The sequence below is a fragment of the Pituophis catenifer genome, unplaced genomic scaffold, assembly GCF_029215685.1.
Source record: "Pituophis catenifer annectens isolate HBS135680 unplaced genomic scaffold, rPitCat1.0.hap2 SCAF_16, whole genome shotgun sequence".
Lineage (NCBI taxonomy): Eukaryota > Metazoa > Chordata > Lepidosauria > Squamata > Colubridae > Pituophis > Pituophis catenifer.
Window position 1 is genome coordinate 7374601 of NW_027256896.1, and position 144179 is coordinate 7518779.

Sequence of the window (144179 nt, forward strand, 5' to 3'; positions counted from 1 at the left end):
TGCCATAGGTTCGCCATCACAGGAATAAGGTCTCCAGCCTCCAGCAGGGACTTGGGCTGGAAGATTTCCAAGATCCTTTCCAGCCCTATGATTTTATTTCTATGGGAATAGAAGTTCCAAATTTCTATTTCAATAAAATGTCTCTTTTAAGGAAACACAATATTTTACCGTAGAGTTTATCTGCTCTTATTGGTTGAATGACATTGTCAATGAAGAGTCTGGTATCCTTTGCCATACTAGAAGCGATTTTCACTCCTAATGAGTACATTTGTCCTCATGAGGTAGGAGACTCTATAAAAACACCTGAAATTCACATGCTGGAGATTGAATATAGCTGGATTTATATGTTACAACAAACCCTATTTTATTTTTGAGTGGTTGAATAAGTCACAGGATTGCCAGGATTGCTATCAGGCCACCTTATAAATTACGATTTATAAGAGGTTCTGTGAACATGCTGGACCTCAGAAAGCAAACCACATTCTGGCTGAGTGTGATTTGTGGGTCCAGCCAAGTGGGTATGTGTGTATTGGGTTAAAAATGGTCTTCTAAAAAACAAACCGTGTGTTTGAGAATTTACTGAGAAGCAAGAGCTGACATGCCACTACAGGTCCGTCCACCTGTCTCCCAAATTTCATTCCCAGGGCTGAAGCAAATGTAGCATATATGGTACGTAATTTATTAAATATTTGTATATATGTGTCTGTGTGTGCAAGCATGCTTTTTAAAAAAAGTTTTTTACTTACATATACATACAGTTTAGAAACATATCAAATCAATGCACGAACAGTGTGGCACCTGGGTGTCATACATTCTAATACAGATAAAACTAGTAAAATTAATCATAATTATTATATTCAATCAACTGATGTATTTCTAATAATGATACACAATTATATTAAGTTGCAATCTGTCATTATTCAATTATTCCATGTTTTCTCTTATTATTACTTTTATTTTATTATTTAAAGGTGTATACACTATTATTCCCCCTTCTTTTATTTCTATCACTTATTCTAACTTCTAATCATGTCACCTACCTAAAAAAAAAGAAGAGAGAGAGAAAAGGAAAAGCAAATCAGAACAACAAAAAAGATAAATCATCTATCCATCGTCTCTTGCCCGCTTCAGTACTTTAATTGCTATATTTTTATTTATTTTTTTACTTGCCTCCCAAATTCCTCTCTTGGATCTTTATCTCTGTCTGCATCTGCTTCTTGACTATTCAAGCTAGGTGTGCATGCATGCTTCTGCATGTGTATGTGTGCATGTATATTGGACTTAAGGCTTATTAAAGAATATGTGCTTCATTTTCTTGTTTACGTTTTATGTCTGATTGATTTATGATTTATTAGATCCTTTCAAGCCAGTGTTGACTCTGTGATTACATAGATAGATCTTCGTCCAGATTCAATCTGACCTTTTAGGTCTTTCTTTAATCGAGTCCATCCACTCTGCAGTCTATTTACTTCTTATCTTTCCTTCCAAAAAGCATTAAGGAGTATTTAATCAGTATTTGTGCCTCGAGTAACAACCCTGGATTGATTAGTTCAATGATCCATTTCTTTCTTTTCTTGGCTATCTATAGTGCTTTCAAGTGTCTTTTCCAACACCAAAGTTCAGAAGGTTCCAAAAAAAGTTTAACACGAACAACAACGCCTTGCACAATTCGGACCTTTGTAGGAATAGGTTTTCTACTACTGCTTTAAAGTGCCTTACAACTTTCACATGAGCAGTTTGTAAAATTCCCTGACCACATCTCTACTGTTTAGAACTGTCTTCTACATAGTCCAGTGTTTTTCAACATTAGTAAATTTAAGATGTGCAGACTAACTCAGCTGGGGAATTCTGGGAGTTGAACTTTGCACATCTTAAAGATGCCAAGGTTGAAAAACACTGATATAGTCAACTCAATGTTCTGAATATTACATCTAGGTGTCACTTTGATTTTTTTTTTTTTTTTGAAGACTGAGTTAGGGCTTTATTTATTTAGGAAAATGTATATGGCTGCCCAACCCATGCTCAGTGATTCCTGATGGTTTACAAAGATAAAATTGGCAGAAATTGATGAACTGTTCTCCTGTTCATTTCCATTTCCTAGGCTGTTCAGTTCAGCTACATTTTATTCTTCACTGTTTCCAAGGCTGGCATTATTCCCTTCTCCAACCGCAAGCGGCAAATCTTCCCATTTATGTTTTTTCCATGTTCTGTCAATTTCAAATTGAACTTGGCCATAAAACTAATCAAACTGCTCTTCCTCTGCATCAGGGGTGGGGGTATAAATTTGTATAATCATCATATTAAAGTGTTGTCCGCAAAATTTAATTGAAATTACTCCAGAATTAACTCAATCGCACCCAAGTAGCAATCCAATGTTGTTCCTGACTATGAAACCAACACTAATCAGAGGAACAGTTTGCCTCCAGAAGTTGTGGATAGCCATTTGCCCGGAATGCTATAAGGTTTCCTACTTGAGTAAAGGGATGTGGTGGCTCAGTGGCTAAGATGCTGAGCTTGTCGATTGAAAGGTCGGCAGTTCAGCAGTTCGAATCCCTAGTGCCGCGTAACAGGGGGAGCTCCAGTTACTTGTCCCAGCTTCTGCCAAGCTAGCACTTCGAAAGCACGTAAAAAATGCAAGTAGAAAAATAGGGACCACCTTTGGTGGGAAGGTAACAGCGTTCCATGCGCCTTTGGCGTTGAGTCATACCGGCCACATGACTACGGAGACGTCTTCGGACAGCGCTGGCTCTTCGGCTTTGAAACGGAGATGAGCACCATCCCCTAGAGTCGGGAACAATTAGCACATATGTGCGAGGGGAACCTTTACCTTTACTTGAGTAAGGGTCGGACTAGAAGACCTCCAAGGTTCCTACCAGCCCTGTGATTCTGTTATGAAAAGCCCCGCTTGAATGCAGCTTTACTTCTCTTGAATGCAACTCTTCCCTGCTAAGGTGAAGCATTGCATATGTGGATTAATTATTCATAATTTCCAGGTTTGTGCCTTATTTTCAAGCATTACCATATGTGCATGTTATGCAAGTCCAATTTTAGCTTCTGTTTTGACAATGCAGGAATGGCTGTACAAGGATGGGTTGAAGCTGAGACGTGCTGTTCTTTGAACAAGGTTCTATTGAGATCACCAAGCTAGACATACAGTAATTTCCATTTTTGTTCTGCAGATTTTCAGTACATGTTTAAATAGAGGGCTGACATTCAATGAATGGGGTTGCCTATAGTACACGGAGAACATTTCTGAGCATAAATTAAATACTAATAGAAGCTTAAATCCTGCTATATATTTAAGTATTGGTCAGCGGCAATATTAAAAACCTGACCTGAAGTTTGAGAATCGATGTTTTTGTCTTTGGAAAAAGAAAATCAGAAACTTTGTTGTTAATAAAGGTTGAGAGGAGAGAGAATGTGCTGTGCACAAAAATGCAACGATACATTAACTCCCACAATGGAAAAATGGCCGGAAAAAATTGATGGAACTAACAAGAGATGGCCAAATTAATCGCTTTATCGAAAAGAAAAAAAGAATACATCCAACTTCATTTCTACTTCTAGATTTTGTGCTTCCGATAGAAAAAAAAAAATGAAACTGGGATTTGCTGATAACATAAGTTTGTTATAGATATGGCTAATGTGCATTAAGTCTGCAAAAGCAAAAAGTTGAGGCTGTAATATTATTAGTTTTATTCTACTGTACTGAAAAGAGTCAGAAATTAATATTTTTTCCCTTTACCCTACATTTCTCTCCTCCCCTTTCCTCCCTTCCTTATTTTCCCACTATATTTTCACTTGTATTTTATATTTTGATAATTTTAATAAAATTTAAATAGAGAGGGAGAGTCAAGGTTTCTTCACTGAAATTTTTAAGCCGATACCTGTTAGGAATAGTAACTTTGGGGCATCAGAGTGGTAAATTGGCTAAAACTACATATGTGCAGTGAACTAAGTCCAGTTAATGAGACCAGTAGAATGTTAGGAAACATTTCCTAACAGTAAGAGCTATTCAATAGTGGAATCAGTTACTGTGGAAGTTAATGAGTTTTATTTTGCTATATATTTTCAAAACTGAGCAAACTTTTATTAGCAATGTTTTTATTTACCTGCAGGTACCGACCAGGAAAATGTTGTCACTATTCCTTTGAACTCTTCTACTTCTAATCCTTCTACATTTTGTTCTTTTAATATTTGATTAAATAAAATCAAATATGTTGCAACTAAGGCCAGATAGAAACATATATTTACAAAAGATAAAATATATGCAATAGTATTTCTTTTTCTCTCTCTCTGTATGTGTGTGTTTGTATTATATATATACATATTATATATATATATATATATATATATATATATATATTCCCCCCAACACACGCATACATACATGTATACACACACACACACACACACACACATATATGCATAGAGAGAGAGAGACAGATTGTGTGTGTTTGTGTGTGTGTGTGTGGGGGGGGGTGATCCTATTTTTATCAACAGCCGCACCAAAAAATGCTGCTGAGTTTTGTCCAAACCGGTCCCTTAGATTTTGAAGCCATGATGTTCTTCTTCTGCCTGGACCTCATTTGTCTTCAATCTTTCCAGAAAAAATGTAATCAAAAATAATTAGGAACAAACATATTGAAATAAATCCAAGCAAAATTCCATTATAAGAAGTTCCAAACTTAAGTAAATCAGGCGACTTGAGGGGTTATTTTGGAGTCCTTGTTTAAAAGAAAACATCAGATAGAAATCTCTCCCTACCTGGAAATTTCTTCAATACAGGATATCTAAGTGCCTGTCTAGTTTGGTAGAAAATAGTATATTAGCAGAAGGCTTAAGGTAAAGGCAAAGGTTCCCCTCGCACATATGTGCTAGTTGTTCCCGACTCTAGGGGGCAGTGCTCATCTCCGTTTCAAAGCCGAAGAGCCATCACTGTCCGAAGACATCTCCGTGGTCTTGTGGCCGGCATGACTTAACACCAAAGGTGCACGGAACGCTGTTACCTTCCCACCAAAGGTGGTCCCTGTTCTGTCCCCATCTCACACACGCACACAAACAGTCAGCCAGGAGTTAAAATAAACTTGCAGACAATAATTTCCTTTGATAACAGAATTGGCAGCAACCCAGTAGCTACTTGCCAAAAACTTTACTCATAGAGGGAGATGTTCCTCCTCCGTCAGATAAACCAAAATAAATTCACAAAGCCAAAGAATTGTCAAGTTCAGTCCATAATAAATCCAAGGAAGGCAGATAACGAAGTTCCAGAGACACAGTATGACTTTCTAGCTGTTCAGTTTTGTCAGTCACAAAGCCTGAATGGCCACCACATCCCCTTTTATCCCCTGTGGGGTGTGGTCCAGTGACTCAGCTTAATCTCTGGCACACCTCCTTCTCTGCTGTGTGCGCTTGTCTTTCCAACGCTGGCGGGGATCCAGCCAAGACTTATCTCCGTCGCTGTCTAACTGCGGCTGCTCGGAGATGCCTGGCTCCTGGCCTATCTCTTCTCCTTCGGGAGACACCTGAGGCATTGCCAGAGAGGAGGGTCCTGGAGAGGGAGGCCTTGCCAACTCCTCTCCTTCACTTTCGGAGTCTTCTCCCTCCGATAAGACAGGCTCGGGGGTCGGAGTCACAACAGTCCCTATTTTTCTACTTACATTTTTTACCTGCTTTCGAACTGCTAGATTGGCAGAAGCTGGGACAAGGAACGGGAGCTCACCCTGTTACATAGCACTAGGGATTCGAACCACTGAACTGCCAACCTTTCAATCGACAAGCTCAGTGTTTTAGCCACTGAGCCACTGCATCCCTCAGCAGAAGGCTTAGAAGTTCTATTGAACCATCACCAGATGGGAATGAACTGCTGGCAGTTGGCAGAATTAGCCTGCAACGCTGTACTTCTATGTCATTAGAAATCATTTTCCATTCAATACCAATACAATTCCCACCTATCACATAATACTAACATAATAATTTTATTGAAATTATTTCAATAAATAATAATTGAAAGTAATTTTCACAGACAAAGAGATTTATGTGTCTGAATTTTGATAGACTGTACATACTTATATATCGAATATGAATTGCATTTGTTGCCAGGTAAAACTAGATTAAAATGTTTGAACCAGTAAAGTTGCAAGATGTCCAATGTTTTTAACTGTATTTTTAATAAATATGGATATTCTTGAAAAAAAGAAAAGAAATAATTTTCCAGCTTTCCCATCTTTGGTTAAAAATAATGTTCTGGTTTTATACACCATGCTAAGTCCCAATTAATATCTGTGCATTATCATTCTTGTCAATAGTTCCCAGAGGGGACAATGGACTTCTTTTGATTAAGAGAAGGAAAAGGAGAAGGAAAAGTATGAGTCTCACTGACTTGATCACAATGCCTATAATACTTTCAGTGCCTCCAAGTACATCACAGCAAAACAACGTGTGGAAACTGTGTACTGCCTGAATAAATTTTACTGCCATCCCTGAGTAAACGAGATTATACAGAAAAGAAGAGACTGTAATAAAAATGGGGCTAATAATTTATTTTATGTGCCCGATCATGTCTGACTGATGCTCGTTTTTTCTCTCACCCTCGTTAATTGTTGTGTTCTCACACTTCCACCCTCTTATTCTAATTGCTGGCAGTAACTTTTTTTTAGCATCAGTATTTGTTTTCGAATGCTGTTTACTGCCTCTTGATATTTAATCTTTTTGAAGTGTTTGCCAATAAGGGTAGAAGCTTTATGGAGTCCCACCATTTATCCTTAGGAGGGAAATCCTTCTGAAGATTTGACACTCCAAGAGAGCACGCAAGTTAAACAACAAATCCTCTTCTACATCAGGGTCTCCAATCTTTTGGACCTCAGGGACCACTAAATTCATAATTTTAAATCCCGCGGACCATTAATATGATCTGCTTAATGACTGGGTGGATGGGTGTGGCTAGGTGATCATGTGACTGGGTGGGCATGGCCAACTTGATGTCACTCACATCGAGGGGCACCTCACCGGCCTCTACTCACCCCTCTCCTCCCGGCCACTCCTCGCCTACCTGCCCAGGCTCCTTAGGGCCCCAACAGGAAGCAGTTGTCAGAGCTAAGCAGCCACCATGAGAAAGAGTTGTCGAAAAAGGTGGCTCAGTTCCAATTGGATCTGACCAAGAAGGAGGCTCAGCAGAAGCACCTCACTGAGGACTACGAGCATAGGCTTTCCAAGCAGAGGGAAGGTCTGTGGGAGTGAAGGCCAGGTACCGGCGCCTGGAGGCTCAGCGGGCTGAGATGCTCAGCCAGTTCCAGGCCATGAGGCAGCCAAACTGGAACAAGGCCCTCCGACTCCTTGCCACCAGCGGTGCTTCCCTCCAGCCTTCGCCCAAAGCCCTGCACCAGGAGGCCGAAGCAGACCCCAAGTTGGAATTTCTGCTCCCCTCTGACCTGCACAAAAAAAACCCCGAAGGGGGAGACTCTCTGCAGCAACACAAACGTTCATCACATGTATCTAGCCCAGGGGCCATAGTTTGAGGACCCCTGATTTAGTGCAATATAAAAAATGCAAATAATTTTTCTGGGGAGCACCAAAATTTTCTCGCGGACCACCAGTGGTCCACGGACCATCAGTTGGTGACCGCTGTTCTACATCATTTATTCCCATCATCTGAGAATCCTGGAAAGTGTACTTGTGTACATCTGCTATACATTCTTATTTTCAAGCAACCCCCTTTTCTATCCTGCACAATGACACACAAAATACGATCTATATTTAGATGAGGAAGATTGTTCAATCTCATCTGTAGAGCTGTGGAAAGGAACAACTGTTAATTTCTCCACAAAAAGTGCTTGGCATATGTTTGCTCACCCCAGTTACCCTGTCAGGTTGAGATAATATAAAATGCAATTATTTGTAAAAGAAAATGAAAGTCTGTGATTTCCCTTAAAGGTAAAGGTAAAGGTTCCCCTCGCACATATGTGCTAGTTGTTCCCGACTCTAGGGGGCAGTGCTCATCTCTGTTTCAAAGCCGAAGAGCCAGCGCTGTCCAAAGACATCTCCGTGGTCATGTGGCCGGCATGACTCAACGCCAAAGGCACATGGAACGCTGTTATCTTCCCACCAAAGGTGGTCCCTGTTTTTCTCCTTGCATTTTTTACGTGCTTTCGAACTGCTAGGTTAACAGAACCTGGGACAAGTAACAGGAGCTCACCCTATTACGCAACACTAGGGATTCGAACCGCTGAACTGCCAACCTTTTGATTGACAAGCTCAGTGTCTTAGCCACTGAGCCACCAGATCCTCTGTGATTTCCCTTAAAACACACAAATATACTGTATTCTATGGGAAGAAATCTTTAATGTTTGGTCTAATAGTGGAAAGGAGGCCAGTGTGATTCTTGAATACTAGAACATATCATAGTAAGGTTGGAAGAGACCTTAGAGGTGTTCTAGTCCAACTCCCTGCTTAAGCAGGAGATTGAAGGAACTACAGTAGGTATGTGTGGTCTAACAAACAGAAGGACTAGGTATGATACAATAGAAGTCTTCCAGTACTTGAGTGGCTGTCACAGGATTGTGACCTGAGACACAACCCTTTGACACCTGCGGGCAGGACAAGAACTAATGGGTAGAAGCTGGTTAAAGAGATATCCAATCTGGAACTAAGGAGAAACTTCCTGATAGTGAGAACAATTCATCAGTGGAATATCTTGCCTTCAGAAATTGTTGGTGCTACATCACATTAGCTTTTGAAGAAGAGAGTGGACAGCCACTTGTCCAGAATGGTATAGGGTCTCCTGCTTGAGTAGGGGGTTGGACTAGAAGACTTCCAAAATCCCTTCCAATTCTATTATTCTGTGTTCTATGATGCCTACAATAATGTCCGTACCTTAAAAGTAAATTGTTGCAGAATTCAGCTCTATCTGGAAACCATTCCTAGATTATAATGTAATGACAAGGATTTGTATATCCTCCAATATGGGTTCTATTATTATACTAATAGGGGATCCACTGTTTCCTTTAGATTTTTCAACTTTGATTCAAGGAGTTTAGCATAACCTACTAGTAGTTACTTTAGCTTTATTCCTAGAACCACAGCACGAAGATGTAATTAATCACAGTTTCTCAGCTAAAGTTACCCAATGCACAGTTTATAAATAAATAAATAAATAAATAATTTTATACATTTTATACATGCATCAAAGGACCAGAATAGATACATAAACTCTCATGTCCTTAATTCTCATTTTGCAATTAACTTAACATCGCCTTACTGGCTGTCCCTCATGGCTCTTGTGTTATATACAGAGAGAAAGAGAGAGATACACGTAGATATTCAGTATACTTTGGTTTGTAGGTTAAAGCTGTTTTGTTTTAGATGGTTAAAATAACTCATAGAAGAGTATGCCTGAAGCACATTCTTGTGAAGTTGTTTGTATTAATTGGAATTAGTTTCCCCCAGGATGGCTTGTAGGTCATCTCGGCAGCCAACTATGTTATTTTTACCACCTTGATGAAACATATACGTAATTTAGAAGTTTTATAGAGACCAAAACACAGAATAGTCACTATGCAAAACTAGCACAGTGGTGTTTATATATCTACAGAAAGCATTTTTTCCCCAGATGTAGTTCTGCATCTTTTTTTTTTTTAATTTGATTTATATGCTGCCCTTCTCTGGAGACTCAGGGCGGCTTAGGATGGAAGGCTGAGTCAACCTTGAGCCTGGCGAGATTCGAACTTACAATAATTGCAGACAGCTGCAATTATCTACTGTGACTATGAACTCTATATCCAGGTATTAATAGCTGATTGAAAAAAGATGAGTTTTTCAACCAAAGTTCAGTTTTTAGATGTTGAACTTGAAATTTCTACTTCTTCTCTGAGTTTCTTTACTTAACAACAAACTTTCATATGCATGTTACCTAGGGTAACCTTACATCACGAAAAATTCCCAACATCTATTTTTATGCCTTTACATTTTTGTGTTGTCTTTAGCTTAATGGACTGTTTACTTTTTAACAAATGGCACCCATCTAAGAGAGTGTCTTAATTGATGAAATTGTAACACCCTTAATGTATATGGAGATTCTCAGTCATCCAGGTCATGGTTGTCCCAAATATACTTTTTCTGTTTTTCTTTGAAGAGGTTTTGCTTCTCACCCAAGAAGCTTCTTCAGTTCTGTTACACACTTAGTTATTACAACATGAGAAATAAAACTTATTATTACTGCTAAGGAGACCATTATACATTCTAAATAATAATAATAATAATAATAATACTGCAGTGCCATTGTAGTGAAAAATTCTCAATGTGCCATCATTTCTTTTCCTTATCAGTAAAACAGGGAATATTGAGATGAATGATTACTCTTTAGAAGAGTTGTTGGAGGAAGGGTGGACTTAGCCCTGAGTCACCAATGGATGATCTCTGGACTACGAATTGTAGAAATGCTCATTACCCCCACAAGAAATTCCTTTGCTACCCAAAACGGGATGCTCTTTATGCCTCTAGATTATATCACATATCAATTATCCTACCTTATAATGTAGCAAAGGAAGAAATAAAACTCCAAGAACATTATTAAAGTTGATTCTTCAATTGTAAATCCATCCGGACAGTTACACAGAGCGAACCTTCCTGTATTTGCCATTTAACTGGTTTTTGGAGTGACTGACATGTTCTAATGAGCACCTAAACAATGGAAGGAAGATTCCAGCGAGAGAGAATACCTGTCTCTTAAAAAGGGCAGCCTAGGAAAGTTTATAACTGTGATTGGTTGCCTGGGTTATCAGCCAGACTCTGAATGATTTCTGTGTTGGCATACTGAAAAGGAGTTAGGCTGATACACATATAGCAAATGTTTAGAAGCATTTCGCTCTTGTTTCTGAAGTCTGGAGACACTGAGAGAATCATGGTTTGCTGTACAGAACTTTTTTTTTTTAATTAGCCATTTTCCATAGTTATTAAACTTCACAACTTGCTTTGGGGGAAATGGCTGCAACTTCAGGAGAGGAGACAAACTAAGGAAGTTTTGTCTGTTGCTGCTTTAATGGCCCTTTATCTCAAAATGTTCAGAACAAGTACAAATAAGCACAGCTGAACAGACTAGCAAGTATTTACCTTAACTTTACACATACACCAGAGGTGGTATTCAGCCAGTTCTGGGGAACCGGTAGCGGAAATTTTGAGTAGTTTAGAGAACCGGCAAATACCACCGCTGACTGTCCCTGCCCCCATCTATTCTCTGCCTCCTAAGTCCCAGCTGATGGAGACCCAGCTGATTGGCTGGGTCTTCTTTTGTTACCCTGCACAAGAGAACGGAGTTGAAAAGCAAGTTAGTGGGGTAGGAAGGGAATGGAGATTTTACAGTATCCTTCCTCTAGAATGTGGTAGAAATGGAGATTTTACAGCATCTTTCCCCTGGAGTGGGGTAGAAATGAAGATTTCACAGCATCCTTTCCCTGGAGTGGGGTGGAAATGGAGTTTTTACAGTATCCTTCCCTGGAGTGGGGTGGAAATGGAGATTTTACAGTATCCTTCCTCTGCCACGCTCACCAAGCCAAACCACACCCACCAAGCCATTCCCACAGAACCTATAGGTAAAAAATTTGAATCCCACCACTGACATACACATTCACTTTCATATACACACAAGGATATGCACACCTAAATAAATGGTAATTATATAGCAACAAGTTGAGCAGATTTGAAATTCCAGGAGAAACTTCAGTTTCTCCTTTGAAACTTCCAGGAGAATTTCAATGATTGAAATTCAGATTGAATTTCAATCATTGAAATTCAATAATTGAATTTCGTTGAAATTCAATGCCAGTATTGTAAATCTGATACTAGCTTATTATTTTTCTTCATTGTTATCTGGAGAACAGATGCGAACCAAAGTTCCCATTTCAGGATAAAATACATATCAAAATCACCTTTTTTTTTTTTTTGCCTCTCTCTCTCATGTACATGCTTTTAATTAGAAATTATAAATTGACCCGAGAAAAAAATAAGACTGAATTACAAAGCATATGCAAAACTAAAAAACAACAGACTTCATGTATATTTTTTATGTTCAAATATGTTTGTTACCATTTCTGTGTTATTTCATTGCAATGTATATATTTCATTCAATTGTGATTAAATCTGATAATGGTAGTTTATTTTCACACAAGTGTTTTGACAGGAGCAATTAATTTTGACAGAACTATGCTAAGAACTCCTAACAAACAATAAATTGATCAATATTTTTTTCTTTACTTTCAACTGCATCCACCTGGAATTTTGGAAACTGGAGCTCAAAGAAAAGAATACAGCACTTAGCAACAGCAGTTAAGACTTACATACTGTCCCATATGTTTTACAGCCCTCTCTAAGTGGTTTACAGAGTCAGCCTATTGCCCCCCAACAATCTGGGTCCTCTTTTTATTGACCTTGGAAGGATGGAAGGCTGAGTCAACTGTGAGCCGGTTGGGATCAAACTCCTGGTACAGTCAGCCTCCAGCAGTATGTGGATCGAAAACTACCAGAAGTACAGGCAGGATTTTGAAGAGGCAGAGGAACTAGAGATCAAATTGCTAACATACGCTGGATCATGGAGAAAGCTAGGGGAGTTCCAGAAAAACATCTACTTCTGCTTCATTGACTACGCTAAAGCCTTTGATTGTGTGGATCACAACAAAGTGTGGCAAGTTCTTAAAGAGATGATAGGTACCAGACCATCTTATTTGTGTCTTGAGAAACCTATATGTGGGTCAAGAAACAACAGTGAGAACTGGACCACTGATTGGTTCAAAATTGAGAAACAAGTCTGGCAAGGCTGTTTACTGTCACCCTGCCTATTTAACTTATATGCAGAGCACATCATGAAAAAGGCGGGGCTAGATGAATCAAAAGTTGGAATTAAGGTTGCCAGGAGAAATATCAACAACCTCAGATATGCAGATAATACCACTCTAATGGCAGAAAGTGAAGAGGAACTAAAGAGCCTCTTGATGCGGGTGAAGAAGGAGAGTGCAAAAGTTGGCTTTCCTGTGGAGGAAAGCCATGGCAAAGCTAGACAGCTTACTAAAAAGCAGAGACATCACTCTGCCAACAAAAATGTGTATAGTCAAGGCGATGGTTTTCCCAATTGCAAAGTATGGCTGTGAAAGTTGGACCATAAGCTCTGGAATGAGTTGCCCCCGGAGATACAGCGGATCCCGGATCTACGCACCTTTCGTTGGGCCCTAAAGACGTTTTTATTCCAACAAGCCAGGCTGGCCTAACTCTTTTAAATTGTTTTAATTTTTAAACTGTTTAATTATGGTTTTAATACAGGAGTGTTTTAATTGTGGGCCAAATTAATTTAATCGGATTTTAATATTGTTTTTAAATTTTGTATTTAAATTTAATTTAATTTAAATTTTGTTCACCGCCCCGAGTCCTTTGGGAGAAGGGCGGTATATAAATATAAACAAGAACAAGAACAAGAAAAAGAACAACAACAACAACAACAACAACAACAACAATAATACTAATGGCTGAGCGCCAAAGAATGGAGGTCTTTGAACTATAGTGCTGGAGAAGACTCCTGCGAGTCCCTTGGACTGCAAAGCGATCCAACCAGTCAGTCCTAGAGGAGATCAACCCTGACTGCTCTTTAGAAGGCCAGATCCTGAAGAGGATTTTTCGTTGGGCCCTGAAAACTTATTTATTTCAACTAGCCGGGCTGGCTTGATCCCACAGTTTTGGGTTAAATTTTAATTGATTTTAAATTGGGTTTGTTTTAAATCGCGGCCAAAAATATTTAATCATTTTAAACTGTTTTTAAATTTTGATGTTCTGTTTTTATTTTGGCTGTTCACCGCCCTGAGTCCTGTTGGAGAGGGGCGGTATATAAATTGAAACAAATAAATAAATAAAATAAATAAAGAGGAAACTCAAATACTTTGACCACCTAATGAGAAGGAAAGACTCCCTGGAGAAGAGCCGAATGCTGGGAAAGACTGAGGGTAAAAAAAGAAGGGGACGGCAGAGAACGAGGTGGCTGGATGGAGTCACTGAAGCAGTCGGCTGAGCTTAAATGGACTCCAGAGGATGGTAGAGGACAGGAAGGCCTGGAGGAACGTTGTCCATGGGGTCACAATGGGTCGAACACGACTTCGCAATTAATAACAACAAAGTTTGGAACATTTCTTTCATAGCCATATTTCTTTTTTTCAATATGGCTCTGTCCAAGTTTGTCTAAATCTTTTTGTTCTCCTGCAGAGCTTTTAGAAACCATCGTTTATGCATTTCAGAGGTTTCAGAGGTAAAGTTTGAAAGGCTGCTAACATATTCAATATAAGCTTCTTTTCCCTCATGGCAGATCTTTGATTATTTGCTTTTCTAGGGCAAGGCTTGCAATATCATTATGGTGTCCAATATTATATAATGAGGCAAAATTAGTTCTTTGACACAAACTGTTTTCACGAGCGTGTAAAATAAAACTTATTCAGGGTATCATACCACAACTTAAGAAAACAGAATGCAATCTCTACATTTAAAAAAAGAAATACCAAACTGAATAAATCAGAGACCTCTTGTTTTTACTTTGAAAAATGCTAGTATGTCTTACACTACAACCAATAATAATGAAAAACAAAATCATCAGAGCCAATGAAAACGAATAATAATTCATTCCATGGTGGTGTGACTCCAGAAAGAATGCAGAGAAGAGCCACAAAGATGATAAGGGGTCCGGAGCAGTGGTGAAATCCAATTTTTTTAACTACCGGTTCTGTGGGCTTGGTGGGCATGGAAGGGGAAGGATACTGCAAAATCTCCATTCCCACCCCACTCTGGGGCCAGTTCTTTGCCGGTTCTCCGAAATACTCAAAATTTCTGCTACTGGTTCTCCAGAATCTGTCAGAACCTCCTGGATTTCAACCCTGGTCTGGAGAATACTTATTTATTTATTTATTTATTTATTTTATTTTAATTTTTTTTATTTTTATACCGCCCTTCTCCCGCGGGACTCAGGGCAGTGCACAGCCAAAATAAAACATAGTATACAAAATTTAAAAACAATTTAAAAAACAATTAAATATTTTTGGCCCAAATAATTTAAAACAACCCAATTAAAACCAAATTAATTAATTAATTTATAATTAATTGTATTAGTTATTAAATTGTATTAATTAATACAATCCACGAGTTTGCAGCAATCATTCTGATAATCCAGCTATTGCTTCCAATGTGTTCTAATGCGCGTGTATAATTTCACTGCTACAGTTGAATACAAATAATGGGTAAACAGTATAATACAATTGTTAATGGGGAGGCCGAAAATTGATCTAAGAGTTTCTTAGCTGGCCTATTGCTTTGATTTAAAAACACAGATAGTCCTTGATTTACAACAGTTCATTTAGGGACCATTCACAGTTACAACTGCACTGAAAAAAGTGACTTATGACCATTTTTCACACTTACGACCATTGCAGCATCCCTACAGAAACATGATCAAAATTCTCAGACGCTTAGCAACTGACTCATATTTACGACGATTGTATTGTCCTGGGATCATACGATCCCATTTTGCAACCTTCTGACAAGCAAAGTCAATGGGGAAAGCCAGATTCACTTAACAACCAGGTTATTAACTTAACAACTGGAGTGATTCACTCAACAACTGAGGCAAGAGAAGTCGTAAAAGGGGGCAAATTTCACTTAACTAATGTTTCACTTAATCACAGAAATGCTGGGCTCAATTGTGGTGGTAAATTGAGGACTACCGGTATCAGGGGTGGGTTCTACTTACCTTTACTACCGCATGCACAGATCGCTGATGACGACATCCAGGGTGGTGGGCAGGGCCTCCCACCAGTTTACTACCGGTTCTTGCGAACCGGTCCGAACCGGGGACAACCCACCACTGACCTGTATATAGAAAGCTAGCTTACATTACTGCATGAAATAATAATTCCATACAATTTAGGAATGGTTTGGGAGAACCGTTACTCTTTCTCAATGTTTTTCATTAGCAGCCTTCTTAATCCCAACCCTATGTGAAAATGCTGCTGCTGAAAATTTTACCTAGAACATTTTGCATGCAAAACAAGTGATCTACGTGCAAATTGCAGCACTTAAATGAGCTACATTCATTAAATTAATTAAAAATATATTTTCATTTCGTTCTAATCTCCACATTACAGGAATTCTTGAACATACTCAAGTGTGGGATCTCTTGTAATTTATCAAAGAAAGCTATGATTAATTATAACTCTATAAAAATATTGCTTTTTAATTAATTTCCTTATAAAATAATATGTCCGCTTCAAAACCAAGAATAGCTTCCTAAATTAAATAGGCGTGGTCTTAATGATTTGAGAACTGCAGTTGTTGATTAAAAGTGAAGAAACAACATCAAACATTAAGCCAAATGTCTTCAACTCCTGTTAGCATTTCACAGACTCAAAATGGCTCAATTTTCTTAAAAGCAGCACTTCAATAGTTTTCTTTTTAATATTTTAATACCCCCAAACCCTATTTCTAGCTGAGCAGATGCCAGTTAATTAATGTGGAATTTTAAACAGCATTTCACTTTTACTCTTCTGGGTAAAAGAAGTTAAACTGTTTACTTATAAACAATTCCAACAGAATTTAAAAGCACCAGGTGTTATGCAGCCAGAGCCATAAAAGTCTATTCAGAGATTACTCTTAAAGCCAAGGATGTTTGTTATTTGTTTTTAAATCGGTACTTTTTACAATCGCAAATTTATGCAGGGGCAAAGTTCTCACGATTTAAGACGTGCTGATGGTATGGCGGAAGACACGCCTTTTAAAACAATGGTGAATGTTCTGCAAACTGCAAAGAAGAATTTTAAAAAAGAAAAAAAACCCACAGAGATTCCAAGAGACTAAAGCTCATGTGATGAAATTGCTCACGTGGGAATGGGAAGAAATTAAAGGTTTATTTTAGAGGAGGGTCTAAACCAGGGCTGCTGGGGTGTTCGCAGGGGTTCGGGAGATCCTCTAGCTAAGATTCTGTGCAGTGCGGAGAACCCCCCCCCCCCAAAGCCTAGTCCTGGCTGGCCGAACCCACCCCGCCCCTCCCAGGAGTCCCCATGCAGCCTGTTTTGGATGCAGGTAAGTGCAGGATGCGCGCGGAGGCTCGGGGAGGGCAAAAAATGGGCCTACCGGAAGTTTGGAAAGGCCAGAAACTGGCTCCATTTCTGGCCTCAAGAGGGCCTCTAGAACCTGGGGAGGCCGTTTTCACACTCCAGGAGGCTCGACAAAAGCCTCTGGAGCCCGGGGAGGGCAAAACACCACCACCCCGCTGTGGTGTAGGAGGCTGACTAGCCACGCCCACCATGGCCACATCCACCCAGCAACCGGGCAGAGAACCCCTTGCCAAAATTTTAGAAGCCCATCCCTGAGCCAAACTTACATCTGGCTCTCTCTCCCCAGGTTCCAGCAATGTTCCCTTTAATATGAGCACAAAGCTAGGCAGAACGGACAGGCAAATATATTTAATCTGGTGCGGAGGAAAGCACTCATACGGGAGTAAAGGACCGTAAGGATTGGAAATCGATAGCTCACACTCATTTATTCCTGATCAGAAGATGATTTGAAGGGAATGTAATTAAGAAAATAGTAGAATGTGCAGAAATGGGTAAACTAATACTTACCCTTAAGGATTAAGAACTGAATATTTTTTTGATATCGGGACATATTTTATCAATGGCTAGACAACAGAAACAGAAGTTAGAAAGGAGAAGATATAAAAGGAGGAAATACTCAAGTGGAGAGTTGTTAAAGAAGATGATGTTCAGTACTATTGTTATTATATTATCATATTATTATGATCCTGGACATAAACTGTTTCAACTTCTACCCTCAAAACGACACTATAGAGCACTGCACACCAGAACAACTAGACACAAGGACAGTTTTTTTCCCCCCAATGCCATCACTCTGCTAAACAAATAATTCCCTCCACACTGTCAAACTATTCACTAAGTCTGCACTACTATTAATCTTCTCATCGTTCCCATCACCCATCTCCTCCCACTTATGACTGTATGATTGTAACCTTGTTGCTCATATCCTTACAATTTATATTGATTGTTTCCTAATATGATTTGATTGCTTATTTGTTCCCTATGACTATCATTAAGTGTTGTACTTTATGATTCTTGACGAATATATTTTATTTTTTTCTTTTTGTACACTGAGAGCATATGCACCAAGACAAATTCCTTGTGTGTCCAATCACACTTGGCCAATAAAAAATTCTATTCTATTCTATTCTATTCTATTCTATTCTATTCTATTCTGTTCTGTTCTGTTCTGTTCTGTTCTGTTCTGTTCTGTTCTGTTCTGTTCTATTCTGTTCTATTCTATTCTATTCTCAATATTACAGTGATGGATACCACAACAAATATGGTTGTATTATGATTGTTTAAAAATAACTGTACCCAGACTGTTTGATGAAAATTGAACATTATATAAATATAACAAATAAAACATTAAAAAGAAGAAGAAGAAGAAGAAGAAGAAGAAGAAGAAGAAGAAGAAGAAGAAGAAGAAGAAGAAGAAGAAGAAGAAGAGGAGGAGGAGGAGGAGGAGGAGGAGGAGGAGGAGGAGGAGGAGGAGGAGGAGGAGGAGGAGGAGGAGGAGGAGGAGGAGGAGGAGGAGGAGGAGGAGGAGAAGGAGAAGGAGAAAAGGAAGAGAATGTCAAAGCACCCTTTTCCCCTTGCACAAAGTCAATTCATTTTACTTTTATTTTTCCACCCGTTCCTTTCAGCCACGCGAGGTGACCCTTGCAAGGTGCTGAAAAATCAAATATTTCTAGCAGACCGACTTTTCTTGTTCTTCTGATGTGCTGCTGGAGGAAAGCTCTGATCCTTCTAGAGCCTGGGTGAATCAAAATAGCAAAAAAACTTTTCTAGCGGGCATAATTAAAGGAGAAGGGAGAAAATTAACAGCAGGCGGAGAGAGGAAAGCAGTCCTTTTGATTCACCGTTCAAATTAAAAAAGGGGAATTATCTCTCAAAGGAAAGTGACATACACCCTTAGTACAATCCAACAGTGCTTTTGCCGGTTTCAAAAACTGCCTTCCTCCACCAGCACCTTACCACCTGCTCCTTGGGTGTGCTGTGAAAACACGGCAGAATGCCATCTGTTCCGGGGTTGCGGAGGGAAGATTTTGGTCTTGCCTGTACTCCAGGGAAAGCAACGGCATTTAATCAATCTGCTTGCAATTGCTTTATATGATTAGTGTGTAATGATTCAGGTAGGTCATTGTCACGGACATCTTTTTTATTAGTGTATTAGACAGCTGCAAGGACCCCGTATAGGAAACAAGTGTTTGTATGCTTGGAGAAAGTATAGGAAGACTCACAAGCCGGCCTGGCCTAATTTTTCTCCCCTTTCTTTTAAATTTTTAAACTGAAATTTTAATTTGTTTTTAAATTATTGGGATTTTAAATTGTCGTGGGCTAAATTATTTAATTTGGTTTTAAATTGTTTCTAACTTTTGTACTTCTGTATTTTATCCTGTGCCTGTTCACCGCCCTGAGTCCTTCGGGAGTAGGGCGGTATACAAATTTAATAAAACAAACAAACAAACAAACAAATGCAATTCTAATATGACCTTTGCAAGAAGGAAAATAAGAGGGAATTAAGTGGCAGGATCATCGTCATCATCTTCTTTCAGTGACCCCATAATGACCCCATAATGCGGTGTGGAGTCTGAGCAACTGAATGAAACTAGTAGAGTGTTTAAATGCCTGGATGCCCTTCCTGTCGCCAATGCGGAGTTTTGTTCAGCAGATATTGTGCCCAGAGAGAGAATATCTGCCTCTACCTAGAATCAAACTCACAGCCACCTGATTGTGAGGTGACAGCTCCCCCTCTAGGCCACCACACTTCTTAAGAGGCAGGATGAAACCCAGAAGGAAGATAAGGAAGAAATTTCCGGCAATGGCCTTGAAGACACTTCAGCCTGATAAAGTTTCACATCATTTGGTTTCCTTTAGAAGAGGCAATCTACTTTGGAAGATAGAAAGCTACAGAATCCAGGAACTTGCAGAGAATATCCTGGATACGTGTTTTGAAATCTAGAATCAAATTTCTAAACAGGAGGTCACAGGTTGGGTGACCTCAACTTTCACACTTTCTAATCCAGAACCCTATATACCAATGGTGAAATGTAAAATTTGTTACTACCAGTTCTGTGGGCGTGGCTTGGTGGTGATGTAATGTGACTGAGTGGGCGTGGCCAACTTTTTTTTTTTTAACTTTTAAAAGCATTTTTTCTACAACCTCTTCGGCCGAAGAGGTTGTAAAAAAAATGGTTTTAAAAGCCTCTGACGATCCCAGCTGTGTTGCCTGATTGGCAGAGGCTTTTTTATTTTTACTTTTAAAAGCATTTTTTTGGCCAAAGAGGTTGTAGAAAAAATGCTTTTAATTTTTTTTTTAAAAAGCCTCTGATGATTGCATGGCTCAGCTGGGCATGGGGGGGGCAGGGATTTTTGCTACCAGTTCTCCGAACCACCCACCTCCATTGCTACCAGATTGGGCGATCTGGTCTAAACAGGAGCATTTCACCCCTGCTATATACCATGTTTCCCTGATAATAAGACTGGGTCTTATATTAATTTTTGCTCCAAAAGATGCATTAGGGCTTATTTTCTGGTTAGGTCTTATTTTGGGGAAAATACGGTACTAAATGCACCCATCTGGCTGACGATCTTAAATAGCATCCTGAAAAATCATGCTAGGACTTATTTTCCAGTTGGGTCTTATTTTCGGGGAAACAGGGTAGCAGACCTCCTGTATGCCAGTGGGACCCAAAAAGATAGATGTTGAGAAAGGAAAAAAAAATTGTGAGTCAAAAGACACAACAGAGAAAAGCAATGTACCATTATAGTGTTGTTGTTTTTTTGCTGCGAAGCTAACACATAAATCAAGGATTTTGGTGCAGCCCCAACAGAGGTATGGCACCTCCTCCTTTTGCACACCTTGCTCCCTCTCCTCTCCCTACCCTGCTTAGTTTTATTTCGATTGCACTTTTAAATTAAAGATCCTCATTTATTCTTTTAACGTTTTATACTGTGTTCTCTACCCAATGTCTGTAAGATGCCTAGAGACACCTTTGGCAAGACGGACAGCATACAAGTTTGATAAATAATGGTAATAATAAACACCATGATTTTCTTTTCTTTTTATGAAAAGTGCTGAAGGTACACAATGGTTCAACATGAAATCTGAAATGATCAATTTTTCCTCTAGGCAGAGCTCTAAGTGGGGAGGAGAAAACCTAAGGAGTCCTGCCTGCCAGTCATCCATGTCAATACCTTATTCATGAGAAGGAGAAGCTTTGCTGTAGATGGGTCCATGGGGATACTGTTAGATAGGACCATCCCTTCCCTTCCACCAAAAAGTAAGGTTCTACATTTAGGCAAGAAAAACAAAATCCACAGGTACCGTATATGTGGTAACTTGCTCAATAGTAGTAAAAGTAGAGAGGGATCTTGGAGTCCTAGTGGACAACCATTTAAATATGAGCCAGCAGTATGCAGCAGCTGCCAAAAAAGCCAACACAGTTCTGGGCTGCATAAACAGAGGGATAGAATCAAGATCACGTGAAGTGTTAATACCACTTTATCATGCCTTGGTAAGGCCACACTTGGAATACTGCATCCAGTTTTGGTCACCACAATGTAAAAAAGATGTGGAGACTCTAGAAAGAGTGCAGAGAAGAGCAACAAAGATGATGAGGGGACTGGAGGCTAAAACATATGAAGAACGGTTGCAGGAACTGGGTATGTCTAGTTTGATGAAAAGAAGGACTAGGGGTGACATGATAGCAGTCTTCCAATATCTCAGGGGCTGCCCCAAAGAAGAGGGAGGCAAGCTATTCTCCAAAGCACCTGAGGGCAGGACAAGAAGCAATGATGGATGGAAACTAATCAAGGAGAGAAGCAATTTAGAACTAAGGAGAAATTTCCTGACAGTTAGAACAATTAATCAGTGGAACCACTTGCCTCCAGAAGTTGTGAATGCTCCAACACTGGAAGTTTTTAAGAAAATGTTGGATAACCATTTGTCTGAAGTGGTGTAGGTTTTCCTGTCTAAGCAGGGGGGTTGGACTAGAAGACCTCCAAGGACCCTTCCCACTCTGTTATTCTATTCTATTCTACCATGCTCTCTAAATGTACGGAGCTGATTTGTATTCCCTACACAAAAACCTCACTGGGTAGAAAACATAAATAAATGCAGATACTAACATTAAATGAGTAGCCAAATCTCCATTCCCCATATTAAATACACTCTTTTCCACCTCTTCTAGAAAGCACGGCCATCAGAGAGCAAGAAATTTGTTTATTGGAATAGATCTAGTAAACTCATTTAAAAACATAATGCTTTAAATATGCTTTAAATTTTTTATGCTGTTTCAATTTTTGATGTGGGCAAAATTTGCATATACTAATAGGTATTTACCACACAAAATGCACAAACTTAAATAGGACAAAAAAATCACATATCCTGCCACACAACAATATGATGGCTTGGCTTTGGCCTGTTGAATGAATGCATGCTTTGTAAAGTCAGGTTTAAAATGATGTGTGATTGCAAATAATTCAACACCCTATAATTAAGTAAAGACTTGATGCTTTCTTAATCCGGGTAGTGCTACCTAAAATCCACGTACTGCTTAGTTTGTTGCTATAAGATATATAAAAAAAATAGGAAATTCAAAGCAGCTGCTATTCTTTTTGTACAACATTTCTTGAAATGGACACTAAAATATTTTCAAATGGAAAATCCTGCCCATAAAGTTCAGCGTATGTAACTCTATTATGTTTTTCTTTCCCCAATGAATTAGGTGTCACTTCACAAAATCAGGAAATGAACACAACACTTTTAAGATCTTGGGAGGGGAAAAAAAAACCAACAATCTGAGTTTGTTAAATTTCTCAGCACCATCATAAACATTCAAATTTCACATCTCAACTTACTTGCAGATGCCTGTCGAGGAGCTAATTATAGAAGCCTCTTTTTTTTTTTTGGTCTGAAACACACTCATGCATTTTTAACAAGCCTTGGAAAATAATGAAGAGACCCGTCTTTTCCCCCAAGCTTTGTGATAGGTTACCTGCCTCTATGTTTCCTAAAATATAAGCTACCTTATAAATTGCTAATGTACTACACGTGTAGGTCATGTCACAGGTGACTGGGATAATATGCCTAGCCATATGGTGGACTTAGCCGTCAGCTCATCTACATCCTCTGTAACCAGGCAACCTGCTGGATTCCAGTCTCAGCTTAGTTAAATAAAAGCCAGCCCTTAACCCTACAAAAATAAATAAAAAAATAAAAAGTACTGATATTCAAAGTGCCCATCTGGTTCCAATCACAAGGGGGGAAACACTGGCACTAATTAGACACACTGAAATTGGGTGTCGTTCAAGTTTTCTCCAACATTGAGGGTCATTGCATGTTTTCCCTAGTGTTGGGTTCAGCACCAAGAAGGACATCAATCTTAGTTCTCCAGATGGTTAACCCATTCATCAACTGTTGCCTTAACTCAGCCTTAGATCTAACTCAGATATAACTCAACCAGGTTAAAATTTTGCATGGCAGAGAAGAGCAAAACGTCATATGCAACAGAGGGTTCATTCTTTGCAACGTAAAGGAATTAAGTACTTTAAGAATCTGTTGTGGCCCTCCAGCAGCCAAATCAGAGGAGGAGGAGGAGGCGTGGGAGCCAAGGTCAGCATCAAGGCAACCTGAGAGCTCCGAGGGGGAAGAGAGAATGGAGCTGTCAGAGACAGAGACAGAGGTGGAGCCTGGGCTGTCCGTCAGCCCTCAGATGTAGAGTCAAAAGCCCCCAGGTCTGGAGGTGGCTGATGAGGAAGAGGAGGAACAGCTGGGTCCAGAGCCTAATGTGCGGATGCCCAGAAGGCAGAGGAGAGGAGAGCAGTGGAAATCTGTGGGCCGGTCCTTGGGACGGAAGAGCCACTGCTGCTAGCGAAGTCGCACCCTAGCTCTGGGGATAAAAAGTCAGGGGGCGGAGATGAATCGATGTGGCAGACAACTATTTGTCTCCCTGCTGGACAGACTTGTTAGCCTGCTGTGTGAAAGAGAGAGAGACTTTTGCCGGGGCTGCTGGTGTTCCTAATAAAGGAATAATTGATTTAAATTCAGAGGATTTGTCGTGTTTGGGAGCCCGGTCAAAACAGAATCCATATTCCAGACTTCAGGTTCTAGGCTTTTCTTTTCTGTTGTTGGAGTTACTGGACACTTGGCCATTATCTTCATGGTGTAGGGCAGATGTGGGAAACAAATCTTATTGTTTTTAAATCTGTAAAATCACGCTCTGGAAAAGCCAAACTTCTCAGTTCTGGCTCGTATACGCATCTGACAATCAGCTAGCCAGCACCCACCAATTTTCAGCACTGCCGCGCATGGAAAGGTCAGCTGATCATCATGTGCACCTGTGCACCAGAAACCCGGAAGACAAACAGGCAAATCCCCATGGCTTCACGTGCCACTTTGGGCACGTGTGCCATAGGTTCGCCATCACGGAGCTAAGCTGAAGCTTGAGAATTGTATGTAGGATGGCCTCTGCTATGCTAGAAACCAGCCTTAACCAGAATTTACTGATATGATAGTTACTCTAGAGACAACCCCCTAGGAACTAGGACCATGAAAGGAAATTTGTAAATAAGGGCAGGGGGAAGATAGAATTAGAGTAGTGGGAGATGTAAACAGAGACGGAGATAATGTATTCATTTTAGACACTTTAGATAGGTAGTGACGACATGATTACTAAGTCAATGAGGAAAAGGTGGGAGGTAAATTTGTAATGACACTAGAGAAGATAAAGCAAACATATTGATGATTTAGTATGTGTCCACCAGAGGTGGGATTTACTTACCTTCCCTACTGGTTTGCAAATGTGAGCGTGCATTGCATCCGGGCGGATGGGCGGAGTCTCCCGCACTTGCCACTACCGGTTAACCCAAACCGTACAGAACCAGCTGAATCCCACCACTGGTGTCCACTGTACCTGCGTGTACAACCTCTTTGCAAAGTGAAGAATAAAATTACCATTGTTTTTCTCTTGGAAGTTTTGGCTGGTGATTGTTTATTTCAAAACAAGACAACGAATCCCCTCAGCAGAGGGATGGGGAATGACAACCCCTTTATGACTTATAGATTTCAGCTTCCAGAATTCCTGAGCCAGCCATGGAATAGGTGGCTCAGGAATTCTGGGAGTTGAAGTCCACAAGTCATAAAAGGGTCATTGTTCGGTGTAGGGAGACAGCGGATCTTTGCCGACATAACACTTTCTACACTGGCAACACAGCCATTATACCTATACCCTCCAGTCAGCATGATAAAGATATTGAAATTTAATAACTGTAGATAAATTGTTGGCATCTCACAGTGTCATACTAATCAGCTCAGGGACTGCTATCTCCCCTATGCTGGGGACTCGGTCTCCCTTCTGCCTTCTTGGTGGCAGAAATTATCTTTTGCTGTTTTTCCTTCTTCTTGTCAAATCCTGCTAAGTGCCATATTACCGTTCCATGACAGACGGCACTGCTGGTGGGAGAGAACGAAAAATAAGTAAAAAAAAGTAACCGGTGTGCCACGGAACTAAAAGAACAAGATTTGTCGGAGTCTTTTGAATGGAACTGCCGCTTACTTTCTAATCTCATCAACAAGTGTTTTCTTTACATGCAAAGTGCTTGCAGGCGTTACGGAGAGAACATGTGTGTGTTGTGTTTGTCGTTACAAATGAACTTTGGGTACCTGGATGATTTTTCAAAATGTCCTCTGGGGAAGCCTGGCATTTGCTCAGGGTATTTACTGTGAAGATCAGGAGTGATAAATTTGCCCATTCTCACCAATCTCCCATGTCAGCGGGAAGCGGACAGAATCCCAGAAAGAAACAGACAGGCGGAAGCAGATCCTATAATTTCCATATGGCCTGTCATTTATATACACCACAGATGGCCCTTGCACGAATGTGGAAATGTGCCATCAGTCTTTGGTAGACGAAGTGATGTGGAAGTGGATTTCTGACTTTTTTTTTTTTTAGTATTATTTATTTATTTACAATCCATCTTGTGGTTTAAGTTTGCAAACATGAGAATGTCTGCTATCTTTGTAGTGGAGAAATAATGAGCAGAGGAACTGATTTAGAATAGAATAAAATAACAGAGTTGGAAGGGACCTTGGAGGTCTTCTAGTCCAACCCCCTGCTTAGGCAGGAAACCCTACACCACTTCAGACAAATAGTTGTCCAATCTCTTCTTAAAAACTTCCAGTGTTGGAGCATTCACAACTTCTGGAGGCAAGTTGTTCCACTGATGAATTGTTCTAACTGTCAGAAAATTTCTCCTTAGTTCTAGGTTGCTTCTCTCCTTGGTTAGTTTCTATCCATTGCTTCTTGTCCTGCCCTCAGGTGCTTTGGAGAATAGCTTGCCTCCCTCTTCTTTGTGGCACCCCCTGAGATATTGGAACACTGCTATCATGTCTCATTCTTTTCATTAAACTAAACATACCCAGTTCCTGCAACCGTTCTTTATATATTTTAACCTCCAGCCAGTTAGGCTCCAGTTAGGATTACGGTATTAGCAATAGCACTTAGATTTATATACCACTTCGCAGTGCTTTACAGCCCTCTCTAAGTGGTTTACAGAGCCAGCATATTGACCCCAACAAACTGGCTCCTCATTTTACTGACCTCAGAAGGATGGAAGGCTGAGTCAATCTTGAGCCTGTCAGAATTGAACTCCTGGAATGAGCAGTGAGTTAGCCTGCAGTACCACATTTTAACCACTGCGCCACCATGGCTCAGTATTTTTTATTTATAGTGTCCCTAATGCTTGACTATTTAAAACAATATATTGATTGTTATTCTGTAGAACAAGATTGACCTTTTATAAACAATTTCTGCATAAAGGTAGTCCTCGTCTTACGACCACAATTAAACCCAATTTTTTTTTTGTTGTTAAATGAGAAATTTGTTACGTTTTGGCTCATTTTACGACTTTTCTTGTCACATCTGTTCACTGAACCACTGCAGTTGTTAAAATAGTAACACAGTTGTTTAGTGAATCTGGTTTTCCCATTGACTTTGCTTGTCAGGTCGCAAAAAGTGATCACATGACCCCAGGACACTGCAACCGTCATAAATGTGAGTCAGTTATCTAGCATCTGAATATAAACCCCATGACCATGGGGGATGTTGCAATGGTCATAAGTGTGAAAAATGGTCATAAGTCACTTTTTTTCAGTGCCGTTGTCTATGGAGATTCTCCGTCATCCAGGTCAGGGTTGTCCCAAAGGTGCTTTTTCAAGAGGCAACTGGACTTTCTGGCTTTTCTTTGAAGATGTTTCACTTCTCATCCAAGAAGCTCAGAGCTGAAGAAGCTTCTTGGATGAGAAGCGAAACATCTTCAAAGAAAAACAAGAAAGACCAGTTGCTTCTTGAAAAAGCAGCTTTCAGTGCAGTTGTAATTTTGAGCGGTCACAAAATGAAGGTAAATCAAGGACTACCTGCGACTAAGCCAAATCCTTGAATTTAAACTAAAAGACCATGAAAAATGCTTTAGTACTCACAGATAAGCCAACCCTTGAAATGTTTGTTTGTATGTATGTATGTATGTATGTATGTATGTATGTATGTATGTATGTATTTATTTATTTATTTATTTATTTATTTATTTATTTATTTATTTATTTATTTATTTATTTATTTATTTATTTATTGGTTCGATTTATATGCCGCCCTTCTCCGGAGACTCAGGGTGGCTTACAATGCGTTAAGCAATAGCCTTCATACTTTTGTATATACCTGCTTAGTAGGGCTTTCGGCGCTCCCTTAGCGGTGTTCTTTTTTATACAAAGTCAGCTTATTGCCCACACAATACAAAGTCAGTTTATTGCCCACACTTCATTTTACCTACCTCGGAAGGATGGAAGGCTGAATCAACCTTGAGCCTGGTGAGATTTGAACTCGCAGTAATTGCAGGCAGCTGGCAGCTAAGTGCTATTTAACAGCATTTTAGTCCACTGCGCCACCAAGGCTCTTTTATGTGTTAATAGTCACAATTGTTTTTTCTAAGAGTGGTCCATTGTCCATGCTATTTTGGTTAAATATGCAAGGATTGACTTATATGCAGATGGGCATATCCACAAGCATTTATGGATATTGCAGTATACTGGGGAAAAACCTAAGACGGCCAAAGTTGACACTTAACTATTTAAAAATTTCAGATTTTCCATTTGGGTTTTTTCTGAACTGTAAGGATCAAACTATGGTAAAATTATTTCTGTGGGGATTTCATCCAACTCTTTTATTGTTGTGTGTGTGGGTTCTTTTCCCACACTATTATTAAATCTATGCTGTCCTTTTTAAGGTAGAATGTAGACACAATACACAACATTCTAAGTCTAGAATTTTGTATGTAGCCACTGCAATGCCTTAACGATCACAAGGATATTGGTGAATTTAATGTGTTGTTTTTATAAATATACAGAACGATTTCTAAAAAGTAAGAATTGCACACACATTTTACAAAAGCCAATGCCTTCATATCAAACAGCAACAATTCACATCATGTCTACCCAAAATCTAGGGGGAAGAACGGCATCTGAAAGCTGCCAACAAAACAAAATACTTTTGCTTTTTCTCCACAAATACCAGGACACAACTTTGTTAAACCCTGAGGGAACAAGGAAGAACTAGCACTTTATCAAAGTTATAACAGTTCAGGAATTGACCACTGAAAAAGGTCCTTCAAAAGTCCCAAAATCTTGGCTGATAGTATTGAAACTACTGTTTAGAGTTTTCCACTTTGAAATATTTTTTTTTTTAAATTTGGTTTATATGCCGCCCTTCTCCGAAGACTCAGGGCGGCTTACAATGTGCTCAGCAATAGCCTTCATCCTTTTGTATATTTATACAAAGTCAGCTTATTGCCCCCACAAACTGGGTCCTCATTTCACCTACCTTTGAAAGGATGGAAGGCTGAGTCAACCTTGAGCCTTGGCGAGATTCGAACCCTGCAGTAATTGCAGGCAGCTGGTCTTAATAACCAGCTTAATAACAGGGTGCCTTAAACCCCTGTACTACCAAGGCTCTTACAAATATACTGTATACTAAATATACTGGAAACATGGCATACATTTGATCAATCCAAACTTGCTGAATCTAATCTAATCTAATCTAATCTAATCTAATTCTCATTTATTTGCACTGAATGGAGAGAATTAACTATGGACAACAAAGACAATCCTATATCAGTAAATTCCAGAGAACCATCAACAAATTAGTCCAAAACAACTGGACGGATACAAATATTACTCTGGGTGATTTTTGTTAAAAGGGAGCTTTAAAAATATACATGTGAGAAAAATAAAATTATATGCTTGGATTAACAAATCCTGAAAGCAAGACTTTCTCTTCTTTCTAGTAGAGAACCATTCAGAAAAATAATTACTACATAGAATTGATAAATCCGTAAACAACTCAGTGTATCATATAGTTTTTCTGTTATAATACATTTTCATTGTAATTTTGTCTTTCTCTCTGTGTGTGCATGCTAGTAAAATGAGACTTAAGAATCATAAGAATTAAATAGCATAGTAATATGAAAAGAACTTTTACACTTACAGAAATAATGCTTCGCTCCAGAAAACTGTAACTTCCACTTACATTGGGCTTCTCTACGGTTTCCTAAAATAAAACACAGAATGCAATGCATTATTTCTTTTCATACTATCTTTCCTGTGATCCCCAGACCCGTAGAGCACTTGCGTTAAAAGAAAACTTACGGACATAAAACTTATTTTATTATAAATATTAAAAAGGGCAAGAGATGATGGATAGAGATAGAATATCTCTCAATATGGCAATTGCATTATTAGGGATTAGAAAATAGAGATAGAAAGTAGAAAATGGGAAAATAATATTATATATATATATATATATATATATATATATATATATATATATATATATATGTATATATACACACATATAAAAAAACAGAATACATTATAATTATTATCTACATGTAAATGTTAGAAGTTGAAAAAATATTATTATGCATACATAAACAGTATTATTATTATTAGCATTATGTATACAATACTTAGACACAGACAATACACTGTTCACCAAGCACATGACGTTAAAGAAAAAAATATAAATAAAATTATATATACACATACTGTGTTTCCCCGAAAATAAGACCCTGTCTTATATTTTGTGCACACACAGAGAGACACATATATAAATAATGAGGGAAAGAGAAAAAGATCAGGAATGAGATTTAACCTGATTTATTTATTCCCACACATTATCCACCTGGAGATGACGGGCCAAGGTTATTTTAACACGGAAACCAATTTATCATACATGTTTCCTGCATTCTTATTAAGCACAGGAAGTTTGTTTCCTTGGAAGAATCTCATGGGAGAATTAAAAGTAATTTCTGAGCAGAAAGAGAAAAAGAATGTCTGAATTAGTGTGCAGCCATGCATATGTATGTGTCCCATTCCTAGTAAAGGTGTCAGCGTTCCAAGCAATAAACCCATAGAAAGCAGAACTCAAAGGCAGGCGAATCCCTCAAAGAACAATTTATTGAATACATCATATTGGCACAACTGGTGAAAGCCGACTCTGAAAGTTCCTGCAGCTTTCAGCTAATTAAAAAGTAAAAGTTTCCCCTTTCCCCCCATGTCACAGTTCACACTGTCCAATCAAGGTGCTGGCCAGTTGCTTGGTTACTTCGCTCCTCCTCTGGCCAGCCACCTGTGAGAATGTCCTTGGTTCCCACAGGAAAAGAATATTGTTTTGGCTACAAAACTGCATCTAACTATTTCCCCCCTCCCTCCATTGTGTGGCAACCCTGAAGCCTCCAAGATGGCCTCAGCCAGGTTCGCTTCAGGGTTGACAAAAGGATGACTAAAGATTTCACTAATCTGCATTATTTAAGTGAAATATTCAATTTGCACTTGCGGTCCTATTTTTATAGGTTGACACAACAATATGTTTCCCAATAGTTGCCATATTCCACTTCATATGAAAATAGAAGGAAGTTTAAATCTTCACTTGGCACAAATGGGAAAAAATATTTTTGTTCAAAGAAAATGTATAAAAAAACATATCTTGGAGAAAATAAATATCACCGGTCCTGTCAACAGAGATTCTCTGTCATTCAGGTCATGATTGTCCCAAAGGTGCTTTTTTTTGAAAAAACACTTCAATTTGAAAAAGCACCTTCAATTTTGAAAAAGCACCTTCGGAATATCACTAGTCCTGTCTTGTTCTTAAGACTGCAGTCAGATGTGGAAACACGATGGGATGTACTGATGAACTAAGTGAAATTGGCAAAGATTTAGAATGACGTGTCCATTCTTATTAAGAAATGGTTGGTAAAATCGGCTCCTGTGTTTTGGAATGAGCTAAGCATTTGTGCAAAGCCAAAGGGTTACAATTATCATCAGGGGTGAGCTTCAAAAACTTTAGCAAGGGGTTTTCTGTCCAGTTGCTGGGTGGGCGTGGCCATGGTGGGTGTGGCCTAGTTGGCCTCCTGCACTATGGCAGGGAGGGGCGCATTTTTGCCCTCCCTGAGTTCCGGAGGCATTCCTCGAGCCTCTGGGATGGTGAAAATGGCCTCCCCGGGCTCCGGAGGCCCAAACTTCTGGTAGGCCCATTTTTCGCCATTCCCGAGCCTCCGTACATGCCTGCACTTACCTGCATCCAAAACGGGCCATGTGGGGCCTCCTGGGAGGGGAGGGGTGAGTGGGGCCAGCCAGGAGAGGGATTTGGGGGTTCTCCAAACTGCACAGAATCTTAGCTAGAGGTTCTCTTGAACCCCTGCGAAACCCCAGGAGCCCACCCCTGATTATCACAATGGAAAGGCAAAACACTAGTGTACAATTCAGTGTTCCCTATTTTTGTTTTGGTCTAATGAACTTACTGATATTCTGCTGAGGATTTTACAGAAAAAAAGATCTAGATTTATGCACAAGTTTCTCCCTCCCTTTCTTGGTCTCTGCATTAGCGTTTATAACTTTCATTGCTTGAAAAAAATAAGTTTGAAGGAAATCAGTGGCTAGTAAAACAAGGTATCTGTTTCTTTTTCAATACCATGGCTGGCTAAATGCCCACATCTTTAAAAAAAAACAGCAATCTGCCTGGATGTTTGAGATCCACAATGCTGATGGCACATAAAAGAAGGCTAATAAACACCAGTTAGATGTAGAAAATATATGCAAAATTAATTCTGCGTCTCATACATTTAATCCAATCTTTTTTAAAAACAAAACAAAACAAAACAAGAAAGTGGTAAAATGAGGCAAATAGACAGTTGTTGATCATTTAAATGTCTTCTTCCAAAGTACAGTTATATAATGCTATCAAAGGTCTATAATTAGACAACTCAGAAATATTACTGTGCTTTGAGGCAACCCAATCAATGTTGTTTGGGTTTGGGTTTAATTTCCTGTCAGCCTTACTAATGTTCGGGCTGTGGTATAACTCTGATTAAAAATAATCTTCCCAATTATAGTTTGGTACGAGCCAAAACTGCTATGTGTTTTCTCGGCTAACCTCTACGTTTCTGGCAGTGGTAATTGTGTTTGTGGCAGGTACAAGATCTGTAAATGAAAACCCAGGGGACACATTCAGACATCCAGCTCCCCAAGCCTTGCCCATCTCTCTTAATTTGCACGGTCTTTCAAACGGAGATGGCCTCCTATGATCTGAAAAGAAAATCTTCAGAACCAGCAGGTCAAGTGAGGAGAAGAAAATGTGCATGGAGGTGGGAGCCTAGAGTGGGAATATTGATTAAAAAGAAAGAAAGATGGAGCTCATATCTGGGACTTTAAATATGCTATATAAGAACCACGGTGGCACAGTGGTTAGAGTGCAGTACTACAGGCTACTTCTGCTAACTGCCGGCTGACTGCAATTCGGCGGTTCGAATCTCACCAGGCTCAAGGTTGACTCAGCCTTCCATCCTTCCGAGGTTGATGAAATGAAGACCCAGATTGTTGGGGGCAAGAGGCTGACTTTGTAAACTGCTTAGAGAGGGCTGTGAAGCACTGTGAAGCAGAATATAAGTCTAAGTGCTATTGTTATTGCTATAGTTACAGGGATCTTTGGCTAGTGTCTCAACATGTTCATTGTAAAGGTAAAGGTTCCCCTCGCACATACATGCTAGTCGTTCCTGACCTCTAGAGGGTTGTGCTCATCTCTGTTTCTAAGATGAAAAGCCAGCACTGTCTGATGACAATTCTGTGGTCATGTGGCCGGCATAAAGGAGCCTGAGTGGCGTAGGAGGCTAATGCCTCCTAAGGCAGCATTTAACATCCAGCTGCCTGCAATTACTGTGAGTTCAATTCTCACCAGGCTCAAGGTTGACTCAGCCTTCCATCCTTTCTAAGGTGGGTAAATTGAGGACCCAGTTTGTGGGGGCAATAAGCTGACTTTGTATAAATATACAAAAGTATGAAGGCTATTGCTTAACGCACTGTAAACTGCCCTGAGTCTCCAGAGAAGGGCGGCATATAAATCAAATTAAAATAATAATAATAATAATAATAATAATAATAATAATAATAATAATAATAATAATAATAATAATAATACCTTAACAGTTCCTAGGTCCTTGGTTAGGACTCGAGCTGCTGAGCTATTAACCAGCCTCAAAGGCTGTGAATTTCACTAAAGATTAACTAATAATAATAATAATAATAATAATAATAATAATAATAATAATAATAACTGAACACCAAAGGCGCATGGAACATTGTTACCTTCCCACCAAGGTGGTCCCTATTTTTCTACTTGCATTTTTACATGCTTCCTAACTGCTAGGTTGGCAGAAGCTGGGACAAGTCACGGGAGCTCACTCCATTACATGGTGCTAGGGATTTGAACTACCGAACTGCCGACCTTTCTGATTGACAAGCTCAATGTCTTAGCCACTGAGCCTCCGCGTCCCCTATGTTCATTGTAGTTCCACTTTAATAAAATAACAGCATTGGGAGAGACCTTGGAGGTCTTCTAGTCCAACCCCACCCCATCCAATAAGAAACACTATACCATTTCAGACAGGTCTCTTCTTATAAACCTCCAGGGATGGAGCACCCACAACTTCTGGAGGCAAACTGTTCCCTGATTAATTGTTCTCATTGTCAGGAAATTTCTCTTCTAGGCTGGAGCTTCCCTTGATTAGTTTCCATCCATTGCTTCTCAACCTGCCTTCAGCTGCTTTTGATTGCTGTTAAACCTTATCTAGTTCTAAACTGAGGTCGACAGTTGAGAAGTTTCCTTAGCCATAAATCAGTTAAATTGAACCTTCACATGTCAACTTGGTTTTTTTGCACCTGACAATACTATTCTGATAGCTGAAAATACAAATAATGTGCAAGCCTTAGTAATTAAAGTCAAGGAGTATACTGACAAATGGACCACAATTCAATGTAATACGCTTGCTGGGTAGCCATGAAATGCTTGGAAACGTTCTTCAGATGCCAAGCCATACTACAAAGATCAGGATTTTAAACACAGTGGTTTTCCCAGTGACATTCCAGCAAAAGTGGAACTTTGGCGGAGGATTGAAAATATATTGGTGCTTTTGAAAGTTGGACTTTAAAAAGAAGCTGGATAGAAAGAGTTTTTGAAATTTGGTGTTGGAAAAAAGTCATGATAATATCATGGACAGCCAAGAAAGTGAACAAATAGCCTGGTGGTGCAGCAGACTAAAGCACTGTTATTAACATCAAGCTGTCTGCAATTACTGTAAGTTCAAATCTCACCAGGCTCAAGGTTGACTCAGCCTTCCATCCTTTCTAAGGTAGGTAAAATGAGGACCCAGATTGTGGGGGCAATAAGCTGACTTTGTATAAATATACAAAAGTATGAAGGCTATTGCTAAACGCATTGTAAGCCGCCCTGAGTCTCCGGAGAAGGGCGGCATATGAATCAAATTAAAAAAAAAAAAAGGATCATAGCAGTGATAAAATCCTTTTTTTTTTTACTATCGGTTCTGTGGGGGTGGCTTGGTGGCTTGGTGGGCATGGCTTGGTGGGCGTGACAGGTGAAGGATACTACAAACTCTCCATTCCCACCCCACTCTGGGGCCAGCCAGAGGTGGTATTTGCCTGTTCTCCGAACTGCTCAAAATTTCTGCTACCGTTTCTCCAGAACCTGTCAGAACCTGCTGGATTTCACCCCTGGATCATAGTCATGTCAGAGTTTTTGCCTGTGAAACAAATAATCAGATTCATATTAACATTTTGGACATATAATGCAAAGATCTAGCTCCCTTGATGAGTCCATAATTCTGAATAAAGTGGAAGAAAAGAGAAGATCATGACCAGCAGCAGAGCGGATAGACTCAATTACACTAATGATGAAGACCGGGTTTGAGCACCGATCATCCTGCAGGAGATCTATCTATATGGTCCCTAAGGGATGACACAGGCTAGACGGCACAACATTAATAAAAATACAGTGTAGTATTTGAGCAATTCCTCTCTAAAATTAGTAAGGTCCTGTGACATCAGTCTTTTGGAAGCAAGATCAGAGGACACTCCAGTGAGCATGAAAATAAGATTTCTGACCAAATATTTATTTCTCAACAGGTAAACTACCCTAAATCACCACTTCCTTAGGATCTTGCGAAAAAATAAAGTGGAACAACAACTGATGACCTCTTTTTACCGATCCACAATAGAAAGTGTCCTCACTCATGGAGTTACAGTGTGGTATGCTGGCTTGACAGCCGCGGATAGAAATACACTACAGAGGGTGGTGAACATGGCACAAAATATCGTGGGCTGCCCCCTGATACTAGATGACATAGCTAGGGTCTCACTGCCTTAGAAGAGTGAGGAAAATTCTCAGGAATGATCCACACCCTGGTCAGCACCTCTTTATTCTCCTGCCCTCGGGAAGGAGATATAGAAGCATAGCCAGCCGCACAAACAGGGTGAAGAACAGTTTTTATCTGTGGGCTGTCAGACTCCTTTTTTTAGTTTATAAACAAAGATACAATACATAATCAATCATTCAGTGTTACATCTAGATGTTTCTGTTGTGTCTCCATCTTCTTCTTCTTACTCCTCCGATCTTCATCGTTTCTTTATTTTTCCCATTTCTTTATTATAACATTCTCCCCATACTTCATTTATTATAACATTTTCTTGTTTACTATTAATACATATATCTATATCTCTTCTCTAATCAATTGTAAAACTGTCTCCATACCTTGCAATATTCTGAATCCTCTCTTTCTTTAATGATCAAAGTCAGTCTATTCATTTCTGCACAATCTAATATTTTCTTAATTACTTCGTCTTCTGAAGGGATTTTCTCTACTTTCCATCTTTATGCAAATATTATCCTCACTGCAGTTATTACCTGTATAATCAAATATACCTTTTCTTTGCTAATTTTCTCTGGAAAGATACCCAATAGGAACAGTTCAGGTTTTAAATCCGTATGTTGTTCAAGCATTTTTTCTAACCATGTTTTTGGCTGTCAGACTCCTGAATGAAAAATAACTACAACAACATAGTACAATTGACTTGCGGGGCCGGCGCGACGTGTAATAAATTCTCATGATGCCATAGGATTGGGTGTTTGTTTGTTAGAAGGATTCACTGGGCTAGGGATTTTCTTTTTGTCTTTCACTGTGAGTTGTATTGTTTTGGGGGGTGCACGAAGGGAGGCTCAGCCAATCTCATTGTACACATGTTGTACTCTTGACAACAAAGGCTTGAATTGAATTACGGTAAGCTTACGTATCAGGATTAAATAATAATAATAATAAATAAAAATAAAAATAGAAAGGCGAGGTTGCAGATGGATCTTTCAACATCCCATTTCTACATCTGTCTGGAACCCGCACTGCATATCGGACATACAGTAAATACAATCGAGATATTTTACAGGAAGAGTCCTCCATTCTTCTAACCACAATAAAATACCTTATGCCACCAGACTCCACATTTTGGGCTTAGGCAACTTAGAACTACGCCGACTTCAGTCTGACCTAAGCATAGTACATAAAATTGTCTGCCACAATGTCCTTCCTGCCAACGACTACTTCAGCTTCAACCACAACAATACACGAGCAAATAATAGATACAAACTCAAGGTAAACCTCAAGGTAAGAAAATATGACTTCAGTAACAGAGTGGTCAATGCCTGGAATGCACTACCTGACTCTGTAGTTACTTCCCCAAACCCCCAAAGCTTTAACCTACTGTTAAACTTTAACCTTAAACTGTCTACTGTTGACCTCACCCCATTCCTAAGAGGTCTGTAAGGGGCGTGCATAAGAGCACCAGCGTGCCTTCCGCCCCTGTCCTAATATTCCTTTTTACTTACTCTTTTCATGTATTCAAATTATGTTTATACTTTTACCTGTTATCTTATATATGCTTGACAAAATAAACTTATGACTTATGACCAATGCTCCTCTCTAGTTAACTGTTCTGAAAATTAATCCTACTGCCATGTTTGTCTCTCTCTCTGTCATACCCCTTAGAACTACATCTACACATGTTTGCATTTGTTTTTTCATTACTAATATCCCTGATGGATAAGGTAGTGTATTACTCACTCCTTGAACTCAGGGCTATTCACATTCTTTTGGAGAGCGTGAATAGGCCATATTCACCTATTTACGGAGCAATTCAAGGAACTATAGTACACATTTATAACTACACTGATTTTTCCCCTTTATTTGCTTTACTATTATAGACCAAAATTCAACCTAAAACCTGAAATAAGGTACTTCAAAACAAGTTAGCGAAGGGATAACATATTTTTTATTTATTTGTATCTTGCCTTGATCATTTTTACAAATAACTCAAGGTAGTGAACATTGGCGAAACACCTTTCTCCTCCTATTTTTCTCCACAACAACAACAACCTTGTGAGGTGGGTTGAGCTGAAAGAGAGTGACTGGCCCAAAGTCACCCAGCTGGCTTTTATCATTTAGGCAGGACTAGAACTCATCTTCTCCTTGTGATTCTTCCAAAGTCTCCCATCTGACTTTTATAGCTTAGGCAGGACTAGAACTCGCCATCTCCTGGTGATTGGCTCAACACCACCCAGACGGCTTTCATGGTGAAGGCGAGATTATAACTCATTGTCTCCTTGTGATTCTTCCAAAGTCTCCCATCTGACTTTTATAGCTTAGACTAGAAGTCACCATCTCCTGGTGATTGACTCAAAAGCACCCAGGTGGCTTTCATGGCTAAGGTGAGACTAGAACTCATTTTCTCCTTGTGATTGGCTCAAAAGTGTTCTGACCTAGGCTTCCTTGGCAGCAGGAAGCCGAGTCCTCGTCCCGATAAACCCCTTTTATTTTATTGAATTACAGTGAATTCCTCTCCAGCAAAGTCTTTCCTGTCCCACAGTCTTTCAAGATAGTTCACAGTTACCGACCTTTATCAGGCTTGGAGAGTGGTCAGGCCGATATCATTCAGACTCCATACTGTAACCAACAATACTTGGCAAGAATGCAGGAACAGATCTTCACCCAAATGAACTAATTGTCTCCTGCAAACTCCCCTCCCCTTCGCTCCTCTTTATTCCCTGTGGGAGGGGCCATTCACTGTCCACCCGTGGCTTTACTCCTGAGTCGACCCTTGTTCCTTAGATGTTCCCTTCTCCTGGCAGCTCTGCACATGCACACACTGGGAACAGGCTCCAGCTGTTCTTCTGCCCCACTGATGTCCGACTCCAAAGGCAGCTGACAACTGTCAGACGGCCCTGGCTCCCTCTCTGCTTCCAACACAGAGCACCCATCAGAGCCTTCCCCAGACTCCAGGACTGGCCCTTGTTCCTCCCCAACCTCCTCAGTGTCTGAATCTGCGGCCAGATCCGCTGGCAGATGGAGGGCCACAACTAAAAGCACCCAGATGGCTTTCACGGATAAGGTGAGACTTGGCAAAGTTGAGTTCTTTTCCCTTGAAAAGTCTTGGGAGAGAGAAAAAAATGTAATAATATTATCCCTCATATCAGGAATAACTACAATAGAGCTTGGAGGTAGGAGTGGGGACAGTGGAAACACCTTCTACTGAGGTTCCTTTTTATACCTTTTCTGGCAGGCAAATTCTCTGCAGCTCTCAGGGCCAATGAAACAAGACTTGGCATCCTCCAAACATGGAAGAGAGAAAGGCAGCTGTGCACTTTTGCTGCACTAGGTAGTTTTGTAACTTTTCCCACCCACCCCCAAGTATTCAATTGTTTGTTTATAATTATAGATATGAATACCCTCGCCCATTCACATAATTGCCGCCATCTGTTCAAACTGGCATATTTCTGGATCAAGTGAACTATTTTTTTCCAAAAACTACCAAAAGCAAACAAATAAATGGAAACTCCGTTGTCCTGTCAACACAGAGAAAGTGGCCACACTAAGTTGTTTGGCAACTTGCAGCAAACTCGGTGAAATAACGTCTAACTCCCGTTCTGACCAGCAAGCCCCAACAGAGCTAAATAATTTTATTAATGTGATTAAATTATTCAAAGGCACCAGGGCTCCATTTTCAGGTCCTGAAATTTTAATTGCATCACCAGGATCCGCCAGCAGAGCTCTGACCTTGATATACGCAATTTGTGGGAAATGAAATATTGTATAGAGTAGATGCATTATTCTCCAACTAGTTTTCAATTTAGTGCTGTTCCACGTCAACGCATGGTGAAGATAAGTGTTAGGAAATCACAATTGTTTTGTTTTTTCCCCATTCATCAGTGTTTTGTATCAACACCTATTTTTCAGGGCCACGTTTCCTTTTTTTTCTGTTTCTATTATCAAGATTAATAACCCCACAATGCACAGAGGGACAAACCAGACTGGGGGAAAAAAGGGAAGGAGAAAGAGCATAATTTACTTTCCTGGATTACTATTTCATTTACACTGCTGAGGAGGTCCAACTTTTCTGCTTCATAATTTACCATTTCACCCATCAAGGAGCGTTAAAGCCAATGAACCCCTTCCATTTTTAACCACTTCTCGCTGGGCTGTTGTCAGGTGAAATAATCCCTAATGCGGCATAATGAATATATAAATGAAATTTGTATTTTGAAAGGCTGCTCCGCTGTTTTAAATATATGTTCAGACTGCAGAAGTCTGAGTAAGACCAAACATCCAGTCAACAGTGTCAGAGAGAATCACTGCTCCATTCCTAAGAATTGGGCTCCTCACTCTTCCACAAAGTCAATCCAAGAAGATCAGTGGTGGGTTTCACATTATGTTACTACTGGTTCCCCCCCTGCTTGCTTCATGCGCATGCACGCCTGATTCACACACATGCCTGCCTTCCACGCATGCGCCCAGCCTTCCACGCATGTGCTGTGCTCTCTCACACGCCTTTTGTGTATGTGCCTAGCCTCAAAACGTGCCTAAATAGGATGGCACAGAGCCGGGGTGGGCAGGTGGTCGGGCACACCCATGATTTCTGCTACTGGTTCGAGTGAACTGATCCGAACTGGCTGAATGCCACCTCTGAAGAGGATGCTTTTCTTGCTTGAAGTCTTATCAAAGTGAGGCATCTCTTCAAGGCTTCCCACCACTCTTATCATTTACACTCTCTTTTACTGTAACTGTGAAGCCTTTAAAAATGCATGCAGACCAAGTAATATAAGCATTGGATTGGGCCGATTAACACTAATGCTCCTTAGCAAGGCAAATTAAAGGTAGATTTATCTGCGGAACCAGATGGTTATTTAAAAATGGATGGGAGTGATAGGCAGAGCTCTAGAAATTGAAAACTGGCTTCATTGAAATAAACAACATGCCTTGCTTTTTAGTTTGGGATGGATTCCCATCGAATTGCCGTGGAGCCCCAATAAAGCACTGTTTGAAAAACAGTTAAATACTTTAACCGTACTTCAGTGACAATCCCTGTTTTTGTTTTGTTTTTTAAAAAACATATATTACACCTGACATTTGTCACCTCCTATAACACAGGGACAATCTAAACTAGGAGTGTCAAACTCAAGGCCCAGGGGATGCATCCAGCCCGTGGGGTGGATAGATCTGGTCCACGGTGCCTCTGCCAGCAAAAACAGAGCTCAGGAGGGCTGCAAGCGGTTTTTTCAAGCTCCATTTTTGCTGGCCGAGGTTGCAGGAGGCAGTTGCAGCCGAAAACAGAGGTTGGGAGCCCGTTTTTGCTAGCAGAGCGCTCAGGCCACCAAAGGCACCCGCGACATGAATGACATCGAGCTGGCCACATTATCCCAGCCCCCCGAGGTCAAACACAAACCCTGATGAGGCCCTCAATGAAATCGAGTTTGACACCTGATCTAAACCTAGCTTAGTCTAAGTCTGCACTAGTATTAATTTTCTCATCATTCCCACCACCCATCTCCTCCCACTTATGACTGTATGACTGTAACCTTGTTGCTGGTATCCTTACGATTTATATTGATATTGTTTCCTGATTGCTTATTTGTACCCTATGACTATCATTAAGTGTTGTACCTTATGATTCTTGATGAACGTATCTTTTCTTTTATGTACACTGAGAGCTTATGCACCAAAGACAAATTCCTTGTGTGTCCAATCACACTTGGCCAATAAAGAATTCTATTCTATTCTATTCTATTCTATTCTATTCTATTCTATTCTATTCTATTCTATTCTATTCTATTCTATTCTATTCTATTCTATTAATCTCAAACATGTTTGTATTGTTTTATGCAAGTTAAGAGGGAAAAGCTACCTTACAAACCATTGGACAAGTTGAAACGAAGAGGCAACGTAGCTGCCCATGTTTCCTATTGTGTTACTCTCGTTTTACTAGCCTAGTAAACCGAGAAGCAAAAAAAAAAAAAGACAATGACAAGCCATTCATATAACCTTGCTGGAAAAAAAAAGTATGGATGCAATCGCCCAAAAGCGAGTTCAACCCAAAAGAGACAATGTTTCCAAAAATAATGTTTAGATTCTTGGAGCAATTTAGAGAATTTCCATGTATTCCAAGTGAGATGTGTAGGCAACGATAACAGCTTTCCTCTCTATCAAATATTGAATTCTGTACTTTGTGATGCAGTCATTATCAATACACAAGCAAAAAATATGGCAACAAAGCAAATTAACACTGCATTTCTAATTTTACTTTTGTACTGTACCTTATTTCGGAGAAATATATATATATATATATATATATATATATATATATATATATATATATATATATATATATATATATAGAGAGAGAGAGAGAGAGAGAGAGAGAGTCAGATGTTCAGACTGGTGCATTATTTTAGTAATTCCTTTGAAGCTGGATAAATAATATTTATTATAAGCAGCAAAATCAGTCTACTATATATAATTAATAATTTGATACATTTCACCCGCCTAGATGTTTGTTCTTACAATATTAGCTTGCTATGAAATAAATAACATTTTTTCTGACAACTTGATATCCCATTCTTAGACAAGATGCAATTTATATAATTACTTTGCCTGGTTTATTGGTGCACCTCTGCTTATGTTACCTATTCTGCTAATATGCTATCAGTATAATTAGTTGTTTCTTGTTGGAAATCACCGATTTTAATCAAGCTAATATTTTTTTTTACTGCTGGGAGAATGCACGGCTTGCATTATCACAGAATCAAAACAATATATCTTCTTGACTTAATGAGAGAACTGTTACCTTTGGGCATATAAGATTTACATGTGGTTAGATGGGTGATAGTGAGGTCTTCCATAACTAAGCATGTCAGAAGCACATTTTTATAACTTAATTATATTCTAAACATTTTGGAAGTCATCTTAATCTAGCATCAAGTGATATACCAGTGTTACAAAGTTCCGCAAAAAATGTCTTTTGAAAGGAAAATGCATCTTATAACTCAAGGTAGATTTCTGATCATTATTGGTCAGAAATTATTATTATTATTGGCCCAATTCTGGAACAGCTCATTTATTAATATTAAATTTATCCTTGGTTATTACTTATTAGCATAAGGTGTTGGTATTTAGTATTACAAGGTAGAGTTTTGGCTGCCTAAGATTGCTGGTTCGTTCAGTTCACCTACATGTGTTATCCAGGGTGCACCACAGGGAGCAAACTAGGTTTGTACACAGAGCAACTAACAGGCATTCTGCAGGAGAGTTAGCATCAGCTGGGGTATTTTTTTCTCTACCAGTTTTGTTTCTGCTTCTGCCATCAGTCCCACCAAAGTGGTACCTATTTATCTACTTGCATTGCATGCTTTCGATTTGAACTTCTAGAACAGTGATGGCTAACCTTTTTGCCATTGTGTGCCAGGAGTGGAAGTGGGGGGGGGGTTCGCGTGCACGTGCGCCCAGACCCATAATTCTATGGGACTGGAAGTTGACAAACGGGCCATTTTCAGCCTCCAGAGGACCTCCACGGGAATGGGGATGGCTATGTCCACCCTCCCCAGACTCCTAGAAAGGCTCTGGAGCCAGGTGAGAGAGAAAAATGGGCCTTCCCCACCACCACCCCGAGGCCCTCTGGAGGCAGGAAACAGCCTGTTTCCCTACTTCTGGTGGGCCCAGAAGGCCCGAAAATCAGCTGCATGCGCCAGAGTTTATATTATTGGTGATATGTGTTTGAACCTTGTGTTTTGATATGGCCTATAGGCTAATCAATAAAGCTTTAAAGCTTAAATCATATGCTTACATTTTAAATTGCCCAGAGAGTGCTGTAAAGCACTATCGGGCGGTATTTAAGTCTAAGTGCAATTCCTATTGCAATTTATAACTTTCTCCCCTTTTCTTCTTAATAGGCTAGTTGTATTTTCTTATCATATCTTTTCTGGACTTAGCAGCATCCCATCTATAGTTACCTTCCCTGCGTAGACTGCCAGTAGGCTTGGTGCAGTGGTGAAATCCTCCATGGATCGCCACCAGTTCGCTGCCCATGCATGCATGGTGTGCGCCAAAAGGACGCCGCATGTGCATGCGCACTATGCACCAAACGCGCACTTCGTGTGGAAAAAGACTTCACTGGGTAAGTAGAACAGCGAGGAAGGGGGGAACATCTGTGCTGAGCGATTTAGCTTTGCTAGAAAGCACGATTTCCCCCCTCCTCGCTGTTCTACTTCCCTAGTGAACTGCGTGGCATAGCTGATGGTCTTTTTTTAACTAGCAGTTCGCCCGAACCAGTAGCTTTTTTACTACTGGTTCACTTGAACCGGTAGTTTTTATCACTACCAGTTTGACCAAACCGGGGTGAACCAGTAGCATTCCACCCCTGACTTGGTGGCACCATGCCTGCCTTCCTCTGTTCTCACCACCAAGCCTATTGGTTTCCTTGAGGCAGCTCAATCTTATTAAGGAAGTCTTGGGTAATGACAAAAGAAATTATAGTGTGAGTTTTAGTTGATCAATTATTTGATAAGATTTCCATAGGAGTCAAACAAATATAGCAAAAAAAAAAAAAAAAAAAAAAAACCAAGGGGGGGGGAATCTGACTGATTCATCTGCATATGTCATCATAACAAGCACAATGAAACAAAATTTATCTTTAAACGAAGAGAAAATGAAATGTCTATGCATGCCATCTATGTTTAATCAGTCCTTGTATTGTTATTACTCTAAAATCTTTTGCTGGTTAATCAGGACAGGTGTTTTGTTCGCATACCATTTTAGTACATAAAAAGGGTTAATTATTAAGGCAGCAGCTTTTATCATTCTACATTTAAAGAAAGAAAAGTAGTGTGTGTTTTTTTTTTACATCACCATACAGAGATGCAAACTTAGTTAATGATCGATGTCTGTTTTATTGATATGTTGTCAGAAGTCATTTCATTCTTAGAATGCAAAAGGTCTGAATTTCTGAAGAAGCCATTAAAATGTTAAGACTGCATCTAAAGCAACTTTCATTTCCAACACCAAGGTATTAATGTGAAACAAAATCAAGAATTGTTAAATGCATTTAGTTGCTTTTATCGTCTACTAATTTGAATTTTCTTATGTTGTCACTTTCAGCAGATTGTATTAGCATCTCAAATGCCTTTTCTGTTACCTATTTTACATTTTTATTTAAGTGGTGTACAGTGTAGTCCATCCAACACTAAAATGAGTGATGGTTTAGTTCTGACAAAGCTTCTCACACTTCCTGAAGGAGAACACAGAATAAGGTAAAGGTAAAGGTACCCCTCGCACATATGTGCTAGTCGTTCCCAACTCTAAGGGGCGGTGCTCATCTCTGTTTCAAAGCCGAAGAACCAGCACTGTCCAAAGACATCTCCGTGGTCATGTGGCTGGCATGACTCAACGCCAAAGGCGCACGGAACGCTGTTACCTTCCCACCAAAGGTGGTCCCTATTTTTCTACTTGCATTTTTTACATGCTTTCGAACTGCTAGGTTGGCAGAAGCTGGGACAAGTGACGGGAGCTCACCCCATTACGCGGCACTAGGGATGCAAACCGCTGAACTGCCGACCTTTCGATCAACAAGCTCAGCGTCTTAGCCATTGAGCCACCCTAAAATGTCTAATCAGCTATGCAAGGAAAGTGTCCAAATGGAATAGAAATTTTGTGGAGGCAGGTGATTGTCAAAAATCAATGTTCTGTCCTTATTGCATAACAAATTAGTTTTTATATCATTAGGGCAAATTTTGTTCAAAAGTCTCAAATATCTAGTTTGCATTTCTGGTGTTCATTCTTGGCACTGATATAAAGAATCTGCCAACTGTTCTCCAATATCCTGGTCAATAAAGAAACAGTTAATATATGCTCCATTCAATTTTGTAACCTAATTAAAAGAAGTGTGTATATTTGTGTGTGACTTTTAAATGGGAAACTCTGCGGGTTTTTTTTAACACTAAAAGTCTATAAATAGTAGTGAACATAAAAATAACAAACTATAACTGAAAAATCCAAGAGAACAGCCTATAGTTTAAGTCATGGCTTGCCTGAAATCATTGCACTAATTTATAATAGAAGTGCCTTTCCCCAGCTATAGTGTGAATCACACATTCATTGCAGCTGCTGTGCAGAGGATCTGTCATTACTAATTACATTTAAGCAAAAAAGGGAGTCATTAAATGGAATGTACAAGAAAATTAACAGATTACAGTCACAGAGTCAAAGATAAAAAAACAGAGATGTCTTCAAAGGAAGATTTTTTTTTCCCCACCCAAAAGACATCAATAAAAGAGAATATTTGTAGCTCAAGGTTGAACTGTGGGGTTCATGGTACTCCCTGAACTTGGTTGTTTTCTTGCAGACATTTAATTACCCAACTAGGTAACATCATCAGGCCAAGAAAACAAAAGTCAGTCAAGATCTGGAATATATTGCGCAAAAAGGTAGATATATATTTCAATTTAAACTATGAGACAGGATATCATATGTCTGTTATAGAAATCTCAAAACATTAGGACATCCTTATGTCGTCGTTTTGTAATTAGATATACCAATAAAAGAAACAAATGGAAGTAAATCTGCAAGATTCAGCCCAGTGTTTAGACTGCAGACATTGGAAGATGAGGGATGGAAAAACTAGTCTCTTTTCCTAATCCAATATATCAACAGGCTAATCTTAGTCCTCATTCACTACAGAAACAAGGCAGGCTAGACACAATTAATAATAATGAAGACTACAACATATGATGAACAATTGCAGGAATTGGGTATGTCTACTCTAGTGAAAAGAAGGACTAGAGGGTGAAATGATAGCAGTGTCCCAATATTTGAAGGGCTGCCACAAAGAAGAGGAAGGTCAACCTATTTTCCAAAGCAGCAGAAGGCAAGACAAGAAACAATGGATGGAAACTAATCAAGGAGAGAAGCAACCTGGAACTAAGGAGAAATTTCCTGACAGTGAGAACAATGAATCAGTGGAATGGCTTACCTTCAGAAGTTTGAGTGCTCCATCACTGGAGGTTTTTAAGAAGAGACATTAGTCTGAATGTCAGACTTCGATGCTATCTCAAAATAAATGAATTTCCAAACTGCCAATCTTTAAGGAAATCTTTTCTTTAATTGAGCACAGCCACCGGATCATGACTCGATGCGGACAAGACTGAACTTTTGCCCCCCAATCCCTCCCTTTCCGATCCCCAATTCTCTGCTTCTCATTGGCTATCTTCCAAGTCATTCTCCAGACTTCTTGTCACATCATTTCCCAGGAATGTCTCCCCCTCCTCATTTCCACGACAACCCGACTTCAAAGGGATTTAGCAGGCAAAAGTTCAGAAATTATCTCTCTCCTCTCTATGCCAGCGCTGAGGCGCTGACACTGAAACGGTATAGGGTCTCCAGCTTGAGAAAGGTGCTGGACTATAAGACCTCTAAGGCAGTGGTGAAATTCAATTTTTTTTTACTACTGGTTCTGTGAGCATGGCTTGGTAGGCATGGTGTGGCTTGGTAGGCATGGCAGGGGAAGGATACTGCAAAATCTCCATTCCCTTCCCACTCTGGGGCCAGCCAGAAGTGGCATTTGCCAGTTCTCCAAACTACTCAAAATTTTCACTACTGGTTCTCCGAACTGCTCAAAATTTCCACTACCGGTTCTCCAGAACCTGTCAGAACCTGCCGGATTTCACCCCTGCTCTAAGGCCCCTTTCAATTCAGATATTCTATGTAGAGCTCTGCAGCAAAAGACACAGACAACTCTGTTTCAGAATGAGGCAGGAAAAAATCCAGTCCAAATAAAAAAGACAGAACTTTATTTTGCTCATTGACTAATAAAAATACACTCAATAAAATTGACAGTTCAGAAATATCCCCTAACAACAATAACTATTGGCAACCAATTGTAGGCGAAGCTTACACATAATGTAGCAATTTTTTTCCTACTTTTAGAGAAATCAGTTTATCTTAATCATTTATCAGTGCAAATAAAAACTATCAGAATGCCCTGGGAATTGAAATAAAAGAAGGGTAATGAACTTGTGGTGAATGTCTCTGGAGAACCAGCAAGACAGAAGTAGATGAGCTGTCGTTTCTATGGCACCCCTATTACAGGGACAGTACTGGGTTTTCTATGGGGTTTTCCCTATATTTCCATTCCAAGCCAGCTGTGGGCAGAACATTAAACTGAACTAGGGACAAAACAGTCCTAAATTTGTGGCTGCAATATGATATAAATGTGAGGCTGTTTTAGACATTAACATTTGGTTATTTGCAATTATATTTTATTGTTGCTAAACTGTCTGAAGTAGCCCAACAGCGAGATAGGTGCCATATAAATTAACTGTATCTATCTATGTAAGGGACACGGTGGCTCAATGGCTAAGATGCTGAGCTTGTCGATCAAAAGGTCAGCAATTCGGCGGTTCGAATGCCTAGTGCCGCGTAACAGGGGGAGGTCCAGTTACTTGTCCCAGCTTCTGCCAACCTAGCAGTTCGAAAGCAGGTAAAAAATGCAAGTAGAAAAATAGGGACCACCTTTGGTGGGAAGGTAACAGCATTCCATGCACCTTTGGAATTTAGTCATGCCGGCGACACGACCACAGAGACGTTTTTGGAAAGCGCTGGCTCTTCGGCTTTCAAACGGAAATGAGCACCGCCCCCTAGAGTCGGGAATGACTAGCACGTATGTGTGAGGGGAACCTTTACCTTTTATCTATCTATCTATCTATCTATCTATCTATCTATCTATCTATCTATCTATCTATCTAGGTATTCTAGGTAATGAGAATGGGTCTAATATGATGTTAAAGTATGTTACACCAAGCGCATCAGGCTACAGCTACTTAGTATAAAGGCACTTTCAGGAGAAAACAGTGGCATATAAATTTAATCAATAAAATAAAGTTGAAATTGGGACCGCAGATAGTACCATGAGTTAACTACCTGATCTTCTTCCCAACTAGAATAGCAAAAATCCAACATAGGTTCTTGTTCTGTTTTGTTCTATATTGTTCATTTTAAAAAAATACAATTATTCCATTTTCTATTCTGTTTGGCTGTATTGTACACTGCCCAGAGTCAATTTGGAGTCAGCCAGTGCCTAAATTAAATAAATTAAACTAAATTAAAATGTTGTTCACTGATGCTAAAGCCAATTCAGGCTTGATCAAATCAACTGCAATCTGCATTGTAGTTAGCTTCTCGTCCTCCGTTACATAATTAAAGAGTTCCATCTCATATTGCAGATAGTGGTTGTTATGTGAGATTGGGAAGAGGAAAGATCTGCAGAAGTTCTTTCTGGGGTTCAGGATGAGATCAAGGTAAATTGATTGACCATCAGGTTGTGCCTCATCCTTATCAACAGTTTTTAATGGCATCCTATGTCAGCTTCCCCTGGGACCAGACAGGAAACATAGCCAGGTATGCTAATTCAACTTTGTTGCAAGGCTACATTTAACAGAATCTTTGCAAAGATTTGCAATCTTTGCAAGTCCGATAATACTAATGAACCAATTCAGATTAACTTTTATAGTTTAGGTGAGACTAGAACTCACCATCTCCTGGTGATTCGCCCAAAGTCTCCCATCTGACTTTTATAGTTTAGGCGAGACTAGATTAACAGAGTTGGAAGGGACCTTGTAGGATATAGGATATAGGTCATCTTGTCCAACCCTCCACCTGCCCAAGCAGGAGATCCTACACCATTTCTGACCAATGGCAGGCCAATCTCCCCTTGAAAGCTTCCACTGATAAAGCTCCCACATCTTCTGAAGGCAACTTCTATTCCATGGGTTGATTGCTCTCACTGACAGAAAATTTCTCCTTATTTCCAGGTTGAATCTCTCCTTGATCAGTTTTCATCCATTATTCCTTGTCTGGCCTTAATGTGCTTTGGAAAATAGCTTGACCCCCTCCTCTCTGTGGCAACCCCTCAAATATTGGAAGACTGTTATCCTGTCTCCCCTGGTCCTTCTCTTCACTAGACTAGCCATGCCCAGTTCCTGCAACCATTCATCATATGTTTTAGCCTCCAGTCCCCTAATCATCCTGGTTGCTCTTCTCTGCACTCTTTCTAGAGTCTCGACATCTTTTTTATAGTGTGGTGACCAAAACTGGATGCAGTACTCTAGGTGTGGCATTACTAAGGCTTTATAGAGTGGTATTAGTACTTCATGTGATCACAATCTCCCACTGTCTCTTTTTACAGGCTGATAATTTAGAGAAGTTCCTTTCTGAGTGTCTTTTTCTGTCTGTTATGCAGCTGCAGGCTAGGCCTTCTCTTCTCTACTGTTTCCTTGGCAGTGTTGTGGCCCACCAGAGACCAGCAGAGTTGGCAGCAGATTTGGACAGTGAGGAGGTTGGGGAGGAATGTGACCAGTCCTGAAGGTTCGGACAGTGGCTCTGAGTCGGAGGCAGAGAGCGGGCCAAGTCCATCTGGTAGTTTTTTGTTGCCTCCTGAGTCTCCGGAGTCTGACAGCAGCGAGGCAGAAGAACAGTGTGAGTCTGTTCCCAGACTCACCTACAAGCAGGAGAATATACAGAGCTAAAGAAGACAATCTCGGGACAATTTCAGCTGTGTCTTGCACAGCTGGATTTTATAATTCTTGATTGTCTTCTTCCTTATCTTTTTTTTTCCCCTAAGAGAAAGGGCCCTAAATGCAATTGTTCCTCAGCAGGGCATTCCTCTAGATTTCTGATAAATTTACGTGAATCTTTTAAGCCTCTTCATCGACTCCACCATTCTCTTTTTGAAGATGGAACTAAGCTTTGGAAACCAGGCACCCCAGGAAAATTAAAATAGTGAGAAACGTATATCACGTTGTATGCAATTTGGGAGACTAGAGGTGGTATTCAGCTGGTTCGTATCATTTCAAGCGAACCGATCCGGCTCTATGCCATCCTATTTAGGCACATTTTCGAGGGGGGGCGCATATTCGGAAGTGCAAAGAGCATGTATGGAAGGACGAGCGCATGCATTTACCACGGCAAACCAGTGGTAAGAATTTTGGAAACCCACCGCTGTTGGAGACAGAAAGAAAGAAGGGGAAGACAGCTGCAGAGCAATACATTATTAAATATTTGCTGAGCCAGTTTTCCAACCTCACACCCCCCATCAGAAGAAGTGGGAAAAAAACCCTACAGGACTTCCAATGGAAGAAAAAGTAAACACGATTAATCATTTCTTCCCCTTTTTCACCTTTTCGTGGGATAAAGAATGGTATCACATTAGAGTAAAACCTTTGAAAAAAGCCTTAGTCACAGATTTTAATAATGAAGTTATTATGGTCAGCCAATATGTAAAAAGAACAATATATTTTTGTTTGGCACCACTTTGCTGGCATATGCCCACTTTTATGGGCAATTATTTAGATGTTTACAAGGTAGTCCTCAACTTATGACCATAACTGAATCCTGAATAATAGTAGTAAATCATTGCAATTGTAAGTCAAGGCATCATGTGACCGGACCTGATTTTTCAACTTTTTTACAGCAGTCATTAAATGAACATGTCAGACATTAAGTGAAGTAATTTTCCCAACGGGCATTTTTTTTTAAATCAGAAACCAGAAGTAAATGCTGGGAAAAAATAAATCCCAGTCTCGTGGTCACAGGATGCTGCAAACGGCTGTAAAGATGAACAGATTGCCAAGTGGCCTGATGAGAATGAACATGTGTGTGTGTGTGTGTGTGAGAGAGAGAGAGAGAGAGACAGAGAAAGAGAGAGACACACAGAGAGAGAAAAAAACAGGGAGACAGAGAGAGAGACAGAGACAGAGACAGACAGAGAGAGAGGGAGAGGGAGAGAGAGAGATAGAGAGGGAGGGAAAGAGAGAGAGAGAGAGAGAGAGAGAGACAGGCAGACAGAGAGGGAGGGAGGGAGAGAGAGAGAGTGGGAGGCAGAGAGAGGGAGGGAGGGAGAGAGAGGGAGAGAAAGAGGTGAGAAGCAGAGAGAAGGAGGGAAGGAGGGAGACAGACAGACAGACAGACAGAGACAGACAGAGGGCAACCATTTTAACTTTTAAAACATTATAAGTAGCTTTCGGGTGGTCCGTCATAACTTTGAACAGTCCTTCAGAGGCTGGTCATAAGTCAAGGACTACCTGTACTAGATCATTTTATTTATTTATTTATTTATTTATTATTTCAATTTGTATACCGCCCTACTCCCGAAGGACTCAGGGTGGTGAACAGCCATAGAATAAAACATATGAGTGCAAAATTTAAAATAAAGTAAAACGAATTAAATAATTTGGCTGAAAATTTAAAACCCCAATAATTTAAGACCAAATTTAAAATTTCCATTTAAAAAGGGGAAAAACTTAGGTCAGGCCAGCTTGATGAAATAAGAACGTCTTGAGCGCGCGACGGAAGGTACGCAGATCCGGGATCCTCCGTATCTCCGGGGGGAGCTCGTTCCAGACAGTAGGTGCCCCCACAGAGAAGGCTCTTCCCCTGGGGGCCGCCAGATCAGGCCAACAAAAATGTGTACATGATGAGGTGGCAATCAAGAATTAGAACCCATCTCTGCCTCCATCCAAGGTAGCCTGGATGTTTTTGTAGCTCAAATATCCAACATCCAGAAATAGCTGACACACAGAGAAATTTTCTGAGACATACGCAGACATACGCTGATCAAAAAGCCGTATCTAGCATATGCCATAGTAAAATAGGTGTGATTTAAAATCCTGTCCTGATTTGAAACCATGTTCCTCCCTGAACATGTTTCCCCACAGGAGCATATAAAATGTTTATCTTTCATGACCTTGGGGCGTTTTACAATAGGGGAAAAAATGTTCAGAGGAAGTAAAATTTCCATGACATATTTGAATAGTAATTAAGCCCAACGAGCTTGCCCTAAGCAGGCTGTTAAATAAGAGTGCAAACTGTCTAGGAAAATACATTTGGACGTGAATGAAATAGATGCATCTGAAAGCTGACTGGCAAAATCAAATTCTTGCGAAGCACAGAAACAAAACAGGCCAATAACATATATATTCTGCAGAGGTGTCAATATATATTAAAAAAACCCTTTAAAATTATGGTTGAAGAATTTAAATTGATTGCAAACGGGTGAAAGTGAAGCATTAAAAAGAATGTCAGAATAAAAATAATTTAGATTTGTATTATGTAAACTTATTCATTGATTGGGAGCCACCCAGAAGAGGCGGGTGGATGGCTATATAAATGCTTTAAATGTTTGTTAGTTTACTTTATTGATTGGCCCATGGGCCATATCAAAGGGCAGAGTTCCAGACACAAATTATTACTAAAATCCAATAAAAACAATTTAAAATGGAATTGGAATAAAATACAATTTAAAACAAAATTGGAATAAATATACAATTTAAAATGAGATGGGAATAAAATACAATAATTTAATATATTGATAAATAAAATATGATAAAATTATATTTCAGTATCACCCCTACAATCTACCCAATCAATCCCACATATGCCAATCTCAAATCTTCAAATGAAAAAAGGAGTCCTTGCAGATTTTATTCCGCTAGTCGTTGGCGATTCTAAGGGGCAGTGCCCATCTCTGTTTCGAGGCCAGTCAAATGTCCAAAGACATTTCCACACTCATGTGGCCAGCATGATGTCACAGAACGCTGTTACCTTCCCAGCAAAATGGTACCTATTTATCTACTTGCATTTGCATGCTTTTGAACTGATAGGTTGGCCGGAGCTGAGGAAAGGACGGGAGCTCACCCGTTGCGTGGTATTTGGGTCTCGAACCTGGGCTACTGACTTTCCAGCCAACAATCCCAGTGTCTAAACCGCTGAGCCACTGTGCCACCGCTTTAAATAAATAAATGTTTTAAATAAATAAATAAAATAAATAATTCAGCTATCCTCTAGCTATATTGCTTTGAAATAATTGTGTAGCAAAGGAAATCGTGCTGCTGAATGTTTGTCCACTGTCTTTGCTAGCAGCTTTCCTTTTTTTCTAATCGAATGACAATTTAATGCAGGAGATATTGGACAAATAGCTTTCATTTACTTTTGTAAGAGAGGAACGGAGGAGGTCTTTCAAAAGACGGCTTCGAAAACAAATACAAATTACTTTTCCGCATGTCAAAGCCATGCAGTTCATAGATTTGCCATGCATTAACTAGTTGATGTCAATTGATCTGGCTGTTCAACTCTGTAATGACTCCCAGTGGCGTCGCAATAAAAATCAGTCCTAAAAATAAAATTAACAATGTCCAGAAGATCAAGTATTTGAAGATAGTTAACACAGACACCATTCACACTAACGCAAAGCCCAGGAGAAAGGCCATGTTTTCCAAGCTCTTTTAAACATGGCCAAGGTGGAAGCCACATCAAGAGTGATGCTGTTGCTATCAAAAAATAAGTCTTATCAGGTGACATTGTCACATGAAAGAAACACGGACCCTGCCAATTCTCCCCCACTGCACAAATCAGACAGTCTTCCACATATGTCAGGAACAACTTTATAAGTGATAACCAGCACCTTAGCAATAGCAATAGCGCTTAGACTTATATACCGCTTCACAGTGTTTTACAGCCCTCTCTAAGCAGTTTACAGAGTCAGCATATTGCCCCCAACAATTTGGGTCCTCACTTTACCTACCTCGGAAGGATGGAAGGCTGAGTCAAGCTTGAATTGCTTCTGTGGTCTTACATGGACATGATGAGCAATGTAAGTTGTATAGATACAAGCAATATGGATATAGCCATAAGTGGGAAGAGATAGGTACTAGTAAGGATGATACGAAGAATAGTAATACAGTCTTAGTAACTAGTTTGACAGTGTTGTGGGAATTCGTTGTTTAGCAGAGTGATGGCATTCGGGGAAAAATTATCCTTGTGTCTAGTTGTTCAGGTGTGCGGTGCCCTATAGCGTCGTTTTGAGGGTAGGAGTTGAAACAGTTTATGCCCAGGATGTGAGGGGTCTGTAGATATTTTCACAGCCCTCTTTTTGTGCAAGTTCGAATCCGAGTAAGGGTATGGCCAGCTGATGAGAGCTAAATAGCTTGAAATAGATCTATACTAATCCCCCTTTATTACTTTATCAGCAAATATAAAAGTTTGATATAAAATGGTTTGTCGTGAATGCGACTGCTTGAGGGCTCTTGGATTGGAGCTGAAAGGCAAAAGGGAAGCAGTGTGCTCTCTCCCATATTGGGGTAGACCAGGTGCTTTGACAGAAAAACACTATATATATATATTTCACTCTCTCACCTCACAGAGTTGTTGTGGGGAAAATAGGAGGAGGAAAGGTTACTGGGTGTGTTAATCACCTTGAGTTATTTGTAAAAATAATAAAGGGTGGGGAGTACAAATCAATAAATAAAACAAACTAGACCAGTCCCCTACAATGGTAATTTCCTTTTTTTCTTAGGGCAAAATTAATTTATTTGAAAATAAATTATTGATAGGAAAAAGAAGATTGGTTTTACAATGCCTTTTGCTTGTTTTATTTTTGTAGTATTAGCTGTGTTAGAGTCTAGGAGTGTACAGTGGCATTATAAAACATTTAAATCTGGACGTATTGGAGTACTTCAGTAACTGCCAGGCATTGGTATCAGAATGATATTAGAATTATTCTCATTATCAAGCTTGGCTCCTGGCACAATGTTAAAGGGAACGACTATTTTATCCTCATTCAGGTGGTAAAATGTAGCTTCATTATTATTGCAAAACACAGGAAAAAAAGATATTAACGAAATGTTCTTCGAAACCATACTTTGTACAGCTCAAAGGAAAGAGAAGCCCATGATTATGTGAAATTTAAAGCAGCAGAAAAATATTTTCCTTCTTTAAAAAAATAAAATAAAAAAAGAAGGAAATAAAATGCATTGGACGAGTATCTTCTACAGAAATAAATAGAAGGAACTTTGTGCTTTTTTGAATGGTGATGGAGGCCAGAACGGATCTGATAATCTCATGAACTAAAGTCCACCGGAGGAAGGAAGAAAACCTTGGTGGAAAAAAATACAGGGTTCCTTTTTTTTCTTCTTCTTCTTTTAGGGGAAAAAAAAAACCCATCATTATCTCCTGGCAAAGGAAATGAATTCTTGTTCTTGGCTTTTGAGAATTGTAATATGATCAGGGATTGTAATAACCTTATGCCATAAATTGTTTTACACATTCATCTCCCTGTTAATTAGGATTAAAAATAACTTTAGGGAATAATGGTTGGATACCGACATATGTGTACCTTAACGGCACTTCATTTCTTTCCCTGATCTTTTGAACAAAAACAACAGTTGAAAGCCACAGAATAAATGGAGGTAAAATCATTATGACATCAGTCCATGGATTCTGAGTTCACAATCTCAGTTTCTTGGTGACCTTAGCTACTATTACCCTGTTCTCATTCTTGACTGCAGCAGAGTTTTGCATTAATCACGAGTTACTTGATCTTTAAAATGTGATTAATCATAACAAGCGTTTCACGAAAACAAGTGGGGGTCTCATACACTAAGCTTCATAATCCGTTGCTTGAACTTGCTTTGTTGTGACAATTTAATTCATTAGATACAGTTAAGATAATACACGGTTTAGGGTGTTTGGACAGCAGCACTGTAGATTTTTGACAATTTAACTCTCCATTGCAAAGTTGTACTGAAGGGAGGAGAAATGGTGCAGGTTCAGAGAGAGTGTGCAAAAAACTTAAGATTTTTTCCTGTGTCAAACGTACAGGATAATTTTTACTCCTTTCAAAAATTTAATTGCTAGCAACTTAACAAAAACGATCAAAACCACAATTAGACAGCATGACCTGTGCTGTCATCAATCAAGCGGAAATCACGCCCAGTTTCCTAGCTAGAATGAGATCTGCATGATAATATCAGATCTCAACTAAATTAATTAATTAATTAATTAAAGTCATTAAAAAGAATAACTTCCTTCAGATCAAAGCATAAAGAAATGGGCTATTTTTAAAAGGCATCCAAGAAAGTGAAATTCAGAATTGTCTATTTTCTATGTCTAATGTGAAAACTTGGGGTGGCATATTAATTTTGCAACAACACTCCAGGCAACCTCCCTCCGCAAAAAATAATATTAACTCAATGCATCTTAAATCCGTAAAGCTATAATATTGATTCCAATGGATTTATTTCAGAAATGCTGTGCTCTGTAAAATTGTACTCTTAACTATACCCATATGGTTTTAATCCTTTCATTTGTCTACTCCCCTTTTGTGGTTCTTGAAATGTCAGTTATCTCCCCATAAAAGAAGTGATTTCATGGCAACACAAAAATGTAAGAAAATGTAAAAAAACAAAACAAATATGTGATTGAATTAATTCAATTAAAAGTTTTAATTTTTTTTTCTGACTGCCAAGTGGGAACCCAAAGAATTCCATATAACTGAAAACTCTGTTTAGAATCATAGGATTGTATGGGAATTTTGAAGTCTACTAGTTCAAACCCGCTACTTGAGCAGTAGATCCTATATCATTCCAGGCAAATGGTTGTCCAACTTCTTCTTGGAAACCACCAGTGATGAAGCACCAGCATCTTCTGAAGGTAAGTCATTCCACTGATTAATTGTTCTCACAGTTAGGAAATTTCTTCTTAGTTCCAGGTTGGATCTCTTGTTAATGATCTCCCACCCATTACATCTTACCATCTCCCCTGGTGCTTTGGAGAATAGGTTAACCCCTTCTTCGATGTGACAGCCCCTCAAGTATTGGTAGACAGCTATCATGTCACCCCTAGTCCTTCTCTTTCTTAGGCTAAAATGATTTTTTTTTAAATTTTGGGTATTTTATATTTAAGGGGGGTGTGGTGGCTCAGTTGCTAAGATGCTGAGCTTGTCAATCAGAAGGTCGGCAGTTCAGCGGTTCGAATCCCTAGAACCACATAACGGGGTGAGCTCCCGTGACTTGTCCCAGCTTCTGCCAACCTAGCAGTTCGAAAGCACGTCAAAAATGCAAGTAGAAAAAATAGGGGTCACCTTTGGTGGGAAGGTAACGGCGTTCTGTGCACCTTTGGCGTTTAGTCATGCCAGCCACATGACCACGGAGACGTCTTCGGACAGCGCTGGCTCTTTGGCTTTGAAACGGAGATGAGCACCGCCCCCTTGAAGTCAGGAACAACTAGCACATATGTGCGGGGGAACCTTTACCTTTACCTTATTTTGCATCCCACTCTTCTAAGGCTATGACAGCAATAAAGATTTCATGATGAAAAGAGAGAGTTAATCATTGAAAGCTGCTTTTTACAAAGCAAACATTACCTAAATATGATCCTCACTGTTTCTGTAATACAATTCCTTTATTCTCTTTAAATACCACATCAGGCAGTGCTCAGTCTCCTAAACAATATTAACATGGATGGGCTATGCCAAATTAGCATCCTGAAAAAGATATTAATGATGTATCTTATCATCCTTCTTTCTATCTAGAACACTTTGCCTTCCCTGTTAATGGAAAGGAGATTCAGTAACATGGTAAGACAAGAACATTCATGCTGTTGTCTGATGGGGGAAACCGAGTCAGTTATCCATGTGTTACTGCAGCCCATTTTACACGGCTTGATGCACAGATCTAATAATGTCTTTTCAAACTAATTGCCTTGGTAGAGCAAATGAGAGGAGTATTCTGCTGTTTTGCTGAGTTGTTTCCAGGAGGGCTGCAAAGCTTTGCTTCATATCAGCAGTGTGGTGATCTCTCTCTCTCTCTCTCTCTCTTTTTTTTTTTTTGGTATTTTATTATTTTATATTATGTATTGTTCTTCAGCCAGGCTAAAGTCAGTTTCATTTTATTTCTGCTTGAGTTTTACTTCTAGCCCTTGTTTTTTATGTTTAATTCGTAATTGACATCTGGTCAATTGCAGATTACAGCTGGCCAACCCTAGTAATTGACCATTATTACAAGTATCTAGTATACTCTGGACGGCACCATTTCATTTCCATGCAAGTTATTCCCACTAGATTAGATATTCATTCTTATTTTGCAAGCAGATGATATTATGGAAATTAGCCTGAAGCCTTAAATGCTTCAATACACCAGATCAGTCCCTTAATGTAGCATTTAGCCAATTGTCGCCTTCTAATCCAAATACTTTGTATTTAAAAGAGTCAAAACGAAGGGACTAGACAATTATTAACATTATGTTAGAAACAGATAACTGTTGCAAACACAGTTTAGTGGACCTTGAGGGCAAAATCTTGAGAAAGAACAGACACAATTCCTGTTGTATTTACATTGTGATATACTATAGTTTGTATGTTTTTTTTCATAATGATATTGTTGGAAATGATTTAATAGACAGTCAGTAATAACTGCAGTCTCCCATTCCACAAATGTCATAGTAGATTCTTAATCAGTTGAAATCACTGAATTCTGTAACCATAATGCAATAATACAGGAATGTCCTGTTGTTTCTCAATGAACACAATATGGAAGTAGTAAGGAGAAAACATACAACGCAGATATTACTTAAAACAAAAAGGGCGGCTATATAAAATGCCTGAAGGAAATCTGTGCCCGAGGCATTATCCTGAAATTCAAATAATAATAAATTATGTTACATTTTCAACCGTGACCTATAGAAATAGAAGTCAATCAAGGGAAGTAGACCTATTGAAAGATGTCAAGAGCACTTAAAGCTGATGAAATATCCAGAATGAGAGAGAGAAAAAAATGACAATGACTCTTTTAGTAGTAGACCTTCACGCAAAATAAAATGTGAAAGCATGAATATTAAAAGAAAGCCAATGGCTGGGTAAAAAATCCCCATCAATTCTAATATAATTATTCATTCATATGTTTGCACTTATGAATGAATAATCCTTATACTACATTGATCAGCTTATTAAATCTCATTTCATTAGGACCTTTTTGGGAGACACTTAAACATAGAACAAATGTGTTCTACAAGGCTGCTTTCCATCACCTGGGAATAGTACAGTGGAAGACTAGATGTAACAAACTTTGAAATTTGGGGCATCTAGAAGAACAACTTCTTAAGGTCTTAATATCCAGACCAATTTAAAACAGGAAAAACAGCCCCTTCGGTCCTAAACTAGATACCTTTATGGAAGGCAAACTCATGTTTCCAAAATATTTAAACTAGTTCAAGGTTGGAAGATGTGAAGAGACCTGGTCCATACTAGTACTAGTATTACTTCTTCTTCTTCTTCTTCTTCTTCTTCTTCTTCTTCTTCTTCTTCTTCTTCTTCTTCTTCTTCTTCTTCTTCTTCTTCTTCTTCTTCTTCTTCTTCTTCTTCTTCTTCTTCTTCTTCCTCTTCTTCTTCTTCTTCTTCTTCTTCTTCTTCTTCTTCTTCCTCTTCTTCTTCTTCTTCTTCTTCTTCTTCTTCTTCTTCTTCTCCTCCTCCTCCTCCTCCTCCTCCTCCTCCTCCTCCTCCTCCTCCTCCTCTTTCTTTTCCTATATCATCATCATGGCCTTTTCAGTACAGTATCCCGAAGACAGTGATAAATACTGCATTTGAACTTTTAAAAGAAATAAATGATAGATTTTATAATGTAAAAGTGTACTCTGAGGAATGTGCAGATACGTTTTCAAAATGGGGAAATATGTCACCATACAGAAGGATGATTCCTTACATAATTGAGTGAGTGCAACAATTACACAATTATTCATTCCACATTTGTGATTTTGGAACAGTGCGCATATAAAGCCAGCCTAATCTACTTTATTTTATGCAAGACCAAGCTCAACTTCCGGTCTGCCCATGTCTCAAACAACCTTTTTTTCTATTATGAAAGGAATAAAGGATTTGCTGCTCTTACAAAACAGAGGCAACTTTTAATGACAGTCTTCAAACTGCAGCCTTTTGTGATTCAAGGTATTGACTACAAAACCCAGTGCCAGCTGACAGGAACATCAATGTCAGTGAACAAAAGACTCGTCCTTCTAGGTGAACAAAAGCCTTTTAGGAGTCTTTAACTCTTGCTCCTTTGATTGCATCAGTGTTGCTGTGTTTTTTTTTAGAAATATTAATGTTCTTCTGGCCATTATTGATTCAGCAGGTGGCAGTATCTTGCTATGCTTGTCTGGGCTTGGAAGCTGAGTAGCAACAGGAGTGGTTGGTATGAGGATGTCCAGGAAATGTTTGTCAACTGGGAACCAAGAGCCTTGGTGGCGCAACTGACTAAGTGCTGTTAAAGTAGCACCAGCTGCCTGCAATTACTGCAAGTTCAAATCTCACCAGGCTCAAGGTTGACTCAGCCTTCCATCCTTTTGAGGTAGGTAAAATGAGGACCTGGTTTGTGGGGGCAATAAGCTGACTTTGTATATAAAAAAGAACACTGCTTAGGGTGGGCTGAAAGCCCTACTAAGCAGGTATATACAAAAGTATGAAGGCTATTGCTTAACACATTGTAAGCTGCCCTCCAGAGAAGGGCGGCATATAAATCGAACCAATAAATAAATAAATAAATAAATAAATAAATAAATAAATAAATAAATAAATAAATAAATAAATAAATAAATATAAGCAAGCAAGCAAGCAAGCAAGCAAGCAAGCAAGCAAACTGGGGAGTTGACCTCCCGAAAGAAATCTATGCAAAATTACTTCCCTACTATTGTCAAAAATACCAGATGGATGTATCCATGAGTCACTAGGAGTGGATCTCAATTTTATCATCACCACCACTCAGGGGTGAAATCCAATTATTTTTTACTACCGGTTCTGTGGGCGTGGCTTGCTGGGCATAGTGTAGCTTGCTGGGCGTGGCTTGCTGGGCACGGCAGGGGAAGGATACTGCAAAATCTCCATTCCCTCCCCATTCCTGGGGCCAGCCAGAGGTGATATTTGCCGGTTCTCTGAACTACTCAAAATTTCCGCTACCAGTACTCCGAACTGCTCAAAATTTTCACTACTGGTTCTCCAGAACCTGTCAGAAGCTGCTGGATTTCATCCCTGCCACCGCTATCATCATCAATTCCATTTATATTTACACAGGCTCCATCTTTAGAAAGGCAGAAGTCTGGAATTAATTACCAAACCATCTCACCAAAATTTAGATCAACTTAGATATCCCCTGCCTCATCCTCATCTCTCCATAAAACCAGAAAATTTTTAACATGGTTAATAGGGACATAATATCTGAATGACCACAAAAGTTCCCCACTTCGGCTATTAACAGAAAAATTGCATCAAGGGACTGATGAGGGACGGACAACTTCAGAGCAAGAAATTAGCTCCATCACAACTGAGATCATTTGAAGAAAGACACTGAAATATTGTTGAGCAGGTTCTATTCCTATTTCATATCGTCATCTTGGGATTGGTGAAGATAACTATGAAAATAAATGAATAAATTTATTTTCTTATTGCAACTCCTCTATCTTCCAATTCAAACACACCAGAATATCGAGCAAGAAAGTTTTAGCAATAGATGAAACATTAAGCAAAGTCCACAAAACAAAATCCATCAAGATTTCAAATGACAAGAGCTTATGTTTTATCAAGATTAATAAAGACCTTCCTAAAAGCTGGAAATAAAAATGAAATGTGTCTTTTAATAAAGAGCAGCCTTGAAATGAAAACAATTGAGTTTGATTGTTCTGGGATCCACCCAAAGCTCTGGTGAGGGATCTTATTGATAAGTAGACTTTTTCTCATAAGAAGAAAAAATGATCATCGTCTTCGTCTTCATCTTCGTCTTCGTCTTCGTCTTCGTCTTCGTCTTCGTCTTCGTCTTCGTCTTCGTCTTCGTCTTCTCCCTTCTCCCTTCTCCCTTCTCCCTCTCCCTCTCCCTCTCCCTCTCCCTCTCCCTCTCCCTCTCCTTCTCCTTCTCCTTCTCCTTCTGGCTTCTTAAAAAGGGTAATTTAATGGTTGCTGGTCACTAAGATCTTGCAGAAGGTCATCTTCCTTCTTAAATACAGAAGATAAATTCTCCATGCTTAAAGACCTAGCATCAAGTAGATTTATGATAATGATGTCCTGGATAACCCAATGTTTCCTAAAGCACATGGATTATGAGCTCCTTGAGGTTCATTTTTCAAAGAAAAATTTTCCAGGACAGGTGTGATGCAGAGACATTAAAATATTTTTTTCCTTTTTTTTTTTCCTAATGAAGCAGGACAAATACCACTTGCCTAACTGTCTGAACTTTGTCATCTACTCAAAAGAGACTGAATGTCTAAAAATAGTTGCCAATTTTGCACGTACTTCCAAAGCCATCTGTGGATTTTTTTTCCTTACGTTACTTTATCGCAAGACAGCTTGATTATAATTTATAGGAGAAGAAAGTGATATATATATATATATATATATATATATATATATATATATATATATATATATATATATATATGTGTGTGTGTGTGTGTGTGTGTGTGTGTGTGTGTGTGTGTGTGTGTGTGTGTGTCTTTTTCTTTTTCGTAGGCTTTTATGTGCATATTCTTTTTAGCCAGGTTTTACCTACGTAAACTAAGTTGTTTTGCAGCTCTGGTTGTGTGAAATCTCATTCACAAGCTTCAGGGCTTTTTTTCCCTGTTGACAAACTGCAACTCTGTGTTGCTCTCTGGGAGACTCAAATAGCTATTTCTGCCTTATAAGGCTTCGTCAGTGAGCCACACCCACTTCTCAAATATTCCCCCTGTAAAGGTATAATGTGTCTTTTTCTTTTTCGTAGGCTTTTATGTGCATATTCTTTCTAGCCAGGTTTTACCTACGTAAATTATACCTTTACAGGGGGAATATTTGAGAAGTGGGTGTGGCTCACTGACGAAGCCTTATAAGGCAGAAATAGCTATTTGAGTCTCCCAGAGAGCAACACAGAGTTGCAGTTTGTCAACAGAGAAAAAAAAGCCCTGAAGCTTGTGAATGAGATTTCACACAACCAGAGCTGCAAAACAACTTAGTTTACGTAGGTAAAACCTGGCTAGAAAGAATATGCATATATATATATATATATCTGAGGTTTTCGCAGGTGTTTGTATGTAGGTCTTTGGTTCTTCGGGTTTTCTCCCGCGTAAAATTGGAAGTGTCTTGGCGACGTTTCGACGAAATCTCATTCGTCATCTTCAGGCTGGTGTTTTCGGCTTCGTGCTTCTAGGAGCACGAAGCCGAAAACACCAGCCTGAAGATGATGAATGAGACTTTGTCGAAATGTCACCAAGACACTTCCAATTTTATGCGAGAGAAAACCCGAAGAACCAAAGAACTACATACATACATACATACATACATACATACATACATACATACATATATTTGAAAATCACTTTTTAATAGGCTTTGCGCTACAAAGTCTTTTGGTGAGTGGTTATAATGAAGTTAAACAATAATAACAACAGCCGTAACAAGACTCTAAAATTAGTTGATTAAAGCTTTAGTTGATTAGTTTTCCACCTGGTTGACTAAAGAGAAAGTGAAAACTCCAAGGAAGTTGGCGTGATTCTAAGAGTTGTCCTCATAAACCCTCTTTTATTCCAATTAGCAACCCTTGCTGGACAGGATGAGGTGTTCCTTTCTCACAATGACAGGGGAGTCATCACCCTGCCAACCACACTCCAAGTCTTGAAAACTACCCTCTTGCTGACAACACTTGTCAGCCACCGCTTCCATAAAGTAGCAATGAGAGCAATTTAAGGGTCAACATGAACAGGACAGCAGACCTTTCAGGAGGATTTGAGAAATGAGAAGTTTCAACGTGACAATGTGCAAAAGGCAGGGAGGTTTTTCATGAAGAGGGGAAAGAATGTCCAGGAAAAAGGCTAGAGAACAATGAAGATAGTTCATTGATGTAGAAGATGTGCAATTGGAAATAATCAATTGCTAAACAAATCATCAAAATGTTGCCCAACCCTTTCTTCTTGTCCTCTGGTAAGGTCCAATTAGTCTGTAGTAAAGCTTAATATGTTTGGTTTGGTTTTGGTTTTTAGAGTGTTCCTGAAACCCAACCCTGTGGTAGTTTATTTAGTAAACCAAGATGTATTAGAACTGCAGGAGATTGGCTAGGAGTTAGTGGTGTGCAGAAAGGGTTATCTATTTAGGCGAAGCTATCTGGGTGCACATATTGCAAGCATATTAGCTTAAAACAGGTTTGCGGATTGCATCATTGTATTGTTTTTCATGCTTGCTTGCCTCTTCTCTTTATTCTCACTGTTTATCTTTGACATGAATGTGTTTGCACACCTCTGTTGCATCATCCGTTGCCTTCTTGGGGGTAGGGTAGGGTAGGGTAGGGTAGGGTAGGGTAGGGTAGGGTAGGGTAGGGTAGGGTAGGTTAGGGTAGGGTAGAATAGAATAGAATAGAATAGAATAGAATAGAATAGAATAGAATAGAATAGAATAGAATAGAATAGAATAGAATAGAATAGAATAGAATAGAATAGTCCGGCTTCAGGCCTGGGCACAGCACGGAAACGTCATTGGTCGCTTTGGTGGATGATCCCTGGAGGGCTCAGGATAGGGGTTGTTCCTCTATCCTAGTCCTGTTAGATCTCTCAGCAGCTTTTGATACCATCGACCATGGTATCATGCTGTGCCGGTTGGAGGGGTTGGGGGTGGGGGGCACAGTCCTACGGTGGTTCTCCTCCTATCTCTCTGATCAGTCACAGTCGGTGTTGGCAGGGGGGCAGAGGTTGACCCCCAAGGCGCCTTGTTTGTGGGGGTGCCGCAGGGGTTGGTCCTCTCACCCCTTCTGTTCAACATTTATGTGAAGCCGCTGGGCGAGATCATCCGTGGTTTTGGGGTGGAGTTCCATCAGTACGCTGACGATACTCAGCTGTACATCTCCACCCTGGACCACCCCAATGATGCCCTTGATGTGATGTCCCAGTATCTGGAGGCCGTACGGATCTGGATGGGGAGAAACAGGCTCAAGTTCAACCCATCCAAGACCGAGTGGCTGTGGCTTCCAGTATCCCGGTATAGTCAGTTGGTGCCATCTCTGACTATTGGGGGCAAGTCGTTGGCCCCCACAGAGAGGGCTCGCAACTTGGGTGTCCTCCTGGATGCACGGCTGTCCTTAGAAGAGCATGTGACGGCTGTGGCCAGGGGGGCTTTTTATCAGGTTCACCTGATTCGCCAGTTGCATCTGGATCGGGACTCCTTACGCACAGTCACTCAGGCACTCGTCACTTCCCGCCTGGACTACTGCAATGCTCTCTACATGGGGCTCCTCTTGAGGAGCACCCGGAGGCTCCAACTGGTGCAGAATGCGGCCGCGTGGAAGATTATGGGAGCGATGGGGCGCTCCCATGTGACGCCTCTCCTGCACGAGCTGCATTGCTCCCGGTGGTCTTCTGGGTGCGCTTCAAGGTGTTAGTTACCACCTTTAAAGCACTCCATGGCATAGGGCCTAGGTACTTACGGGACCACCTTCTGCCGCCTATAGCCTTCCACCGGCCAGTTCGCTCCCACAGAGAGGGACTCCTCAGGGTGCCGTCAGCCAGGCAATGTCAGGCGACCCCCAGGGGGAGGGCCTTCTCTGTGGCAGCACCTGCCCTCTGGAACGACCTGCCCCCGGTGATACATAGGATACCAGATCTCCGTGCTTTTTGCCATGCCCTCAAAACTTTCCTATTTCATCAAGCTGGGCTGGCGTAACCCCCCCCTTAGATATTTTTAATTGTAAATGGATTTTAGTCGGGAGGTTTTAAATTTTGGGCCAAAATTTTGTTTAATTCTTTTAAAATTTTAAATTTTGTATTGGGATGTTTTTTATTTTAGGCTGTGCACCGCCCTGAGTCCAGCAGGAGAAGGGCGGTATAAAAATTGAATAAAATAAATAAAGAATAGAATAGAATAGAATAGAATAGAATAGAATAGAATAGAATAGAATAGAATAGAATAGAATAGAATAGAATAGAATAGAATAGAATAGAATAGAATAGAATAACAGAGTTGGAAAGGACCTTGGAGGTCTTCTAGTCCAACCCCCTGCTTAGGCAGGAAACCCTACACCACTTCAGACAAATGGTTATCCAACCTCTTCTCAAAAACTTCCAGTGTTGGAGCATTCACAACTTCTGGAGGCAAGTTGTTCCACTGATTCATTATTCTCACTGTCAGGAAATTTCTCCTTAGTTCCAAGTTGCTTCTCTCCTTGATTAGTTTCCACCCATTGCTTCTTGTCCAGCCCTCAGGTGCTTTGGAGAATAGATTGACTCCCTCTTCTTTGGGGCAGCCCCTGAGATATTGGAACACTGCTAACAATTATTAAGACACTTGTAACGATTAAGGTAAAGAGATGAACACCAGCTTCCTATCCTAACACCTGCCAAAGGGAAGGAGAACAATAGTTGCTTATTAGCAATGATTTTATAAACATAATCTTGGCAGAGGATATCTCAATTGGCTACCCAGGGTACTGCCCTAAAATATTTTTGGCAGAGAACTACCTAAAATTGTTACATCCTGGATAAGATGTGTGACCAAGCCATCTCCAGGAGTTATTATGTATACATATTATGTCCCTTCTAAATATAAAAAAGTGTGGGGGAAACCCCAGCCAGATTGGTGTAGACCCAAAATCCTAAAAGGATTTTTCCTAGTATGCTGAAGGGCTGTAGATTGGCATATCTTTCCATCTCTGTTAACCATTTAACACTTATTCAATAAAGTCTTACTGTGCCTTTCACCCTAGTTTGAACCCATTGTCCTCAAATCCTCAAACCCCCCCCCCATGTTTTATTTGTTTTATTTACATAACATTCAATTTTCATCAAACAATGTGCGGTCTGGGTATAGTTATGTTTAAGTAGTCATAATACACATCTTTGTTGTGGTGTTCATCACCATAATAGTAATAATATAATAACAATAATACTGAACATCATCTTCTTTAACAACTCTCCACTTGAGTATTTCCTCCTTTTATATCTTCTCCTTTCTAACTTCTGTTTCTATTGTCTAGCCATTGATAAAATATGTCCCCATATCAAAAAATATTCAGTTTCTTCTTTATCCTTCATAGTAAGTGTTAGTCTATCCATTTCTGCACATTCTAATATTTTCTTAATTACATTCCCCTCAGACGGAATCTTCTCATTTTTCCATTGTTGCACAGATACAATTCTACTTGAGGTTAGTATATGCAAGATCAAATATGTAGTCTTTTTATCATATTTTTCTGGTAGAATGCCCAACAAAAATATCTCTAGTTTCAGATCTATATGTTGCTTTGTCATTTTTTCCAACCATGTATGTATTTTTGTCCAATGTTTTTTTTGGGGGGGAGGGGCATGTCCACCACATATGGTAATATGAACCAGATGATTGATTACACTTCCAACATTTAGCAAATCTATCTTTATACATTTTTGCCAATCTTGCTGGTGCAAAATGCCATCATTGTCCTCAAATCCCATATGGCTTCTGACCAGCAACCAGATATGACAGTCATGGCAAGATAACCCCAGGATTAAATACAAAGACTAATGGCACAAAAAACAGGTTTAATGAAACAAATAAACATATCGTTTTTACTCATGGCACTAACTATCAAGTTCAAATTATTCTACTTTGGACACATTATGTGAGGACCCAATCCTCTGAAGATTAGACTCTGATGTTGGGAAAGGTGGAAGGAAAGAGGAAAAGAAGCAGAGGACAACTTTGAAGCAACAAAATGGAAGGACAGAAGTTACCGTGGCATTGGGTGCATTGTTGAGGACATGAAAGAGGAAATTGGGGGCAGATTATTATGGAGAAAATTTATGTAGTTGCTAAGACTCAATAATGACTCGATGGCACATAATCAATCCCCAGAAAATAAATAATTTAGTCAAGTGGTTGGATAATCTGACTTTCTGCCCTTCTAACTTAGAGGAGATATAATTATTTGTATGTCAACAATATGATCCTTCTCTCCAGAATGCCTACAGGATTTAATAGAAACCTAAACTCACTGACCAGTGGGAGACTAGGCTGAAGCTGCCATATCTAAAGATGAAGCAAGCACCCAAGCAGGGTAGACAAAAGCCCAAAAAAGTCCCTTAGCATTAGGAACCAAATTAAGGAAACGAAGGAAACAATATGACTTGAACACATGAAATTGGGCTAGACACAGAGGGGTCTCCAACCTTGGCAACTTTAAGACTTGTGGATTTCAACTCCCAGAATTCCTCAGCCAGCTTTGATTTGGCTTTGCTAGCTTTGCCGGCTGAGCAATTCTGGGAGTTGAAGTCCACAAATCTTAAAATTGCCAAGGTTGGAGATCCCTGGGGTAGAAAGTATGGAAAAAACCTTCCCCAAGTTCTATCAACAGTTACCAGACCTGAGAATCAACAAAGCAAAGTCTATGAGGGTTAAAGGGGGTCCTGAAGCCTGCCCACTCTTTGAGTCATCTTTGGATCCAGAGTTCGCAGCTTCTGTCCCTCTGGCTAATGCCTGCCAGCCAGTTTGAGAAGAACGTCAGTAAATGTGGATGAGTGTGTGTATTGTATGTATGTTGTGGCCCGCCAGCGGCCTGCACAGATCGTGGCTGATCCCGGCGACGAGGATGTGGGGTCGCGCCAGCAGCCTGCACAGCCGGCGCTCTCATCGGACAGGAGGAGGCTGAAGAGGATGTGGTGCCAGAGGCAGCGACTCAGCCAGGGCCTTCAGAACCTCCAGAAGCTCCTTCAAGTGGAGAGAGCGAAGTGGAGTGCTGCCAAAAGGCAGGAGTGGCTACTCAGGAGGAGGAGGTCTCCTCAAGAGTAAGGTTTGAGGATAATTGGCCACTCCCTTAGCCTATTTAAGTCGCACGCAGTTAGTAATTTCTTGCTGGAAACAATGTGTAATTATTACAGAGCATTTTTGGAGAGTGAGTTTTTTATCGTATCTTGTTTTCTGGGCTGGTTGCCAACCTTTGCTGGACTTTGTTTATTCTTGATACATTATAACTTTGATAAGGACCATTGGTGTGTGTCACAATCCTTGGGAATCCGGAGCTGAGGCAGAACAGTGCATGTAAGAAACAGCAAATATATATGCTCCTCCGCTTTTGGCATGCGATGGAATGGTGGGCCTGGTAGGCCCGTTTTTTCACCCTACCCAGCCTCCAGAGGCTTTCTAGGAGCCTGGGGAGGGTGAAAACAGCCTTCCCCACCCCCGGCCCTCCTGAGACTGGAAATGGCCCGTTTGCCAACCTCTGGTGGGCCCAGAAGGCCCGAAAATCAATTGGCCTGCGCGCACATGTGCGCTGCAGCTGAGCTAGGGCAATGCTCGCGTGCCCACCAATATGGCTCCCTGCGCCACCTGTGGTACGTGTGCCATAAGTTTGCCATCATGGCCCTATACCATTCCAGCCATGGGGCTGTCCAGTATCTTCTTAAAAGCCTCCAGTGATGGAGCACCCGCTGGTCTATTACAAAAATGGTTGTTATAAGCAAATTTTGCCTATGCATGATGAATATTTCTTCTCCATGAACATCTGGAACTGCTTGATATGAAAGAACAATGAGGTGGGGTTTTTTCACCATTGTAAAAGTAAAGGTAAAGGTTCCCCTCACACATATGTGCTAGTCATTCCCGATTCTAGGGGGCAGTGCTCATCTCTGTTTCAAAACTGAAGAGCCAGCACTGTCCGAAGACATCTCCATGGTCATGTGGCCGGCATGACTCAACACCAAAGGCGCACAGAACACTCTTCCCTTCCCACCAAAGGTGGTCCCTATTTTCCTACTTGCATTTTTTATGTGTTTTCGAACTGCTAGCTTGGCAGAAGCTGGGACAAATAAGGAGCAACATAATACACAGATAAATAGCACAAAGCTTGCTTCTGCCTGTCTCCTCTTTAACATCATCTTTCTTTATTTGTTATTCATAGTCTAGACCAGCATTATCATCCATTTACTTTTTTTACAGTGTGAAACCATTGATTAATCGTAGCAACAATTGCTTCTGAATATCATTATTGGGCGAAGGGGAAAAGATAAGGGACTCTGTGATTTATGTTATAAGATCCGTAATAGGAACTCTTCCTTTTTTTTTTCTTTTTCTTTTTGTCACTTAAATATTTAGGGCAAAACCAAAATCAATAGCAAACCATGCAATCGTAAATCATGTCATTTTAAGAGTATGGTGTACATTTATAGCCCTTCCCCATTTTTTATTTTTTTTATTTTTTTGCAAAGTTGGTCTCTCCTTCCATCTCTCCTTTAAACATCACCTTTATGTGAAATATGATCTTCAGTGGCGGGAAACCAAACTACAAAGATATCCCTTGGTTAACCAGCAAGCCTCATGTCAGAGTGTTTACAGCGTGACTACTATTTTGAGACAACGCAGGAGCAAAATACAGGACACAGAGGTTTTGTCATTACAAACAGTGGTTTGTATACAAGACTTCTATATACAGACATACACATGGTAGGCACATACCAGGCAAGCAAGCAATCTTCAACTCTACACAGAGAACTACAATGCAGATAGAACACAACGAGGAGAGTAATACACGAGGAGAGAGAGAGAGAGATGCCCTCTAATGGCCTCTCTTATATAGACATCTTCTTAAAGTGGCAATAACCCTGCTGACTCATCCTGGTCCACAGCATTAAAGCGGCTGGTCAGCTTTAAATCATCATTACCTTGACACCTCATTTTAAGAGAAAACTGAAATCTGCTCGAGTCTGGTGATTTTTTAAAAAATAGAAGTCTGGCTTTTGCATCTACCCAAAGAGCACCAAAGTCATGCTACCTGTGTTTTAAGGATTTTGATTACTATCAAATGTTGGTCCCTCCATAAGTCTCCATTGTTCTCTCCTTCTGAATAAGATTGTTCCTACACAAAAGCTAAGCTCACTTCAACTACTCCACTACTGGGAGAAGTGGAAAGCATGGCTCAGAAGATATTGGAGCGAGCTTTACATGAAACGTCTTTCCAGCCCCACAAACAGGAAACTGATAATTACTACTGGTTAAGCCTTTATCTTAAAAAGTAGTCCTACTGATAAGTGAGACATCACCCTGCCAATGAAAGTGCGTATAGTTAAGGCTATGATTTTCCCAGTTGCAATGTATGGCTGTGAAAGTTGGACCTTAAGGAAGGCTGAGTGTCAAAGAATGGAGGTCTTTGAACTCTGGTGCTGGAGAAGACTCCTGCGAGTCCCTTGGACTGCAAGGTGATCAAACCGGTCAGTCCTAGAGGAGATCAACCCTGACTGCTCTTTAGAAGGCCAGATCCTGAAGATGAAACTCAAGTACTTTGGCCACCTAATGAGAAGGAAGGACTCACTGGAGAAGAGCCTAAATGGAGGGCAAAAGAAGAAGGGGATGGCAGAGAACGAGGTGTCTGGATGGAGTCACTGAAGCAGTCGGTGTGAGCTTAAATGGACTCCAGAGGATGGTTGAGGACAGGAAGGCCTGGAGGAACGTCCATGGGGTCGCGATGGGTCAGACACGACTTCGCAACTAACAACAACAACACTGATAAGTAGATGCTGGAATAGAAGAGCTACCCTCCCTTTTCACCTCTACCAATCTCTGAAGAATGTGATTTTGCCTAGACGAGCCTACGAAATGAAAAGAAATGAAAATGAAAAGAAAAAAATTCACCTCCAATGCACAATAGCTCTGAGCCAAAAACTTACATCTGTGGAGTTTTCACAGCTCCAAGAAATGGGTAAGTGAAAGAGTGAAAATAAGAAATATTGTGACAGCTCTTAGATCAACTTCGGTTGAAGATATGGACCACTGCCTTCATTTGTTATCATCATCTAAGCTGAACAAATCTGCCTTCCAGCAGAATCAGAAGCAAGCAAAATTAATGGAAGAATATGAAGCAAATTAAGCAGAAGAGTCAGGCTATCAAGAAATATGCATCACTTTCGATGGATGCTGGAAGGATGCTGGAACCTGCAGCAACATTTGATCAGATCTTCTTGGATGTGGCAATAATGAAGCTGATTTTCCTTGTCCTTTGTTGTATTGGGTGCTTTCTTTCACATAAAACATCAGACTGAATGTAACCATTAGATTAGGATAGCATTGCCACATATAGGTAGTCCTTGACTCACAACCATTTGTTTAGTGACCGTTCAAAGTTACAACGGCATTGAAAAAATTGACTTAAAATGAGTCCTAGGGTATAAGCATTGCATTATCCCCAGGGTCATGTGATCAAAGCTCTTTGGTCAGCATTTTGGTGTGGCACCAATTATAGAGAAGATGAGAGAAGGCCAACTCCTCTGGTATGGACATGTCCAGAGAGCAGCACCTTCCACCATGGGCAAGACTGCCTACCAAATAGAAGTCAATGGTCGGCGACCTCGCGGGTGACCAAAGAAGAGATGGCAAGACACCATCAACAAAGATATGCAAGCTGCAGGCCTGCGCAGCTGACCACGGAAAGTGATTCAATGGTCCGAAAAGCAGACCCTGAACCTACAGTAATATGCTAGGAGGAGGAGGAAGGAGAAGGAGAAGGAGAAGGAGAAGGAGAAGGAGAAGGAGAAGGAGAAGGAGAAGGAGAAGAAGAAGAAGAAGAAGAGGAAGAGGAAGAGGAAGAGGAAGAGGAAGAGGAAGAGGAAGAGGAAGAAGAGGAGGAGGAGGAGGAGGAGGAGGAGGAGGAGGAGGAGGAGGAGGAGGAGGAGGAGGAGGAGGAGGAGGAGGAGGAGGAGATCGAGATCAAAGTTTTGGTGCTTGGTAACTGGCATGCTTAGCATCAATGATTAATTGTTCTCACTGTCAGAAATTTCTCCTTAGTTCTAGGTTGGATCACTAACAAGCTTCCATCCATTACTTCTTGTACTGCCTTCTTGTACTTTGGAGAATAGGTTGACCTTGACCCTCTCTTCTCTGTGTCAGCCCCTCAATTATTGGAAGGCTGATAGCCCAAGTTCTTCTCTTTATTAGACTAGACATACTAAATAGAAAATAGAATTTTCTTGATACCTTTGATTCTTGTTGCACTTCTCTTTTGATTTAAGCGGAAGCTGGCTAACCATTTATAAGATATGAATGGAAAAATCCATCTGTTAATGAAGTGTTTTGCAAACATCCATTCTTATTTCAGGCTAATCAAATTTTACTAACCCTGGCTGTGAAAGTTGGACCATAAAGAAGGCTGAGAGATGAAGAACTGAGGCCTTTGAACTCTGGGGCTGGAGAAGAATCCTGTGAGGCCCTTGGACTGCAAGGCGATCCAACCAGTCAGTCCTAGAGGAGATCAACCCTGACTGCTCTTTAGAAGGCCAGATCCTGAAGATGAAACTCAAACACTTTGGCCACCTAATGAGAAGGAAGGACTCCCTGGAGAAGAGCCGAATGCTGGGAACGATGGAGGGCAAAAGAAGAAGGGGATGACAGAGAATGAGGTGGCTGGATGGAGCCACTGAAGCAGTTGGCATGAGCTTAAATGGACTCCAGAGGATGGTAGAGGACAGGAAGGCCTGGAGGAACGCTGTCCATGGGGTCGCGATGGGTCGGACATGACTTCGCAACTAACAACAACAACAACAACAACTGAGGTTCAGGACTGAGCTTTATGCCTGTAATAATGTGGCTTATTAAACTTATTCCATTCTTCTTTGATTAAGAAACATGCTTTTAAATGTCGTAGCTAACTATAAGTTAATAATATTTTTTAAAAATTAAAAAGTATATGCCTTAAGATGCCATTGTAAATACTTTTGAATACTAGGAGAATTATTATTGTTTCTGACCTAAATGTTAAAATGTTTCATGTACGTATAAAGCAAGGAAGGAAAGAATATTTAGAAAATCATATTTCATTCACAGACTTAACATTTCATACAGAACCATCCATTTTCAGAGGAAATAAAAGATTTGTTCGCATATTTTTCTCTTCCTCCAGCACTTCAAATTATTTTGTTCTTCTTTGCTAAATGAGTATCTACCATCTTCAGTACGTTAAGAACTGGCTTGGTGCATAGATTGCAATACTAATATATGATTTGCTATATCGGGGAATCATTATTTTTAATAATAAATTGAAAAGGTCAGCAGACAGTTTGAATCATGATCCAGTTTAAGCTGTCTTCCCCCCCCCATCCCATTTCCATCTGTTAAATATTTTGCAATGACTTTCTCGAAAATGAATCAGACCAAAATTAAATGTACAGAAGAGTGTTTAAGTGCAGAAGGACTATAATTCATTTATAGCACATTGACCTGTGCTATAAGTGAGCAATCTGCTAATCATCTCCCAATACTCAGCATCCAACTGAAATTTATTTTTTCCCCCTGCTCTCAGCCAAGCACTGTTTAGAGAAAATACTCAGTTTTGGAAACTGCTTCCCTTTCATTTTCATTCATTGCATGTACAGGTATTCCAACGGTTGCTTAACGAAATTCAACGTTATGACAGACCTCCCCAGAACTATTATGACCTCATTTCAAATTTATAATGATCACATGCTTCCTTCGGTCACCTTATTACATTTTGGGCACCTGGCAACTGGCTCGCCTTTATAACCATTTGCAACATCCCGTTCTTTTGGGACCATAATTTGAGATCTTTTTGCTGGTTTCTGATGTTTATTTGCAATTTCCACCATACCCATCAGAGATTTCTATACTTTATTATCATAAAAACATTCTGAAATATGGCTTGGGGTGTCTAAAACAAATGTGAAAGGCATGTCTGCATGCATGCAGGTTTTTCTTGTGTCAGTGGAATAATAAACAGATATTCAAAAACTCACACTTCAGCGATGCCTCATAGCGTAATAATAAGCAGTTGTGCTTCCTGAAAATATTTGTTTTATTAAGGTTCATCATGAATCACTGAACTTTCTTTCAGAACCAGTTTCAAATTCAATGGAAAAAAGCAGCAAAGGAGAGGATTAGAATACTTAAATTGCACATGTGTGCATGGGAGAGAGTTAACGACAGAGAAGTTGTGTTTAATTGTGAGCAATTCCTTTGTTTGTTGACCTATCAAATTTATAACCAATGCAACTCTCAGCAGTTTACAGTAATTAAGTGTTGTACAATAAAACATCCAGAGTATATTTCTTAAGGATAAAATAAAATTTAAGATATAAAGCCATCACTAAACTGGGGAGTGCCTACTCATCATAGACCTTTGGTCATCATTATTCCTCATCATTAGGAAAAAAATTCCTAATGATTCTACCATCTGACCGGTAACTATACTTGAGGGTTTTTTAAAGAGATTTTTAAGTATTATAAGGTAAACGTAAAGGTTCCCCTTCCACATATGTGCTAGTCGTTCCTGATTCTAGGGGGCGGTGGTCATCTCCGTTTCAAAGCCAAAGAGCCAGCGCTGTCCGAAGACGTCTCCTGACTCAACACCAAAGGTGCACGGAACGTTGTTCCCTTCCCACCAAAGGTGGTCCTTATTTTTCTACTTGCATTTTTTACCTGCTTTTGAACTGCTAGGTTGGCAGAAGCTGGGACAAGTCACGGGAGCTCACCCAGTTACACGGCACTAGGGATTCGAACCGCTGAACTGCCGACCTTTCAATCGACAAGCTCAAAATCTTAGCCACTGAGCCACCACATCCTTTTAAGTATTATAGAAACAGCTATTCACTGCAAGAAAAAAAGATATTTTTTTTAAATAGCTGTTAAGTATTATAGAAACAGCTATTTCACAAAAAAAACCTTGTTTATCTTTTTTTTTTCCTTGCAGTGAATAATGAAAACTTGAAAATACCGGCAGTATACACAAGAAGGCCATATCTACACATCCCAGAGAAAGAGTAACAGAATTACAGATCTGCTTGACACAATAATCCATGAACTATGATTTACCAATCACATTAACTAGGTGATTTCATACATTCAGGTCTAGATGACCCAATTAAGTGCTAACAACTTGAAATGCTTTGGCAAAATATATTTATAAGGTCGTTGACACCTTACACAATTCACAGAAAATAATGGGTTGTCTTACTCTCCAAAGCACTAAAGGGTAGGACAAGAAGTAACAGGTGGAAGCTTGTTAAAGCAGGATGGAGCCCCTTAAATAGCTCGTATGATGTGTTGGATGTGCTGGAGCAGGTGGTGGGGGGTTATTTTATTTTATTATATATGATTATTTTATTAGTTTTATTGTTTTTTATATGATGTTTTTATATTTTTGTAAGCCGCCTTGAGTCACCATGTGAGAATAGGCAACAATATAAATGAATGAATGAAAGAAAGAAAGAAAGAAAGAAAGAAAGAAAGAAAGAAAGAAAGAAAGAGGGAGGGAGAAAGAAAGGGAGGGAGGGAGGGAGGGAGGGAGGAAGGAAGGAAGGAAGGAAGGAAGGAAGGAAGGAAGGAAGGAAGGAAGGAAGGAAGGAAAGAAAGAAAGAAAGAAAGAAAGAAAGAAAGAAAGAAAGAAAGAAAGAAAGAAAGAAAGAAAGGAAAAGAGAGAGGGAGGGAGGGAGAGAGAGAGAGAGAAAGGAAGGAAGGAAGGAAGGAAGGAAGGAAGGAAGGAAGGAAGGAAGAAAGAAAGAAAGAAAGGAAGGAAGGAAGGAAGGAAGGAAGGAAGGAAGGAAGGAAGAAAAAAGAAAAGAGAGGGAGGGAGGGAGGGAGGGAGAGAGAGAGAGAGAGAGAGAGAGAGAGAAAGAAAGAAAGAAAGAAAGAAAGAAAGAAAGAAAGAAAGAAAGATGATAGATAGATCCAAACAGGAAGTAAGGAGAAATTTTCTGACAGTGAGAATAATAAATCAGTGCAACAGCTTGCATCCCAGAGTTGTGGGTGCTCCATCACTGGAGGTTTTAAAAAAACAGACTAGACAACCTTTTGACCAAGAGGGTATAAGGTCTCCTACCTTGAGCAGGAGGCTGGACTAGAGGACCTCTGAGGTCCCTTCCAGCCCTATGATTCTATGTGCTACATTCTTGCAGCTGATTGGTAATGACGAGAAAATCTTTTTTTTTAAATCTCTTTTTCATTTTATTAATCAATCTTAAATCAGTAGGTCAGTGGACAAAAAATAAACATAAAAGCAGTGTTAAAACTCTCTCCCATATATTATTAACCACCACAAGAGATTATGAAGGTGTTTTTTTTTTTAAATCTTTTTTGCCCTGGCAATTTTCTATGCAAATAATATGCAAGATCATGTGTGACTTTTCAAACCCTACTGGCATTTACATAAAAATGTCAACAGGTGAAGTGTTGAAAATAAGATTGCTTGGTTTAACTCCAATCTTTAACAAGACCATGAAAGTCCAGTTGCCAATAGTGGCAGCAGTTGCTGCACTGCTTAGTGCTTTTCAATGGGTTCTTCAGAAAGATAAAGAAAACAATTTGATTGCTCAAAAAACAAATAAACTGGGAAACTGAAAAGAAGCTTAGAAGATTTGCACAATTTTGAAAATCTGATGCAGATCTTCCTTGAAGACAAAGAGTTGAAAACTAATAAGAACCTAGTTTAATTCACTATGGGTAGAAAGAAGCTGCAAATCGTAAAGGAAAATGCATATGCTCTATTTTTGCCGACGTTTTTCATTCAATTTGATGACAAAAAGTCTTTCTTTCATTTGATTAGAAAAAAATAAGAGCGTTTGCCAAAAAGGCACAATGGGACATCCCAGCAACCAAAAGAAACTTAGGGTGAGTGACTGCCACTGAAATGCAATCTAGTCTCCAAGATGAAGACACTAAAGAGGAGAAATAGTAGACAAAGGCCAAATGAAGAATTAAAAGTGGTAAGCTAAGTGGAAGGCTATCTGAAGCCCAGGGGCCTTAGTTGTCTCCAATGGAAGGGACCCCCAAGGTGACATCAAGTGTGATCAGCAGCAGTTCTAGATTCCGGAAGATCAAGTCCAACTAAATCAGCTGATAGCAAAGATCAGCTCAGGAGCAAACAACACAAAGAATAGTGGAGAGCTGATAGGTAGGTAGATAGATAGATAGATAGATAGATAGATAGATAGATAGATAGGTAGGTAGATAGATAGATAGATAGATAGATTAATAGATTGATATAGATGAGATAGATAGATAGATAGATTGATAGATAGGTAGATGAGTGATAGATTGATTGATATAGATGAGATAGATAGATAGATAGATAGATAGATAGATAGATAGATAGGTGATAGATTGATTGATTGATTGATATAGATGAGATAGATAGATAGATGAGAGATAGATAGATTGATTGATATAGATGAAATAGATAGATTAATAGATTGATATAGATGAGATAGATAGATGAGAGATAGATAGATAGATTGATATAGATGAGATAGATAGATGAGAGATAGATAGATAGATTGATATAGATGAGATAGATAGATAGATGAGAGATATATAGATAGATTGATATAGATGAAATAGATAGATAGATAGATAGATAGATAGATAGATAGATAGATAGATAGATAGATAGATAGGAAATAGATGGATGGATGGATGGATAGATGAGTAAGATTGATAGATGAGAATAGAATCTGTCATATCTAACTTAGAGGTGGAAGGTAGGAGAGAAATTTGTGTAACAATTGTAGGTTATAAGAAAATAAAGTCTAAAAATATCAGAAAGCTATACATTAAGGGTAGGCGGATAATTAGAATGTAGCGAAAGCTACAGGACAAGATAAATCACAATAATGTAGAAGGAAAACAGGACAGAAGCTGGACTATAATAACAAAAATAGAACAGACTTTAGAAGACAAAGACGGCAGACAAAACAGTCGGCTCTGCGTAAACACTAAAACTAAGAAAGCAACAAATGACTTGTAGTAAAAACACTTTTTCAAACTAAAAATATGAATTGATGTGGATTTTCTCAAGGGTTCTTCTCTTCTTCTCTGTCATTCTCCTTCCGCATGGTTTTATAACAAATCATTTAAATTCATTTATTCCAGATTGCTTTAAAACAAAAACCAGGAAAAGATTGATAGTGCTCTGCATCTGCAGTTGCAATCAGGCCATCTCCAGTTGCCTGAATTGGAGAATCAACAGATTGTGATTTGTTTTTCACCGATGGTTGAAATAATCAATTGAGATGTTTTATATCTTCTACTCTGATGAAAACTGACATGTATATAAACCCATCACCCTGTTCAGTTGGGATGTGCAACATTAAATACAGAGTGGAGAAAAAGAATGTAAAACTAGCAGGCCAAAGAATTTGTCTGGCATGACAGAATAGAATAGAATAGAATAGAATAGAATAGAATAGAATAGAATAGAATAGAATAGAATTTTTTTATTGGCCAAGTGTGATTGGACACACAAGGAATTTGTCTTTGGTGCATAGGCTCTCAGTGTACATAAAAGAAAACAATATGTTCATCAAGAATCATAAGGTACAACACTTAATGATAGTCATAGGGTACAAATAATCAATCAGGAAACAATATCAATATAAATCGAAAGGATACAAGCAACAAAATTACAGTCATACAGTCATAAGTGGAAGGAGATGGGTGGTGGGAACGATAAGAAGATTAATAGTAATACTCATGCAATTGACCAAGAGCCTTGGTGGCGCAGCAGACTAAAGTGCTGTTAAGTAGCACCAGCTGCCTGCAATTACTGTAAGTTCAAATCTCACCAGGCTCAAGGTTGACTCAGCCTTCCATCCTTTTGAGGTAGGTAAAACGAGGACCCGGATTGTGGGGGCAATAAACTGACTTTGTATAAAAAAGAACACCGCTTTGGGGGGGGGGGGCGAAAGCCCTACTAAGCAGGTATATACAAAAGTATGAAAGCTATTGCTTAACGCATTGTAAGCCGCCCTGAGTCTCCGGAGAAGGGCGGCATATAAATCGGACCAATAAATAAATAAATAAATAAATAAATAAATAAATAAATAAATAAATAAATAAATAAATAAATAAATAAATAAATAAATGCAGACTTAATAACTAGTTTGACAGTGTTGAGGGAATTATTTGTTTAGCAGAGTGATGGTGTTCTGGAAAAAACTGTTCTTGTGTCTAGTTGTTCTGGTGTGCAGTGTTCTATAGTGTCATTTTGAGAGTAGGAGTTGAAACAGTTTATGTCCAGGATGCAAGGGGTCTGTAAAGGGGGGGGAAAGCTTGTATCTAGCACTGGTTTACAGTATCCCATTGATTCTGTCTCCATGATTCCCCATCCTTGCTTCCTCAGTTCTACCGAAGGACAACTTTCTCAAGCCTCCCCTTCATCTCAACCCTTTCGCACTTCTTCCACGCATTTATTTTACAACTTGAGCCTCATTCATTCTCACGGTGCGACCTTTTCTTTTGCACTGGTCACTCACATTTGTACTCAATCCACTCACATTCTTGACCCTATCTCCTCTGCCTCGCACGCTTGTTAATTACCTCATTCCCACTGCACCAAACTTAAATCAGCTTCTGACATGCTCGGCTCTTGCTAACCAAGCGGGCAAAATCAGACTCTTCAGCACAGTTATTATTTTTTTTTTTTTAAAAAAAAACATTTCTCCTTCTGGGCAAACCACACAGAAGCTTTTACCATTCCACCAGCATATGCGTGTCTTATTTATTTATTTAAATATATTTGAGTTACCCCTGACATGATAGCAGTCTTCCAATATCTCAGGGGCTGCCACAAAGAAGAGGGAGTCAAGCTATTCTCCAAAGCACCTGAGGGCAGAACAAGAAGCAATGGGTGGAAACTCATCAAGGAGAGAAGCAACTTAGAACTAAGAAGAAATTTCCTGACAGTTGGAACAATTAATCAGTGGAACAACTTGCCTCCAGAAGTTATGAATGCTCCAACACTGGAAGTTTTAAAGAAGAGATTGGATAACCATTTGTTTGAAGTGGTGTAGGGTTTCCTGCCTAAGCAGGGGGTTAGACTAGAACAGGGGTCAGCAACCTGCGGCTCTGGAGCCGCATGTGGCTTTTTCACCTTTCTGCTGCGGCTCCCTGTCACTCAAAATATACATCACAACCGTCAATGTGCAACACCTGCCGGCACAAGATTTATTGAGCTTTTCAACCCCCGGTAGGCCAACCATAGATAAATCCAAGAAAAGAAAACTTTCAGAAGAAAACAGAACTACATATGCTAGTTCTGTGGCCACTCAAGAATTAGTCAGGCACGGGAAGAGTTTTGTGGCTCCTGGTGTTTTTTTCTCTGTGGGAAACGGGTCCAAATGGCTCTTTGAGTGTTTAAGGTCTGGACAAAATCCAAGTTTTCAAAGGTTCCGATTAATGGACCCAAATGATTCAGCACTCCGAGATTTTCAGTTTCCTCAAAGAACTGCTTTGTTGAGTACATCATTTCAGCATGAATGAACTTAAAACCAGCTCTAACTATGTCCCACTTTTTCAGTATAATTAAATGTTAAATAGCCCCCCTCCCCTAGTGTCACAGGTCACACTGTCAAATCAGGTGTTCTGGCATCTCCTTGGCAACTGGTTCCAGTGTCTGGCTGCCACGTGTTAGAAATGAAGTTGACACACCATTCTTATCTTTGGGGAGGGGGGATACAGTGCCAGAGGGTGGGGGCAACAACCAAGAAGGCACACTTCCTAACTCTCAAAAGACAACAACATTTGATGGAGGGATTTTGGAGTGCACTCACTCTGCTAGAACAGCCTTCTCCACCCACCTTTTAACGAGAAATCATCACTATTATTGTTATTTATTGTTTCATCCTCTTAATGTTTACTGGTTTCAATGTTTTGTAAGCTGGCCACAGTCTCCTCAAGATGAGATGGGTGCCACACAAAACAAACAAATAAACAAACAAACAAATATTGGAGGGCAGAAATGGTTGGAGACAAGCAGTCTGTTAGATATCGTCTTGATTTCCACAACTTTAGAACACAGTCTATCAAAATATACAGATTATTTCACTCATGCTATTATTTCTTTATCTTTATGTGTAAGTTGCTCATCTGGGGATCCAGAACCACCTCCCCACTACACTCTATCACATGCCTCTTACCTCATTCAACCTTTTATCCAACATTCATACAAAACGTTCTCTATTTCAAGCCTCATTGTCATAAACATGTAAGAGTCTATTGAGCTAATTAGTAACACAACATATGCAAAAGCCCAAACTTTTACATTCTCACCTTACATTTTTATTGCAATGGTTGACATGGATGAGAAGAATGCAGAAGAAATACTGTGTTTTCCCCCAAATAAGACCGGGTCTTATATTAATTTTTGCTCCAAAAGACGCATTATGGCTTATTTTCCTATTAGGTCTTATTTGGGGGAAAATACAGTGCTAAACGCCTCTGTCTGCTGATGACCTTAACTGGGGCTTCTTTTGGGGATAGGGCTTATATTACAAGCATCCTAAAAAATCATGCTAGAGCTTATTTTCTGGTTGGGTCTTATTTTTGAGGAAACAGAATACCATGCTAATCCTTGCCAGAAAATAATTTCATTAATTTCATTCCTATTATTTTTGCACTGTTTCTTCCTAATACTTTCGATAGCTCAGAAAAAGTTTCATCTCAAGTCCCCCCCCCAAGTTCCAAAAGTCATTCTTGTCTTCCAAACATCCCACCTTCAATCTCAGACAGAGATTCTGAAAAAAAAAAACAGCTAAAATGACTTTAATGCTAGTGTGTGTGACAGGCGAGATATCTAACAGGCAAAAACCTGAAGTTTTGAAAGGTAGTGATGGCCGTAAAGATCTCCAGTGAAAGGAGAAAGAAATGGTTATGAAAGTGGAAATAAACAATATATAGACAGTGTGCCCCCTAGAACAATCACGCAAGACGTAATCACACCCCAGCAACAAAGAAACCGTTCCAGAAATAATTTATGTAAAACATAATTAAAATAAAATTAAATAGAGTTGTAATCTTATAGCGTAGCTAACTTTTCCAGCCTGGCACACACCAAATGCATTGGACGCCAAGTCCCAATTAATTCTGGACATGTTGGTTGGCTATGGAGAGAGGTAGTAACCAACACATCAGGGAGAAAACCTCATTATAAGGAATGGGAATTACTGCTCGGTAGTCATTAATTGAAATGAATGTTTCTGGTCAGGTTATCATTCTAAGACTGCCTTTCACACACAGAGAGACACACATACATATAAAAACCTGGGAAGAAAATGTCAATGGAATTCAGTTGCACTTACTAGTGAAAAATGTGTATAAGATTATGCAGCACATAATACAGAAATATATTAGGCAGCCAAACGGCATCCTGAAAAAGAGAGGAATTACCTTGTTTACATGTCTGGAATGTGCTACGGGTTCATTCTTTTAGATGAAATAACAATCAAGTAGGGGATTTTTTTTTTTTTCGCCTGCAAAGAGAGCTAATCCATCTCATCTGTGTCTCATACATCAATTATTATTGGGAGATGCAGAAAATATCCTGTATAATTAAGAGGTCTGGTTGAGAGCTATAGAAATAATCTAATCTGTCCTACATGACTCCAAGTAATCTAATTTGACCTGATACTTCATTACGGAGCAAAAAAGCATGATTCTCCTACAGTTTAGTAGAAGAAGAAAACTTTATTAAGTCGAGTGACCATGTCAAATATATAAAACTGATGTGAAAAAAGCAAATGGATACAAAGAAAACAAAACTCCGTAATAAATTGTTATCCCTAGAGTTAAACCAAATCTGATCTTAGTATTCTGTCCTCAGTTTAGTATGGGAAACATACAATTGGTTTTATTCTGATGTTAAAAATGGTTCACCCATCAACAGAGGCTGGTTCAAAGGGAGAAAAAAATCAACTTTACTCATAGATATGTTCAACATGGAGACATAATATTCCAGTCTAAAATTTCCAATTAGAATACATTTATCTGGATCAGCTCCAATTCCTACTCACTTCATACCTCTAAACAGTGATGGGATTCAGCCAGTTCTCACCTATTCAGGATAACCGGTTGTTAACTTTCTAAGCAGTTCAGAGAACCGGTTGTTGGAAGAAATATTTTGGGTTTTTTCCACTTTACAGGGCTAATCCTGTAAGGAAGGCAGGAAGGAGACATTCTGTTATTGTTTCTAGCCTAATCTTTATTGCCCTACTTACAGAAACTGCCTCTTTGGTTAACCCTTATTACATTGTAACAGCTAAGGCGAAGCAGCGATTGACGTGAGTGACGTTGAGTTGGCCACGCCAACATGGTCACATGACCACCGAGCCAGGCTTACCCAGCTGGTCATTAGGTCAGAGAACCGATTGTTAAATTATTTGAATCCCATATTTAGGCCTCTTAATCAGAGGTGTCAAACTCAAGGCCCAGGGCAGGAGTAAAATGCTCCCAGTTCAGACTGGATCACCTGATCCGGTAGCGATGGAGGCAGCCGGTTCGGAGAACTGGTAGCAAAAATCCCTGCCCCCACCATGCCCAGCTGAGCTGCATGATCATCAGAGGCTTTTTTTTTTAATTTTTAAAAGATTTTTTTCTACAACCATTTTGGCTGAAAAAAATGCTTTTAAAAGTAAAAAAAAAGCCTCTGATGATCGCGCAGCTCAGCTGGGAATGCCAGAGGCTTTTAAAAGCATTTTTTCTACAACCTCTTCGGCTTGTAGAGGTTGTAGAAAAAATGCTTTTAAAAGCCTCTGACAATCCCAACTGAGTTGCCTGATCGGCAGAGGCTTTTAAAAGAAAAAAAGCCTCTGCCAATCAGGCAACTCAGCTGGGATTGTCAGAGGCTGTTAAAAGCATTTTTTAACCGCCGAAGAGGTTGTAGAAAAAATGGTTTTAAAAGTTAAAAAAAAAAGATTGGCCACGCCCACCCAGTCACATTACCACTACCCCCACCAAGTCACACACACAGAACCAGTAGTAACAAATTTTAGATTTCACCACTGGCCAAGAGGCCGAAACTGGCCCACAGGGTGCTTAGATCTGGCCCGCAGGGCTGCCCTGGAAAGAGCGAAGAACTGGAACGGAAGCCCATTTTCGATGGCAGAGCACTCGGGCCCCCACAAGCGCCCCTGACATGAGCGATGGTGAGCTGCCCATGCCCACGCCAGCCACGCCCATCCCCCAAGGTCAAACACAATGCAGCCCTCAATGAAATTGAGTTTGACACCCTGCTCTAAATGAACATCTGTATCTGAAATTTCATGTAACAATAGGAATGTTTCTGTCCAGTTTGTTGAATGCTCCAACCTGCTGTCAATTTGTCCTTAGGAACTCATGAATATATAATATAATCCCCACATAGCAGATGTTTAGCTGAAAAGCATATCTTATTAAATACTATGAGAATTGGCATGCTCAGTTTTTTTTAAAAAAAGAAACCTAGGACCTTGATAGATGTTAGCACGGGCATTATACATGATTAATGAGGCAGCTTTGTGAAATATCTATGAAAAAGAACTGACTTGACCATGCAGCAACTGGCATTATATTAAAAATCATCTAAATTTGAATTGAGTTTTCTGTGTCTCTCTGGAAAAAAAGTTCCCCCAGAAGTTTCATTATCTATAGGCTTGAGAATTGTTGTTTTAATCAATTGTCCTAAGAATATAATCAAAACACTTTTTTTCTTCTGACTAATACTTTATCTAAACTCTACATTTAGCCATATTTGCAATATAAATTCACAAGAATCAGCCTTCAGGTCATGAATGATGGTTGTGCTGGAGTTGCAAACAGAGTGTTGTGACCCGCCAGGGGCCAGCAGAGACAGTGAGGAAGTTGGGGAGGAACGTGGGCCAGTCCTGGAGTCTGGGGAAGGCTCGGACGAGGGCTCTGCATCGGAGGCAGAGAGGGGGCCAAGGCCATCTGGTAGTTCTATGCTGCCTCCGAAATCTCCGGAGTCTGACATCAGTGAGGCAGAAGAACAGCATGAGATTGTGCACATGTGCAGAGCTGCCAGGAGACAGGAAAAATTAAGGAAACAAGATTGACTTCAGAGTAAGGCTTGGAAATTATTGGCCCTCGCATAAGACATAAAAGAGAAGCGAATGGGACGCGAGCTTTTGCAGGAAGCTGTTAGTTCATCTGGCTGATTCAAGATTTGAAAGTTCTGTTTGTGACTCTGTGCCAAGTTTGGCCTTGCCCTGCATCTGGAAATGAGCTCTTTGGCAGCGTTCCACATGAGATAGGTGGGTGTTGATAACCTTCCTCTGAAAGACTATTTATCAAGCCTTGCGGACTGTAAATGAAAGTAATTTACAGCCGTATGAATTAAATAGGTTTGCTGGGACTAAGTTTGTGTTGTTTAATTTCTAAGGAAGCCTAGATCAGAACATAGAAACAAAGGACTGTCAGATCAATGATTGATTATTTAACAAAATGTAGATTTTAAACTTGATCTCAAAACAAGATGTCTGCGGTCAAAAATTCTGAAAGACGTCTACATTTTTCTCCCCTTTCTTTTAAATTTTAAATTGAAATTTTAATTTGTTTTAAATTTATTGGGATTTTAATTGTCGTGGGCCAATATTATTTAATTTGGTTTTAAATTGTTTTTAACTTTTGTATTCTGTATTTTATCCTGTGGCTGTTCACCGACCTGAGTCCTTCAGGAGTAGGGCGGTATACAAATTTAATAAAACTAAACTAAACTAAACTACATTTAAGTAATTTATCTATATAATGAGTCACGGTGGCGCAGTGGTTAGAGTGCAGTACTGCAGGCTACTTCTGCTGACTGCCGGCTGCCTGCAATTTGGCAGTTCGAATCTCACCAGGCTCAAGGTTGACTCAGCCTTCCATCCTTCCGAGGTGGGTAAAATGAGGACCCAGATTGTTGAGGGCAAGAGACTGACTCTATAAACCGCTTAGAGAGGGCTGTAAAGCACTGTGAAGCGGTATATAAGTCTAAGTGCTATTCTTATTGCTATAATATAACGATTATCTGAAGAGCTAAAACCAAACTATTATATTGTTATTGTGGTTGGTGAAACAGACAGCCAGAGGTTTGGCTGGATTTGGCATTTTTATCCATTTATCAAGTCCTTCCCAAGAATCAAGATGTTGTTTGATAGTGTCGAAGGACGTAAACTACTCCAAGTAAAGCTATCTTTTGCATTTGATTGATGGTGATTTTGTCAACGCCGACAGTGTTCAAAAGATGCTCCAGATCTTTTGCACCTATTACTATTGGTCCTATCTTTGCCACAGTCATTCTACTTCTTTTTTGCAGGTCTTTGTATTTTGTTGTTTTCATCAGTTTTTTTCTCTTCTCTTCTACTCTCTCCACATCCATTATCCAGCCTTTTTTGTCTTTGTTATCAACAATTGTCTGTGATATTATGTGGCGGGTGCTTGTCTGTCTGAATTCCCATAGCACTTTTATTGTTTTCCATTTCTTCTCTTTCTGTTGAATGTCTCAACAACTTTTTCAACCTTCTCAATTTTTCATTCAAGCATTGAGTGCCAACCATTTTACTGAGAGACACCCATGGAAATGCACAGACAGGCTTCTGAAAGTCTTCTAAGTGTGCTAAATTCCCATGTTCTGCAGGAGTCACCAAATTTTTTAGCTCTGAAAGACTTATCACTTATGCCTGCCCTCCTATATTCACTAATATACAACATTTTTTTTTTTGCCATAACTGCAAATGAATGAATAAAAAAATATCGGGGAACACTTCGTATCCCAAAGAGAGGGAAAATATTTTCCCTTTCTCCTTATTTATTGAATGTGAGTGATAATAGAATGGAATGGAATGGAATGGAATGGAATGGAATGGAATGGAATGGAATAGAATAGAATAGAATAGAATAGAATAGAATAGAATAGAATAGAATAGAATAGAATAGAATAGAATAGAATAGAATAGAATAGAATTCTTTATTGGCCAAGTGTGATTGGACACAAAAGGAATTTGTCTTTGGTCAAATGCTCTCAGTGTACAAAAAGAATAAATAAAATATATTTGTCAAGAATGATAAGATACAACACTTAGAAAACAATAAAAACAATATAAGTTGTAAAGATACAAGCAACATAGATATAGCCATAAGTGGGAAGAGATAGGTACTAGTAAGGATGAGAAGAATAGTAGTAATATCATGTTTCCCCGAAAATAAGATCCTGTTTTATATTTTTTTGAACCCTGAAATAAGTGCTTGGCCTTATTTTCAAGGAGGTCTTATTATTTTGGGGCATGTGGAGCAAGTTGGGGCTTCTCTTGCTTTCTTACATGATTTCCAGCTCTGTCTCACCCTAAACAGAGGAAATGGTGGGGATCGGCTGTGCATGTGTTTACATATTTTCAGGGAGGCCTTATTTTCAGGAAAACATGGTACAGTCTTAGTAGATAATTTGACAGTGTTGTGGGAATTAGTTGTTTAGCAGAGTGATGGCATTCGGGGAAAAACTGACTTTTTGTCTAGTTGTTCTGGTGTGCAGTGCTTCCTCAGCCAGCTTCACCTGACATATTTTTTTAGTTGTTATTGTTGTTTTTTAAGAATCAACAAGAAGACAGCCTGATGCAGAACAAAACACTTCCTCCTTATATTGTTTTTATTTTTTAAGAAAGTCTCCCAGATCTTATAGAGGTTCCACAGGTATTTTCAGCAGCTATTGGAAAGTCTATCCATCTAAGCAGGGACAAATGAATGAAGGAGCAAGGAAAACGATCAGATGGAATGAAGCATTCTGGGGAAGGAAGGAATAACAGAGATGGAGAGACAGAAGAAGCAGTTCTCAATAGTTTTTTACAGCTCACTATAGGTGACACCGAAACAATCAGAAGCATTGGGTAGGAGATGACCAGACAGAGCCCAAGGGAGAGATCAAATGCATCATCAGTTTAGAGTCTGTACATCCCCATAAGAGACCTTGAAGTCCACTGACTCTTCATCTAGCACCAATTTGCCTTGACTGTTTCTTATAAACAGCAAGAAATAAACTTGGAGCAATAGCACTTAGACTTGTATACCATTTCACAGTGCTTTGCAGCCCACTCTAAGTAGTTTACAGAGTCAGCACTTTGCCCCCAACAATCTGGTCCTCATTTTATTGTCCTTGGAAAGATGGAAGGCTGAGTCAACCTTGAACCTGGTGAGATTTGAACTGCCAAATTGCAGGCAGCCAGCAGGCAGCTGGCAGGCAGCAGAAGAAGCCTGCAGTACTGCATTCTAGCCTTTGTACCACTACAGTTCCTTTCCTTCTTTCCTTCTTCCCTCCCTCCCTCCCTCCCTCCCTTCCTTCCTTCCGAATAGCAGTTAGACTTATATACCATTTCACAGTCCTTTTACAGTTCTCTCCTAGTGGTTTACAGAGTCAGCCTATTGCCCCCAACAATCAGGGTCCTCACTTTACTGACCTCGGAAAGATGGAAGGCTGAGTCAACCTTGAGCCTGCTGAGATTTGAACTGTCAAATTGCAGGCAGCCGGCAGGCAGCAGAAGTAGCCTGCAGTACTGCACTCTAACCACTGCGCCACCACGACTCTTTGTAGGACTTCTGAACCCTATCCTGGCTCCTGGTTTCTTGAAGGCAAATCTCACCAAACCCAGTTATCCACGTTCCTAATAATTAATGAATATAACTGCCTAGGAGAAGCTATAGAAAAATAACCACCTTGAAAGCAGCTATAATCGATGCATCCTGCTTTGCTACAAGTAGCATGATAAGTATATCAACAAAGACATTCTCGAGGAAAACAGATGAGAAAAGTTAGGCACTATGGCAGTGTTATGATTTATGCAGTGTTTTTGTCTCCCCAATAATAAAAATGGCTGGGTGCTTAACAGAATATTCCATAAACCTGCCAATCATTAAACAGTCCAACCACACTTTTAAGAGTATAATTTCTCCAGAGGGAGAGGCACCTGCTGTGCAACTATATAATTTCATTTTTCCCTTACGCTGCATGCCCAGAATTAATTCTCATCCATTTCATTTCCTTCCCACTTACTTGATCTATTATGTATTTAAATACATTATGTACATTATAGTTTTCCATCTCTTTTTATGGGACAGATTGTCAGAAGCAAAAATGTGGTTGCGCTTGTTGACTCTGGTTGAAAGCCAAGTGGAAATCAGAAGCCAAAGTCAACTTTCTTCTCTGTCCTACATGGGTGGGGTGGGGGGGGATTGTCATCATTCAGAATCAGGGCTGCACCTATTTTCAATGATCTTCAAAGAGTCCAGGAACTGACTCTCCTTGTTATCACTGCAATAATGCCAACTAGGGAATTCTGGGAGTTGAAGTCACACATCTTAAAGTTTCCACCATTGAAAAGCAATACTTGAAACAGTTTGGCTACATAACAGGGTAACCACAACAATACACAAGCACACAATAGATACAAACTTAAAGTGAACCACTCCAAACTCAATTGCAGAAAATATGACTTCAGTAACAGAGTTGTTAATGTCTGGAATGCACTACCAGACTCTGTGGTCTCATCCCAAAACCCCCAAAACTTTACCTAAAACTGTCTACTGTTGACCTCACCCCATTCCTAAGAGGTCTGTAAGGGGCCTGCATAAGAGCACCAGCATGTCTACCATCCCTATCCTAATGTTCCCTTTAATTGTATTCATTTTATGTATTCAATTCATGCTTATACTTATATATATAATCTAATATGTACTCGAAAAAATAATATATATATATATATATATATATATATATATATATATATATATATATATATATATATATATATATAAATAAATAATGAGGAAGTGTGACCAAAAAAAACACAAAACTGCTTTCTGCTCACAGAATATTGTATAAGGGATGATGAGCCAAATTCCTTATCAATTTCAAGGCCCCCTGGAGGTCTAAGACAACCATTTGTTTGTTTGTTTATATAATTTATTAAGGTTCTCCTCGCACATATGTGCTAGTCGTTCCCAACTCTAGGGGGTGATGCTCATCTCCGTTTCAAAGCCAAAGAGCCAGCACTGTCCGAAGACGTCTCTGTGGTCATGTGGTTGGCATGACTCAATGCCAAAAGTGCATGGAACGTTGTTACCTTCCCACCAAAGGTGGTCCCTACTTTTCTACTTGCATTTTTTTTTACGTGCTTTCGAACTGCTAGATTGACAGGAGCTGGGACAAGTAACAGGAAGTCACCCCATTATGCAGCACTAGGGATTCAAACCGCTGAACAGCCGACCTTTCGATCGACAAGCTCAGCATCTTAGCCACTGAGCCACCACGTCCCTTATATAATTTATTAGCTCCTCCCAATTCCAACGGACTGCAAAGCATCCAGATGTTCTCCATAACTTTCCCTAAAAAAAGGAAAGTTGGAGAGTGGACAAAAATAGTATAGATAGGTTGGATCCATGGATGTTCTTTTAAGGAGAGGTGGACACTCACCTCCTTCAAGGCTGGTGGATCTATACCCCTCCCACAATGAACCAGATCATTGATCTGGTCATTAGGATTAATAAATTTGAACTCTTCCCAGATAACTGAGCAAGACGCTGTGTTTCCCAGGACCTGTACTGCTGAATCCCAACCCCAAGCAATGCAAAGCAATTTTATCTAACATTGGCCCTCTAAGTTTTCCTTCTTCCCAGGACCAAGTCATCCTAAACAAGACCACTGGCTGCCTCTGCAGAGACAATAAAGTGGATAAAAAGTGCCATTTTTCTACCCTTCACACTATGCAGTAATCCTTTTAACAGATTAACAGAGTTGGAACTTGCAGGTCATCTAGTCCAACTCCCAGCACAATCAGGAGATTCTACACCAGGTGTCAGATTCTACACCTGTGGCTCCAGAGCCGCATGAGGCTGTTTGGGCCCTCTGCTGTGGCTCCACATCAAGTGATCCCACCACTGGCTGGCCCCGCTTCTCTCCCTCCCCTCCCAGTCACTCCTTGCCTGATCTGAGAAGGTAAGGGTGATGTTGTGGCCCGCCAGCGGCCTGCGTGGATCGTGGCTGATCCCGACAAGGAGGAGGCTGGTGTGGTGTCGCACCAGCAGCCTGCACAGCCGGCGCTCGCGTCGGACAGCGAGGAGGCTGAAGAGAATGTGGTGCCAGAGGCAGAGACTCAGCCAGGGCCTTCAGAACCTCCAGAGGCTCCTTCAAGTGGAGAGAGCGAAGTGGAGGAGCCTCTTCTCAATGCTCGAGCACGCAGGGCTGCCAAAAGGCAGGAGTGGCTACTCAGGAGGAGGAGGTCTCCTCGAGACTAAGGCTTGAGGATAATTGGCCACTCCCTTAGTCTATTTAAGTCACACACCATTAGTAACTTTCTTGCTAGAAACAACTTGTAATTATCAACAAAGCATTTTTGGAAAAGTCTTATCTTGTTTTCTGGGCTGGTTGCCAACCATTGCCGGACTTTTATTCTTGCTACTTAATAAATTTGATAAGGACCATTTGTGTGTGTCTATATCCTCAGGAATCCAGAGCTGGGGCAGAACAGGTGATGGCGAGGGATGGAGAAGCGGTCAGGGTAGAGACAGAGAGATACAGAGAGAGTGGGAAAAAAACAGGCATAGAGAGATAGAGAGAGAGGGGGGAGAGAAAGTGGGAGAGAGGGGGAGGGAAGGAGGGAGGGAGAGAGAGAGATGTCAAAATGGTTTTGTGATTCCCAGTGTTTTTTAACAACCGGTTCTCTGTCCTAATGTCTGGCTGGGTAGGCGTGGGTGTGGGGGTTCATGTGAGTGGAAGTGAGTGATGTCGAATTGGCCTCACCCACCCAGGTTTTGTGGCTCCCGGTGTTTTCTTTTCTGTGGGAAACAGGTCCAAATGGCTCTTTGAGTGTTTACGGTTGCAGACCCCTGCCCTTTCTGAGAGATGGCAGTCCAGTCTCTTCATGAAAGCTTTCAGTGATGAAGCTCCCACAACTTCTGAAAGCAACATCCATGGGTTGATTGCTCTCACTGTCAGAAAAATTTCTCCTTATTTCTAGGTTGAATCTCTCCTTGTTCAGTTTCCATCTATAATTCCTTGTCTGGCTCTCAGGTGCTTTGGAGAGTAGCTTGACCCCCTCCTTTCTGGGGCAGCCCCTCAAATATTGGAAGACTGCTATCCTGTCTCCCTGGTCCTTCTCTTCACTAGACTAGCCATGCCCAGTTCCTGTAACCGTTCATCATATGTTTTAGCCTCCAGTCCCCTCATTATCCTGGTTGCTTTTCTCTGCACTCTTTCTAGAGTCTCAACATCTTTTTTATAGTGTGGTGACCACAACTGGATCCCTAAGGAAGGTTCTTGCCCAAGCCTGGCTATGATCTTGTTTTCCTCCAGCAAGGTTCTAGGTATACCTCATGGCATTTTATCACCTGGAGTTCTTCCAAAATCCAGGGAGAACCTCCAGCATCCATGAGCATAGAGATGTTATACCAGGGGTGGGTTCTACTTACCTTTACTACCGGTTCACAACGGGATCACGCATGTATGATCGCTTTGCTCGTGCACGCGCCTTGCTTCTGCACATGCGCAGATCACTTCTAATGATGTCAGGGTCAGTGGGCGGAGCCTCCTGCCAGTTTTACTACCGGTTCTATAAAACCGGTCCAAACCGGGGGCAACCCACCACTCTGTTATACAGTATAGTCAGCTTCAGATCCAAAGTCAAAATCACTCTTTCATATCATTCTATATGAAAATTAATACTAGCAACGTCCATCACACAGAATATGTTTAGTAATTTCTAAGAGGGAGACGCCAGTAGAAATACTCCTCGACAATGCTGAAGTGCACAGGCATTAGCTCTAAGGATAATTTTCTATAATTCCTTTATGGGAAAAAAATCATAGTTGATATTTAAAAATTACCAATCACCCCGAAAGCATGTTTAGGGAGAGTAATTAAGGATGAAAATGGCAGGGAGAATATATTACTTCATCAGACTGCTCAGACATTAGCATCTCCTGGTTTTTAGATTCATGTCGATCTCTTGCGTAAAACATGCTTCGTGATACATACTTTTTGACAGGTGTTGAAATATGGAGTGCAGTCAAAGTAATTTGAAGGAACAAAACACCTCAGGTGGTATAGCAAGAAGACAATGGAAAAGAGACAGATGAGCACACTTGGTCTAATTTTAATTACACAGCAATTCATAAACTTTGGATAATACATAATCCTCTTTCAGTTTTTGGAAGAAAGAAAAAAAAACCTGTTCCTTCATATTGTTATGTTAGCATTTTGATGCATATATTTGTAAGCATGTATATGTTTTTATGCAATTTGACAGGGTTATATCATTTTAATTAGGCATATTCAAATGTTTTTTCCTAAATAAAAGACGTTGCATATACATAAAATCTGCAGATGAAAAGGATAGTGAGTTGCTTTAATAACCATGGCAAAAAAAAATAATAATAATTGCAAAATTGGGCACAACTCACTTAATAGACACTTTGCTTAGCAAAAAAAATTCTCGACCAACTGTGGTCGTAAGTGAAGGACTAGCTGTACTGTATTTTTAGATGCTTCCAAGGCATTTACTAATATCAGTTATTACCCATTATCCTGTGTCAGTCTTTGTGTCTTAAAAGGTAAAGATTCCCCCCGCACATATGTTCTAGCCGTTCCCAGGGGTGAACGGCTAGAACATATACACCACCCCCATTCTCTAGGGGGCGCTGCTCATCTCCATTTCAAAGCCGAAGAGCCAGCGCTGTCCAAAGTCGTCTCCATGGTCATGTGGCCGGCATGACTCAACACCAAAGGCGCACGGAACGCTGTTCCCTTCCCACCAAAGGTAGTCCCTATTTTTCTACTTGCATTTTTTATGTCCTTTCGAACTGCTAGGTTGGCAGAAACTGGGACAAGTAATGGGAACTCACCCCATTATGTGGCACTAGGGATTTGAACCACCGAACTACTGACCTTTCGATCGACAAGCTCAGCATCTTAGCCACTGAGCCACAACATCCCTTTGTGCTTACAGAGTATCTAATAAATATATGCTTAAGCATGAATCTCCTTTTGAAAAAAAAAAAAAACACCTTTCTTTGAGAGTTTACTGCTAACATTGAAAGAGGCATCTCACTTTGGACACTGCCGGATTTCAACCTTTGCTGAACTCGGTGTGTGTCCAGTGGTGAGATATGATGGCGATCGCACTATACACATCTAGTAGATGTCATAACAACTTTGAACATTTCTATTGCATTGGGTCAAAGGCCCACATTTCAGTAATCACTGCACTCACAATTGGCTGCTTGATTTTGGCTTAGCATGTTGTGCAAACACTCCCAGTTCTCAATTACAGCTCAGTAAAACATTTTTTTAATGCCTTAGTACAACAGACGAACCTCCCAGTAATATTTTCTTTCCTCATCTGTATGCAAAACTGATTCTGGAGGGTTCAGCAAAATGTGATTAATTGAAACATGCATTTACATGGTAATGAAGCCACAAATTTAATCCTGAGTTCCCTTCTCATAAACCATTTTTTTTCCTTCCAAAGAACTGAGACTGGATGTTTTAAAAAATGTTCCAACCTTCTCCTTGTGGATATAAAGGGGCAAAGAGAAGGGAATTACAAAAACTTATGTTTTGGAAGGACTTTTATGTAGCAAAAAATACTGGATCCCTCTTTGAAGTATGAACGAGATGAACTATTAATGAGAAAATAGTGTTTTTTCTCAGTGTAGCTGAAATTTGATGCAAATAGAATAGAATAGAATAGAATAGAATAGAATAGAATAGAATAGAATAGAATAGAATAGAATAGAATAGAATAGAATAGAATTCTTTATTGGCCAAGTGTGATTGGACACACAAGGAATTTGTCTTGGTGCATACGCTCTCAATGTATAAAAGAAAAGATACATTCTTCAAGAATCATAAAGTACAACACTTAATGATAGACGTAGGGAACAAATAAGCAATCCAATAATACTAGGAAACAATCAATATAAATATAATGTCAGCATTCCAAATTAGGCTCTCTTCCAGCTCTGACATGAACGAGATGAAGCAAAGACCAGAAGCGTTGATTTATTGCTGAGATGAACTTTTACCTAGTTTTTTGTATGCAACAGATAGTGTTTCCTGGGGGACGAGGGTGGGGGCCACATTCCTGTGAAAAGAACGTGCCGGGACGTAGAGATAGATCTGCATGATGGCCAATGGGACATTGGGGTTGGAGAGCGGAAGAGGAGGGGGTTGGAAGGAGGAACCAGTTTGGCTGCAACTTGAATCAGGAATGTCGGTTTTTTCTGTCCTTAAATAAAAGTGATTCATTAGAGACTTTGCGCTTGAAAATGAAGCTTATTTAAGATAGCACCGAAACCTGACAGACAGCCAAACTGGCTCCTCCTTCCAACCCCCTCCTCTTCCGCTCTCCAACCCCAATGTCCCATTGGCCGTTCTATCGTAAGGATACAAGCAACAAAGTTACAGTCATGCAGTCATAATTGGGACGAGATGGGCAATAGCAACGATGAGAAGATTATTAGTAATAGTAATGCAGCCTTAGTGAATAATTTGACAGTGTTGAGGGAATTATTTGTTTAGCAGTGTGATGGCATGGGGAAAAACTGTCCTTGTGTCTAGTTGTTCTGGTGTGCAGTGCTCTATAGCGTCGTTTTGAGGGTAGGAGTTGAAACAGTTTATGTCCAGGATACAAGGGGTCTGTAAATATTTTCACAGCCCTCTTTTCGACTCATGCAGTATACAAGTCCTCAATGGAAAGGCAGTATTATTATTTCATAATAATCAGGGCTACTAGATAACCATTGCATAAATCTGGATAACCACTAGGTAGTCATAAAATTGCTGTCATCTAGTAGTCATCTGGAATTTTGCAGCCCAGATCTCATAGCTCAAACGAAGCCCTATCGAACCCACTGGCTGGATTCACATATTGCACAAAGACATAATCACTAGAATATTGTATAAATCCAGTGCCTGTGGTTTCCAACCCATGATTGATGGTTTAGCATGCTGAGTACAACCAGGCAATCATGGTTGATTTAATAAACCATGTTTAAACAAACAGACCTCAGCACAACCAGGTTTTTGAGGCATAGTTATGCTGAATGGTGTATAAGTTACATTTTTAAAAAAGCAGAATGCATTAGAGGAAGAGCTGGCTGCTTTTCTTTCCTATTCCTGAAAATCGTCTTCTCAGATTTTCCCCAAAAAAATTAATGCAGCAAACTTTGGATTTTTTTTTTTAAAAAAGAAAAACTTTCAATAGATTGGAGAAGCAATAATTTCATTAGAAAAGGATAGCCATAAACCATGGTTTTACATGTAATATACTCTCATGTATAATGCATGTTAGTAAAGCCACTGACAAATAGCAAAGAAATAAAGTGACAATATTTAATAATTCATCAGCATTACAGCTAATTCCCTTTACTGTCAAAAACAGACCTGGCATTGAAAGTACCTCTGAGAAAAATCAAAAGATAAATATCTAGGAATTGACTGAGAAGATATTGCCCCGTTTTGGAATTAATTTTACATTTCCTTCCTTCCTTCCTTCCTTCCTTCCTTCCTTCCTTCCTTCCTTCCTTCCTTCCTTCCTTCCTTCCTTCCTTCCTCCCTTTTCTTATGTTGGATAAAATTATAGGCATTATTATCCCACACAAGAATTTATTTATCAAATGATACCCACTCCCCACTCCCACCCCGTAGGATACACAGTAAACTCTTTCTATTGTTATCTCCCAATTATAATCTGTAAGTGGTTTTGGCTGGGAATGATTGACTGACATAAAATCACCCACTGGAATTCCATGAGGAGAAAAAAATATCTACAATCTCCATCCATGCCCACAAAATAAGGCTCATGTCCTCCATCTCTAACATAGAGAAAAAGCTCCAAATTCATCTACACAGTTGGCCTCCTGTGGAAAAAAAAACGTAAGAACAGAATGAATAATTGTTAATGATCTACCTAATTCTATTCTCCTTTTTCTTGTTGTCACTGATATTCAAGGGCAAAACATTACACAAAAGAGGAGCTAAGTCCAATTTGTTCTCTAAATTTCTCCTTCAATATAGAACCTCCGCGAATTTTAACACACTGAGTTGGTGCACACGGTTATTGTTTCCCATCCATTCACTACAACCCCTCTATTGCAATACGCAAAATGAGGCTCATGGCAATGCGTGATATAAGCCAACTATGGTGTATTCAACAAACCTCATTGACTAAGTGGTACCAACCATAGCTTGATATGTGCAAACAAAGTCACTAACCTATAGTAGGCAGGAATATAAACTTGGTTTATCACTGTAGAGTTAAAGGGAGATACTCATGAGTCATCTAAAAGTTAACTGGAAGTAAAAGCTAACTTTTACTGTAATAATTGTATATAATAACTGCATATTATAATAACTGTAAAATAATAATATAATATAATATAATATAATATAATATAATATAATATAATATAATATAATATAATATAATATAATATAATAATACAATACAATACAATACAATACAATACAATACAATACAATACAATACAATACAATACAATACAATACAATGAAATTATAATAACTGTAATAATTTCATTGTTACAACTTTGGTGCCTACTTTTGTTTTATTTCACTGATTAATTTTGGTACAGGTTCTAAGTATTAATCCCATATCACAATTTAAACACTAAAAAAATATATCTCAGTCCCTTCTCCTGTAAGGAAAACTAAGCCATTGAGATAAAAATAGACTCTTTGCAACTGGCTATTGTGTCTCCCAAATATGCAGAAAATATGATAGCAATAGCAGTAGCACTTAGACTTGTATACCACTTTAAAGTGCTTTTACAGTCCTCTCTAAGCAGTGTACAGAGTCAGCTTCTTGGCCCCAACAATCGGGGTCCTCATTTTACCCACCTCGGAAGGATGGAAGACTGAGTCAACCTTGAGCCTGGTGAGATTCGAACTGCCAAATTGCAGGCAGCTGGCAGGCAGCAGAAGTAGCCAATAGTACTGCTTTCCAGCCTCTGTACCACCACACTCACTCATTCCTTCCTTCCTTCCTTCCTTCCTTCCTTCCTTCCTTCCTTCCTTCCTTCCTTCCTTCCCAATAGCACTTAGACTTATATACCGCTTCACAGTGCTTTTACAGTCCTCTCTAAGCGGTGTACAGAGTCAGCCTCTTGACCCCAAGAGGGTCCTCATTTTACCCACCTTGGAAGGATGGAAGACTGAGTCAACCTTGAGCCTAGAGAGATTTGAACTGCCAAATTGCAGGCAGCCTGCAGTCAGCAAAATTAGCCTGCAGTACTGCACTCTAACCACTGCGCCACCATGGCTCATGATACAATAATTTAGTAACCAAACTGTCAATTATTTTTCGAACAATGGACAAATTGCTGGAGTGCTAATACAATTTAAGCACAATAATTAGATTTAAAAAAACTAGAATATGGTTGGTGACAGAGAATCGGAGGTAATAGAATCTTGTGTTCTACTTCTTAAATAGGAACATCATTCTGCTTCAGTCAATCCATTTATGACAATTTAAAAAGGGCAAAGCAAATTCTTTTTATTGCTAATAATATTGTGCTTTGAAGGTTAGCAGAATTTATCAGGTCAAAATTCAATTATGCATTATCTACTTTGTTTCTCTTTTTGTTCACAGTAGATACTTAAAATTTCGTACAGTGGGTACTAGTCTCCATTCCACATTAATTAGATTAGCACATATGGGTTTTTTTTTTTCCTTTTTAAAAAAATCTAAATTCTTCAGGTTCTACACTCTTACAAATTCAGATAATTTGCAGACAAAATGAACTTTTGTCATTGTAAAAGTAAATTGAGAAAAAGCTTTATGAAATTATACGGATGGCTATTGTGACGGATGGGAAAGTTAATTTAGAGGAAAAAAAATGATTTTTTTTTTTTAAAAAATCCTTTTACTTATTCTCTTTGTTGATGCAATATAATGCGATTTAGATACTATTCTTAAAAATAATTATTAGGCACCTGTTAAGGTAATATCTACCAAGTGAAAAAGAAGAAATGGGTTTTGTTGAGAGTTGGCGGGAGGGGTTTGGAAAGGGGGGGGGGGCAATCAATAAGCATCCTGGAACTTTATATCACTTTTTTTCATGCTTAGTAGAAACTTGATCAGGTGGAATCAACTTCAGCATTTTTCCATCAATAGATTATAGTTTTGCAATTCAGTCATTTGTCTGAAATGGTTTAGGGTCTCCTACGTGAGCAAGGGGTTGGACTAGAAGACCTCTGAGGTCCCTTCCATCTTATTCTCTTATCTCTCTATGAATCTGGACAAGTCTTCTAATCTAGGCTCCCTTAAAAAGCAGGAATTCATTTCTTTCACAGTCTGGCAGAACACTCGGGCCGTCACAGGTGCCCCCTTGACACAAGTGACGTCGAGCTGGCCACGCCCATCCTAGCCACATCCACCCCAGTCCCCTGAGGTCAGACACAATGGTCTGGTGTGGCCCTCAACGAAATCCAGTTAGACACCCCTGGATTGGAGGGTCTCAAAGCTGTTTTTTCAAAAGGTAACGATACTGCTTTTTTTTTTTTCTTGAGGAGGAAGAAGGAAACATTTTGCTTCTCATACAAGAAGCTTCATCAGTTGTCATCACTTGTAAAATTCCTTTACAGATTTGTTTTTCATTGGAGAATTTCAGGGACTCTAAAATCTCACTTGTTTCACAGGGCAGAAAGGTATACTAGTGTCAGGTTTCGATGTCATCTCAAATAAATTGCACTCCCAAACAATTAATCTTTGCTGAAATATTCCATTTATTGAGTACGACAGATCTGGCCCCGACTTCGTCGTAGCCGATACTAACCCTCTGACCCCCAAACCCTTGCCTTTCTGTTCCCCAATTCTCATTTTCTCATTGGCCATCTTCCAAGTCAGTCTCCCCAGCTTCTGACCTCACCCACAGGAATGTTCCCCCCCCTCCCATCCCATCTCCTAGGGGATATTATCTACAGAGAAAATAAGTAGGTGAAAAGTCAAGCCTCGTCTTTTTATGGCAGCATCAGAATGCTGACAACTAGCTCATGTGCAATTTAATTAATTCTATGTGTGCTCTAATGGGTTAATGTTTATTAATTTATTATTTATTTATTAAATTTGTTCCCCCCCCATCACACCACAAGGCAACTCTGGATAGCTTACAACATTAACATTGTTAGTTTACATTTTATTAATTACTAAAGTTATACTAGCTTTGAATCTCATTTTTTTTAAAAAAAAAAGTTTGAAGCAATGGAGTGGAAACCCTTGAGCACAAATACCAATGTAGCATTCAAATTTAAGCATAATTGTCTTGAATACATTATCTATTCACAGTCATACAGGGCACGTATCCTGCATATATTATATGGAAATAAGGTCATCTAGAAGAATGGAAAGCTTAATTTAAGAAAAGGAACAAACAAATGTTTGTAAGAAGTTGAAACTGATTTTGACTGACTGAAAAAGGGCAATGAAAACCATTACTTATGCTTAATTTGTTTAATTTACTAGGCAGACATAAATGCAACTCTAAAATAAAATATCACAAGATATAAATAATTTGAAAGACAAAACAAATAATTTGAAACATGAAACAAAATGTCGTTAAAGCAGTAAAATGATCGTCGACAAGGACAGTTGAAATGAATGCACAAACCCACTCAAAGATCTCAGGCATAAAATGAATTCATAACATACATTTCCAAATATGCCCGATAATTTCCGCACATTTTATTGTGCCTTGTGGAAGAATTACCAGTGAAGTAATTTAAGGGTTCATATTACAATTTTCAATGATTCTCATTTCTCTTATAAAACTGATTCTTGCTAAAGGACGGATGTTTGACATAAAGTCAACAAATTTGGATACGAGCAAGAATTCCAGCCAGACATTTTTTTTTTTTAATTTGATTTATATGCCGCCCTTCTCCGGAGACTCAGGGCGGCTTACAATGCTTTAAGCAATAGCCTTCATTCTTTTGTATATTTTATACAAAGTCAGCTTATTGCCCCCACAAACTGGGTCCTCATTTCACCTACCTTAGAAAGGATGGAAGGCTGAGTCAACCTTGAGCCTTGGAGAGATTCGAACCAGCAGAAATTGCAGGCAGCTGTGTTAATGACAGGGTGCACTAAACCCTTGTACTATCAAGGCTCTTAAAATAAAAGTCTCGGGCAGTTTTGAGCTTATTAATATAATGAATTGACTTACAGCCCCCTTGTAAACCAACTTTCAGCCTGTAATAGAATACTGATATGGATAACATGTGCAAAAACACACTGTTTGTGACTTACTACTTATGACTGTATGACTGTAACCTTGTTGCTGGTATCCTTACAATTTATATTGACTGTTTCCCTATGACTATCATTAAGTGTTGTACCTTATGATTCTTGACGAATGTATCTTTTCTTTTATATACACCAAGAGCATATGCACCAAGACAAATTCCTTGTGTGTCCAATCACACTTGGCCAATAAAAAAAATCTATTCTGTTCTGTTCTGTTCTGTTCTGTTCTGTTTATAGAATATGCATATATCACATATCAGTAGAAGCTGCCAATCACTTCAGGGCAGAAGAGAAGTACAAGTTCATTCTCTTTGCCTTTAGTGAAAGTGCTATGATCCCAAATGCCCTTACTGAGGAACAAGACACATTTAGTTCAGTAAACTACTACAGGTAGTTCTTGGCTTATGGCCACAATTGGGATCAGAAATCCCATTACTAAGCAAGTTGTGCCCAATTTTACTTTTTTTTTTGCCACAGTTGTTAGGGGAAATTGTTAAGCTGCCACAAAAAAGTGGTGGGGGGTGGGGCAACCTATTTTCCAAAGCACCAGAAGGCAGGACAAGAATCACTGGATGGAAACTAATCAAGGAGAGAAGCAACCTGGAACTAAGGAGAAATTTTCTAACGATGAGAACAATCAACCAATGGAATGGCTTGCCTTCAGAAGTTGTGGGTGCTCCATCACTTTTTTTTTTAAACTTGATTTATATGCCGCCCTTCTCCGGAGACTCAGGGCGGCTTACAATGCGTTAAGCAATAGCCTTCATACTTTTGTATATTTATACAAAGTCAGCACTTGGAGGCTTTTAAAAAGAGACTTGACAGCTACTTGTCTGGAATGGTATAGGGTCTCCTGCTCGTGCAGTGGGTTGGACTAGAAGACCTTCAAGGCCCCTTCCAACTCTACTATTCGGTTAATCACATGATTGTTGAGCGAATTTGGCTTCCTGCATTGAGGTTCCCTGGAGAAAGTCAGCTGGGAAAGTGGCAAATGGAGATCACATGACCCTGGGATGCTGCAATTATCATAAACACTTAATTTATGAATAATTAAGAGCAATACACTATGGTAAGATGGGCGCCCAATAAATTTAATCAATCAATCGATCAATCAATTGAACTTGATGAAGAAGGGAATGGCTTTGCCTCACCATTACCCACTGGTTATTTTTTTTTTTCCTGCCAGGGGAGACATGATAGCAGTCTTCCAATATTTGAGAGGTTGCCACAGAGAGGAGGGGGGGTCAAGATATTTTCCAAAGCACCTGAAGGCCAGACAAAGAACAATGGTTGGAAACTGATCAAGGAGAGATTCAACCTGGAAATAAGGAGGAATTTTCTGACAGTGAGAACAATCAACCCATGGAACAGAAGCTGCCTTCAGAAGTTGTGGGAGCTTCATCACTGGAGGCTTTGAAGAAGAGACTGGACTGCCATCTGCCAAAAATGGTGTAGGGTCTCCTACTTGGGGGGGGGATTGGACTAGATGACCTACAAGGTCTCTTCAAACCTTGTTAAATTTATAAGTTGAGGAATACCATACAGGACAGTGCTGGCTAACCTTTTCCGGACTGATTGCTCAAAGCGCGCGTGTGCGCCCGAACCCCCGAAATGCCATGTGTGTGTAGCGCTGCATGTGCGCCCTGTGCCCCTGCCCATGAGCATGCCCCCCCACATGCAGCCTGGCCCCCACGTATGAGCATGTAGGACCCCTGTATGCGCCCCCACGTATGCATGCAGAGACCCGATGATCAGCTGGCTGGTGGGAGGTGTGTGTGTATGCGTGGCGGAGCTGAACTGGGGCGAGGGCTCATGTGCCCACAGAGAGGGTGCTGCATGCCACCTGTGGCACGCGTGCCATAGGTTCACCATCACGGATATAGGAGGTGCATTATAAAGTGAAACAGAGGGCAAATGATGAAATCAGAACTGTAGCAATAGACTGTAGCAACTTTTTTTGTACATGCATTTTAGTTTTGCGGATGCTAAGATCAAGGAAGCAAGAACTATAGATTTTAGTCAAGAAATTTTAAGGCTAATCTTTCACAATAGCAATAGACTGAATAGACTGATTCAAAGTTACAACGGCACTGAAAAAAGTGACCTATGATCATTTTTCACACTTATGACCGTTGCAGTATCCCCATGGTCACGTGATTTACATTGGGATGCTTGACAACTGACTCACATTTATGACGGTTGCAATGTCCCCGGGGTCACATGATCCCCTTTTGCAACCTTCTGACAAGCAAAGGCAATGGGGGAATTGCAGATTCACTGAACCACCGTGTTACTAATTTAAGGACTGCAGTGATTCACTTAACAAAGATGGTGGGAAAAGTCATAAAATGGGATAAAGCTCACTTAACAAATTTCTCACTGAACAACATACATTTTGGGCTCAATTGCGGTCGTAAATTGAGGACTACCTGTAGTTGGAGCAGCCAGGGAGAGAAGGGAATGGTACTGTGGGAATGAAATATTTTGGGAAATATTAAAAAGGCAGAGTATTATATTTTCCCAAAGGGAGAAATGGAGAAACACGCTCTTAAAGACAGAAAGCAGACTCAGTCTTTCTTAATTGCCTGCCAAGCTGATATTTTGTGCCTATTAAGAAAGACTGGGCCATCCTATCTACAAAATAAAAGACTCCAGGATGATGGGATAAAGAAGAACAGGACACAACCCTTCAGGGCATAATAGGATTAACACACTACCATTTAGCAGATGACACAGAGCTCACTACATTGCACAATCTCCTAAGGGTATTTCACACATTGCACAACACTCCCTAGCACCTATTCTGACCCAGCTCTCCAAACACGACAAACCCTCTTAAGGTAACTCAAAGATTCCTTTATTAGGAGCACCAGCAGCCCCAGCAAAAAGTTTCTCTCTCATAGCAGGCTAACAAGTTTGTCCAGCAGGGAGATGAATAGTTATCTGCCACAACTATTCATTTCCAGGCCCACTGCCTTTTATCCCCAGAGCTAAGGTGGGGCTTTGCTAGCAGCACTGGCTCTTCCTTCCCAAGGACCGGCTCATGGATTTCCACTGCTCTCCTCTCCTCTGCCTTCTGTGCGTCCGCATGTCAGGCACTGGACCCAGCTGTTCCTCCTCTTCCTCATCAGCCACCTCTAGACCTGGGGACTGTTGACTCTCCATCTGAGGGCTGATGGATGGCCCAGGCTCCGCCTCTGTCTCTCTCTCTCTCTGCCAGCTCCATTCTCTCTTCCCCCTCGGAGCCCTCAGGTTGCCTTGATGCTGACCTTGGCTCCCACGCCTCCTCCTCCTCCTCTGATTCGGCTGCTGGAGGGGCCGGTGGCAGACAGGCCACAACAGCAGCCTCTCTGAAACTTATGCAAATCCATATACTCATTAAACCAACTGGTCAGCTAACCCAGGACTGCTGTTGCTTCTGTTCATCATTAAACCACATGATCAGGTGCTGAGCATTGCAGCATCCACCATGCTGTCCCCATTTGCAACCTTCCTCACTAACTTCCTACAAGCAAAGTTAAGGGGCACGTCAGCAGGAGATTGCAACCATGAAATGTCCTCGCTTAATGTCCCATGGTGATTTGTTTAATGATGGCAACCACTTGGAATTTCTGTTGCTAAATGGTGCAAATCATGCGATGTCACGCTTTAGAACTACCTCAGTTAGCAATGGAAATTCCAGTCCCAATTATCATCATTAAGCGAGGACTACCTGCAGTTTCTTTTGGGGTGGAGGGTAGAAAATTCAGAGCAAAAAAAAAAAAAACCAATCAAAGCAGGCTTGGGCAGAGCATGAATTTTAATGTTGCTTCTGTAAATATTCTATGTTGCACCCACACCCTTAAAGCAAAGCAAAGCAAACAACATTGCGTGCGTGCACTGGTGATTTATACTCTGAAAATCACACACACACACCCCAAAATGATTGTGCATGTCCGTAAATTGGCTATCGTATTTTGCTACATGGCTAGACGCATGATTCCCTTTAATTGAATGCCACTGTAAATGGCATCATATTTTCTAGGTCATGAAGATCAAATGAGCTGTGACAACAGTCTCCCAAAACTTAATAGAAAGTTCATTGAATAATTTCCAAGTTTTAAATTGTATCTCTGCTGTGAAACACTAGATATAAACACACATTATTATCAAACTCCTATAACCCCCCCCCCAAAAAAATCCAACAATAGAGATATGGGTACTAACAGGAAGGCATGTCTTTTGCATCACAAAAAATTGTAATGATTTTAGAGGAACATATATGATTCATTAAAGGACGCGGTGGCTCAGTGGCTAAGACGCTGAGCTTGTCGATCGAAAGGTCGGAAGTTCAGTGGTTCGAATCCCTAGTGCCGCGTAACGGGGTGAGCTCCCCTTACTTGTCCCAGCTTCTGCCAACCTAGCAGTTCAAAAGCAGGTAAAAAATGCAAGTAGAAAAATAGGGACCTTTGGTGGGAAGGTAACAGCATTCTGCGCGTCTTTGGCGTTTAGTCATGCTGGCCATATGACCACGGAGACATCTTCGGACAGCGCTGGTTCTTCAGCTTTGAAATGGAGATGAGCACCACCCCTAGAGTCGGGAACGGCTAACAGATGTGTGTGAGGGGAACCTTTATCTTTACCTTTACCTTTATATGATTCATTGACATAATGTACCCTTCAAGCCACTCAATACTCTGGCATATTTTAAAAAGTAATATTTAAACAAACCTGTCTCCCTATATAGAACTGTGGTTGTATTAATCTGCAGTCAGAGATAGTGCAATTAATCAAATTCACGCCTATCCACTACAAAAGGCTGCGCTTCTGTATCAAGGACAATTGAACACAAGGTTGTTTTTGACATTTGTGTAACAGAAAAAGCTGAACTGACACTAAATTGAAACCAAAAGCTTGAGAAACATACTTCTGACAGTGTTGACATCATATGTATTCATATTACATTATCATGTTTCTCTTCCCTCAGCTATAAAATTATTCATTTTATAATATCCCATTCTGAGTCAAGTATTTTTTTTAGGTAAAATTGGGGCCTCCAGACCTGGAAGGCTAAAATAAACTAAACGCCATTGAAAGTCTAAGGCTGAACAATAAAATTCTAGGGTGCTTTTTTTTTATTATTTTATTTTAGAAGAGACATTCTTTTATCCCACACCCTAGACTATTAGGAGCCACGCTTGTGATTCTGACCAAGCCACAGTCTCGTCACACAAATTTACAGTAAAGATACTGACACCAATCTGTGGAAGAAGACTCTAAAGGGTAAAACCAATAAAAGTCACTAGTTTCACTTCACAAGGATGGTTAAAAAGATGTTGGTCAAAGGACGGTGCAATTCTCTAAATCTGGGAAGAAGAATGTGTATTTCCCAAAAAGTGAACATTCCTTTTACAACAGATGATGTCAAACCCTATAAAGCAGATTGTCAGACATGGAAGCCATCTTTTGCATTGGGCCTTCAGGCCTGCCATATTTATTGCTGTGGGAAACTGGGAGGAGGGATTGTATGGAGCAAGGGTGATATGTAGTCATAATAACATTCCTTTCTCAGAGAGTCAAGGACATCTTGCCCTGCACCTGGAAGGCTGGAACTGGGAGGCATCTCCAGTTGGGACAGTGCTTGGATTGGACCTTGTGATGGACATGTGGGTGTTGGGCAGGGACTTGGACTTTCCTTTGGGTGGGGAAAACCTGGAAGCTTTCAGATTCGGGTTTCCCCAGATGTGCCAATATGACATCTCTAATCAAATGGAACTTTTGAGGAAACTCAAGCCTTGGAGTTTTCTTTTGTTGGGGGTGTTACTTGGAACCCTGACATAGGTACACTTAGGAAGCAAGAACTGTTTGGATTTCTGGTGTTGTAAAAAAAAAATATTTTAAAAATAATTCTCAAGCTCTATTCATACCTAATTTAATTAAGGCAAACCTACTTAGCAGAGCTAAGTTTTCCCGCTTATGTTTCCCCCTCTCTCCTGGACTCCGGAACCTTTTTTGTAACAATTAGGGTTCCTCTGTCATGTTTTCAGAGTTAGATATTCCATCACAATTAAACAGGTAGCAACTTTTTTCTAAGTATAGATACAGGAAGATGATTAAAGACATCAAAGGGGCCCTTCATTAATGGATTCATTAATAAATGAGATCTAAGGTACATATATTCAATTTTCAAGATTCTGTACCCTAACCTTTTTTCCTTGAAATAAACCTGATTAATGAGACTCTGTGTGAATCACCTCCCTTGGTTTTGAGCTGCTGATGAATGTGACATTACCACAGAGATAATCTATTTTAAAGTAAATGGAAAAATGAACCCAAGCAAATATTTATCAAGAACAGCTCATGTCAGACTACTCTCGCCTCCTTTTTCATTGAGTGCATTCCTTTATAGATTATGGGAATGCTGCAGACAGAGTATATCTTGATGTCAATAAAGCATTTAGCAAAATATTACGATGGCATTATCCTTAGCAAACTAAAATTAGCAAATATAATGGGCAATTAAATGGATAAACAGGCTCAAAAAATTATATTGAAAAACGGTTTGTCATCAAACTGGAAGGAGACAGGGGTGAAATCCAGCAGGTTCTGACAGGTTTTGGAGAACCGGTAGCGGAAATTTTGAGCAGTTCGGAGAACCGGTAGTGGAAATTTTGAGTAGTTCAGAGAACTGGCAAATCTGGCTGGCCTCAAAGTGGGGTGGGAATGGAGATTTTGCAATATCCTTCCCCCAGGAGTGGGGAGGGAATCGGGATTTTGCAGTATCCTTCCCCTGGAGTGGGGTGGGAATGGAGATTTTGCAGTATCCTTCCCCTGCCATGCCCATCAAGCCACGCCCACAGAACCGGTAGTAAAAAAATTTGGATTTCAGTACTCGAAGGAGATATGAAATGGAATACCCTAAAATTCAGTGTTGTTGATTAAGAAAACACAGGTGATCCTTGCCTAATAACCACTTTTTCAGTAACTGCTCAAACTTACAGCAACACTGACTAAATGATACTTTAGAATCTGGAGCATCCTAAATCTGCCAATCATACTGGATAGGCAGAACCTATGGTAGTTACTTGGAGGAAGTAGGTAAAAGGACATCACGTACAAGGTCAGAACTTTTTTTTCAAAAAATTATAATGAAGCACAGAACACGGAGTAAAGGATTTCAAGAAGGCCTATTAGGAAAAGTCTATGAACCATAACACTGAAACCATTTGTAGAGATGTACAGGATTCTGATCCTTGAATTCATCTAAGCAAAAAAAAAAAAAATGGTGAATCAACTCTTGTAACTAGTTTGATATAGATTCTTCAGTAAGTGAAGAGAAATGAAAATAATGGCTTTCCGATGCTATGTTTCTAGGACAATGTACTGGTCAGATGAAGGAGAGGTGAAATCCAGCAGGTTCTGACAGGTTCTGGAGAACTGGTAATGGAAATTTTGAGTAGTTTGGAGAACCGGCAAATACCACCTCTGGCTGGCCCCAGAGTGGGGTGAGAATGGAGATTTTGCAGTATCCTTCCCATGGAGTGGGGAGGGAATGGGGATTTTGCAGTATCCTTCCCCTGGAGTGGGGAAGGAATGGGGATTTTGCAGTATCCTTCCCCTGGAGTGGGGTGGGAATGGAGATTTTGCAGTATCCTTCACCTGCCACGCCCACCAAGCCACGCCCACAGAACCGGTAGTAAAAAAAAATGGATTTCACCAGTGAGATGAAGGCACTTTCATAGAAAGAGCTAGTACTAAAGGACTACACAGTACATAAATCAGGTAAGAGAAATTCTAATGGCTTCCAGCTAATGGTTGAGGCAGGCCTGACACCCAGTTTCAAAAATACTTTATTTGCCCATCATCTTCCCAACTGTAATTTACCAGCCTCCTTGTTTTGTTTGATCTTATATGCTGACTCTTGGACTAACCTCTGATACAAATCACAAGGTGAAACAGTTTCTCCCTTTCTTAGCATGCACACCCAAGTTTCTTCAACTTAATTTTTAGCTTAATGTGCTAATGTACTATTAAGCTAACAGTTTCAGGACCCTGGAGAGTTCTCGGAGGCATTGAATTGACTCTCAAGGAAGGATAAAAGAAGGGAGGGAGAGGAAGGAGAGGAAAGAGAGAAGAAAGATTGCTGTAAAACAAAAAGATGAAATGGAAGAAAGGCAACCCTGAATACGTTTAAATTTATCAGGATAAAGAATGAACTACTATTAAAAGTTAAAAGAGAATATATATGATTAAAAAAGGAGAAATTAGAATTTGAGGGTGGAAGAAGATGTTGTTTATATAATAAGCATATAATTATCAAGATATGACTAAAAATATGGAAAATGAATATTTTGGCAGAATTTGTAACTATGGAAAGTGTATTTGGATATGACAAGTTGTATAAGATATGATATGGTCAATACTCTGTTCATAAAATATGTGGATGTGTATGGAAAAAAATAAAAAAAAACTTGATTAAAAAAAGTTAACTATAGTAAGGGATAAAAATGTAAGTAAGCTAATGTAAGAAGAAATTTAGTTATAAACTTAGTTATACTACTTGGTTTTACTATTATCATTACTGGTATTATATTATTATCATTATTAGTTTGTGTGTTAAGATTTACTATTATTTTTTCTTTGATTTCGCACTATTTGTAAATGTTATCCTGATAAGGCACTGTTTTTAAATAAATAAATAAATTTAATAATAATAATAATAATAACAACAACAACAACAACAACAACGTTATAACACAGTCGCTCAGATGGTCCACTGGAAATTGTGTCACAACTACCATCAGCCTGTAGCAAAGAACTGGTGGGATCCTAAGCCTGAAAAAGTGGTCGAAAATGAGCATGCAAAACTGCTGTGGGACTTCCGAATACAGACTGACAAAGTTTTAGAACACAATACCCCGGATATCACAATTGTGGAGAAGAAAAAAGTGTGGATCGTCGACATTGCCATACCTGGTGACAGCAGAATCGACGAGAAACAACTTGAAAAAGTCACCAGATATCAGGACTTGAGAATCGAACTGCAGAGACTCTGGCATAAACCAGTGCAGGTGGTCCCAGTGGTATTCGGCACACTGGGTGCTGTGCCGAAAGACCTTAGGCAAGCACTTTAAAAAATTGGCACTGACAAGATCACCACTGGTCAGCTGCAGAAAGCTACCTTACTGGGATCTGCTCGCATAATCTGCCGATACATCACACAGTCCTAAACGCTTGGAAAGTGTTCGACTAGTGATTTGGTATATGAAATCCAGCATGGTTATCTCGTTTGCTATGTATATTGTCATTTTTGTGTAGAATAATAATAATAATAATAATAATAATAATAATAATAATAATAATAATAATAATAATAATAATAATATAAAGCAGATAAGATAAAGCAGATAAAGCAGGAAGAAAAAATCACAAAGTACCGGGATTTGCAAATTGAAGTTGAGCGACTGTGGAAAAAGAAATTGCGTGTTGTCCCGATTGTAATTGGAGCCCTTGGAGCAATACCCAAAGGGCTACCCAGCTATTTAGAAATCCTAAATTTGCCGGACTTGAACATTTTGACTCTACAAAAAAACCACCTTACTCGGAACAGCTTACATCCTCCGACGATACCTTAACAGTTCCTAGGTCCTTGGTTAGGACTCGAGCTGCTGAGCTATTAACCAGCCTCAAAGGCTGTGAATCTCACTAAAGATTAAATAATAATAATAATAATAATAATAATAATAATAATAATAATAATAATAATGATAATGATAATGATAATAATAATAATAATAGAATGTTGCTACCAATTCTTGTTTGCAGGCCTGTCAAACTGGCGGCTGGTGGGCTGGATGAGTCCTGCAGCGGCTACTGGCTCCACAAAGGCAAAAAACATCAGATTACGTCATGACATGTCACGGTACATCACATGATGTGATCAAATTTGACACCCGGGCACTAAAGCCTTAAGTGAGAGCCACTTTGGTGTTGTGGTTAAGGCATCAAGCTAGGTGACTAAAGCCCGAAGGATGAACAAAGCCAGCTGGTTGACCTATGGCCAGGCCCTTTCTCTCAGCCCTAGGAAAGAGCAAAAGTGCCATGTGGGCATCCCCACATCACTGCCCGCCTCATTGCATTCTGGACCAGTGGCAGCTTCCAAATTGACCTCAAGGCCAGGCCAACGTACAGTATAATAGCTATTCTTCTACTGAAAAGTCTTCACTGATTGTAGCTTACTGGGCACATTTTAAATTACCGTATAAAAAGTATAAACTTTTAAAAGTATAAAGCCACGAGCAATTTGAGACAGAAAATATGTTAAAGGTGCCTCACACTCAGCCTTTAAAATCTGCATAAATCCACTTCTGTTTATTTGTTGAAAGGATTCTTAATTTCAAGCATTGGTGTTAGCCTACGAAGGCACACGCTAATTTGGGTCTGTCTATATAAGGCAGTGCTTCTTACAAATCCCTGCCTACAAATAATAATAATAATAAAAAAGTGGGAATATGCTATTTTTTTTCTTAAATGGGTCAGGTATAGGAATTAGCACTCAATTAAACAAAATAGTAGGAACTGAACTCTAGTTCCACTTAAGTTTTGAGGGTAAATTTCAATGATCAAAGGAAAGAAAGTCACAGTAATTCAAACAAGGCAACACCATCAAAGACAGAATGAGATTAGTCAAAGACAGGATATTGTAAACAAGACTGAGCAAGCAAGCAATAGCACCACACTAACCAAGTATCCATCTGGGAAAACATGGCAAAGGCACCAACTAACAAAGTAGTTAATCACCACTTGTGCAAAACAACACTAACTAGACCTTAATCTCAACTGTACCATTACCAAGCTATTTTTAAATTCATCAGTGTGTCATGAATTTAGAAAGAGATTGTTTCTCTGTTACCTGGGTAAAGAGATTATTAGAACAATTAATCACTAATATATTAATATATAGTAGGTATAATACGCTGATAGCACAGATTTGTCCCAAAGCAACAGAAAGATATAAACCCTATATTACTTGCTTCATTTATATTCCTTCAATCTTTTTTTCTCCTTAAATGAACTACCTTTCTTTTATTTCACTGAAATTTCATTGGTAACTGTAAGCTAAACATAAGCATATTAAGTCCCACTTAATGGATTCAACTGGAGACAATTTAGAAGGATTTTTAGCTCTTGTGGGACTTGAAAGTGTTTAAATTTGGAGGAAAAAAAAATCCCCCCGCAGGAGAATTGTTTTACATGTTAGTTAAAATATCTGGAAGGTAGGGTATGTGCATATGTCTTAGAATAGTAAGAGAGATGTTTGAATGTGTTTACTTTATTTATTTAAAATACTAGCTGGACGCCCGTACTTCGCTACGAAAATGTGTGATCGGGCATGATAAATTGACACTTAAAGCCTGAATCTTAATGTAGAATGTGTAACTCTGTAGCATCAGAGTGTGTTAATATAAGGCAACTGGCAGTTGGGACAGAGTTCTCTTCAGGTGGGGAGGAGGAGTAGAACATCTAATTCCTTAGCATCAGAGTGTGTGAATGTAATACTGTATATTATAGAAAAGCCAAGGTGGTGCAGTGGTTAGAGTGCAGTGCTGCAGGCTACTTCAGCTGACTGCTAGTTCAGCAGATCAGCGGATCAAATCTCACCAGGCTCAAGGTTGACTCAGCCTTCCATCCTTCCGAGGTGGGTAAAATGAGGACCCAGATTGTTGGGGGCAAAAGGCTGACTCTGTAAAACTGCTTAGAGAGGACTGTAAAAGTACTATGAAGTGGTATATAAGTCTAAGTGCTATTGCTATTACTATATGAAATGATCTGATGGTTATTTCGAAAAATCCTTTCTTAGCAAGCACCTAGAAGCCAAGAGGATCATATATGCCAAATTTCAAGTTTGTAGGCTTTACCGTTCTGGAGATTTCGTGATGAGTGAGTGGTATTTGACTTATATATATATACATATGACTACCCATTTTAAACCAAATTCTGGGTGGCAATAATGGTCTTTGAGAAAGACCTTGAGAGATGGGGCAACAAAGTTTGGCTACGGAATGTTCAGATAAGAGAGAGGGCATAGCCTGCAGCTACATAATGGGTGGAGAAAGAGACTCCAAAGGGACCCTCCCAACTTTCTCCGACTGTAAGGGGGAGAATTGTAATTTCAGACTTGCAAGGTTCTATTAATGTAGCCTTACAATAAAATAGAATTAACAAAATATTCATGTTTCCACTCTGGTCTATCTGGGAGGGCTAATCCATTTAACGTTACTATACAACTCAAACTTTTAATATCATATTAGATCATACAAAAACTCCATCATCTCATCTCTGAAATACAAAAAGAGATTAAGAGCCATCAAGAACACATCCCCATAACACACTCTTTTACACCTGGGAATTATTTTTAACATACAGTAGTGGCCAAAATTGTGGAAACCTTTTGGGAAAAGTGTGTTTTTGAGATCTGATGGCTAATAACACCACTTTTTTTTTTGGAGTTTCAAGATAATCCTATTCCACTGCTGGAATGGCCTGGGAATAGCCCAGACCTTAGCCCAATTAAACATCTATGGAGCCAACTAAAGAAACTGGTTAGTCAGAAGTGACCCAGCAATAAAACCCAGTTAATAGAAGCAATCAGTTAATCTTGGTTTCACATTATATCAGCTGCAGAACTAAAAGACTTGGGAAGACGTTGTAAGGCCATAATTCATGCTAAAGTTTACCCAACTAAGTATTAACTGACATGGTAATATTTTTTTGAATATCTCATTTTTTCTATGGTGATCATTTTTTGTATATCTTGTTTTTTTTACGTGTTTCACTTTTCTTCTTTATACTGTAACTGCTGTTATTAGCTAGTTTTAGAAAATACACTTTTCCCAAAAGGTTTTCACAATTTTGGCTACTACTGTAGGTAGATCCCGTTGAGTTGGGCAAGCATTTCTCTATCTCTTTAGAACTAAGTTTTCAACCAGCAGTTTTGCACATTTATGAGTATAGGTGCAAGAAGGAGCGACAGAATCATTTTTTTTTCCAGTGTAAGAGAGTAACAATCGCAGTTTTCCATTTTAACCAAAGCATTGGTGAATCAGAATTCCAGAACCTGCTCTCTCCTTGAACATTACGTCCTAAATTATTTTACAATGAATATTCCGAAGGATATATGGATTAAGCTTTTGGAATTAACCCTACTTCACCCTTCCAATATACAGAATGGTACAAAAGGTACTTAGAATATTAAAAAAAAAATGTATTTGTGGGAACTGCCTATGATAGAAATGAGGTTGGATGAAATATCATCTCATTTGCAGAGCGGAGAGGCTAAAACGAGCCCTGAATGGGAGGGTTGGTTACACATTACTGCAATGTGGAGGAAAGGGGGAAAAATCAATGTTTCCAATTTATAAAGAAAGCATGCATCAAGTATTATTACCATGATGTATAAGCACTGCATAAACCCATTTATACCACACACATTAAGGCGAAATTGACTGAGTAAATTCTATTATTCTGAGGAATGCTGCAAATTACATGCTGACATGTCAGAAAAGTGGAAATAATAGTGTTGACATTACTAGCATTATATGTTATTTCTACCTTTTTTCCAGACCACTTATTAGGACTTCCTTATTCCTCCTTTTCACTTTCTGAAAATGTGCAGCTCGCTGGTTAAAACAAGCTTCCTACAGCACGTGGGAACAGTTTTGTGTTTTTGTGTGAATACTTTTCATCAGGTCCCTAGCCAATCCCCTTAGGAGATGCAGTTTCCCCCTGAGATTCCTTTTTAAAGGTGTTTTTAAAACATATGCATTTTTTTTCTCCTGATAGATATATAGAATTATACTTTAAATGGATTATTTTAAATATTTCAATGTTCAAACTCATCGTTGACTCAACTTCTCTACCAAATGCTAGTTCGGGAATAGTGGGAATTGAGATCCCCACATCCCCTTACAGTTGCTAAGGTTGACAAATTCTGCTTTAAGGTCCATTTCAAATTATTATTTTATTTATTTATTTATTTATTTTATTTTGATTTGATTTATATGCCGCCCTTCTCCGGAGACTCAGGGCGGCTTACAATGCATTAAGCAATAGCCTTCATACTTTTGTATATTTATAGAAAAGTCAGCTTATTGCCCCCACAAACTGGGTCCCCAATTTACCTACCTTAGAAAGGATGGAAGGCTGAGTCAACCTTGAGCCTGGCGAGATTCGATCTTACTTTAATTGCAGACAGCTGGTGTTAAATTACAGAACTCTGTCTGTTGAGCTATCCAGGCTCCCTATAGAAACTTCTCCATATTAAATAGCAATAGCAATAGCACTGAGACTTATACATTGCTTCACAGTGTTTTACAGCACTGTGGGGTTGTTAAGGGGCTTACAGAGTCAGCATATTTTCCCCCAACAATCTGGGTCCTCATTTTGCCCACCTCAGAAGAATGGAAGGCTGAATCAATCTTGAATCAGTCAGGATCGAACTCCTGGCAGTGGGCAGAGTTAGCGTGCAATACTGCATTCTAACCGCTGTGCACCATGGAAGGAAGGGAGGGAGGGAGGGAGGGAGGGAGGGAGGAAGGAAGGAAGGAAGGAAGGAGAAAAGGAAGAGCAATAGCACTTAGTCTTATATACCGCTTCACAGTGCTTTTACAACCCTCTCTAAGCGGTTTACAGAGTCAGTCTCTTGCCCCCAACAATCTGGGTCCTCATTTTGCCCACCTCGGAAGGATGGAAGGCTGAGTCAACCTTGACCCTGGTGAGATTCGATCTGCCAAATTGCAGGCAGCCGGCAGTCAGAAGAAGTAGCCTGTAGTACTGCACTCTACCCACTGCGCCACCATGGCTCATATTTAGAATGTCCCTCCATTTAGGACAAAAAGTATAAATACAAGGAGATCCTTAGTATGCCTTACTGTAAAGCAATTAATCCTGGTTTCAGTACAGTTTTAAAATCTTAACTTTTATATTACAGATTACAGATTAACAGAGTTGGAAAGGATCTTGTAGGTCATTTAGTCCAACCCCCTGCCCAAACATGAGATCATACACCATTTCTGACAAATGGCAGTCCAGTCTCTTCTTGAAAGCCTCCAGCGATGAAGCTCCCACAACTTCTGAAGGCAACTTCTGTTCCATGGATTGACTGCTCTCACTGTCAGAAAATTTCTCCTTATTTCTAGGTTGAATCTCTCCTTGATCTATTTCTTTGATCAGTATTGTTTTAATGTTTTAGCAATACCACTTAGACTTATATACCGCTTCACAGTGCTTTACAGCCCACTCTAAGCAGTTTTAAATATTTTAATTATTTTTCTACTTCTTTTATAACTTGTAAGGCATTCATAGATACCCTTTAAGGGAGATGAGTGGAATAAAAACTTAATACAAAATAAGTAAACAAATTAAGTTGACAAAGAAAGAAAGAGAGAGGGGGGGAAGAGGGAAAGAGAGAGACAGAGGGAGAGAAAGAAGAAAAAGAGAGAGAGAGAGAGAGAGAGAGAGAGAGAGAGAGAGAGAGAGAGAGAGAGAGAGAGAGAGAGAGAAAGAAAGAAAGAAAGAAAGAAAGAAAGAAAGAAAGAAAGAAAGAAAGAAAGAAAGAAGGGAGGGAGGGAAGAAGGAAGGAAGGAAGGAAGGAAGGAAGGAAGGAAGGAAGGAAGGAAGGAAGGAAGGAAGGAAGGATTGATTCCAAAGTGCATTTTATAGTTTAATTGTGCATCTTTTCATAGTTCAATTGTTTGACAAAGGGGATACTTTTTTAAGAAGACAAGAGAGTTGAGGGTTGCTCTGTCATGTTGGAGAAACAAATATTTTGTGGGTTCCATTTCTGTGCTTTCTCACTCTGAAGGGTGCTAAATCCTAAGCTTTAGCACCCCATCATATATTTCCTCATATTTTCCTCAACGCTTGGATGATTTTTTTGCCTGGCTTTTAACATCTTAACCTAATTTAACATACTCAGGGCAACAGCTGCATCGAAAATACTGGTGGGGGGAATCCTCCCCCACCCTCATGCTCTCTATACTTTTTATCCCAAACTAATTCTGATGTCCCCAATTTCAATTATATAGATAAGAACACATTTAGTGAATTCAGAAACTCACTAAAATCACTGAGCAAGCTGAAGGTCAAGGTTGTAACAGTGAAGGATATTACAACAGCCCTCTCCAAGGGGAGAGGGGAGAGAAAGAGAGAGAGTAGCAACTATCTACACCACATAATCATTAGTCAGATATAAGCAGGTATTTGACTTGACACAGATATAAGCTGCATAATCATAGTCTGAGCTAGCTATTTTTTTTAATGGGTTTGATCAGAAGATAAATGATGGCCCAACACCAATTCCATTTTATAAATTTAGACATATTTCCAACTAATATGGGCTTGGCTTAAGCTTCTGAAAACATATGCAGAATGATTCACTATTCTCTTGACTTGCACGGGAGGAATCTAGCATTCAAAACAAAAAAGAATGAAAATATTTTTAATAATAAAAGCAATTCCACCTCTTTTTTTGGGGGGGGGATCACTGTCTGCCTATATAACACATTTTAGAATAGAATAGAATAATAGAGTTGGAAGGGACTTTGGAGGTCTTCTAGTCCAACCCTCTGCTTAGGCAGGAAACCCTCCACCATTTCAGACAAATGGTTATCCAACATCTTCTTAAAAATTTCCAGTGTTGGAGCATTTATAACTTCTGCAGGCAAGTTGTTCCACTGAAGGCAAGTTGTTCCACTGGAGGCAAGTTGTTCCAACAGTTGTTCTCACTGTCAGGAAATTTCTCCTTCGTTCTAAGTTGCTTCTCTCCTTGATTAGTTTCCACCCATTGCTTCTTGTCCTGCCCTCAGGTGCTTTGGAGAATAGCTTGACTCCTTCTTCTTTGTGGCAACGCCTGAGATATTGGAAGACTGCTATCATGTCTCCCCTAGCCCTTCTTTTCATTAAACTAGACATACCCAATTCCAGCAACCATTCTTCATATGTTTTTGCCTCCTAATTTTTATTTACTTTTGTCTATGAAGATTGTCAGTCATCCGGGCCATAGTTGTCTCAGAGTTTCTTGAAAAGGCAACTGGATTGATTTTTGGAGGAAGAAGAGATTTGCTTCCCATCCAGGAAGCTTCATTAGTTTTACCAGATGATGGAGGAGATGGAAGGACAGGTACTGACAGTTGAGTCTAGATGACGGTGTTTTATTTCCTTCCCTTTCTTTCCCCTTTCCTACTTCTGTTGGTTTTTTTTCCTATTCCTTTGAGGACCTGTATACTGCACAAGTCAAAAAGAGGGCTGTGAAAATATCTATAGACCCCTCACATCCTGGACATAAATTGTTTCAACTTCTACCCTGAAAATGACGCTATAGAGCACTGCACATCAGAACAACTAGACACAAGGACAGTTTTTTTCCCAAATGCCATCACTCTGCTAAACAACTAATTCTCACAAAACTGTCAAATAATTTACTAAGACTGTATTACTATTATTCTTCTCTTCCTTACTAGTATCTATCTTTTCTCCCTTATTACTGTAACCATGTTGCTTGTATCTTTCCATTTATATTGTTTTTATTTGTTTCCTAGTACGATTTGAAAGCTTATTAGTAACCTTGACTATCACTAAGTGTTATATCTTTTTATTCTTGATGAATGTATTTAATTCTCTTTATGTACACCGAGAGCATATGCACCAAAGACAAATTCCTTGTGTGTCCAATCACACTTTCTTTCTTTCTTTCTTTCTTTCTTTCTTTCTTTCTTTCTTTCTTTCTTTCTTTCTTTCTTTCTTTCTTTCTTTCTTTCTTTCTTTCTTTCTTTCTTTCTTATATTTCTATACCGCCTTTCTCCCAAAAGACTCAGGGTGGTGTACAGCCATATTAAAACACATATAAATTTACAAAATTTAAAACAATTTAAAATTGAATATATAAAATTTCGCCCAAAGATTAAAACACACATACACCCATTCTAAAATTCATATTAGGCCAGGCCGGCTTGTTGGAACAAGAGGGTCTTCAAGGCGCGGCGAAAGGTACGCAGGTCGGGGATGAGACGAATCTTAAGGGGTAGCTCATTCCAGAGGGCTGGCACTCCCACAGAGAAGGCTCTTCTCCTGGGTGTCACCAGTCGGCATTGTCTGGCCAATGGCACCCTGAGGAGCCCCTCTCTGTGGGAGCGTATTGGCCGGTGGGAGGCTGTTGCTGGCAGCAGGCGGTCTCGTATATACCCCGGTCCTAAGCCATGGAGCAGGCGGTCTCGTATATACCCCCGCCCTAAGCCATGGAGCGCTTTAAAGGTGGTGACCAACACCTTTAAACACTTGGCCAATAAAGAATTCTATTCTATTCTATTCTATTCTATTCTATTCTATTCTATTCTATTCTATTCTATTCTATTCTATTCTATTCGATAACCACAGCATGCCAGCAAATCTTTGCTTCAGAACATCTTGAAATGTTAATTTGATATTTATGTGCATTATATCACAGTATCTACCCTACCTTTTCATCATTGCAAACTCCTCCAAAGAAATCTTTGCCTCACTTATTTTGGTACAGAAAGCAATTGCAGCCAATTTTGATTGACACTTATTCCTCTTCTCAATCAACAGATGTTTTATTTGGTGCAAATCTTATATACCTAGCAAATCTTATATTTAGCTTCCCAATAGTATAGTTTTATTGCAAATATCCAGAGTCACATAAGTGAGAAGGGCAGTGTATTGTATAATAAATAAATAAAAACTACATGATATCAGGAGGCTGTAACTGTCATAAATACTTGTCAATGCTCAAATGCTGACATGTGGCCGCCAGAGTTTTAAGTGTGAAGATTGGTTGTAACTCACTTTCTCAATGCTGTTGTAACTTTGTATGGTTACTAAACGAAAAGTTATAATTTAAACAATACAGCCACAAGACAAACAGAGGTAGATGCAAGCATTTTGTATTGACTCATCAGTACCTACATTACAATAACATGGTTAAAGGTTATAAGTCAAGGACTACCTGTATTTCAAACACAGCACCTCCTGATAGCATTTGCAACTGAGCAAAATTTTATCAGCTTGAATGTTCAGGCGAATGAGCTGCTAGCAGAAAACATATAGCCACCATTTCAAGCCAATTATGTATCTAGTAATGTGAGATAAAGGTAAAGTATAATGGGACGCGGTGGCTCAGTGGCTAAGACGCTGAGCTTGTCGATCGGAAGGTCGGCAGTTCGGTGGCTCGAATCCCTAGGGCCGCATAATGGGGTGAGCTCCCGTTACTTGTCCCAGCTTCTGCCAACCTAGCAGTTCGAAAGGATGTAAAAAATGCAAGTAGAAAAATAGGGACCACCTTTGGTGGGAAGGGAACAGCGTTCCATGCACCTTTGGCATTGAGTCATGCCGGCCACATGACCACGGAGACGTCTTCAGACCGCACTGGCTCTTCGGCTTTGAAACGGAGATGAGCACCACCCCCTAGAGTCGGAAACGACTAGCACATATGTGTGAGGGGAACCTTTACCTTTACCTTTTAATGTGATATACTGACTTAAGAAAGTCCACTTCCAGAACATGATAGAAGAGAGATGAGCTTGTTAAAATTAAGTTTCTCTCAGGGGTCCCAAACCCCCAGTCTATGGACTGGCCGTGGGCTGCAGCATGCCAGCAATCAGGCTGTGCAAACAAGCGAAGTCCCATCTGCGGGATGGAGAAAGAAAGTCCCCTCCAGTCTGTGGGAAAAAAACCTTTCTCCATGGAACTGGTCCCTAGTGCCCCAAAGGTTGGGGGCCTCTGGTTTATCTTTATATGTTGATTATTATTTGAGCCACTGGTGGGCTTCATTCTGCATTATTTCATCTTATCAGACATTCTTACTTTTTGCTTTAGATAAGCTTTCGGTATTGCTGTACTGAAAACCTTAGTAGGTTGATGATTAAAAAATAAATCACCAAGTTAAAAAAACCCTATCACTGTACAGAAGACTCAAATTCTGATTGAATCCTCCCAGTCCATTTGATGACAACAAAATGATCAACAGTCTCAAAACATTGATGGTTGTTTTTTTTTTAAAAAAAAAAATAGTGTTGCTCTGTATTTCGAGTTGTCACTGTGAATAGTTGAAGAGGGCCTTGCAATTGATATGATGAATTAAAGATATAAAGAAGACATTAAAGAAATATAAAACGCCACAAAATAGTAGAAAACTGCAGAAAATCAGAAAACAGGTAGAAGGAACAACACTCCCAAAACACCAGTTAACAAAAAGCCAATACAAATTATTTTCATTCAGTGCCTTAAAAGGATTGTCACGAGGAAAGTAGCTTTAAAAAAAAATAATTTGAATGTCACATTACAGAAAGCTTTATTACTAAAATCTGTGAAAATGGAAAAGATTCTTCTAATAAAGTCTCAACACCTGACAGGAGGAGAAAATAAAAGATAAAAAGCAAAGGATGAGACAATCGAGCAATCAAATTTTCAAACAATAATAGAGGGGGGTTTTGCCAGCTTTATTTCAATCACAAATGAATTAACAGCTAAGAGATGTTTATTTCCAATGGCACCTTTCGCATTTAAAAACAACCAAACAATTGTGACCCTCCAAAGGATCAGCGGCAACATGGTTTTTAGAGCTCATCAGGCTTCATAACAAGCAAATATGGATTAAGGCAGGTCTCTCCAGCCTTGGGAACTTTACGACGTGTGGACTTCAACTTCCAGAATTCCTCAGCCAGCACATGTCGTAAAGTCACCAAGGTTGGAAAGTCCTGGACTAAGGTAATAACTCTGATTATTCTTGCTAATGGACTGTTTTGGAAGTTCCATAATTGGGAGTGAGACTGAACATGGTGAACCTGGGCAGCATCACTTCTACAAACACACCAGTCCCTCTGTTTCATCTACAACAGGGGTCTTCAAATTTTGCACTTTTAAGAGTTGTGGACTTTAACTCCCAGAATCCCTCAGCCAGGATGCTGGCTGGGGAATTCTGGGAGCTGAAGTCCAAATGTCTTAAAATTGCCTCTCAACCCTGAAGCGAACCTGGCTGGGGCCATTTTTGAGGCTTCAGGGCTGCCACTAGCTGGGAGGGGGAGGAAAACAATTAGCTGGGGTGTTGTAGTCGAAATAAAAAAAAAATCCTGTGGGAACCAAGGTCTTTCAAACGAGTGGCTGGGAGAGGAGGAGTGAAGTAACCAAGCAACTGGCCAGCACCTCGATTGGACCATGTGACTGATGACTTTGGGGAAGGAGGGAAACTTTCTCTTTTGATTAGGTGAAAACGGTGGGAACTTTCAGAGTCGGTTTTTACCAGTTGAGCCAATATGATGCATCCAATAAAATTGTCCCTTTAGGAATCTACCCACCTCAGAGTTCTGCTTTCTATCGGTGCATTACTTGGAACACTGACATTGCCAAGTTTGGAGACCCCTGATCTACATCACCAAGTCTGACTTAAGAACATGTGAATTTATTGAAATCGGTGCTCATTACTTTCCTTTGCTTCCAATCTTTCAATGGCTATTATTTAGGAAAAGGGAAAAAACAGCAACAACTTGGTAGTACAGTGGTCTAAGGCACCCTGTTATTAAGATGGTTATTAAGACCAGATGCCTGCAATTACCGCAGGTTCGAATCTCACCAGGCTCAAGGTTGACCCAGCCTTCCATCCTTTCTAAGGTAGGTAAATTGAGGACCCAGTTTGTGGGGGCAATAAGCTGACTTTGTATAAATATATAAAAGAATGAAGGCTATTGCTTAGCACATTGTAAGCCGCCCAGAATCTCCAGAGAAGGGTGGCATATAAATCAAAATTAAAAAAAACAGCAACTGGTCAGTAAGATCTGATTTAGCTTCTGGACTTTGCTGCGCCTCGCTTTTTCATGTTTTGGGTCCTCTTGGTTTGATTCCCCTTTGCTTTCTGGACCTCCTCTGAATGTTGTTTGTCTGTTATCTTTGTCTTTGGGTTTCACCTTGACCCATAAATGTCACCCCTGCCTTTGGTTGCCTGCTGAAACAAAGAAAGAAGCAGAAAAGCATTTCTCCCTCCCTCCCTTTGTTAAGCATCTTAGTGATGTTAAAATTAACTGAAATTTTGCTGCAACTTTTAAAACTGGGCCTCCTCAACCCATGAGCATTTAATTGTGCTGACAGGTGAATTTTGTAGCTTCCTTACTGATTAAGCAGTGAACAGCCTTCACTTTGTTTTTCTAAACTTAAAAAAAAAAAGTAAAAAGAAAAACTGAATGTGTCAGTTACTGTCAAAACCTATGATGCATTCCGAGGTGAAGGAAAGCAAAAGCAATAACCTAATGTAAACAGAAGAAAATAAGACAGTGACAACTTATTTACCAACACTGTAATGATGTTTCTGTTTTCAGCTGGCACCTGAAAAATAAGAGCTTTCTTATAACAGTAATGTTTCAAAATTGATTTGAAGGGGGATCATTTTGCTTCCACACATTACACCTAAGAACATTTCTTGAAATATCAATTTCCCTTTTCTCTCCCTTTTATCAACAAAGTCTATTTATAAATCCATTTCCTGTTAAGTCAATACAAAAAATATTCTACCAAATTATGTCATTTAAAAGGGGCATGTAGGGCAGAAAATTATCCAGAAAGGATGTTGGTGTCAGCGTTCCAGAAAACCCCAACTCCGAGTAAAGATGTGGAAGCAAGCATTTTCCAAAATTCTCTTTACTAGAATAGTTAAACAGGCACATCTTGGAAAACCCAAATCTGAAAGGTTCGGGTTTTCCCTCAGTAAATCAAACCCCTCAAAACCATCCCCTCACTCCTCAGTCGATCACATGCTCCAATCAACGCCTGTCCCATCTCGACTCAGCACTCTGACCACTCCTTCTCCAGATGCCAGATCACCCTGACCTTGACCGACAGGAAGAATGCTATTATGTCTACAGACAACCCCTCTACTAAATCCCCCCCTTCTCCTTTCCCACACATGAGAAGGTGGCAGCATGGAAGCTTCCGGCCTAATATGGCTTCCAATGCTGACAGTTGGCGAGTTTGTCAGTATGGTTTGGAGGGTGACTTCTGAGATGCTGTATTAGGGACAGAATACAGAAGACCCTATACCATTTCATACCAATGGCTATCCAATCTCTTCTTAAAAACCTCCAGTGATGGAGCACCTTCTGGATGGGTAACTTCTCAAGGCAAGCCATTCCATTGATTGCTTGTTCTCACTGTCAGAAAATTTCTCCTTTAATTCTAGATTGGGATCTTCTCCTTCATACATTTCCCTCCATTATTTCTTGTTCTGCCTTCAAGTGCTTTGGACAATAAGTTGACCTCCTCTTTTCTGTGGCAGCCCCTCAAATATTGGAAGATTGCTATCATGTCATCCCTAGTCCTTCTCTTCATATTGATTTGCTAGAAAAAACACCTCAGGACCCAAACTCTCATAAAAGTTGCAGAATGACAGAATAACACATAACAAGAGCCTTGGTAGTACAGTGGTCTAAGGCACCCTGTTATTAAGCTGGTTATTAAGACCAGCTGCCTGCAATTACTGCAGGTTCAAATCTCGCCAAGGCTCAAGGTTGACTCAGCCTTCCATCCTTTCTAAGGTAGGTAAATTGAGGACCCAGTTGTGGGGGCAATAAGCTGACTTTGTATAGTCAGGTGGGGAATATTTTTCTTTCTGATGTGTTTGTGGACACTTTTGATTTTCTCCATTTGCTTTTGGCTGTTTCTCCTATCTGATATTTTTCAACTTTATGTTGTAAGCTGCCTAGAGTTGCCCCTTTGCAAATAAATTTTTTAGAATAATTCAGTTGCTTCCTTGCTACTCATTTCTTGCATTATCTTTCTGTAAATATATCTAAAAGAACCACAATTCCAACCATTGTAACAACAACAACAAAAAAAACAACAACCTACTAATAATGGGAACAATTGTGGATTGATACAATTGATTGGCTTATTAAAGAAAGGCTTTTGATATATATATATATATGGAAATTTCTTTTGTTGAGTTCTTCTCTTTTATATAGAACTGCCTAATAACATTTTCACTTTGAAGTTATTTTTATCCTACCTTCCATTTTCATATTTAATTTATAATTTCTAGGAAAATAGCTTAATTGCTATGTTGTAAGCTCCGTTTCTTTGTCAATCACAGAAATAAAATTTTATACTGATGTTAAGGTAAAAAACTACTATTTATTAAGCCACTGTCCTCAAGATGAGGGTGTGAACTTTATGAATCTAAGACGTAATAGGCTAATGCCTATTAGTAGAAGCACCAAATAAATGCAGCATTATTCTTCCCTGAATGTATTCTGAGTTTATGCTTCATGCCAAACTACAATTTGCTTAACCATGGTTAAACGAACAAATCACTCCTGACTAGGTTCACCTAATGCCACAACTCATAAATATTTACAAGCTTCAATGGCTCAGTTCCTATAACATATTATTCCAAAATCAGATAGCATTATCCCTATAATATAATTTATGAATCAAGACACAGTCCTGCTCTCTGCCCCACTAACATTCAAACAATCTACTCCAGTTACATAATTTGTCTTTCCTGAACAGTAAGTTAAGTGTAACAGAGGAATATTATATTTATCAGGAAGGAAGACATTGCTAAATATATGAATTCCCACTCTTAAAACTTTCAACTTCACACTTTCTAAATTACGTGGAACAGAACTGCAAAGGCATAGATTTGTGAAAAAAATATTCAGAAAACTACAGTAGATTAATATATACCCGCAAATGTGTATAATATGCTAGGAAATATGCATTCCAAAACCCTTATCTATAGACCTGTGATTCAAAAATTACACACAGTGATGCAGAAATTGTTATGTCTGGAGATAACATTATACTACTCTTTATTCAACTTACTCATTTGTGTAAGTTTGTCTTGATCTGATACTACACCAATGCAGGTGTTGTTGTTTTTTAAATGCCATCTTCAAATGCCGTATTCGGTATTTAAAAAAATAGACACTAACAAGAAACAGATTTGAGTCAAATTGAATTGGACTAATTGCATCCAATTTTGCACACAATTTTGCTCTACTGTGCCAAAATTACAAATAAATCCATATTCTTCAGAAAGCATCCAAAGACAATGGACAATATTCCATTACAAACATTCATTAAAGGTTGAAGGAGAAGCTTGTTGGCTGACCCTCCAGAAAACAAATCTTGAACTAAAAAAATGATGCTAGGAACTACATTATTACTAAGGAGAGCCAGTCAGTTGTAATAGTTGAAGTGTCAAGTGGGGATCGAATAGATCAAAGTTCAAATCCCTACTCAATCATGAGTTTATTAAGTAACTGTGGGCCAGTCAGTATAATTCAGTCTAATCTCTTACACAATTGTTGAGGTGGGAGCAAAAGAAGGCCTCAGTTGCATGTACACTGCCTTCAGTTGCTACAGAACACCTCAAAGCAGGACCAGAAGTAACAGGTGGAAAGTAATTAAAGAGAGAACCAACCTGGAGGAATTTCCCGACAGGGAGAACAATTACTCGGTGGAACGGATTCCCTTGGGAAGTTATGGGTGCTCCATTACTGGAGGTCTTCAAAATAGATGGAACAGCCATTTGTCCAGAATGATATAAAGTCTCTTGCTTGGTCAGAGGGTTGGACTATAAGACCTCCAAGATCCCTTCTGACTCTGTTATGCTGTATTCTTTGTGTGTGTGAGAGAGAGAGTGAGTGTGTGTGTGTGTGTGTGTGTGTGTGTGTGTGTGTGTGTATAAATTTATATTTGCTGATAAAGAAATAGAGGGAGACTAGTATAGATCTATTTCAAGCTATTTAGCTCTCATCAGCTAGCCATACCCTTACTCAGATTCGAACTGATGATACCTGTACATATTTAAGTAGGATATGCACTGTAATGTATTTTTGGTCTTATCTAACTTATTCTGACTTATTCTCAAAAGAAGTGAGCTGGCAGTCTGTGATGGCAAACCTATGGCACACGTGCCAGAGGTGGCACACAATGCCCTCTCTGATGGCACACGAGCTGTCACCCCAGTTCCGCTCCACTGCACATGCCCACGCGCCTCCTGTTGGCCAACTGGTCTTCGGGTCTCTGCTGCATATGTGTGGGGGGCGGGGACAGTGGTGAAATTCATTTTTTTTTTACTACCGGTTCTGTGGGCATGGCTTGGTGGGCATGGTGTGGCTTGGTGGGTGTGGCAGGGGAAGGATATTGCAAAATCTCAATTCCCACCCCACTCTGGGACCAGTCAGAGGTGGTATTTGCCGGTTCTCTGAACTACTCAAAATTTCCGCTACCAATTCTCCAGAACCTGTCAGAAGCTGCTGGATTTCAACCTGGGCAGGGGGCGTGGGGGGAGGGCCGTGTGCACATGTGCAGGGGACAGGATGCATGTGGGGGGCACATGTGCATGTGCAGGGGGTGGGACGCATGCGGGGAATACGTGTGCATGCACAGGGGGCAGGGCATGTGCAGGGGACCGCATGTGCATGCCCGAGGGTAGGGGACATGCACGAGAGGTGGAGTGCATACATGGGGCCTGTGCGCACATTGTATTTTGGGGGTTCAGGTGCACATTCGCACATTCACACGTGCTTTGGTCACTCGGTCTGGAAAAGGTTAGCCATCACTGTACTAAGAGAAGAGACAGTAGCAGGTGTAAACATTTAAAGACTTTAAGTCAGGTCCTCCATTGTTCTGCACTTATCTACATTTACATATCACCCTGTTTCCCTGAAAATAAGACAACCCTTGATAATAAGCCCAATCGGGCTTTTGAGTGCATGCGCTAAAATAAGCCACACCCCCCCGAAAATAAGCCCTCCCCAAAAATATTTAAACGCAGAGCTGAAAATCAGGTAACACAGCAAGAGGAGCCCCATCTTGCTCCATGCGCCCCAAAATATTAAGACCTCCCCGAAAATAAGGCGAAGCACTTATTTCAGGGTTCAAAAAAATATAAGACAGGGTCTTATTTTTGGAGAAACACGGTATTGATACAACACACATGACACACACAATTCCACAAACTGCCAAATGCTATGTAGGGCATCGTCCCATTCTGGAGATGGATAGTAGATTAGGAGAAGATCCCATCTCTATCCTGTTTACACATCGGTTTTTCTTTATCCATTTTGTTTTTTATTTTTATGTTCTGACTTTTAACTTTCAAATGTTTTAATGTTTTTAACTTTCTGGCGGTTTCGTATTGTAATTTATGGCATTGCAAACCATCCAGAGTCGCTTGATAGTGAAATGGGAAGCATATATATTAAATAAATAAATAAATTATAAATATACATGATGAACAATTTTCGTAAATAGACCTTATCCTACTACTGTATGCATTTTCAATTCATGTTGCACATTTTTGGAATGAAAAGCACTACTATGAATTTTCCAAAAACTTCAATATAATAATAATGTTTAAAAAATCATAGTTGTGTTCTGTATACTGGCAACTCTTGTCCTAATATATGTATCAGCTCAGTTTGTATCAAAGAAAAAGAAATTTTTCAAGCTTTCCTAATCTCAGAATATTTTAAAGGCATCTTAATTTAATGAGATAAAAGCCACAACAAAGTTAGCAGGAGCAAACAGATCATATGGAAGATGTGCATCTTTAATCACTTAAGAGTATATATTTAATCACTACTATATTCATTATGCAGAATAAATACCCAATAATGTGATGCTGTCCAACTGATATTTTAAAATGATGATAAAATTTTTAAAAAGTCTTATTTATAAACCAGCAAACCTTGTTCGTTTCAATGTCCAAATCCAGCAGAGGGCAGGATTGTAGCTTTCCTTTGCTTTAAGCAAATAATTGGAATGATATTAAATTTAGGTGTTTTTATGTTTTTAGAAGACAGTAGCATAAATGCAGTATAATGCAAAATAACAACAACAACAAAGTGCTTTCTGGAAAAAAAGAGTGAATTTGCGTGGGGGGGGTGTTTCATTAAAATAACATCAGCATAGTCAAGGATTTTTGTTTCATTGTACACAATCAAATATTGTTTTTGTTGTTGTTTCTCTTGTTTTTATCAAAATGACCTATCCCTCCTTCACAAACATCCTCTGAGTGTTTGCCTGCCTAGAAAAAAAAATCAAATTAATCCATCCATGTCTTTATATTGAGCAAAATGCAGAAGGGAAGAATCTAATTTTGCAATGAACAATGAAATACATCAAAATACTGTCAAGGAAGCATTCTTAAATGCTCAGAACACCGACCTTCAAACCCAGCAGAAAGCAGAAGTTAAAAAATATCAAATGAGACAACCTGTTCTATTAGAGTTATTTTTATGACATTTTATTGTCAAAATGCTAAATGACAGTGAGTATCTTTGCAGACGCGTTGTTGCTAAATGTGTTAAATAAATCCATATGCGACAAAAATGTAATTTCTTGCAATTTTTGTTTCGGTATATATTTATTAGAAATCTGGCCCTGGTTATCTTGCAAATTAAATTTAATTGTTTGTATTCTCCTCGGTGTAACATAATTGATGACCATTTCATCAGAGTATAATAAAGTGTACAATAAAGAATTAAAAAGATGAAGGTTCTCTAAAGTGCTATTAAAATATAGTAGTAACTTGGAGAGATCAAAGATTCTCTTTTGAAAAGCTTCACAAATAGCTTTATTTTTCCATGCAAGCATACTGCATCCCTTTTGCCTTTCAGCTCCAATCCAGGAGCCCTCAAGCAGTCGCATTCATGACAAACCATTTTATACCAAATTTATATTTCGCTGATAAAGAAATAAAGGGAGACTAGTATAGATCTATTTCAAGCTATTTAGCTCTCATCAGCTAAATAGCTTGAAATAGATCTATACTAGTCTCCCTTTATTTCTTTATCAGCGAAATATAAATTATATATATATATATATATATATATATATATATATATATATATATATATATATATATATACAGAGAGAGAGAGAGAGAAATGGAGGGAGAGAGGGAGGGAGAGAGAGGGAAAGAGACAGAGAGGAGGGAGGGAGGGAGGGAGGGAGGAGGGAGGGAGGGAGGGAGAGAAAGAGGGAGAGGGAGAGAGGGATGGGGAGAGAGGGAGGAAGAGAGAGAGAGGGAGAGGGAGAACACTATGCCATGGTAAGAAAGGTACATTCCAACATAAGGATCTTTTTTATGTAATGAAACTGTTTTGTTGGTGGGTGGAAAACTCTCCCACAGATAAAGTCTGTATTTAGGAATCTAAGTCATCTAAGTTTGTTGCTAGGGAAACAGGGAACAAGTGAGAAATTAGACAGCCATCTTCCCCTTTCATCCTGTAAATAATATTAATAAATTATTATTACAGGTAGTCCTCAACTTACAGCCACAATTGAGCCCCAAATTTTTTGCTGCTATGTGACAGATTTCTTAAGTGTGTTTTGCCCCATTTTGCGACCGTTCTTGCCACGGTTGTTAAGTGAATAACTGCTGTTCTTAAGTTAGCAACATAATAGTTAAGTGAATCTGGCTTCCTTGTTGATTTTAGTTTGTTGGAAGATGATCCAACATGACCCCGGGGGCATTGCAACTGTCATGGATGGATGTAAGTCAGTTGTCAAGCATCTGACTTCTGATCATGTGACCATGGGAATGCTGCAATGGTTTTGTGTGAAAAAAACCGGTCCCAAATCACAAGAGACCGTTGTAACTTTGAATGGTCACTAAATGAATTGTTGTAAATGGAGGACTACCTGTATTTATATTGGCTGATTGCTGTCAGCCAGGTGTTTAGACTGGATTTAGCATTTTATCCATCTATTGAGTCCTTCCCTAGGAGCTGAGACAGGCAGATGTTGTTAGACGGCATCAAAGATATCATTGCCGATTGCATGCAATTTTCCAAAGTACCTGAAGGCCAGAAAAGGAACAATGGATGGAAACTGATCAAGGAGAGATTCAACCTGGAAATAAGGAGGAATTTTCTGACAGTGAGAGCAATCAACCCATGGAACAGAAGTTGCCTTCGGAAGTTGTGGGAGCTTCATCACTGGAGGCTTTCAAGAAGAGGCTGGACTGCCATCTGCCAAAAATGGTGTAGGGTCTCCTGCTTGGGTGGGGGGTTGGACTAGATGACCTACAAGGTCCCTTCCAACTCTGTTAATCTGTTCAGCTGTTCCAACTGAGATATGTGACCAACCATAATAATAATAATGATAATGTTGCAGTAACTAAAGACACAGAATAGAAGAGAAAGAACTGGAGAAAATCACACAAAGGCCTGTCAGTAGAAGTAGAATGGTGGCAAAAGGAAGCAAAGGTAATACCCATAATAATAGGAACCTGGGGTGCAATCCCAAAACATCTGGAGCACAACATGAGCACCATCAGTCAACTGCAAAAAGGCAGCTTTCCTCGGAACAGCTCACACCAGACAAGAACATCTGCCTATGCCACGTCCTTGGGAAAGACTGGATAGGCGTATAAAAATGCCAAATTCAGTCTAAGCATCTGGCTGACTGTGCAACCAACCAGGATAGCCACAACCAATTTAGATGTGATACCGCAACATTTTTGTGCAAACGAGTCTCTATAAACCATCCATCAAGATAAAACTTCTGTATCATCTTAGGTTAAAACAAACAAACAATTCAATTCCCTTTGTTCACCTTCTTAAAGGTAGCTAAAACAAGGTGTGTGTGTGTGTGTGTGTGTGTGTGTGTGTGTGTGTGTGTGTGTATCAGTGGTTAGTCCTGGTTTGGACTGGTTCACAAGAACCGGCAGTAAAAACGGCGGGAGGCTCCGCCCACTGACCCGGACGTCATCATAGGTGATCTGCGCATGTGCAGAAGAGAGTGCGCGAGCGAGCGAAGCGAGGGCACGCGCGTGGGCACGATGTAAATCAGTAGTAAAGGTAAGTTGAACCCACCCCTGGTGTATATGTATGTGTATATGTATATGTGGTGTGTGTGTGTATATATATATATATATATAAATATATATATATATATATATATATATATATATATATATATATATATATACACAGTATATGTGTGTGTATACATATACACACCACATATACATACATACGTATGTACATACATACATATATATATATATATATATATATATATATATATATATATATACACACACATACATATACACATTCATACACACACACATAAACATGTATCCTAAAGTAATAAAACACAACAAATGGAAGCTAGTTTTGAAGAAATTTCTGTATTATATTATTTTACAGAAGGACTGATTAGTTCACAGTTTTGGAAGACACAATCATGCACACCAATTTCATTCCTAATACAACCAAGGCTTGATTTAACAATTTTTTTAAAAAAATATTCCTCGTCAAGTTTAATATTTTATTTTTGCCCTTAGAAAAAGAGATACAATCCTTGCATATTGAGATCAAAAGAAAAACACTGAAATTCATTTAGCTCTAAGAGGAGGCTTGCAAACTGAAGAGGTTTTAAGAAAGACGGCATATGGATAGAGAATGTTACGGCCCCGTATTTTGAGCGGAATACTTCCTTAGAGGCAACAGAAAGGATTTTTTTTTTTTTGACACAGCCATACTTTAGACATCCTACAATGGTACACAAGACAACAATACAAAATTCATGTCACACCACCAGGCACAAATGTCAAAAGTCCTTTTCACCTGTAATTATAGGCTGCCTGGAGCTGGGGGAGTAATGAAACAGATGTTGCGACTTCAACCTCCTGACTTACAGATGTCCAAGCCTTGCATCATTACATCATTATGCATGTTTTGTCATTTTCACACCATCATGGTTACTGCCGTATGTCCCTGTCCACAATCACCGTTTTGCAGCATTTCATCCCCAAACTATAAATCAGAAATTTCATTCATTCAATCAAGTCAATTAACGAAATCAATCAAAAAGAAATTTCCTGGGTTATGATAGTTTTTTTTATTATTATTATTTATTTATTTATCATTTATTTATTTATTTATTTATTTAGTCAAGCATGTATAAGATTATAGATAGAAGTATAAATGTAATTATGAATACAGGATAAGGATACGAATAAAAAAGGACATTAGGACAGGGATGGTAGGCAAGCTGGTGTGCTTATGCGCATCCCTTAAAGACCTCTTAGGAAAGGGGCGAGGTCGACAGATAACAGTCTAAGATTGAAGTTTTGGAGGTTTGGGGAAGAAACCACAGAGTCAGGTAGTGCATTCCAGGCGCTGACCACTCTGTTACTGAAGTCGTATTTTCTGCAATTGAGTTTGGAACGGTTCACCTTAAGTTTGTATCTATTGTGTGCTCATGTATTGTTGCAGTTGAAGCTGAAGTAGTCACTGACAGGTAAGACATTGTAGCAGATAATTTTATGTACTATGCTTAGGTCAGACCGAAGGCGGCATAGTTCTAAGCTTTCTAAGCCCAAAATTTTAAGCCTGGTGGCATAAGGTATTCTGTTGCAAGCAGAGGAGTGGAGGACTCTTCTCGTGAAATATCTCTGGATTCGCTCAATTGTATTAATGTCCAATATGCAGTGCAGGTTCCAGACAGATAAGCTGTATTCAAGAATTGGTCTAGCAAATGTTTTGTATGCTCTAGTTAGCAGTCCAATATTACCAGAGAAGAAGCTATGCAACTACTTACAATTTCCATCGCTAAGCAAGTCAGTTGTCAAGTGATCCATATTATGACCTTTTTTATTGTAGTTTTTAAATAAATCAGGACAGTTGTTAAGTGAATCTTGCGGTCATTAAGCAAATCCGGCTTCCCATATAGACTTTGCTTGGCATATGCTCTTTAGGAAAATGACAATCTCCAAACCCCAGGATGCTGTAACCAACATAAATGCTGCACCCAAAATTGGATCACATGACTCTTGGGATGATGCAACTGTCATAAGTGGGAGAACTGGTCATAAGTCACTTTTTTCAGTACCGTTGTAACTTTGGACAGTCATGAAATGAATGGTTGTAAGTCAAGCATGACCTGTATTTAACTAGAAGTTACTTAGTTAGCTAGTTACAAATGTGCCAAGTCAGGGGAAAAAATCCATTTTGTCAAACAATGATACAAGCATTAAATATTATTTTTAATGAGGAAACATATTTTTCTGAATTTTCAACTCATCAGAATGTTTGTTATTCTGGCTGGACATCCTGATGTTCTTGTTCAGAACTTCAGGAAATCTGTTATTCTGACCAAACTTTAACTACCGTATTTTTCGGAGTATAAGACGCACCTAAGTTTTGGGGGAGGAAAATGGGGGGGGGAATTCTGCCTACCAGGTATTCATCTGGCTAGCGTCCTTAGTCTGGTCAGCTTTAGCACATTAGTTTGCTGGTTTTTATCCCCTGCTTGGGGATAAAAAACAGCTTCTAAAGCACATCTGATGTTCGGAGAGAGAAGCAATGAGAAAAGCAGGCAAAGCCAGAAGATTGCTCGCTAGCGCCTCCTTAGGGCTGAAAAACAGCTTCTAAAGCACAGCTGATCTTTGGAGAGAGAAGCAATGAGAAAAGCAGACTAAACATGGAAGATTGCTTCACTTGTTAGCACCTCGTTAGGGCTGAAAAAAAGCTTCAAAAAAGCTACATTCAGAGTATAAGATGCACCCAAATTTTCAGCCTTTTTTAAAGGGGGGGAAGTGCGTCTTATGCTCCGAAAAATATGGTATGTATTTGACAGCACATATGAATTTGGGTCTCAGAAATCTAATTCATGGATGTGACACTCACCATGGTGCCTTTAGAGACCCCACCCTGTTCACAACTATCCTGCACAAACTCAAGAGGGCTTCAATAAACCAGCTAAAGATAAAAGACAAAAACAGATAAAAGAACAGTAAATGAAAATTTCAGCCCTGGGGAAAAAAGTACAAACAAGAAGCAGACTCCAAATAATGCCTGCAAAGACAGGGAAAACTTTTAACAGGTTTTCAAGATTCTGTTACTACACCCTATAGCAATAATGTCTGATTCCTGATATGACCCATTTCAAAAGGCTAACAATTTAAAGACTTCTCTCTTTCTTTTTTTTTTTTCTTTTCCCTGTAGGGTTGGTAACTCCATTCTTTTTTTAAAAAAAAAATTGCAACATGTAGGGACATTTCTTGTTTTTTCTTAAATTAGCACTTTTCCCCATGTTTATTTCTTTTTTTTTAATTTTTATTAATTTAAGAAACCACATAATACATTTATAAATGCAAGTAAAACAATTTACAACAAACATCATCTTTATAACATCTACCTATAATATCTGAATTGTTACAATATCAATATCCTATATTCTTCAATATACAATATTTCTCTCACCTTATATAATGATATTATTTTATTGATATCTCATGTCTCTTTCTTAAATTTCATTTGATTTAAAAATTTATTTTACTCTATTGATATCTTTTCTTTTATTCAATTTTTCTTTCTTTCTTCTTCTCTTTTTTTTTTCACTTCCCTCTAACCATTTATACCATTTTTGCCAGACCAGATAATATTCAGATTCTTCTTTTCCTTGGATCTCCTTGGTAAGTTTATCCATCTCAGCGCATTCCATAATGTTTATTTCTAACTTATTCTAAATTTATGATATTCCAAAGTGGCAATTTAGATGAGTGTGTGGCATTGCAGAGATTCAGTTTTTTTCTTAAGTGTTTGGGAAACAAGTGTTTGGGGAAATGATTTTCTGTTCCATAATCACATGATGTTGAGTCTCCGTTCTTCAGATTAATGAAAATGCTTGGTAAATATCTTCCAAAATGTTCTTCTAACACTGTGCCAGCATAAAAACTAACATGTTTAGCTTTTTAAAAAAAAAAATAGATCCAGAATTTTGTATACCAAATGGACTCAGGTTGATGCAAGAAAGAAAGAAAATAACTAAAAGAGAAAAATCAAAATCATTAATTCAACTGAGCTTACTTTAAAATAAATATGCCTAGGGCTGCTCTGCAGACATCTTTTAAAAATCTGTCAACCAAGGGACAACAAAATGAAATGCAATAAACCAGCAACATACCTAACTGAAATCCTAGAATTGGTGCATTTATTTAGTGTCTTCAAGTCTGCCTGTTAACTGCCTAGACAAAATCTTCAGTGTTTTTTCTTTCCAGCAAGATTTTGGAAGTGTTTTACATTGGACTTCTTCTTGGTGTTGAGAAAACATGACTGGCCCAAGGTCATCCAGCTAGCTTCATGTCTAGGACACAACTAGAACTCAAGATCTTCTGTTTTCTAGGTTGGTTTCTAGTTTGAACAACTAAATTTGTTTTGGTAATAAATTTAATCCTGTGGAAATCACCCATTACAGGAGAACCTCTGGTCAAGAACGCTTCTGACCACAACCAAATCGGATTCTGATCAAAAAATTCTCATTTTTTTTTTGCAGTTTACAGAGTCAACCTCTAACCCCCAACAATCTGTGTCCTCATTTTACCCATCTTGAAAGGGTGGAACCTTGGAAGTATTGAATTACTGCCAGTGGGCAGAGTCAGCCTGCAATACTGATTCTAACGGACGGGAGGGAGGGAGGGAGGGAGGGAGGGAGGGAGGGAGGGAGGAAGGAAGGAAGGAAGGAAGGAAGGAAGGAAGGAAGGAAGGAAGGAAGGAAGGAAGGAAAATAGCAATAGCACTTAGACTTATATACCACTCCATAGTTAGTGCTTTACAGCCCTCTCTAAGTGGTTTATAGTGTCAGCATTTTGCCCCCAACAATCTGGGTCCTAATTTGACCCACCTTGGAAGGATGGAAGGCTGAGTCAACCTTGAGCCTGGTGAGATTCGATCTGCCAAACTGCTGGCAGCTGGTTATCAGCAGAAGTAGTCTGCAGTACTGCACTCTAACCACTGCGCCACCGCGACTCACAGTATGGTAACCACAGTATGGTAAAAGTTTGGAAACTTTTAACCCCGCTATTCCTGGAGCAGTAAAAATTGGGGTTTGAGCCTATTACATATTAGTCCGGCATCTGTTCATTTATTGTTAGGAAATTTATAACAAACTTCAAAGGTCAGCCTGTAGCCTGTATTTCAGTACCTGAGAGGTGAGCTGAGCTGAGCTCCTAGCTCAGAAGAGAAACATAAAATTCCATTAGCACAAGTTATGATTTGCAGTTAGCCAAACTGCAAAAGTTGAGAGGCAAGAAAGAAAGTAAAGCCCAAAGTAAATCTCATTACTGGAAAATGCTCCAACAGGCAAGGAGTTTCAAGAGGGCTGCTCATATAAATGACAGAGGTGGTTCAAATCCTCCTTGCCTTCTTCAATGTTGCACACTGAAATATAGGAATCTTGCCATGTAAGATATCTCCAAATCAGCCAGAGAGGACTAAATCCTCAAAATGTTCCACTAGATTCCTGGAATTGGCTGAGATGGAGAAACGAAACTACTTTGATCAAATACCTGTCTATAGCTAGCTTTGTTTCTTCATGGAAACCACGCCTGGACTTTTGCTTGGGGAAAAAAAAAAAGAAACAAAATTTTAATTTTGGGATTTGACGATTAGAGCTGTTTATAGAAATGCACTACTGAATTTTAGAAGAAAAGGTTATCGGTGGTTGTCAGGTTAAGACTTAAACGGTCATTAAATGAATATTGCAATATCGAGCAACTGCTGCAGTTGCTGAGAAAACAACTGAAGTTGTTAAGTGAATCCATGGTCCATTATGGGCCAGTTTGGCCGAAAGACAGAAGCAAAATACCGAGGTTTGGCAGAACCATCATAAAAGGTGCTCACATGACCAGAAAACACTGCAAATGTCCATAAATGGGGCCCAGTTACTTAGTGACTTCCCCCTATCTCACACAACCATGGGGCAGGGGGCTGACATTGAAACTTTGAATCTGGGTCATAAGTAAGTGACCTGTCATAAGTCAAGGATTACCTATAATGTTTTTTTATATTTGCAATTGCCACCTCTGACTGGCCCTGCCCCCGTCTATTCTCTGCCTCCCGAGTCCCAGCTGATCGGGAGGAAATGGGGATTTTGCAGTATCCTTCCCCTGGAGTGGGGTGGGAATGGGGATTTTGCAGTATCCTTCCCCTGCTACGCCCACCAAGTCACACCATGCCCACCAAGCCACGCCCACAGAACCAGTAGTAAAAAAAATTGAATTCCACCACTGGATGAAACGTATATAACGTACCTTTTTAGGAACACAAAGGACCTGTAGCAATACCATCAAGAAAAACAAAGGCATAAAAATAAAATGGCAATAATACACAATGCTCTTAATATTATATATGAAATAGTATTGGTTGATTCTGGACCAAACTTTTCCTCTGAGGCAAGGACAAAGTATCTTGGATTCCCTATCATTGAAATATTTTGATAGCCCCAAGCCCTTCTAGTATTAGAGATTTTAATGCGCTCTTTACAAAACAATATGCCTATAATAGCTATTCATAAATCATTTTTAAGACTACACTAAATTAGGTGTTCAAGAGTAGAGGAGGCAGGAATAAAATCACTACCTGAATGTCAATGGAAGATCATCTTGGCATCTAGATGTCACATTTCTGTAGATTTAAAATGATGATTTCAATGAAACAATGCTAGCATTTCATGTCTATTGGACAGCTATTGTATCTTCTTCCTTTTTTTAGGAAGAAAAATGCAACTTAAGTTCTTATGCATTAAATTGGCTTCTTCTTGAACAGAAATTATTTCACATATTTCATTTGTCCTCTGTCCCAAGTTTCTTTTTTGTTTCTTTTTTTGCTTTTTGTTTTTTAATGTTAATGGGATTTTGAACTATGTACCAATAGTTTGCAGATTTACAGGCAAGGCAAGTAAAGAGCATATGATTTGCATTTTTGATTGAAAAAACATGAAAGGCGACTTCTCCGTCAATTAAACAATGCTGCAAATAGCTAGTTCAACTAACATTTTATTGCCAAAAGTCCTTTCTGTAAGGCTATTTAAACATTTGCATTGTTTATATACTGAATTTCCCATTTCATCCTTCTATGAAGAAAATGACTTCAATGATAATAATGTGATAGCATAAAATGTCATGAATATGTATTTCATTACTCCAATCTATCATATAGCACATTTCTATGTCTTTGCCTTTCACACATACACAAACAAGCACACACACACACACACACAAAGGTAGCCCTCGTCTCTAAACTTTCATCTGAGAAAATATCATTTCCCTCAGGCCAGTATTGACGGCTAACAACTGGAAATTCAGTAAGTATTTGTTTCTGTAGAAATAGTATGCCTGAAGAACCAAACTGACTGACTGCTTTCACCAAGATTTGCTAACATGACCAAAAAGGTAGAAACAAAATACACATTAAAAAAATCCCTGGAACTTGCTACCGGTGAACTGTACGATTTAAAATCCCGTCAGATTGCAAATGGAGCACCAGAAATTAGAGGAGGGAAGGAGGAGGAGGAGGGAGAGAGAGACAAGAAGGAGAGAAACAAGGAAGAACAGGAGAGAGACAAGGAGGAGGAAAAGAAGGAGAAGAAGAGGAGAACAGAGACAAAAGGAGGAGGAAGAGAAAGATGATGAGGAGGAGAAAGACAAGGAGGAGGAGGAGGAAGGAAGAGGAGGAGGAGGAGGAGAGAGGCAAGGAGGAGAAAAAGAAGGAGAAGAAGAGGAGGACAGAGACAAGGAGGAGGAGGAAGAGGGAGACAGAGACAAGAAGGAGAGAAACAAGGAAGAGGAGGAGAGAGACAAGCAGAAGGAGGAGAGAGACAAGGAGGAGGAGAGAGACAAGGAGGAGGAAAAGAAGGAGAAGAGGAGAACAGAGACAAGAGGAGGAGGAGGAAAAAGATGAGGAGGAAAAAGACGAGGAGGAAAAGAAGGAGAAGAAGAGGAGGACAGAAACAAGGAGGAGGAGAAAGACGAGGAGGAGAAAGACGAGGAGGAGGAAGAGGGAGAGAGAGACAAGAAGAGGAGAAACAAGGAAGAGGAGGAGAGAGACAAGGAGGAGGAAAAGAAGGAAAAGAAGAGGTTGGCAGAGACAAGGAGGAGGAGGAGGAGGAGGAGGAGGAGGAGGAGGAGGAGGAGAAGGGAGAGAGAGACAAGGAAAGAAACAAGGAAGAGGAGGACAGAGACAATGAGGAGGAGGAGAAAGACAAGGAGAGAGATAATGAGAAGGAGAGAGACAAGGAGGAGGAAGAGGAGGAAGAGGAGAGAGACAAGGAGGAAGAAAAGGAGGAGAAGAAGAGGAGACAAGAGGTGGAGGAGGAGAAGGGAGAGAGAGAGACAAGAAGGGGAGAAACAAGGAAGAGGAGGACAGAGACAATGAGGAGGAGGAGAAAGACAAGGAGGAGGAGGAAGAGGAGGAAGAGGAAAGAGAGAAGGAAGAGGAGGTGAGAGACAAGGAGGAGGAAGTGGTTAATATATTCATATGTAACTTTTCCATGGAAGAGATCAACTGTTTACCAAACAAAGCCTTTTAATTAGTAAAACTTTTATCTCCTTTAAAACATGGAGCTGAACACGCTCTAATGAGCTTTAGTAAATATGTGCATTGGTGTTACTATGTGGAATTAAGGGATCATGAACAAGAAAAGTCATTTGGCATAGAATAAATTTTAAAAACAAAAACACAACTAGAGCTGTCAAAACTTATGTATATTATTTTATTATTATATAGTTCGAAGTTATTCAAAGTTACAACGGCACTGGAAAAAAGTGATTTATGACCATTTTTCACACTTATAACCGTTGCAGAATCCCTATGGTCACGAGATTTATATTTGGATGCTTGACAACTGACTCATATTTATGACGGTTTCAGTGTCCTGGGGTCACGTGATCACTTTTTGCGACCTTCTGACAAGCAAAGTCAATGGGGGAATCGGATGCACGTAACAACCATGTTACTAGTTTAACAACTGCAGTGATTCACTTAACAACTCTGGCAAGAAAGGTCGTAAAATGAGGCAAAACTCATTTTAACAAATGAGGTAGCAAGACAAATTTTGGGCTCAATTGTGGACGTAAATTGAGGACTACCTGTATTAATTCTATCTTTGGCAGAGTCCGATAGAAAACAATATCCCACTTCTGAGTATTTGTCTTGCAGACAACTGTGGAGGTGATTATAAACATTCCTTCCTTCGCAATTTTGGCAAAACTATTTTTTATTGAATTTCAAGCACTTACTGTTCCTTTTTAAGCAAAGCAAAAATACAGATTTAAAAATAATTCACTTTTTTAAAAAAATGGAAAACTGGTATACATAGGAAGACAAATCTTCTACTGCAATAATAAGAGCACACTCGGAATACAATATCCAGTTTTGGTCGAGGCGATGCAGAAAAAGAAGTTGAGACCCTAGAAAGATTGCAGAGAAGAGCAACACAGATGATTAGGGGGCTGGAGGCTAAAACATATGATGAATGGTTGCGAGAACCTAGGTGTGTCTAGTCTAACAAAGAGAAGGACTTAGGGATGATATGTAAAATTTTTGAGGGGCACTCATAGAGAAGAATGGGTCAACCTATTCTCCATAGAACTTGAAAAGAAGTAACTGATGGAAACTTATCAAAGAGAGATCCAACCTAGAATTGAAGAGGGTTTTCCTGACAGTGAGAACAATTAATTAGTTGAACAACTTGCCTCTCAGAGTTATGAGTGCTCCATCGTTGAAGGTTTTTAAGAAGAGATTGGTCAGCTATTTATCCGGAATGGTATCTCCTGCTTGTGTAGGGGATTGGACTAGAAGACCTCCAAGGTCCAACTCTGTTATTCTATTAATGTGGCGGGCACATTTGGAATTTGGAGAACGTCTATCTTCTCATAAATTGGCTGCTCAGTGAAAAATGGCTATAGTGGTGGTATGAACAGGCATGTAACAGCATCCTAAGTAGGTGAACTGGCAAGATTTCCCCATGGTACCACTTCCATTTCTCCATGAAGCATAGTGTCAGGGTTCCGACCGATGCCCTAATTAAATTATGAGCCTCGAGCCAAGCTTCAAAGGAAATCCAGTTATTTATTAGGAGCTTCAATTCGGCACATTCCCAAGTGAAGCCAGCTCTGACCCTACGTAATTTATGATCCAGTTCTGACCCTGCTTCCTCCTCCCCCCCAAGGTGTGTCATCAGTCACGTTCTCCAACAAAGCAATTTCGCGGGTTGTAGAGATCACTCCCCTCCAGCCACTGTGGGTAACCGTGGAGATGGCCTTGACAGAGAGATGGCTGGAATGTGCTTTTATTTTGACTGACGTGCTGCCTCGCCACAGCTGCAGAATTCATGTTCCCATCCCCCTTCCTATGGCAACTCAAGAGCAGGCCAGGGATGCTTTGCAAGTTGACACGTAGCTTACTCATTCCTTTTTAATGGGCAACCTTCCAAACTGAGTTCAGCCATCCATATTTTTGTATTCTACCATGTAAAGCTCAGGGGAATTATAAAACATACAGAGGCAGTATTCAGCAGGTTCTGACCAGTTCTGGAGAACCGGTAGCAGAAATTTTGAGTAGTTCAGAGAACCTGTAAATACCACCTCTGACTTGCCCCATCCCCATCTATTCTCTGCCTCCC